A 144,179-nucleotide genomic window follows, 5' to 3' on the forward strand; every position below is an offset into this window, starting at 1 on the left:
ATTGCCCCTAGTAGGCTAGATAAGAACAGAAATACTTATGAAACTCTACAAATTCTTAAAATACTGAGTGTCTACTTTCATATGAACTTTATATTAAGCACCGCAGTGGAGTGAGACATGACGAAGACATTCAATGCTGAACATGAACACAACAAAACAAGAGCAAGTTAGATTCTTCTGGCCTCTGGGGACAAGAATTAATTGTTCGTTGAATAGTTAAAGCTTCTAAAACCAGTTGTACTTGGAAACCATTTTGATAAGGAAACATTTTCATGCTGGCTTTAATATAGACTCTTCATAGATTTCCTCAGAGGAACAGCCGAAGAACCCTTGTACCCTTTCTAAGAGTGTGTCTCTAAGAGTGTGTCTTAATTTTACTCTGGTGTGTGTGTAATGTAGATAAAAAGAGAAAAAAAACCCCATCAGGATCATTAGACAGATGGGAAAGAACAGGGCAAGTTGCACAGTGGAAGCTGCCTGAAGTGCACTCACTTCTTGAAGTGCACTAGATGCTTCAGTTAATTGTGTACCGCTGATCCGAGGGTGCTTTTTGAATGATTGCACAAGTCATGTGCTTGAACTGATGTCCCTGAAACTTAAAGGTTACGTCTGCGTTAGCAACCACATTATTCAAGCCACTCGGATGGTTCGTTTCCAACATCTCCATCCATCAAACCCAGGCTTGGATTTCAACACTTCAGCACTTATAATAAACACAAGCCTTCGTTTGCATTTATTCATTTGGTGGTACTTTTTTTATCCAGAGTGACAGATGAGGAAGGATCACATCCAAGGACAGAGCTGTTAAAGAGATTCAGCTGAGGAACTATGACAAGTGTCATACAGTAAGAAGCGAGAAAAGCATGACTGTAATCTTAAACAAAAGCAGCATTAAGTGCAGTATTAGGAGCGACACATTCGTTACATGAGAATCAGTCAACGACTAAAACTTTTAACTGTCCTCTTTTGTGAGGTCTGAAGCCTCAGTTTCTTGTTCTTGGCTCACGAGTGGAATCTGATGTGATCTTCCATGAACCTAGCATTATAAACAGTTTGATAAAAAAAAAAACTAGCATTATAAACAGTTTGATAAAAAAAAAAACTAGCATTATAAACAGTTTGATAAAAAAAACTAGCATTATAAACAGTTTGATAAAAAAACTAGCATGATAAACAGTTTGATAAAAAAAAAACTAGCATTATAAACAGTTTGATAAAAAAACTAGCATGATAAACAGTTTGATAAAAAAAAAACTATCATTATAAACAGTTTGATAAAAAAAACTAGCATGATAAACAGTTTGATAAAAAAAACTATCATTATAAACAGTTTGATAAAAAAAAACTAGCATGATAAACAGTTTCTTAAAAAACTAGCATGATAAACAGTTTGATAAAAAAAACTAGCATGATAAACAGTTTGATAAAAAAACTAGCATGATAAACAGTTTGATAAAAAAAAAACTAGCATTATAAACAGTTTGATAAAAAAAAAACTAGCATTATAAACAGTTTGATAAAAAAAAACTAGCATTATAAACAGTTTGATAAAAAAAAAACTAGCATTATAAACAGTTTGATAAAAAAAAACTAGCATGATAAACAGTTTGATAAAAAAAACTAGCATTATAAACAGTTTGATAAAAAAAACTAGCATTATAAACAGTTTGATAAAAAAAACTAGCATGATAAACAGTTTGATAAAAAAAACTAGCATGATAAACAGTTTGATAATAAAAACTAGCATGATAAACAGTTTGATAAAAAAAACTAGCATGATAAACAGTTTGATAATAAAAACTAGCATGATAAACAGTTTGATAATAAAAACTAGCATGATAAACAGTTTGATAATAAAAACTAGCATGATAAACAGTTTGATAAAAAAAACTAGCATGATAAACAGTTTGATAATAAAAACTAGCATGATAAACAGTTTGATAAAAAAAAACTAGCATGATAAACAGTTTCTTAAAAAACTAGCATGATAAACAGTTTCTTAAAAAACTAGCATGATAAACAGTTTGATAATAAAAACTAGCATGATAAACAGTTTCTTAAAAAACTAGCATGATAAACAGTTTGATAATAAAAACTAGCATGATAAACAGTTTGATAATAAAAACTAGCATGATAAACAGTTTCTTAAAAAACTAGCATGATAAACAGTTTCTTAAAAAACTAGCATGATAAACAGTTTGATAAAAAAACTAGCATGATAAACAGTTTGATAATAAAAACTAGCATGATAAACAGTTTCTTAAAAAACTAGCATGATAAACAGTTTGATAATAAAAACTAGCATGATAAACAGTTTAATAATAAAAACTAGCATGATAAACAGTTTCTTAAAAAACTAGCATGATAAACAGTTTGATAATAAAAACTAGCATGATAAACAGTTTGATAATAAAAACTAGCATGATAAACAGTTTGATAATAAAAACTAGCATGATAAACAGTTTCTTAAAAAACTAGCATGATAAACAGTATGATAAAAAAAAACTAGCATGATAAACAGTTTCTTAAAAAACTAGCATGATAAACAGTTTGATAATAAAAAACTAGCATGATAAACAGTTTCTTAAAAAACTAGCATGATAAACAGTTTGATAATAAAAACTAGCATGATAAACAGTTTCTTAAAAAACTAGCATGATAAACAGTTTCTTAAAAAACTAGCATGATAAACAGTTTGATAAAAAAACTAGCATGATAAACAGTTTAATAATAAAAACTAGCATGATAAACAGTTTCTTAAAAAACTAGCATGATAAACAGTTTGATAATAAAAACTAGCATGATAAACAGTTTCTTAAAAAACTAGCATGATAAACAGTTTCTTAAAAAACTAGCATGATAAACAGTTTGATAATAAAAACTAGCATGATAAACAGTTTGATAATAAAAACTAGCATGATAAACAGTTTGATAATAAAAACTAGCATGATAAACAGTTTGATAATAAAAACTAGCATGATAAACAGTTTAATAATAAAAACTAGCATGATAAACAGTTTAATAATAAAAACTAGCATGATAAACAGTTTCTTAAAAAACTAGCATGATAAACAGTTTGATAATAAAAACTAGCATGATAAACAGTTTGATAATAAAAACTAGCATGATAAACAGTTTGATAATAAAAACTAGCATGATAAACAGTTTGATAAAAAAAACTAGCATGATAAACAGTTTGATAATAAAAACTAGCATGATAAACAGTTTGATAATAAAAACTAGCATGATAAACAGTTTCTTAAAAAACTAGCATGATAAACAGTTTGATAATAAAAACTAGCATGATAAACAGTTTGATAATAAAAACTAGCATGATAAACAGTTTGATAATAAAAACTAGCATGATAAACAGTTTGATAAAAAAAACTAGCATGATAAACAGTTTGATAAAAAAACTAGCATGATAAACAGTTTGATAATAAAAACTAGCATGATAAACAGTTTGATAAAAAAAACTAGCATGATAAACAGTTTGATAATAAAAACTAGCATGATAAACAGTTTGATAATAAAAACTAGCATGATAAACAGTTTGATAATAAAAACTAGCATGATAAACAGTTTGATAATAAAAACTAGCATGATAAACAGTTTGATAATAAAAACTAGCATGATAAACAGTTTCTTAAAAAACTAGCATGATAAACAGTTTGATAATAAAAACTAGCATGATAAACAGTTTGATAATAAAAACTAGCATGATAAACAGTTTCTTAAAAAACTAGCATGATAAACAGTTTGATAATAAAAACTAGCATGATAAACAGTTTGATAATAAAAACTAGCATGATAAACAGTTTGATAATAAAAACTAGCATGATAAACAGTTTGATAATAAAAACTAGCATGATAAACAGTTTGATAATAAAAACTAGCATGATAAACAGTTTCTTAAAAAACTAGCATGATAAACAGTTTGATAATAAAAACTAGCATGATAAACAGTTTGATAAAAAAAACTAGCATGATAAACAGTTTGATAATAAAAACTAGCATGATAAACAGTTTCTTAAAAAACTAGCATGATAAACAGTTTGATAATAAAAACTAGCATGATAAACAGTTTCTTAAAAAACTAGCATGATAAACAGTTTGATAATAAAAACTAGCATGATAAACAGTTTCTTAAAAAACTAGCATGATAAACAGTTTGATAATAAAAACTAGCATGATAAACAGTTTCTTAAAAAACTAGCATGATAAACAGTTTGATAATAAAAACTAGCATTATAAACAGTTTCTTAAAAAACTAGCATGATAAACAGTTTGATAATAAAAACTAGCATGATAAACAGTTTGATAATAAAAACTAGCATGATAAACAGTTTGATAATAAAAACTAGCATGATAAACAGTTTGATAATAAAAACTAGCATGATAAACAGTTTAATAATAAAAACTAGCATGATAAACAGTTTGATAATAAAAACTAGCATGATAAACAGTTTCTTAAAAAACTAGCATGATAAACAGTTTGATAATAAAAACTAGCATGATAAACAGTTTCTTAAAAAACTAGCATGATAAACAGTTTGATAATAAAAACTAGCATGATAAACAGTTTCTTAAAAAACTAGCATGATAAACAGTTTGATAATAAAAACTAGCATGATAAACAGTTTCTTAAAAAACTAGCATGATAAACAGTTTGATAATAAAAACTAGCATGATAAACAGTTTCTTAAAAAACTAGCATGATAAACAGTATAATAAAAAAAAACTAGCATGATAAACAGTTTCTTAAAAAACTAGCATGATAAACAGTTTGATAATAAAAACTAGCATGATAAACAGTTTCTTAAAAAACTAGCATGATAAACAGTTTGATAATAAAAACTAGCATGATAAACAGTTTCTTAAAAAACTAGCATGATAAACAGTTTGATAATAAAAACTAGCATGATAAACAGTTTCTTAAAAAACTAGCATGATAAACAGTTTGATAATAAAAACTAGCATGATAAACAGTTTCTTAAAAAACTAGCATGATAAACAGTTTGATAATAAAAACTAGCATGATAAACAGTTTGATAATAAAAACTAGCATGATAAACAGTTTCTTAAAAAACTAGCATGATAAACAGTTTGATAATAAAAACTAGCATGATAAACAGTTTCTTAAAAAACTAGCATGATAAACAGTTTAATAATAAAAACTAGCATGATAAACAGTTTCTTAAAAAACTAGCATGATAAACAGTTTGATAATAAAAACTAGCATGATAAACAGTTTGATAAAAAAACTAGCATGATAAACAGTTTGATAAAAAAAACTAGCATGATAAACAGTTTGATAAAAAAAAAACTAGCATGATAAACAGTTTGATAATAAAAACTAGCATGATAAACAGTTTCTTAAAAAACTAGCATGATAAACAGTTTAATAATAAAAACTAGCATGATAAACAGTTTCTTAAAAAACTAGCATGATAAACAGTTTGATAATAAAAACTAGCATGATAAACAGTTTAATAATAAAAACTAGCATGATAAACAGTTTAATAATAAAAACTAGCATGATAAACAGTTTCTTAAAAAACTAGCATGATAAACAGTTTAATAATAAAAACTAGCATGATAAACAGTTTCTTAAAAAACTAGCATGATAAACAGTTTCTTAAAAAACTAGCATGATAAACAGTTTGATAAAAAAAAACTAGCATGATAAACAGTTTAATAATAAAAACTAGCATGATAAACAGTTTCTTAAAAAACTAGCATGATAAACAGTTTAATAATAAAAACTAGCATGATAAACAGTTTCTTAAAAAACTAGCATGATAAACAGTTTGATAATAAAAACTAGCATGATAAACAGTTTAATAATAAAAACTAGCATGATAAACAGTTTGATAATAAAAACTAGCATGATAAACAGTTTCTTAAAAAACTAGCATGATAAACAGTTTGATAATAAAAACTAGCATGATAAACAGTTTGATAAAAAAACTAGCATGATAAACAGTTTAATAATAAAAACTAGCATGATAAACAGTTTCTTAAAAAACTAGCATGATAAACAGTTTGATAATAAAAACTAGCATGATAAACAGTTTCTTAAAAAACTAGCATGATAAACAGTTTGATAATAAAAACTAGCATGATAAACAGTTTGATAAAAAAAACTAGCATGATAAACAGTTTGATAAAAAAAAAACTAGCATGATAAACAGTTTGATAATAAAAACTAGCATGATAAACAGTTTCTTAAAAAACTAGCATGATAAACAGTTTGATAAAAAAAAACTAGCATGATAAACAGTTTAATAATAAAAACTAGCATGATAAACAGTTTCTTAAAAAACTAGCATGATAAACAGTTTAATAATAAAAACTAGCATGATAAACAGTTTCTTAAAAAACTAGCATGATAAACAGTTTGATAAAAAAAAACTAGCATGATAAACAGTTTAATAATAAAAACTAGCATGATAAACAGTTTCTTAAAAAACTAGCATGATAAACAGTTTAATAATAAAAACTAGCATGATAAACAGTTTCTTAAAAAACTAGCATGATAAACAGTTTGATAAAAAAAACTAGCATTATAAACAGTTTGATAAAAAAAACTAGCATGATAAACAGTTTCTTAAAAAACTAGCATGATAAACAGTTTGATAATAAAAACTAGCATGATAAACAGTTTCTTAAAAAACTAGCATGATAAACAGTTTGATAATAAAAACTAGCATGATAAACAGTTTGATAATAAAAACTAGCATGATAAACAGTTTCTTAAAAAACTAGCATGATAAACAGTTTGATAATAAAAACTAGCATGATAAACAGTTTGATAATAAAAACTAGCATGATAAACAGTTTCTTAAAAAACTAGCATGATAAACAGTTTGATAATAAAAACTAGCATGATAAACAGTTTCTTAAAAAACTAGCATGATAAACAGTTTGATAAAAAAACTAGCATGATAAACAGTTTCTTAAAAAACTAGCATGATAAACAGTTTGATAAAAAAACTAGCATGATAAACAGTTTGATAATAAAAACTAGCATGATAAACAGTTTGATAAAAAAAACTAGCATGATAAACAGTTTCTTAAAAAACTAGCATGATAAACAGTTTGATAATAAAAACTAGCATGATAAACAGTTTCTTAAAAAACTAGCATGATAAACAGTTTAATAATAAAAACTAGCATGATAAACAGTTTCTTAAAAAACTAGCATGATAAACAGTTTGATAATAAAAACTAGCATGATAAACAGTTTGATAATAAAAACTAGCATGATAAACAGTTTCTTAAAAAACTAGCATGATAAACAGTTTGATAATAAAAACTAGCATGATAAACAGTTTCTTAAAAAACTAGCATGATAAACAGTTTAATAATAAAAACTAGCATGATAAACAGTTTCTTAAAAAACTAGCATGATAAACAGTTTGATAAAAAAAAAAAACTAGCATGATAAACAGTTTGATAATAAAAACTAGCATGATAAACAGTTTGATAAAAAAAAAAACTAGCATGATAAACAGTTTCTTAAACAACTAGCATGATAAACAGTTTGATTATAACAAGCTAGCATGTTAAACATCCCCTTCTTTATAAACTAGCATGATAAACACTCAACTTGATAAATAACTAGCATGATAAATGTTTCCCTTGATAAAGTTAGCATGTGAAATACTCATTTTGTTCAAAATGTACTGTTAAACGCTTATTGTGCTGACAATAAGTTTCCTAAAACCTTTTTGAACAGAGTGCAGCTGTTTCTATTAAAGTGGAGGTGATCGTATAGCAGTTGCTTTTCTTGTAAGGAGTGATAATTTTCAATGACTTTTGCCTACCTGTCAGTTTAAACCAGTAACGCTACAATCAGAAAGGACATTACTGATCGTTTTTGTTTTCAACACCATTCTTTGTCAATTCTAGAGTCTGAGATTTGTTAAAATCCCAGGAGATCAGCAGATTTTGTAATACGTGAAAACATCCCACCTGACACCAGCAATTATGCCTCAATCATAATCAATGACTTCCCATTATCCTCACGCTGGTGTTTGTTGTGAAGCTCTTCAGCTTTTGTCTGTTTGTGCAGGTGAGCAGCTGTTCCTATTAAAGTGGGAGGTGAGCGTTTAGCAGTTGTGGGATGCTGAGAATACAAAGTTTAATCTGCAAAGCTCTTAGGATACTTATTTCCAGCACAGTAAGTGTTTAACAAAGTACATTTCGAACAAAATGAGTGTTTCACACGCTAGTTCTATCAAGGCAAGCATTTAGCATGCTAGTAATTTAACAAGGAGAGTGTTCATCATGCTAGTTTAGAAGAAAGGGACTGTTTATCATGCTAGTTTTTTTTAACAAGATGTGTTTATCATGCTAATAAGGCGAGTGCTTATTAAGCTAGTTTATAACAGAGTGAATGTTTGACATGCTCGTTTTTTGATCAAAGTGTTTATTATGCTAGTTATCTAACAAGGCTAGTGTTTACCATGCTAGCTTATAAGTTAATGTTTAACATACTTTTTTTTTTATCAAACTGTTTAACATGCTTCTTGTTTATCAAAGCGTTTATCATGCTAGTTTTCTTAACAAGGTGAGTGTTGATCATGCTAGTTTATAACAAAGTGAATGTTCAAGTTTTTTTAACAAGGTGTTTATCATGCTAGCACTCCACATTTCATGATGTTATTGTTCAGCCTGCTACGTTTTCATCAACATACGAATTACATGCTACGCTTTTAACAAGCAGTGTTGAAGCAAGGAGGGTTAACTTCCTTTTAAAGGAGTGGTGAGTGTATATCTCATATCTCTTTCCTTCATGTAATGCCTAATGTTGGCTCGATTCCCTTTAAAGGCTCATCTGACAAACTTTACTGAAATAAAAACAACAAAGAATGTGAAACCACCGAGTGGCAAACGGTGAGGAAAAGTCAACAAGGACATGTTGCAGTGAAACGAGGCCTTGAACGAGATTAGTAGAGCGTAGAGTCTTATTCCACAAAAGAAATCCGAGCTTTGCAACAGATCTCTTGAATTAAAGGAGACGGATAATTAATCATTTCATAGTAAGGAACGAATTAAAATTCCATAGCACGTCGCATTGTTTTGATTTGAATTGTAATTCTTGGCTTCGGAAATAAATAAATAAATAAATAAATAAAATCAATGCTTAGAAAAGAGTGAAAGCGCTTCTTTCTTGTTTAAGGGATTCATCTCCATGGCTTGATGCTGCCCCCTACAGAGACTCAAGCTCCAATGTGTCCTGCTCTCTCAGCATGTCCCCCTCTCTCAGCATGTCCCACTCGCTCAGTGTCCTGCCAGAGGATCCAGTTCCCTCTCAGTAATCTCCCTGACACCTCGGCTAGCGATGATTAATTGGCAATAAGCACATTAGCAGGGCTCTAAATTACCAGCTCCTCTCATTAACTGCTGGCCGGCTCATTTTTCAGCATGCGCGAGACAAGTGTGGAATCTGTGTGACACGGAGCGGGCCGTCTCGTCTCGTCTCCCCCAGTCGGCATCGCCGCTCGCCGTTAATGAGAATGTGATGCCGTCCAGGAGCTTCATGGGACGCTGGACATGATAGAAAAAATGCAGACTGTCCTTCTTCATCTTTATAACAGTAGCACTGACCTCGCTGATGAAAGAACAATGCTGGAGTCAGTCAGATGCTCATACAGAGTTTAGAACAATAAAATAATCAGTGTGTGGAGGCTGGGAGTGTGAGAGTGTGTTAGGCGAACTGCGGGTGTGTGTGTTAGTCGGGGTGTGGAGTTGCGGGTTGTTGTAGGATGTTGAGAATAACGTGATAAGTTTGGAATTCTTTTAACATACTTGGTGTTCAGCACAATAAATCTATACCATGCTAGTTATTTTAACCATGTTAGTGTTTAACGTGCTAGATTCTAACGAGCTAAGTGTTTATCGTGTTAGCTTTTTTAAAAAAAGTGAGGGTTTATTATGCTAGGTATTAAACAAGGTGAGTGTATATCATGCTGTTTACTAAACAAGGTAAGTATTTATCATGCTAGTTTTTAACAAGGTGAGTGTTTAACATTCTAGTTTATAAGAAATTGAGTGTTTAACATGTTAGTTCTTTAACATGCTAGTTTTGAACAAAATGAAGGTTTATTATGCTAGGTATTAAAGAAGGTATCATGCATTTATCATGCTATTTGTTAACAACGTGAGTGTTTATCAGGCTAATTTTTAACAAGGTGAGTGTTAACATGCTAGTTTTAAGGTCTTATCATTCTAGTTTTTAACAAGGTGAGTATTTAACATGCTAGTTCTTTAACAAAGTGTGTGTTTATCATGCTAGTTTTGAACAAAATGAAGGTTTAACATGTTACTTTTGAGCATGACAAGTATTTAGCATGCTAGCTAGATAACAACATGAGCGCTATACATTTCAATATAATGAGTGATGCTTTTTTTGACACAATAAGTGTTCCTCATGCTATGTTTTCAACAAGATGAGTGCTAAAACAGGCTGGGAGTTTTAAGAAGATGAGTATTTGACATGCTAGTTTTAAACATAAGAAGTGCTTAACATGCTAAGTGGCTAAGATAATAGGTTTAGTTAGTTTGTTTTCTATTGTTTAAGGGTTTTTTAATGCTAAAACTAAGGCACTTCAGTTTTAATTCACTCTAAAAAGCTTGCTGGCTCGTCCCTGCTACGTCATTAACTGACTGGATGTTTCTCAAGTATTTTGCCCCCAAGTAACAGGAAAAAGTTTCTCAACTTTCTGGGCTGGTTCCAATACACCCAACATTCCGAATGAATTCGTTAGCTCACCATAAACAGAGCATTTCCATGCCAATCAGTGGAGTTGCTCTACTGTGCCTGCCTTATTCATCTTCCACAGCAATTTCCCCTCAGCGGTCTCCCTTCACTTCCTCTGCTTAATTTCTATTAATGGCTTTGCATTCTCGCATTTAAATAAAATCGAACGGTAGACTGGGACCGTTCACTGCGCACGAGTCGAATGCGTCGGCCATTATGAGGCGTAATGTGATGGCAGGCGAGTAATTCCTCTGTGCTCGCTGTATGTTTCACTAAATCATTCCAGTGACCAGATTCATCAGTGTGTTTGCATCTTACTGCCCTGTGTGTGTGTGTGTGTGCGCACATGTGTGTGCTAAGCTCAGATTGCTAATGTTTCTGTATCTGATCTACATCAAATGCCAAAATGAGGCGGGGAAAGGGTTTTGTTCTACCCCGTCTCTCAACTTTTCCACATTTTGTAGCGTTATATCCTGGAACTGAAATGGACTTACCTGGGATTATATATCATAAAGCTCCCCGTTGCCATGAAACCCCTGAATGAGTTCGGATACAAACAAATTTTTAACACAAATGCATAACTTTTATCAGATATGCTAAATTGATGTGTAGTATAATTTAATTTATGAATTTAGTTCACTGATGTGCTTTTTGCTCAGAAAAACATTCAGTCAACAGCCAAACATTGAGAGTCAGCATTTAGCTTGGGTTTAACGTCCTTCAGGGGAAAAATATCTAGTAGAAAAATAAGATCTACTCAAGGCACAGTCACAGAATTTACTGATCGGTCAAGTTCTGCTTATGTGTATATTTAGAGAGACTTATACTATTATGTCTATTATGTATTAAGTATGTTTGAATACCCGTACACTGGTGAAGCTTAGATTAGTGTACATGTTATATGTAGCAGTCGTAGGTGAACTTAAAACTAACAGAGCTCAAGAGAAGGTATGAAAGGCTTTAGATATTGGTCTTTTCTTCCTTTTTCTCTTTGTTAAAAATCTACTCTCTCCTTTAGCAGCAATAGTTGTGTTACAGTAAATGAATAGATTTTTTTTTTTGTCTCTCTTTTCAAGGCATGTGTTAGCTAAAGCTGTACTATATTAGAGTATACCAGATATATATGCTATATAGTTGGAATCATGTTTGGGGAAAATTATTCAGCATTAATTAGCATGGCTTTAGTTATGTTGCTAGATAGTTATTCTAGCTAGTTAGCTACCTCAGCTTTAACATCAATGGTAGACTTCATATTCTCATCAACAGTCTCTTCTCCAGCCACAAAAAAATGGTTTTTGTTCCATCATTTTTACACCAATTTAATGTATGTGTGTTAAAATAGTGGTAACACCAAAAACTTTGTTGATTAATTCTGAGTTTTTAACATGTTTGACTGTAAACATTCACAGAGAATTGACTCGTACCTCGAAGCCAGAAGATTGTATCGTTACAATCAGCAGCTCGGTTGTTATCGTCGCTGCAGTTTAGTCATTTTTTTGTTGGTTTTTTTCCCCATTTGAACTTGTTCACACACTCATGGGAATTTCAGGCTGCCAGACACAGAGTTAAGACAAGCGCTGTGTAATGGAAATACTGTATGTCTTAAAGGTTTGACTTCCACCCTGAGAAAATGCAGAACATCATACGTTTATTTCTCATCTATAGGACCCTCAGTTTTTCATTATGTATGCAGTGTGTAGAGACACTGCTTTATGTATAGACTAAACTCAGTATGAGGCTGTGTCACTGATTTACAACATCTGTATTCATGGTAAAGACAATTTTAAGCACAGGTAAACTGCTTTTCATGATAATATAGTGTTTCCAGTAAATTAGTTTTTTAATAAAATCTTATATCTATCTGTCTATCTATCTATCTATCTATCTATCTATCTATCTATACATATGTAGTGAAAGTAATACACTCAAAATAAATTTTAAGGATCTATAACATACATATGTATGTGTGTGTGTGTATATATATATATATATATATATATATATATATATATATATATATATTATAGATCCTTAAAATTTATTTTGAGTTTTTTATTTTATTAATGTGTCAGCAGTTTTACATTAAGAAAAGTAAATAATAAAAAAAATGACACATGCACTACCTGAATGCATGCACCTCTATGAAATATTTCCACACATTCAAGTTGCATCCTGCAAATTCTCTGATCATGTGCCAAAGAAAAGTTACTTTTTCTCAATTAACTCTCGTTCATTTCAGTTTATATGCAAATTACAGATTTAAAGTAGATTACTTTAAAAAAAATACAATTAACTGAATCATTTCCTTGTCATTAGAATAGATGTTTAGTTGAGCAGATTTTGTGTGTTTGCAAATGATGCTCAAAATACAACCCTGTTACTCATTTAAGAGCAAAATAGAGCCAGTTTCAACAAAGAAGCCTTGTGAAAAAGAATTTTTCCCCTGAGATGGATTACTGATGGTAAAGTCATACTTTCTTTAGGTTCATTGTTGAAGACTTTAAGAATGGCTTAATGGGACCCCAATCATAGAAACCTGGGATGAGCAAAAACATTCATCCTGGTCAATACTTACTCAAAATAATCACTATATGATAGATGTTGTTTATCTTTACTTTCCTATCCTGTGTGCTTTAAATAAATTGCTTGTCAGGTTCTGGTACTTTCCTCTATCTGAAGGGTTCAAGGGTAGAAAAAATCACCACAAGATTTCAATTTAAATTGCATTGTGAAATGTGAAGCATGGAAAGAAATATTTGAGCTCTCTGGGTAGCCTTTACACAAGGATTAAATTCCCTTCAAAATTTATTAATCAAATCAAATATAGGATTTACAGCCTTGGCTTATTAGTTCTGGGAGTTTGCTGCCGGAGCGCGTGAGCAACGGCTCCTCGGCTCCCTCATGAAACTGCAGGAGGGTCCGGTTCAGCCCGGCTGAAACACACACAAGGGACCCGTCTCTGTTTTCTCAGTCGGTGTGTGTCACACTGGAGCTAATCGCTGTTATTCAGTACAATCCCGAGTTCGGGGGCCAGCTCTGTTGCAAAAACAGTGCAAGCCGAGCTGCGTTTCAGCAACGGTGTCATATAAAGCTTTCTATGGAATACGGAGGGCTGGAGAAAGCGACAGGGTTGTGTTTATCTGTCTATACACAGGGCGTGTTATTGGTCCGCTGAGACGTATGATGTTCAGATGGAGCTGGGTCAGACTCACAGAGCTGCCTGAACTGTGCATCTGAGAGACAAGTTAACCTCATGCACCATACAGATGACATCCTTATTTACTACGAGCCCAAATAATAAAGTCATAAATTACATGTTGAATATGATCAGTTGTGGGTGTATAATTGTGTAAAGGAAGGGTAGATAGATAGATAGATAGATAGATAGATAGATAGATAGATAGATAGATAGATAGATAGATAAATAAATAAATAAATAAATAAATAAATAAATAAAGACATGCCTGTTTTTCTCCTTTTTGCATGCACTGGGTTCACAGTAAAAAATGCATGCAGTATTATTATTTTCATTTGCTGTTACTACAGCTGCCAACAACTTCACACTCACTTAACTGAGTCTCTGCTGTATCTCTGTTGTACACATAGATAGATAGATAGATAGATAGATAGATAGATAGATAGATAGATAGATAGATAGATAGATAGATAGATAGATAGATAGATAGATATTCTTTCTTCCATCTTCTAATGTGTATAACTCAGCTGTACACCTGAGCCTCACAACAAGCATAACATCTGCACATAAATCATCTTAAAACCATAGAGTCCAAAATTTATATTAATTAATTAATACTTCTACATTGACTTTCTCATTAACATGCCATTTAAATGACATAACATGAACATAACTCAGACCTGCTGAGTGGCTTTTTTTTTTTGTTGTTGTTTTTTTAATGCTAATTTGACACTTGAGCAAATAGTGTATTTTTTTCTCCAATTAAGCTCCATTGTTACTGTGCTATTCAATCTCACCCTCTCACAGGACTAGTGTGCAACCAAAATTTGCAGCAGAATCATAAATATCTCAATATAAACAGATCTAATGTGTTTCTGTATTTGGAGTTAAAGTATTTAAGTATAAGGGATTTAAGGCTGTAGCTATAAAAAGGAGAAAGTAGTAGAAAGGACACAAGTTTGATTATATTTGCTGTTCCTTGTCTCAGATACACACATTAGTGTCAATGAAGTAAATTTCTAGCACCAAAACATTTCAGATTATTGGACTATCGATCAGCAGGGTTTGGGATGTGAGAAGACGGCGCCACGTAATAAAACGTCTGATGGATGATTTACATTGTGTGTATGGATCGAGTGTCATTCAGACCGCTATTAACCATTAACTGTTCTTCTTTCTGCGGCTTTTAAAACAGAGTTCAGTGTAAACTCACACCTTGCGGTTTCACATTAACCCAGTTGGCCTCCTCGAGCCATTTCAGCATGCTGTAACCCCGCTTTATAGCACGCAACCGCAGAGAGGAACAATGTAGAAAGTTTTACTGCACTCCTGGAGTGATGAGGTGTGTGTGTGTGTTGTGTTTATTGTGGGCCAGGGGTGTAATGGAGGCCAGACTCATTTTGTTTACTGTCTTTTTTTTCAGTCGTTTATGAAGGAGGAAGTGAGGATTGGGACATGGAGTGTGAAGAGCACTTTAGAGGATTCGGAGCTCGGGGCGCTGCCTCTGACTTGGTGGCTTTACTCTGAGATTTGCAGACTTTCATATTCCAAAGTGAAAAGCTCCGAGTGCTCGGCCTTTTGACCTTTTAGGCTTATTCACTGGAAGAGTTTTAGGTCATTTTGGATCATTGATCTAATGATATACAAACAATAATGTTCAGCACTTTGCCTCGTTCCTCTTCAGTCTCTCGATGTTTGTGTGTGTGTGTGTTTTATTAACTGAAGCACAGCAACACAGTAGGAGAGCACTGATGATATAAACATGTGATCATAAGTATGATAGGCAACTTAAATCTGTCATTTACACTTATGTTGTTTATGTGATGCTTTTATCTGATGTGGTTTACGCTTTAGACTCTGGCATCACTGCACTGATATGTGTATATGTAGATACAGCAGCAGCTTGGTTTCTAAGTGCAAACCAGATTAATAAACTGACAATGCAACAGGAAATGAGAAGAGCAGAAATAAACACAAAACTAAAAGAGCAGAGAAAAAGTTAACAGCAAGGCGAGAACAGCAAAACAAAAACAAAACAATAAATTTAAAGAAACAAAAACCGGAAACTCGGCAACATAGCAATATACGTTCATATACGTATAAAATCGGAAAAGGGGCGGTCCTTATGGAATGCCGAATGTTTGTTGCTGATTGGGTACAGAGCGCCTTCATCTGACAAACCACAGAAAACTAGAGTATGAGGAGTATGAGGATGTGGTAATATGAGCCTAATAATGAAGAAACTGATGATTTTTTATGCTTATTTGTATCCAGGGCATTCTTATGACATTATTTTAGATATGCTAAGTAAGTAATTTTAAGTCATGCTTGTTGAGTTTATGAAGGCTCAAAAACCTGCCTCTAGGAAGCCGGGTTATTTGGAAGAAATAATAATTATAACAACATAAGTATCTTCTTCTTTCGGCTTTTCCCTTCAGGGGTGGCCACAGCGAATCATCTCTCTCCACCTATCCCTATCTTCTGCATCCTCAACACTTGCACCCACTAGCTTCATATCCTCATTTATTACATCCATATACCTCCTGTAACAACATATCATTGCAGTAAATTATTTTAATAGACTGACTAGATATAATTTTTTTTTATTGGGGAAAGTCAGCGTCGAGGAAGTGATGTAAGAAGCTCTCCATTCCATGCTGAGTTATTGTTAAAACGTCAAAAAAATTTGTGGTTGCTTTTTCACATCGGTTGTGCCGTTTTTGCTGTTGCTGTTATACTGACGGTTTGCTGTTAGCAAGTGCCACCAGTGTACAATATAGCGAGCTGGGATTAAATTAGGATTTGGCGTATGAGCAAGAACAATCTTTCATGTTTCACAAGAATGAAGGTTTATTTAGCTCATTAGTGACAATTTGATCCTGCTATATAAAGTAAAGTGTGCTGTATGAAATGTAATGGAATGCAGTAATAATATTAAAGACAAAATGTAAACCAAGAAAGATTCATACTTCATCATTTTATATGTTTCTATACTTCTGTAAAGCTGCTTTGAGACAATGCACATTGTTTAAAGCGCTACACAAATAAATTGAAAATTTCAGCACCTATGTTCAGTGGTGCTTGAGTAATTATTAATAATAGGAAAAAATGGTGCAATATTGATGAAGTGCAAGATTTTTGGTAAACATTGAATAAGAAATAAATCATTTGTTATTCCACAAACTGTATTATTTTATTTGTATTGAACCACATATTGTCTGAAAGCAGCTTTTCACAAATTCGGATTTAGACAATAAAACTTTCAGCACCTCTTCTCAGTGTAATATCTGACCATATGCTGTTACACGTGTGTGTGTGAGTGTTTGTCTGTGATGCTAATGCTTTCCCTTTTCTGCCATCCAGTCCATTCTAGCTGATGCTCCGACATGTCGTGACTGCGATATGGTAGATTATGGGAGTGATCACCTGAGCCATATGGCCACGTCTTTTTCCATTTGGATGTGCTAAAGGGAAGGGAGCGAGTGAACCGCATCTATAACCTTTGACCCCCAGGGAAAGTTCCAGAGCTCGCTCATACTGACCCTGTGACAGCGGCAAGCGTGAAACCTCGGGAGAGAGAAGTGCCCGATGTAATCACATCCACTCGATGTGCCGGCCCGCATCACATCTAGTGGCAAAACAAAAATCAATCCGTCTGGCAAAGAAAGAGGGTTAGAGAGAGAGAGAGAGAGAGAGAGAGAGAGAGAGAGAGAGAGGAAAAAAGGGAAGAGAAAGTGGAAGAGTCATAGACAGAACGAGGAGAGAGAAAGAGAAGAAGAAAAAGAGAGACCAAACAACAAGCCCATGGAGGGCAAATGTATTCAGCACTGGGAAATATTGGACTGCCTAAGACACAATTGAAGATAAATAAGGCACAGGGGCATGACTTTAAAATAGTATATTAAAGGAGTGCCTGGGGGGATTGAAATCATTGCCTGTGAACCCAATCCTGAAGCGAAATTACAGAGGGGGGTAGGAATGATTTCACGCTTGACTAACTTATTTTCCCAACATTTTTTTTTTCTACTCACTGTCGGGTTTCTTTTCTGTGCTCGTAAAGCCCAAGGGACATACGTGTTAAAGTGTAGACACTGAAGGTGAATATAAGCTTACCTTTCAGTCTTTTTTTCCACTTAAATGCACACACACACACACACTGCTTTGTGTGTGTACCAAGCCCAAACAGAGAATTATGCAGGCCTGAGGGGGTGAATATTCAAAATTCATTAATTATTCAAAGTATTCATTTGCACTCTGTCAACTGACTATGGATTTCTGATTTTTAGAAAGAGAGAAAAAGAGAGAAGGTGTCCTGAGGAAAGATGAAAGCTGTTAATTGTACAACTTCTTTCAAGCAACAGTTACTCCACACATCCCCTCCCACCAAACATATCACCGTTAGGGATTTCAACCCATCTTCCCTATATATAAATTTGTGTTTACGTTTTGGAATTTTCCCCATATACATAAATACACAAATTGACATATTAAAGGAAAAACCAACATAACACCTCAGCATTGATTTTACAAGTATCTGGAATCATCCTGGCGCAATCACCACCATTTCTCCGAAAGATATTCCATCATTTCGGTGTTAAAATGCACACATGCACATCTACGATGTTCACTAAAGTTGAGATCGAGTCCAGTGTTGAGTGTGAAGTCCAGAGTATATGATTCACTTCATTTTCATTATCATCAGTGAGGTTTCATGTCCTGTGGATGGGGGTGGAGTCAGTCTGGAAGAGACCACACCCATCGCGTCATAAACGTTAGGATAAAGAAGAACTTTGTACTAATTTGCAGTAACTCCTCTTTTTAGGCAAAGACGCATAACATAATAGTTGAGTAACCATTTATTTTGCTTTAATTTTTCACCTATATACAGTATAAGTCAAAATGATCTCGCACTCACGCTAGCAATCTTATTAAATTTCACACAGTTCATTTCATATGAAAAGGTTATATTCTGTGTCTTCTATATGATTCTACACTGCATTAGTTGGTAACGGTCCGTAATTAAGGAGTCGGTAGTTAATTAAGTGCAATCTAGCATGACGTTGAGATTAACTTAAAGAATGTCAGTTTTAATTTGAGGTCATTTAGATCCATCTAGGGTGCAGTACATAAGAATTACAGTCCTATATGCACACTGTCTCTGCATTTTAAGGCATGATTGGTCATTGGCAAATTGACTTTTTCGTCATGGGCAGCTGTGGATCGATGTCTCATTAATTCAAACACAAGAGAGTACACTAAAGGTCCAGAGTTGATTGCAGATGTGGCATTTACAACTGGAATCTGATTCCTCTGTCTTTAAACACGAAGACCAAAAAATGCAACCGTGTCAATAATCAAGGGCATCACGGGGCTAGGAATAACAGATTAATTTAATCAGCGGCTTTAGAGTCTAAAGATTAGGATCAGCTGCCTGATAGCAGGAAGTAGGAATGTGCTGATGAACAAACGACCTGACAGAACAGGAAGAAGATGGCTGTAGTAGTTCACTTGTCTTTATTAACGACATAACTGTCAAACACATGCCTCAAAACTCAGTGGATGCTGCTTCCCCTGTCTAAGGAAGAACAATCCTACCACTAATGCAACCATGGATATGATAAATGTCACTGGCTCAACCTGAGCTCCCAAAACAAGCTGGAACAGAAATAAATGCCGGCATTACAGGCCTGGCAAAAGAGATATCCATCACTAGGAAATATGTCCAGCCATGTACATCATGAATGTAGTTTTTAGGCATCAAGTAAGAAGGATTTACTCTTAAATTGTAAAGACAACAGACATTTGTCCATTTGAAATGAAAGAACTATACAATATAGATGGAAATACCTTCATATTAAAGCTGATGTCTCGTAGGGTGGAGTTGTGGAATAAATAAAAGGATGTTTATTAGAAGATTTTAAACCCCTGACAGTGGTGGTCCAAGACCAGAGTGGTGGTCAGGAGTCCAAGAGAGCAGAATTGCCTGAATCTTTGAGTGGGAAGAATGGCATTCTCTCAGCCCTGTCAGTTAAAGAGCTAGATAAATGGTGAGGTATGTGGAAGAGGGCTGAAATCGCTTTTCTACTAGAATGTCAGTTGCCGTGTGACGAATCATAAGCATCAATTATAAAAGGCGCTTCATGCGCTGTTAACCCTTCCTAATTGGTAGCCGTTGTGTGATAGTGGAGAGCTAGATAGTGGGTGGGAATTGGCTATTTCCAATTTGTTGTAACTAAAATATCTGGTTTATTTCAAATAGTACAGCATTTCCAGTGAGATGAGTAAAGCCCCAGAAACTCCCAGACTGGAGTCAGACATGGAGTGAAAATGTAGAAAATCTCTCCCCACTCCATGTGATATATGCTAGCCCGGGGCTACATGGATAAGATGGCTGAGGTGGCGCTGAAAAGATGGAGTGAGAGGAGGAGGAACGGGTGAGAAAGCAAGTGAGGGGGATATGAAATGGGGGGAAAAAAAGAACTTAACTATGAGGGAGGGAAGGAGAGGCAAATTTTGGAGAACATGTTAGGCTAGGATTGGCACAGTGAGGATTACAGACTTACCTTGCTAGCCTGGTCTGTTGGTGATAAGGGAATTGCAGGAATCTAATCCATCAGCTAAAAGTCTAGCTCAAAGAATTGTCACCTTTAAAAGCAATTCATCATCTTGAAAAGGTTCTATCGGCTACTGGATCTGAACGAAATATTATATATGCTATTCATGACTAACCGTATAATCCAACCTTGAACCACGGCCAGAGCCAATCTATAGGATGGCATTTGAGAATCACACACGAAACTGAGATTACACACATCATGGCTCCTACATTTTCCATGGTCATTACATGCATTCCCCAATACTACAGCTTGCCTATCTACACTTATACAATACGCTGGATGGCTGACAACCCCAAGCTATTTATTTTTCTTTCAATTTGTCCATTTTGGTAAATCTGTACCCTCCTTTTTATTTTCAAGTTCAGTCTGGACATATTTCTGTTTAGAACTTCAGCCTCAGTTATTCAATCTGATCCAAGTCAAATCATTTTACACAAAAGGAGACTGTTCATTCTTTCACAAAGTATCAGTTACACTCATAACAATCTGCTGTTATATATTTCCCAAGCTTGCCGTAAAGTTTCTGTCTCCTAAACAGACAGTTGGGACATTTGGTCAACTTGGACATTTATTAATTAGACATTAGTTTACAGGCGTATTGATGGACATTTTTGTTGGTTTTTATATCTGTTGAAGAAGCACGTATTTCCATTTGTTTATTTAACAATACAATACCACAGCGCTGGTGAATTCTCAAATACTGTTGGTCATAATGTGAGGGTTAAAGCTGTAGTTCAAATCTTTCTGGTTTCTCAGTAAGATTACAAATTGCATTATATTTATATATATTGGATTGGATCATATTTATATGGATTATGAAAAATAAAAACAATTGGTGAATGGGTGAGTATTTGTTGTTCCAACAATCTAAGTGATAACAGCAAACAACTATGTGGACATTCTACAACATTAACTGTAACCATGAAAGGGTAAAATGTATGATGTGTCATTCATTAAGAAAGTAAATATTACAATATTTGGCAGATTGCTGTGGTATAACAGGAATAGAGCAGTTTGGGACACACAGCAACAATCCGGGGACGAATGAAACACGATAGGGCATGAGGCTATGGATTAGTGCTATACACTGAAGTTCCAATAACAGGGGACTGTTACCGGTCCCAATTCCCAGTAACAACATGCACCACTGTGTTTTATAATTGTACACATTCAGTACAACTATGGCTGCTGGATCAAGTTCCACATGGTTCTACCAAAGGTGGCTTAACCTTTGTGGAGGGGGTGGAGGGGGTTAACCTTCTAACCTTCTATATGCTGAAATGCCGAACATTTGAACATCTATCTATCTATCTATCTATCTATCTATCTATCTATCTATCTATCTATCTATCTATCTATCTATCTATCTATCTATCTATCTATCTATCTATCTATCTGCCTGTCTGTCTGTCTGTCTGTCTGTTTGTCTATACATGCCAGAGTGGACACAAAGTCACCTTTGGATGCTTTCCCACATTCCGTGCCTGATATAATCCATAACAAATTCTTTGAGCACTAATTAAAGTTGGATATATGTGTGAAATCAGCAGGAGAGCAGCTTCTTGAAGTGGAAAACAACAAGTGTTATATATTCCTTCTCCTGGATTGCATATAGGAATAAAAGAAGAAGAAAAAAACAACATGAAGTCTTATTTCTATGCTAATGCACTTTGAAAATGACATATAATTAAATTCGTAGATAATTAAGCTTACACATATTTTCAGGGAAAACACAATTAAACAGCCCCATCTGGTTATTCTAAGTGATACCCTGTCTCTCATAATTAATATTTTGTTTGTCATGCACATGCACATCCTGCGCACCTCCTTGCATCTGTCATCATTTGTGATTGGGTGTAATGTGTGTGTGTGTGTGTGTCTAAAACTCTAAATATACTTCTGTGTTTAAGTGCTTCTTCTCCACTCAGACTGCATTCACTGTAGCATCAAACACTTTTTACAGCTAGCTTCACCTTTTACATATGTATTTTATAAGCTTCAGGGATTAGCAAATTGAGCTGCTGCAGTTTTAGCATTTATTACAAACCCCTAACAAACCAGAAGTGACTGCTTTTAAATCAGAGCTCCTTCCAAAAATAGTAAATAAATTCATCCTCATAAAAAAAAAAAACCCATCAATTTCTACATTGAATAATAAGACATTTATAATCTGGTTTTATTAGACAGCGTGTGTGCAGCGCTCGTCCATGAATGCTCTGTTACTATAGAAACAATAACCTATTAGTACAACCGAAATAACATACATTTGATTTACAGCCTGTCTGTCAAAGCTGCTTTAAATTAAATTAAATTGAATTAAATTAATCTGTTATTACACGTTTAGATTTATAACCGAGATAAATCTTTAGCTGTGTGAGAAATCCTGGTATGAATCTGAAAAGCATTTGAGTAATTATAAATAGAAATATTCTTTTCTGCCTCCAACCTGAATGTCATACAGTTTATTTCAGATGTAACCTGCATGTCTTTCTGATACAGTATTTAATGTGACAATGAAATTCAAGACAGGAGAAAAAGCTCCTTGACTCCTTGATGGAATTTCACAATGGTCATAGCGAGCATTTAATTTTGACACACCGTACCTATACACAGTTAATGAAATTGTCCATCATTGGACGTATATCAGGTGATGTTTCAGTCAGACTCAACTTCCTGTTCTTGGATATCAGGTGAGGAACCTCTTCTGATCTTCTACTGTTGTTGTCTGTCCACCTCAAGGGTCAATGTGTTTTGCAAGGTGCTTCTGAGGTGCCTTTTGGTTGTAAAGAGTGGTGATATGAGTTACCATAGACTTCAGCTTGGCGAATCTCCTCTGAGCCATCTCATCAACAACATGTTTCCAAGCAAAGATCTTCAACTCAATGGATTTGTTTGTTTGTTTGTAAGTTAAAATCCCAAGAGCTCATCAATTTCTTAAATATTGCATTCAGCTCATCTGGCACCAACACTCAAAGTCCCAATTTTTTCCCCTCATTCTGAAGTGTGATGTGAACATTATCTGAAGCTCTTGCCCTGTATTACGAGCTGCACTGCTGCCACATGGATGGTTAATCGAATAATTGCAGTGAACAGGCAGGGGTACAGGTGTTCCTATTAAAGTGGGCAGCAAGTGCAGGAATTATAGCCTAATATTCAATAATTTATTTTTTGACAGATTGTGAGGTGTCAAAATAATGACATATCGAGTCTAAATAATGACATAGCGCTACAATATTTTATTCACAACTTCCATAGTATATCACTAATAGGTTGCGCTATTAAACTTTCTGCATCCTTCTGTGCTGAAGCCTTCAGCCACACAACACCACCTACCTTGACAGTCCCCTGGGGGAGAATGAGCTTTTTCACACTCTCTCTCCTCTGACAGCGCTGATCAGCCGTGTTTATTTCTGCAGGTCCGTGACACACAGCCCACAGATTTGACAGTCTCAGTGCTCACAGTGCATAAGGCCAGTGGACTCCACATCACTTTTAATATTCTCTCGGGTTTTGCCTGCAGGATTGGTACAGTAATGAACTGCTTTAAATGTATAGTTTTGTAAGATTGCAGGCTTGGGCTTCTCAAAACGCCTGATTGGGACTATTTGAAAGCATTAAGCGTGTATTCACAATGTGCATGCGTCAGAATGGGAAAATTTCAAACGCTCACCTACTGAGATTATTTTTAAAGTCGAGTGCACCTGCTCTCTTTTACATTCATATTAGTTTTATATGCATAAGTGTGTGCATAAGTGTGTGCATAAGTGTGTGCACAGGCACATCTGCATGTATTTTTGACTTCATTGTAATGGCATGTGTAATACCGGTGTTGTGATATTTAGTTGTGTATGCAACATCAACTCGCAAATTCCTATGTTTAACATTAATGCATTCGGTTCTATGGTTCTATTTAATAATAATAATAATGGCAGGTACTTGTACACAAGCACTGACTTAATGATAGGTACTTGTATACTTAACGTTAGTGTAATATTAGATGTCTAAAGCTTGTGTAATGGTTTGAACCTGAGACAACCTTATACATATGTGTAGTGTTGCTCTAACATGTATTTATAGGTGTTATACTGATATAATAGTATCTGCTTGTTTGTGTAACTTGTAGTTGTGTGTCTCTGAATTGTTGTCGTAGTTATATGGGTCTTTCCTCGTGTAAAGCAATTTCATATTATCTGTAAAACACAGTTTCAGACTTTAGTTAGACACTTGCATCAGTATTTGCACAAGGAATATAGCCTGTGTGTGTGTGTGTGTGTGTGTGTGTGAGATTCAGATTGCCAATTACCTGCTTGTGGATCACGTCTGTGAGGTTGCCAATTTTTTTCTCGTGCAGTAATGTTTCATTGAAGCCTGGACACGGGATAGAAAATACTGACTTAATAATGAAATGGTGTCGGTTTTTTTCTTTGCTGTCAAACGTACTATAACCAAGAGACACGTTTAAAAAACTCAATGATATATGAATGAGACGATGCTAGGTTTTTACATTAATCAGTGAAAATTTGATTTTGATTTACAACACGGCTTCCGTTATTATTCTTCAGCTTATAAAATAGCACTTGATGAAGTGCTATAATTTTCATTATTTTTTAATATAGGCTCTTATTATTTCGCATTTAATTGTCACAACATAATGCACAGAATAAGACAGAAGCATGAGATATTGAATATTTTTATGAATACATCAAATAAAAAGATTTTTTTCTTTCACTTTTCATTTTTTTTATGTATAAAAATATGCCAGTTTGTTTGTTTGTGTGTTTGTTTTGTTAATTCACTTTTATAACGGCTCCTGAACTTTTTCTTCTGATCAGAAAAACCACGCTTCAACTGATGCCTTAATGTTTAATGTCTTCTTTCAAAAGCTCAGCACAGTCAACATCATAAACACCATATGGACGCCGCGGAAAAAAACTGAAAATGAAGACATTAAAATGTATAAAGCTAGAGTTTTCTGTCCATTACATAGCTTATTAAACCGGCATCAATACACACAGTCCTTATACTTATAAATAAAAAAATTAAAATAAAAAAAAATAAATAAAAACACACCATCCAATCAGAGATTCAGGAGACATTAGAAGACATTTTCAAATAAGATATAATAATAATCAGACACTTCTTATTCCCTGTGTGTTTCCGGTATTCACACAGCTAGCCTGATCACATGACGTGGCTAACTAATACTATACACTGTGCACCTATAGGTGTCGCTATAAGAAAATATTTATACAACTCCAATATATTATTTGCAGATGAATATTACTAAAGTTATACAACGTTTATAATAAACAGAATGCATTTCCATAAAGAAAATAACAAAAATACTTTAACACTTTTGCAGTGACAGCTCTCCTGTAAAGTATGTCCAGTGTTGGTGAAGGATAAGCTGATAGATAAAGATAACCACTCACCTGCTTCAACTACTGCTCACTTCTCTACTTCATATTTTTATCCATTTGGTCACTGACAGCAGCAGATGCTTCCTCCTGTGTTTGTCTCACATGCCATTTCATTGGTAGTGTATTTACAGAAAAGGTACAGTGACACATTGTGGTTGCATCGATTTGTCAGTTTTAAGTTTCCTCACAAGAAAAATGCATGCTTATATATTTAGAGGTGCATGTAAGTGAGATACATCTTCATTCTCAGTAACTGTATTATTTTAATGGTTAAGGTGTTGGACTACTGGTGGAGTTCAAATGGTGGTAAATTAAAATCCCAGGTTCACCAAGCTGCCTCTGCTGGGCCCCTGAGCAAGGCCCTTAACCCTCAATTGCATTAAAAAAATAAATAAATTTTGAGTCACTCTGGATAAAAAAATGCTGGAAATGTAAATGTAAACTCTACCTGTGTAACTCTTGCAGTTATGGAGGTCCAAGGCAATTTAAGTATTAAATCCTGACCATAAAACCTGCAAAATGGCCCTTTATCGTGTGCTTTTCTGCACATTTTCAGCCCACATCCACTTTTTGTTTTTTTTGTTTTTTTTTTTTATTCATCTGTTCTGCATAGATGTGTCAGAGCAGATTGCAAGTGACAGAATCTCATGTGCTAGTTAGCAGTATGTGAAGGACTGTATGGAATAATTTCCACATGACTTGGCAGCCACTGTAGTTCACACTCCTTCAGAGAGCATGAACACGCAGGGACAATGTGTCGGATATGACGCTGACATCACTCACACTGCCGGAACGCTGATAACGTAACACATACGCTAAATCTGTTCAAATAAATCTAGAGCAAGTTCTCAGTATATAATTGTGTGGTTATATGACCACTGGCACACTTCAGAGAGGCCTCTTGTTTTCAGATTCCTGTTTTGCTCCTGCTCGAGCGCTGCCATGAGTACGCCCCCCTGATCACTGCTGCAGCCTGTCCTTAATTTTCTCTCATTAGTCTGGGTGTATATAACCCTCGGTTTTGTCTAGTATGTATTCTTAGCCACAGCACCAGAATTTGTAGTTCCCTAGTGCCTTAGTCTCCTTGTTTCCCAGTTTCTTAATCTATCTCTAGAGCGCTGTGGTTCTGATTGGCTTTATAACTACGGATACGTCTTTAAATATCCGAACGTCATCCGGACCAGAGATTTGGATGTTGCTTCTTAAAGAAGAGGCCTAATTGAAAGCCAGTACAAGCATTTCTTTATTACGTGAGGAAATTTTGCCAGAGAATTCATCTTTTAAATGATCAACCGTAACAAACAGCTGTCACATCAGCTGTGAATTTGGGCGACAGACTCCAACTCCCAAGCCTCACAGCATCCTACACACACTGCTACTACCCACAGGACTACACTCCCCAGCACACTATCACTATCAGCTCCCCATCACTCATATCTGAACTCAATCACATACACCCCTGTGTATACAGACTACAAACACTCACATAATGTAAAGCATTGCTCGGTGTTGTTTTCACCTGTGGTATGGTACTAAGCCTTGTTTCTTGTGTATGCTAATCTTATTCATGATTTTGTTTTTGTCTTCTGGTTCTTGCACTCAGGTTTTTGTGTGGCCTGTTTTGCTGATCATTCTGTCTGTTTTTTCTTACTTTGCTGTTGCTTCACGTTTTGGATTTGTTAGTCTGTCTGCTTAAAATAAAACAAATTTTGCAACTTCATTTGTCTCTGATGCCTGACAACAGCTTGCCAATAATAAAAAAACAGAGATATTCTTGCCTGAGATGGGTTAACACACATTTAATGATGACACACAATGAGTAAAACGTAGTTTAGATGACTCTGCATTTAATAAACCGCTACTTTAGATTCTGTACATTCTCAAAAGAAGATCTTCAGGACGAGTCTTTTAGATCCATTGCCTCATGGAAGATGTTCACACTTTTAAATGTAGCCTATTTATGTTATTGCATTTCCGATTTAAGGTCCTTGTTCCCATCCAGCCTTTTAGTCCTGATGCTTATAGACAGAATCCGTCCCATAGAGAGGCGCTTGGTAAATAATATTGTACCATTTTCATGTCAAAAGCCTGGTGAGAAAGCCTCTTAGACAGTTTGCGCCCTGCAGTCATTTTGGCCCTGGCTCTCGAGCCTCTTAGGCAGTTTGCGCCCTGCAGTCATTTTGGCCCTGGCTCTCGATCCTGCGTTTCTGTCTTTCATCAGCAGTCTCTGGTTATTTTCGTCTCCTCCCAAATTGTGCTGCTTTTACCTCTCTTTACAGATCGGCCTGCGCTAACGCTTGTAAAGTGCAGAAGCAGCCTCTGCAACCTGGCATTATTAGGAAATTACAGTCCTCCACACCATGAGATGAGTAGTCTGCCTTGTCCGCCCACAACCATGGTATTTACCATCCACTCTTACAGCGTTACAAAACATGATGCTACTAAATCTCTCACTCATATTACCACACTGATGGCTCTGCTTTCATAACAGTGCCATATTTCCAGCTCTGTGTGTCCTGGTCTTTGCTATGTCCATACTGTGGATTTGTTTTATCCTCAATCATGGTCAGGTCAGAGTGGTAGAAATGTCTGTATTTAAAGTTTCTAGATTAATTCATTGTGTTCGTTATTAGCTTAGAAATATTTTTTTTTTTTATGCTGTTCACAGTTTCAAATTTTCACCGTTTAATAGCAGCACTCTCAATCTGAGATATTAATTAATAAATAAATAAATAAATAAAAGACTGGCTCTGCTTTATCTTAAATCTCTGACTGGTGTGGATGAAACATTATGCCACCAGTTTCAATTCATGACCAAAGAATTGTCTTACAATGTGCAATTTTTGTGTTTCAGGCCAAAAACTGTGAAAAACAAAAAAAAACCCAGCTTAGTGCCTTCAAGATGAAAAGTTCAATAAAAGCACTGGCAGGTCTACTCCTTTGACTGAAACTGCAATAGTTGCCTTTTAAGGAAAACAAGATGGAGCTCATTTCAGGGCCTGAAAGTTTTTCAGCAGATGCTTGGATTGAAAACGGTTGATGTGTCTTTTGCAGGACAATACAATACTAATACTTTATTATTCTATAAGGTTTAGAACCACTGTTGGGCAGCCCCCAAGTATTCAGTTAGAAATCTTTCTTTCTCACCCACATATACAGTAGCTTGTTATATACCTTCTATGTCTATCAGATATCATTCACTGCCCTTTTCCTCTGTCTCTGGCTCCCTGGTTTCTCATGTCACTTGCTTTTTGTTGCCTATGGAGCACACATCTGTCTACACACACACACACACACACACAGCATCCTGTGCACTTTGAAGGTGTGTGCTCTTATCACATTGCTGTCTCTCCTAGCCACAGGGCTGCAGGATGAGCGATAGTTTAAACCCGGACAAACCCATCCTGTCCTTCTGATGCCCCTGTAAGCTCACAGCACATCACGGATATATATGTATACACTGAACTTTTTGAAAGCATAATGTAGCATATTGTGAACTCACAACACTAAAGCCTTTACTCCTGAGATATAATTTAAAGCAACCTATAACTGGATTCATCCCATGGAACCATTTGACTTCCATGATATTACCATAAACTGTATTATTTCCATCACGTTGTGTTCTAATCGTTCTCAATCTCACTGCCTGCAGCAGTACACGCGTCCGCTGAGGAGCGATCAAGTTCGTTTCTGTCAATTACTTTTTAGGAGGATACGCTGTTATTCCCTTCCCATCCTCTCTTTTTCTTAATCTCTCTGTTGGAAAAAAAAAAAAACAGAAGCTGGTAAAATTGCAACCTGTTACAATTACAGCTTTACCTCTGATTTGTACAAAGTGCTGACACTGGAGACTCCTTCCAAAAACACTAAATAAAAAGAAGCTGTATGCTGTATCTGCATCACACTATTCCAGCTGACTGGAGAAAGGACATTATTCATGATCACACTGTCCGGTGTTTATATAATTATTTATAATCACTCTCTATGGCGTCACCCAAAGATGAGGTTCCTCTCAAGGTTTCTTCCTCTTACCATCTAAGGGAGATTTTCCTCACCACAGTCGCCTCAGGCTTGCTCATTAGGGATGATTTTGTCTAACATTAAACTTTTGTACTATGCTTCTTATGTCCTGTAAAGCTGCTTTAAGACAATGTCCATTGTTAAAAGCACTATACATATAAAACTGAATTGAATTGAATTAAAGAAAAATGAGCAAACACTTTGAATATGTTCATGTGGGCCATACAAATACCTGTGTTACTTCAGAACCCTTATTGCATTAGAGCTTATTAATATAAACCTGCAAAATAAACCAATCAGAATCAAAAAATTAGTCAGCGCTATGGGAAAATAACTCGATTAACCGTATGTATTTTGTATAACCTAGAGTTCATTCCAGGAATTTACAGTCCATTTCCCACTTTGCCGCATTTAGATAGACACCTGTGCCTTGTGATATTACAATTTAATATAGAAACTGATTTATTCAGCGGATTCATTAAAGCTATTCAGTGCATTTTTACGAGCCACATGCTTCGAGTTAAATCTTTCTCAAACATAAAAACACACTTCCCGTCTCTCCCGTTCTCACACGTTCGCTCGCACTTTTTATTGCCATAATCATGCTCTCGAAGCTCTTGTTTTCGCTGCTTTACATAATGACAGAATGGAAATGCGTTTGAAGGATTAAAGCTATCAGATCATGTGAGGTTTCATCACATTTTAAAATTCTGAGTGTGGTATGACGTGCCCAAGAGACCGTGAAAGCTTGTCGCATTGCCTTGCAGTCAATTAATGTAATGATTGCGTTGCATTTCCCATATGTATATAGAGGCTATTCAATTATAAAATGAATTAGAATTTTATGTCCTAAGTAGAGTTTTTTTTTTTTTCCAAGGTGCTTTTATGTATAAAGGCATGTTATAAATGGAAGCCATACGAATTTCTGATGCTTTTTAATCATGTTCAACCAGAACAGCCCAAACTGTTGGTTTCTGTAAGAGATACTGTGTACAAGTAATTAAGTATATGTTATATTCCAGCGTGTTCTTATATGCTGTGTAAACCACATTGGACCGTATTCAGGTCCAGCGTCAGTCCAGACGTTACGTCAATATTCAAGTGGGAAAAGTTACACACAGTGTTATACATATGTTAAAGTTGCTTTATTGGATATCAGATTATGTTGAATGTCTGTGTGTAGTTCACACCGCACGTTGCATCCACAAAGCCATCAGCATTGGGAATGACCTCACGCAACTCCTCACACAAATTCTTCACCCACCTGCTGTCTGGAAAAAGGTACCGGGCCCTTAAAGCCAGACTGTGTAACAGCTTCTTCCCCTCAGTCATCAGACTCCTTAATTCCCAGAGACTGGACTGACACCAACCCACACTCACACACACACATATGCTTACACTCAACCTCATACTCATCTCTGCACTCCCACTGCAATTTTTGTACATTACTTTTTAATGCAGCCACAATCTGCTCTTAACTGTCCTCATGTTTACATCTGTAGCATTTGTACTTGCACTTTACTCACTACAGACCTGCTCAGCGCTGCTCTGTGTACTGTTGTATTGTATTTGCACTGTTTGCACACGTTTACACACATGCACTTCATGTAATATTGTGTTAGTGTTGTTTATGTAGCTCTGAGTTTTATGTCGCACCAGGCTCCTACAGGAACGTTGTTTCATTTCAATGTAAACTGCACCAGATATATATGGTTAAAATGACTATAATAGCTTTTTGACTGATATTTGACCACTGCCTTTAAACATAGGCAACTGCCTTCAAACCTGACAGAAAAGGGGAATAGAAAATGCTGACCAAAGAACCAGATGCAGGTTAAAAATAAGCATCAAACAGTCTAGTAGAAATAGCCCTAGTTCTGATTGTTGCACTAATCACTACATTTCTGCCATTTTGGCAGACTCCCGTATCCAGAGTGACTTATATTTTTAATCTCATTTTACACAAGGGCCTTGCTCAAGGGCCCAGCAGTAGCAGCTTGGTGGACATGGGATTTGAACCTTCTAATCAGTAGCCCAATATCTTAACCACTAAACTACTGCATCTCCCCAAAAGCCCTAAAAACTGTGTTAGAGATTTCGACAATATCCTCACTATTATGCAGCTTATAAAATAGCACCTGATCCAACGCAACCTATTATTTTGCATTTTGTTCTTTTTATATCCGTTCTCCGAAATCAACAGACAGCGTTCAGTACACTTCACAGCACTCATATTCTATAGGCTGGTTTTCTGTCAGCATTCCTGTAAGGCTCTGGAAATTGTTTACAAATGTAGTTGGCAGCTGCTTCCTTTATTACACAACATACAGAACTGCTATTGCAATTTCCTTCCTAGCCTGCATTCACACCAGTGGTGATTTTTTTCTTTTCCATTAACAAAACTCACCCAGGATCTCTATCATTTTTGAGATGCTTCTCCTACATCATTTTTTTATGTCCATTGTTTGTTTGTTTTTTTTGGTTTTTTGCTTGATGCAATAAATAACAACAATCAATTTCTCCCCCATCTGGATAGGAAAGTAGAATAGAAATCAGAGATATCACAAAAAAAGAGAGAGATTGTTTTACAGCGGGAAAAAACAAAGCATCTGTCATAGCATTGGCAGTGACCATCTGTTTTATTTGCTTAGCGTTAAACTCACATTGACCGGTCCGCTTTTTTGAGTTAAAGCAGTACATCACAGACTGTTGAGAAAAATGGACAATGGCAGGTCACTTTGCCGAATTGTGTCAGTGCAGGTGAAGAGACAAGATTACAATTTTTGACTATATAATGATGATTATGGAAGTCTAACGCCACTATCATTTTATACATGAGTTGTAATGTACAGTGCACTTAAGCACACTTGAGTGTAATCTGACCACTGAGGTGAGTATCCATAAACAAGCAGCGTCACAAGCAGGAACAGAACAGCAAGGAACATAGGCGAATAGGGACCTGGAAATAACCTTCACTTAAAAACTATGCAACAAAAAAGGTACAGTAAAACATTGTGCAATTAATGACCAGGAATATAATCAGACTGTATTGGGGGAGCTATGGAAATGTGGTAAACAGGAAGTAAACAGAAGAGTTCTCCGTTACCATGATTCATTTCACGCACCAAATCTGATGACTTTTGTGAAGGAGGCGCTGCTAAACACGCGCTTATGTAATCAGATAAAACTGCTATGTGACTCCAAGCCAATTCTCTATTCCTGGAAAAACAAGGATATATTCAGTTTCTTATAACACACACACACACACACACACACACACACACGCAGCCTTTTACCCATTTCATTCCCTTATGTATCCTATTTACTCCAACTATCCTTCTCATTTTGACTAAAACATTCAATTAAAAAATGTATTACAGCTATCTGGCTATCTGAGTAATTAATACATTAATCTCCGTACAGCTAATAATGATTGGCATGCGTTTGGAGTATCGCAGGACCTTTTATACAGTAGGCATGCAATTAGTAAAAAAGGCATCTTGACCTCAGTGACGGCTAAGAGAAAACGAGACCTGTGCTGCTGGTCAGCTTTACTCCTATAATTAATTTAGCAAATGGTTTTATCCCAAATGACCTACAGGCGAGGCAGAACACAAAGCAGAGCCGGGTTCTCGAGTGGTAAGGGCTTTATTGCAACAAAGGGTCCAACAGGGATTTAAACCTTAACCACTGTGTACTGTTCACTCTCACCGCTTATACCCTGTCTATTCATTCTTCTCCTTCTCTCTCTATCCTTTCGTAAACCTCCGTATCTGCGTTAGGTTTGAGAATTAAAGACTCATTATAGGTAATTATATGTGCATCAATCACCAGTGAAGTTTCATGACATTACTTTGGCTCGGTTCATGATCACTGTGCTGCAGAGGAAGCTTGTGACCATAGATTTTGGTGGTGTAGGTTGATATTATTAGTCAGCCATACCCTCAAACCAAAATAAATTGAGAGGCCTGATTTATTCTATCTATTGTTTTGAGGGTTGTTTTTGAGCAAGCCAGTTGTGAGTCAACAACATACAGTCATCCAGCAGCCCGTTTGGAGTGGTCTTAGTCTATGTTCTCCTGCCATTTGATACAGAAGGTGTGCTTCCGGTCCCCAGTGCCTTGGTGTGTCACAAAATTCAAGCATGGGAAAATAATACTATTTTCTGGGAAAAGAGGCCACCATGGTGCAAATGCAATTCTGATACACAGACATTATACACCTCATAATCCTCATTTCCTTCTCCCAATCTCTGCAATATATCTAACAATAGAAATGGTTTTATACGTCACTGTCACCTTACACTTTGCTGCTTTTTATGGAAATGTATTCAGTTTCATTCAGAATGTTTGCAATAATACTACAGTCCTGACCACTGCTTCTCCTCCACTGAAAATATTCATACGCTAAGCTCGGGACAAACACATTCCTACCTCAGTGGCTTTCTACTAACATTCCCATTTTAGGTAAGATGACAATTCTATAGAGCTACATATGGCACAATGGAAACATCAAGGACCAAATCAGTGGAACATTAACACGTATCTTTCAAATAGTACAACACAAAAGAAGCAATTAGTATTACAACATAATTATAAAAAGTACAAAGTTATAAATGAGGACATTTGTTGAATGGCTTATATATATATTTGCCTCTGTGGACAAACTCTTCTATGAAGCTGTATAAATACCTCCAAGGCCAAGAATTTTTTGTATTATTTGCCATTGTCACACAGATTTCTGCATTTAATAAAGGATCTCTCCAGATCAGCACCCTTGAGCGTTTTGGGTCGTGATGCTGTTTACCCACTCTCCCTGTGCACTTCAGCAGGTTAGATATTATTACAGCGTTTCTCTTTGCCACATGCTGTTGGAAGCCGAGCTGTTTCTCTGGCCGCTGATTAAAAGAGAGAGTGCACAAAGGAATGTTTAAATGAATGCACCAGCTAGGAATTGTTGAGCAGAATTAAGCCAATATTCACTGCACTGATGTTTATGTATATGGCTAAATCTTTTATCCACAAAAAATTGTAAGCAACAAGTGAAGCAGAATCCAATCCAAATAAACACCTCATCATTTGGGGCCTAGCAGTGCTTCTCTGAGTTTTGAACTCACCACCTGCCCCATGGGCAATAAACACAAAATAATAACAATTTTGAGATTTCTCAATACAACACAGAACACTGCCTTTTAAGGACCTAAAGTCCCAAGAAACGTATCCTGAGTTCATCTGGTTTGGAAAATTACCAACCATGTAAAAGCTATTAATACAGATTAGCCTCAATCTAGCATCAGTATTTACAACCAAATCTAAAAATAAATAAATAAATGGCATAATCAAACAAAGTAAAAAGACCTTATTTGTAACACTGGGTTCATGATAGTATAATGCAAATTAAAATGCATTCAGAGCCATAAAATAGAACATAACTAATAGAGTACAGTATGTTCTAAATGTCAGATATTTAAATACTGAACAAGTCCAGATTCAGTAAAACCAGTCAAAGTGGATCCAGAGTCCTGACCCCAGGACAGAGGCTCTCTTTCACACGAGAACCTTTCTTAAATTCAGAATGTTTTTTCTATGTTTCTTGGAGGGTTTGTGGGTTCAATCAAAAACAGGATGCAACCACAAAGCTGATCATTAGCACATTTAAATACTGATTTGTCAATACTAGCATTTTTTATTTATTAATGAACAAGCAATATAGGGTGTCTAGCCAAGTTAAAAAGTTAAGATACATGGAGGATTGATTTTCAGTATGGACATTTGGGAGTTAATAGTCCACAGATAATGTCAGTGTGAAGAGTCTTGAATGATATTGGGGGCTGTCCAGTGGAAATGTGTACTGTCACTTCTTGTCCTTGGCACTTCTGAAAGCGTCTTTTCCACACAGGAGCTACTGGCCCACCACAATAAAGTGAAGTGTTATGATGCTGTCCATAGATACAAGGTAGAAGTGTCAGTGGGACGGAAAAGTTTGACTAATCCCACCCACTTCAGCAGAAAGTTTTACCTATCTCTCCCATTCCTGCAAACCATTTGATGAAACCCACACGATCCAGCAAAAAATTTTGATCAATCCCACTCATTTTAGCAGAAAGTGTGACCAATCCTACTGACTCCAGAAGAAAGGTTGATCAGTCCCACCCACTCTAGCAGAAAGTTTTACAATCTCACTCTCTCTGGCATAAATTTCGATCTATCCCACCCATTCTGGCAGAAAGTTTGACAAACTCTCCCACTTCTGCAAACAGTTTGATCAAACCCTTACGATCTGGCAAAATATTTTGATCAATCCCACCCACTCTAGCAGAAAGTTTGACCAATCCCACTTAATCCTGCATAAATTTGGATCGATCCCACCCATTCGGACGGAAAGCTCAACCAATCCCAGCGACTCCGCCCTAAATTTTGACCCATCCCACTTACTCCGGTAGAAAGTTTATGTCCACTCCTCTATTTTACATCGTCTGTGTACTATATGTACATAGCACCTGAGGTACATCCATTAAGCATTCATAATTCCTTTACACCTCTTCTTCTTCTTTACACCTCGTTCCTCCTACATCTTTCTTGAAGATGAAATATTTTTAAATGTAAGTTGTAATTTCAAGATGTTATTTATTCCAGCAGTTACAGGTTGGGTGTGATATCCTCTGATGTTGATGATGATGATCTCTAAAGGAAAGTTTTTTTCTTCACCAAACTTCACCAATCTCCTATGATGGGCATGTGTTGAGCAGCTTGGGTGTTAAAGACGTGTTAATAGATGAAACAACCGGAAGACTTAAGGATAACTGACTTAGTAAGATATAAAGCTGTAGACCATTGTGTAGTCTTTATTTACAGTCAGGGTGCAGTAATTTTTGTTAAAGAAAATAAGAAGAAAATACATTATGAATACACTATAATAGCTATTTATTTATTTATTTATTTATTTATTTATTCCTTATACTATCTTCCCTTTCACACCTATATAGCTAATTCTATTTTTATTGTAATTTTATTGACATTCTGTTCTGGTCTATTTTAATCTGGTATATTTATTTTTATTCTTTATTTTATATTTATTTCTTTCGTTGCTGTTGATTCTATATCGAATGGTTGCGTACGTGACAAATAGAATTTGAATTTCAATTACCATAGACACCTGATTCCTGATACATCTCCGATCTTTCTTTTCCAATCACCATATAATTATTTCAGTCCTGCTTACAAAAAAGCAAACATATGTGCTTTACAGGTACGCTGACAAAATTCTATTCTCTTTACTCTTTCTCACACTTGAGGCTGAGAAAAAGAAAAAAAAAGATTTTTCTGATTACTCTCACAGAAGCAGTAAATAATAGACTACATATGGCATCTGGATACATTTCTCATTCCTTCAGTCATTACATAAGCCAATCATGATGGGATTTGTGTGTGTGTGTTTTTTTTTAATGGCTGCTTCAGCATTATACCATACTAAAGCTATTAGCAGTTCTGGGACAATAAATCACAATTTTCCCAACTGATTGCATGAGGTAGCGCTTTTTTAACAGTTGTGTATGAGTTGGACCGAGGGGTTGTGGCAGGGTTTAATTGAATTGCGCCTGTTTATATTGTGTTTTATTTTTCGGCTAATGTGCTATAACAAGCTTTCAGACTGAATCATGCTGTTGACTGTCTTGTTTAGCCTTGCCCTCCTGCCTGTTTGATTTCATCAGTGACTTCGATAAGTCAGCGCACTGTGAAATATTAAGGTACCCCATTCGCAGGAGAGTGCGCTCCTGGAGGTGTTTGTGGTAAATGAAAGTGCACGTCTGTTCCTGAGGTGTGTTTCTGTGATTAGGTGAAGCTTCAGAGGGAGGAGAGAGAAAAAGATTAAAAATACTAGCAAGGAGACAATTGTGTACCATACTGCTTGAGGGAACTTGTACATTTTCGATCAGAAGCTTCAGTCTACTGCAGGCATCTGCCTTTGATTCACACACAAAAAACACTCACTCACACACATTCCTTTCCAGGTCTGGCCTGATGCCCAGTGAGAGCTCGTTAAAAACGGGACTGAATTGTTAAGAGAGGCCTCGAACCCTTCAGCAGGCCTTCTGTCTTCTAGCACATACACACATGCGCACACGCTAGGTTTTCCTCTGACACGCACAACACAATTAAAATCATGTAAAATTAGGATCAGCCTGTTTTCATCGAAATTAATTTCGCGTCTTGTGACATCTTGAGATCGTAATATTGAAAATTCGACATGAATAATTGGGTATGTTACACAGAACGCATGATTATGTCATTTTTTCCACCCTTCAGGATCTAAGGACCACTTGTATTTGTGTAGCATTTTGTGATAACACATACAGTCTCAACAGCAATGTTATGCCATCAATTATGTCGTTGTAATGTAGCCAATCAGAAACGAGCATGTAAATATTCTATAAGGATCTCAATTTGAAGTAAATGCTGATGTTTTCCTAACTTTGCTGTTGTGATTTGGGTTTTTCTGAATTGCTAATGTGGCCAAAAACTGCTTACTTTCACAGAAAAAAGGGGTAACTGTTCACATTTACAAACTATAGACCTTTTTCCCGCAGCACATCGACAAACAAGCACGATTAGCTCATTTACTCACCACTAAATGTTTTAAGCAAAATTCTTTAAGAACTTTTAAAGACCTGATTCGGCAAACTTTGTTTTCAGTCCAGTGACTACATATTACTGCGAGAAAAAAAAGCTCACTGAGTCACTTCAGTGTTTAAACGTTTGCTTACTTGTTGGAAATCAGTGTGCAGCAGTGCAAATACATGGAGATAAGATAAGATAAAATAAGATAAGATAAGTTTGCAAATTACATTGTGAAGATTCTGAAGGTTGTGGCCAGAAAAGTATACAAAACCTGCTGTTATTACGCCCCATATTATGCTTACAGTTCTAAAGCTAGTGCACTAATGGAATATTTTATTCGCCGGATTAATGAAGAAGTCTGTCTAAAAAATAAAAGAGCATATATGCTAATCAGAATATGAGACAGCAGGGTCTGTAATAAAGAGAAATGTATTAAGAGATTTAGGGAGTGATGACATGCATTTACATTCACACTGAATATAAATAAGAGCGATTCTGTTATAATTCAACATGCAGACATATTTTATGGGTCCAATGGACTAGGTGTAATTGTCGCAATGAATGTGCCAGACACGGATTAATACATATGAAAGGTTCATTAGCACTGAATAAATCTATCACTCTTTGATGACTTCCTGGAAAAGAAAGGTTCTTAAATAAATTGACTACGAATGGCACCAGTTTCCGTAAAACACTGCCTATTCATTCAGACCCATGAGCAGATAAACACTTCTATATGATTAAAGTTCACAGTTGTGTTGTTCAAGACCGTCTTAGCCAAGACAGAGTGAAGACCAAGACCACAACCAATGGAGTCCTTGTCAAGAGGGAACTGACCAAGACCAGGTGCTCAGATGTGTTAATTTGCTGGTTGTAGTATCTTCCTACGACATACAATTTCACTAAATTAACTAAAATAACGTATGTTGGTTACTACACATGATATACATGAAACGTAGCCCATGTTCTAGCGAGTGCTGCATTGTAATAATATTTTAATATTAATGCATTGAGGAGTTATTGAGCATGTATGAGGACAATGAAATGACAAAGTTTAGAATTATTCAACATTTTTAAAGAAATGTAACAGCACATGTAAAGATATGCTTTATAATTTAAAGTGCATTAAAAACTTGAATTCATTTTGGCTCATACAACTTTGAGACAAAATACAGACAATATTATTTTGAACATAAGAAGATTATAAGTATTAAAGATAAGAAGTATTTTGATACTTGAAATTCATAGGTGCTAATTAATATATATTTTGTTCTGTAATGAATATAGTACAAAGTATTTGCTCATGGAAATGATATTATAATCCGGTGAGGTGTTTTGAAAAAAATACTTTGAGACTTTATAGGCTGAGACTCGAGTTTATGACCGATAGATTTGTGATCTTAAGACCAAGACTGGTCTCAAGTACCACAACTCTACCTCGTGCAACATCTGACTAAGTGTAACGTCCAACAGAGTGATTAAAAAAGATGCGTTGCATCCAGTAGGGTGAAGGAAAAAAAAGTGAAGCTGTCTTTACACATTCTCCATATACAGAGAATCTGTTTTTCTCATAATATAAAGCTCTCACAGGAAAATCTCTAATTGGAATTTGGATTTATCACAGTAGTAAGAGTGTATGTGTGTGTGTGTGTGAGAGAGAGAGAGAGAGAGAGAGAGAGAGAGAGAGAGAGAGTATGCATAGGATGAGCTGCCAGTTTATTAGTTACTCGATCGTTATGCGTAATAAAGTGGCAATTCATTGTAAGCTTATTCTTATGGTGTGCCATGGCAGCCACATAAAAGTAAAACCACCAGACCAAACATAAGACATCAGAGCAATAAAGCCCTAATGAACAATTATTTACTGGTTAATGTCAGCTTAAAGAAAAGGAGCCTTGATCTATTTCCAAGATGTCCTTATATATTCTGATTTTCATCACAGACCCAGTCATGCTCTGAAGCACACCTGTGAGGAATCAATAACAAAAGAGAGAGAGAGAGAGAGAGAGACCAAAACAACCAAGCTACCAGACATAATACGTGATTAAAACAAGTTTTTTTTTTTTAAATAATTCCATGCTAGACGTTATGATGTTTCCTCACTTATTGCTTTATCTCCTACAAGGTTGATCCAGAATTTATCCAAGATACACTGAGCTTGATGCAGTAATACACCCTGAATGTGTGAGCACCTTAACTCCACACATCCACACCTAGGGCCAACAACCTACTGCCATGTTTTTAGGAGGTCAGAAGAAACTGGAGAGCCAGGAGGGATCAAACCAGGGTCCCTGAAACTGTGAGGCAACAACAATGCTGGCTGCACTACCTTCTCAGCTATGATGTTTCCTTTACAACAACCACAACTAAATAAAATGTGATGGACAAAAATGTAACCTATTGAATTGTCATTCAGTATAACATAACACAGCTGTCAAAAATCTAATAAGGTTATTATCATTTTAGCATAAAAGGGTGCGCTTTATAAGAAAATAATAAACTGGAGAGGGGGTTGATAATGGTATTACGCAGAGGTTGATTATTTTCCTGTAACAGCATGTCCTGAAGTGTTTTATTCCTTTTACATGATTATAATTTACCAATTAATATTAATTAAAGAATAAAACATAGTTTATTTTATCAGTTTGTAGTTACATTTAATCTACACAAGGAGTCAGTTCCTATAGAGCTGTTTATAGCTTTCTCTTATTGAATATAAAACTTAGTTTGTGAGTCTTCTGTGTGGTGGAAAACTAGCACTGGAGACTCCTTCCATAAATGTTAACAAGTCTTTCCTTACAGAAAAAGCACCATATCAATGCTGTTACAGTTTCTGTTAAATAACACCACGTTTTTTAATCTGTTTATTATTCTTAGATTATACCAATGCCTGCAAATCAGCTGCTATCATGGTAAGCAACGCATGGGAGAATAACTATAAAACTGAACTATGATAAATAAAGAGATCTAAATTACAGTCAGAGTGTTAGAAAATGAATCAACACCTCCTGACCAATCAGAATTTAACAGCATTGTATCATATTGGTGGTTAAAGCTTTCCACAATTGTTTCGATACAATGTGCAGTTTCTTTCTTACAGTGTGTTCAGCCGTAATTCATAAATAAAGCTGTTTGAATTATGAACATAGTGGAAATAGCTCCAGCGTTGCTTGTGGCAGTTTCTTAGCAATTCCTTGGAAAGATTTTGGCACGGAGCCATTTTTTGCTTTGCAATGTTCAAAAGTCTTCTTGCATCTGTAACCCATTTCTGTTGTGAATTTGCTTGAGGGGTTACAGATAACCAGCTTGGTGCAAGATTCATTTTTGGTTTGGGTTTAGCTTACTGACAGAAAGCTTCACCTCCTGCTCTGATTCAGGCAGCTCAGAAATCAAAGCGTCAAAGCAGCCAAACCTCTCACCACTAAGCTTTACCTCATTGTTGGCACGGAGTGTTTTATTCTGTTTAAAAGCCTTTTGGGTTTTAACTCAGACAACTCCAGTAGCGGCTTCATTCTATATCCCTGTACGATTTCTGCACAAGCCTGTATTATTAAATTAGAAGGTCCCTATATCAAATGTTTACACTATTTAAACATTGACACAGATTATGCAAGAGGCAATGTAAACATTATGTTCATTCCTTGCTATCACTGGAATGAGAAATTTTGTTCCACAGATCCTTCTGTAATTTAAGTCCTTGATGAGCTGACACGATTCATGGTTCTGACACTATAAAGTGGTTCTGTTTGATTTGGCACAAAAGAAGGTTTGAAGTCTATTGAGGACCCAGGCTGCATGAGCTGGAGGGTGGCTTGTGGGTGTGTTCAGTTTTAAATATATATAAATTAATAACTACAGTATGTATATCATATATGAAATTAAAAATAGTGTAAAATCTCTTTAAAATATTTCCATTACAATTTCAAAATCTGAACTGAAACATTATATATTATATAGTTGATATACTTTAGTCCACTTTCACCAGTATACCAGTGAGTCCACTTTACACCAGTCTACCAGCAAGTCCTCTTCCACCAGTCTACCAGTGAGTCCTTTTCCACCAGTCTACCAGCAAGTCCTCTTCCACTTCAACCAGTCTACCAGCAAGTCCGTTTCCACCAGTCTACCAATGAGTCCACTTCCACCAGTCTACCAATGAGTCCACTTTCACCAGTCTATCAGTAAGTCCACTTTCACCAGTCTATCAGTGCATCCACTTCCACCAGTCTATCAGTGCATCCACTTCCACCAGTCTATCAGTAAGTCCACTTCCACTAGTCTATCAGTGAGCTCACTCCCACCAGTCTACCAGCAAGTCCACTTCAACCAGTCTACCAGCAAGTCCATTTCCACCAGTCTACCAGTGAGCCCACTTCCACCAGTCTAGCAGTAGGTCCATTTTCATCAATGTACCAGCAAGTCCACTTCAACCAGTCTACCAGTGAGTCCACTTCCACCAGTCTACCAGTGGGTCCTCTTCCACCAGTCTACCAGCAAGTCCTCTTCCACCAGTCTACCAGCAAGTCCACTTTCACCAGTCTATCAGTGAGTCCACTTTACACCAGTCTAGTAGCGAGTCCATTTCCACAAGTCTACCAGTGAGCCCTCTTCCACCAGTCTACCAGCAAGTCCACTTCAACTAGTCTACCAGTGAGTCCATTTCCACCAGTCTACCAGCGAGCCCACTTCAACTAGTCTAGCAGTGGGTCCATTTTCACCAATGTACCAGCAAGTCCACTTCAACTAGTCTAGCAGTGGGTCCTCTTCCACCCGTCTACCAGCAAGTCCTCTTCCACCAGTCTACCAGCAAGTCCTCTTCCACCAGTCTACCAGTGAGTCCTCTTCCACCAGTCTACCAGCAAGTCCTCTCCCACCAGTCTACCAGCAAGTCCACTTTCACCAGTCTATCAGTGAGTCCACTTTACACCAGTCTACCAGAGAGTCCATTTCCACCAGTCTACCAGTGAGCCCACTTCCACCAGTCAGGCAGTGGGTCCATTTTCACCAATGTACCAGCAAGTCCACTTCAACCAGTCTACCAGTGAGTCCACTTCCATTAGTCTACCAGCGAGTCCACTTCCACCTGTCAACTAGTGAGTCCAAAAGGTTAAAGGTTTATTCTAAAATCTACTGTAATTAAAGGTACTAGAGTGTTTTTTTTAATATCTAACTATGTACCTTAAATTATTTTTAATAAAAAACTACATTCAATTTATTTTATAATAGAAATAGACTGAAGGTGCAAAATGTTTAGATGGTACCACAGTAGTGACAAGGAAAAGTATAGTTTAATACACGGTGAAAACATATTGATATTTTAGGATAGGTATTTAATATTTTAAATCAGTTTTTGTCTCACAGTATTTATCAGACTTTATGCTGGATATGTCACTTTTCATGAAGTGTCCACTTCTCATCTGTTTTGTCTTTTGGCTCACCCTGATCTGGTTATGAGACACCATGTGATTTTATTATACAGCACTAAAAATGAGTTGTTCCCTGTCTTTTATCTATACCGGACCCCGTTTAAATAAGACTCTGGTCTCTTCTGAGCCAAAATGTAGGCTACATAAATAACATTTCAGAGGCAACAACAAGAACACTATGTTCTTTCTTCTGCAAGGAAATAAAGTATTAGTCATATACATGGCATTTATGATAGCAAAGCAAAAGTAGCGCAGACGTCCTGTAGGGCACTTTAGCATTTTCCTATTTTGTTTTCTTCATTCTTTATGATCTGATTTACCACAAAAAACAAAAGTCGGTCTTATACAGAGAAGCGCACCAAAGACATAAATCTGACAGAACATTAACACACATTCCACACAGACCACTTACCCAGAATGGAAATCTCTTTCTTACACACCAAGCAATACAGTGAATAGTTAGCCTCTGTGCCACCTCCACTTAACCCTAGTTCAGGCAGAGATTCATCATTCAAATCACAGCTATTATCATACATTCCTGTATCCCAAATGACAACATTGCCCTTTTAAAATCTCTAGTACATAGTGTGTCTTATGGCTGCTGCAGGCTCAGGTTAGTTGTGTAGAAAAGGTTACACACACCTCGAGCCAGACTGCTGGACTGATTTGATCAATGGCTGTAAATGTTAATGGAGCCCTAAAGGAGAGGGAACAATAGGGCACTGCGGGAGGCCTGACCTCACTAAAGCTCAGGGCTTCTCTCTCGAACGCACTCAGCTTTCTGTAGGAGAGAAATGGACCATCAGTTCTCTAATGGCATGGGCAATGGGAGAACTAAGTCACACACAATGGCAGTGCCTCATTGGTTACTGTTTAGCAAATGGATGTGTTTATACATAATTTATTCTTTATGGATTTTTTTTATTTACAAACGAGATTCCGTGACTATTGCATATTTGCAGCGTTTTTCCATCTAGTAGGTGCTGTGACTTAGACAAAAACAAATACACCTTTGCATAAGCCTTGTCTAAAATTCCCACATTACATTGCTTTTACACATAAGTAGAAAGAACTTAGCAAATTTTCATTTGTTTCAGTACTTAATTATCATTTCAGGACATTTATAATTGTTATAAATGTTATAAATCTATATCAGTTTTAATAGAAAAATGAGATTAGTTCTATAAAGCCCCATTCAGATTAGATTAGATTTATATGGGGCTGTGGAGTATAATTTAATTATTACTGGTGTATCTCTGGGATATTAGCGCCATCTGAATCCATCTTGCCAGCAGTTTTTCCAATTTTCTCCTGGTCAGCTCTCCTCTATTATATAATAGCTTTCTGCCCTCTTCCACTTACCATACATGAGCTCTGGCCATGACCTTGGTTCCTGACCCAACTAAAACCATCTCACACCCTCCCTGTCCCATTTGGGACGTCAGTCTGTATCCAGGCTACAATGAAGACATTCCCCGGCCCCCCTGAGCATGCCAATATGGCTCAAGGCCTCGCCATGGGCGTCATTCCATCTCCGTGCTCCTCCTCAGATGTCACTACGCTATCCAGCTCCACTTCAGACATCTTTCCGCCTTACTACTCCGCCGAGGACGTCGGTCCGCCTCACTGCATTGTGGTGTACATCACTCTCAGCTCTTGCTTCTCAGAGGGCGTCACTTCCCCCTCTAGCTCTGCCTTGAACTTTGCTTGTGGTGGCCATCACTCCATGTTCATGCTTGGCCTTGAACCCTTGACCCTAACCCACCCATTAATTATGCAGAGGAGACTGCAACACCTAATTGCCAAGATAGCGCATCTCCTGCCGGCTGCACAATGAGAAGCATGCCTAAAGACCCAGATTAGCTGACAGACATGTTATCTGACTGCCCAGGGCCCCCTTTTGACTGTGTTTTGCACTTCTGATTACCCATCAGCCTCAGCACATAACATGTCATAATCACTTGCACCTGTGTCTCATTTTCACCCTGATTAGCACCATTATATAAGTTCCTGTGTTTCAATGTCTTATTGTCAAGTGTTTGCTGTTGTTGTTGTGTGTTGCCATGTGTCTTGCTAATGTTCTACAGGTTTCGTCTTGTATTTTACATTTATTACCATGGTTCTTGAGTGCATAGTTTTAGTTGTTTTGCACTTCATTCATTAAAAATCTGCACTTGCACCTGTCTCCTTAATGACAAGCTCACAGCTGTCAGTGATTGGCTAGTGTCATGGGGACAGGGGTGAGAAAGTATGCCTCTCCCACCCAGAGACCATGGACGCTTTTTGAACATGGATTTGTCATTCAACGCTGTGCGTTTTATCTTAGTTAACATCTTACATATAATGGAAATATGCTTACATTTTGATCGTTGTAATTTAAAAAAAAATAATAATAACTTATCCCATGCTAATCGATCATTGCAGAAGATCTCTGAAAGCATTACTTAGCAGCAGACATATGTCTGGAAATCTTACCCTGTCCCAATAGTACTATTACATTACGTGAAAAAAAAACATATTTTTTAGTCCTCCTAGGTACTCATTATAAATCTAAAAGACCATCTTAAGAAAAGATTCTAATCTCATGATCAGGTTGTGGGATTTTATACAAATGACTTTACAAGAAGAGGAACTAACATTATTCCTGCTCCAAACCATAACTTTAATCTTTGGCTCTCTTTATAGCTTTGCATTCAGAAAAAAAGATTAATCCATACACATTTAAAAACCATGTTATGAAAACCTATATATTTTATATGTAGATGTTTAAAAATCAGGACAGCATCTGCACAGAAAATCTGAGGAAGGGTTTAGAAAAGGAATATATTATATAAGTCAACAGGGAAAGAAAAGTCATCTGGATCGGGTGTAGCGTTGCATAATGCGCATGCTACCATTACTCAGTGCTGTATTGCTTTAGTAAAGGGATTTAACTATGAACACAGCGGGGCAGTGGTATTCTCAGTTTTACTGCATTGTATGAATGATGAGGTGTTCGTTTCAGCTTAATGCCGAACTGATATCGCAGGTTTTTCATTATGTTGTGGCTGCTGAAATGTAATATGATGGAGCTGCTTACTTCTCAGATTGTAATGTGGGTGTGTGTGTGTGTGTGTGTTTCTGAAGAGAGAGAGAGAGAGAGAGAGAGAGAGAGAAAGAGAGAGAGAGAGAGTCATTAAAAAGATCTGATTTAAAGATGGCTCGCTGTTTAGGATGAAGCTGCAGTGTTATGTTGTGAGTTCCCGGACATAAGGAGTGTTAAAGTCAGTTTGAGTCACGAGTCACATTACACTCATTAACTCAGTGACCAATAATACATCAACATTTCCTCTTCCTCTATTTATACGCATTTATCTGAACTGTAAAGTCTGAACACACACAGTACTTCAGCTACACAATACATCAGCACATTCTTGTATGCTGTATATTGTATATTATTTCCTTTATCTTCTACTCAGTGTGACTCCATCAAAAACTTTTACTGACACAGAACATTTTATTGAGCTCTGTTCATGTTTCTCTAGTTTAAATATCAGCCATGACAAACGCACAGAGAACTGGCTTTTAACAACCAACTCTGCCACAGCAGAAATTTACTGAAATCCGTATGAAGATTTAGATCCTCGAGTCAGATGAAATTTGTTCGGTTAGTGTGTTGCTTGTCGATGCTCTCAGAGATCTACTCTGTGCTTTTACTCTGAAAATCTACATGGAAGTGATGAGCACTGAACCTCGACCAGCTCTTCGCTTCACTGGCTCACTCAGAGCTGTTTATTAAGACAAAAGTCCAATAAGCAACGGTACCACCACCAGTTGTATAGAGGGCCAAGGGTTTTGGTCTACAGGGGTCAAGTCTGAGCACCATAGCATTAGCTTTAGGTCAGGGTTAAACAGACACAGTGATTAGCTCCTAAACCTTGAACCTTGACCAGCTCCTCTTGCCCCAAAACAGTTCACTTGCTAGTCAGCGGTTTAACTGAATTAAAGTAAATAAAGCTAATTCCTGTATATTGCTTACAGCCATAATACTCCTGATATATACTGAAACAAAAAAACCTGCGACTTTTTGTTTACTGTGCATTTCCTCTCATTAGAAGGACAGGATTAGCGCACCACAGATATCCAGCAGTAGAAGTGTCACTTCATGGGAAATGTAGTCCATTTTCACTTAATGTATTCATAAAAGAATGACAGGTTAAACATTAAAAAGCAAATTATTACATTGGTTATAGAATAGGTATAATAAAAATCTGCCATCTCTACTTAAAATGAGAAATATTAAAAGGTACATGTAATAGAACTGGATATGCCAATGCCAATGCTTTTGCTATTGCTAAGGATTTATGCTAACTAGCTATCGCATGAATAAACAGTCCGGTATAATGTGCAATAGTCATATTTGTCAGATGTCAGGTGTATGTGCACGGAGGGGGCTATTAATTTTTTTTACACCCCACATATTACAGCATCATGCTCCCGACCAAAAACATTCTGAGGATAATAATCTTAGTCTCCATAATGATTTTGGTCTCTACAGCGTGAGTGTGCTAACATGCCAAGGTCCCCGCAATGTAATAAAAACAAACAAACAAACAAACACACACACACACACGAACACACACACACACACACACTCACACAGGAGAGCTCGGATTAGCTTAGCGCAGTAAAGTGCCTCTCTGCTCCTAATGGCTCATAAATCAGCAGAGTCCCAGGTCTGTTTATTGCTGCAGTGTCCCACTCCTTTGCTTTACAGGCCAGGATGGAAAAACCATTTAAATGAACACAGAACCCATTACATCTAAATCCCAGGCTCTCCACGCCAGCACACACTGCCAGGTTCACAACCATTTAGCCCTAATTTTATTTATTTATTATGACGTCTCCACTGATTGTCAGATGGAGCCATCAAGCGTTTATATCATCATTTTATAAATAACTACGACAATATGACACGAAAATGGCTGGCAAGCATTTGAATCTTTTTCTCTTTTTTTTTACTGGTTTATTGATTCCACGCTGAACTGCTGTGGTTTGGAAACCCATCTCCGTAGATTTCTGCATAACATAATTAGGAAATGTGGATTTCTCCCACTGGAAAAGCTGCCAGCGGGTCCTTTATTAAATGGAATGACAAGTGCTTTGAGAAGCCTCTCACAAACACACACAAGCATGATCACTCTCTCGTAGACTCATTTACTATCAGCTTCCCTCTTAAGGCTCAGGCGCACTGTCAGATTACGTTATTTATGCTCTTTACACTTTGACACATTCGTTTCCTGTGCTTCAATAATAAAAATAAATAGCATGCATATATATAAAGTTCCTAAAGTTCCTCCTCTTTCCTACCTACAGGAAGTGATGACCATAAAAGGAGAGAATGCCAAAAGCTCCATTGTGTACATTTGGCCTTCACCATTATCCAGAGCATCTTACATTTTCATTTCATTTTTTAATGCAGTTGAGGGTTAGGGGCAGCTTGGTGGACCTGGGATCCAAACTCATAACCTTCTGATCAGTAATCCGGCATTTTAAGCACTAACCAACAAAATATGTACCATGTGACACAGCGATGAACGAAACCCTCCATATTAACAACCTTTCCTATTGTCCCATAAGAAACGATTCCATTATACAACCGTTATCTATAATAAACTTGCATTATATCATTTTTATATGTTCATTCCTAATTGCTTTATGTAGCCATTATATATAACAATGTTACGCATGTGTTACAGCTTGGCAGACTGGTCGCTCTCGATGTATGCTCTGGGAGTTTCCTCTCCTTGTCTGCATATTTTGCTGCTCTAATTAACGCCACTGGAGGTGTTGTCAGCCCACATCGTTCTCTGCAGAGAGTAGCAGCTGTTTTATTCCAGTGAGTGGAATGCTACGTTTCGTTACTGCCCATTGGTTTCACACACACACACACACACACAATGTGTGGTAGATTTTCACACTATCATCCTGTTAATACAGAATTGCTTTGTGTAATCTGGTAGATACTGTACTATGCAGTAGCATCCAACTAATTTAAAGTTCTACATAGAGCCCTACACCGAGTGCTCCGCTGTCAGGAAGGGTTCAAGTACATATTATTTGGAAAGCTAAGAATTAACGATCAAAAGAACCCTGTTTTCAAGAGCATACAATCCAAAAGTCCTTGTACGTTACTCAGGTGTGACTTTGAATGCCACATTGAGTGTTGAATGTTGAGTGCAACCTTCTATCCTCAAATAACACGTGAATACATATTTATTTAAAATAACAGCATAGTATCATGAAATAAGGAAATATTATGTAAAAGTAATGATAATATTTTAGAAATATCGAGTTATTATACCGAGTTAAATGATTACATAGAGTCTGGGGCAAAGGTTTCCATACACCTGCAGTGAAGAATGTCAATCTCAGGTTTTTACGTCTCTACACATTTCAGGATATCATAGATTTCATTTGTCAAGTCAGCATTGAATGTCTTTGTCATATCACTGTCCACAGTGGTGCTTAATATGAAATTACACGCTCAGGATTTTAAGAATTTGTAGTGTTTCTTAAGTATTTTTGTTTTTAACCTAGCTTACTAGAGGCAATATGTTCATAGACTCCAAATATAGATTCAATATAATCAAAAATGTACAAAAGAAGACCATCCAAAAAACAAAATGGTTACTGTTTTTCTTTAAAGTAAATAATAATAATATCAAACTCATTTTGCTCTCTGAGATGCCCCAAGTACATCATCTAAAATGTGAAGGTCTTCAACCACTAAAAGTCTATGTAAGTTTAACAGAGGGAAAAACACACGTCTCTCACACTCAACGCAAGTCCTGACTCATTTTATATCAGACTCACAACCAGAACATCATTCATTTATTTACACTAATGTCCCATAAGTCAATTTCCATTCTACCTGCCTAATGAATTTCCTCTGGGATCAATAAAGTATCTATCTATCTAATGGAACACCAGTGTACAGGTAAAAAGGGTTAAAGACTGATGATTTATTTAAACTTTAAATGATAGTATCAGAATTCCAGTTGGTTAAAAGTTTACATACACAAAGCTGTCCCTTTAAACATTGTAGAAATGAATGTAATGACTTTCTGAAGCATTTGTTTGGCCAGTGAAATAATTAGGAGTTAATATGATGTGTTCCTGTACCTGTATTCGAGGGCCATGGGATAATACCATGGGAAAAGCCAAATAAGGCAAAACAAAAGTGGACCTCCAAAGCTCCAGTTCCCCTTAGGAGCAATTTTGAAAACACCTGGTACCACAAGCATCTGTAAAAATAAATGTATGCATATATAAAAATCTTGCAACCATACAGACACTGCATCATTCAGGAAGGAAGTACAAACGCTTTCATGGAAGAATGAACTTAGCGGTTGAACTGAACGTCAAGACAACAACAAAAAAAAAGGAACTGGTGAAGGAGTTGAAGGCATTAGGTACCAAAGTAAGTACAAAACTGTTCCCAGGTGATCACCAGGATGAAGACCTAGCTTTTTTGAGGACATATAATATAACTGTTAGATCATAATTATCTAAAAAGGCGAGGATTTTATTCCACGGCAGGAGTGAAGCATCATGTTTTCAGGGGAACAAACTTTTTTCACTTACGAAAGAGTCATAATTGCTTAAATTAGTTAGCTTTGTGAAACCTAACTTTTAAACACTAGTCTATTTGGAAATCCACCTAGACCAGATCCATGTAGAGAGACACAGAGACCAGTCCCTATCATGTAAAGCATGGACGTTTAGGTAATTAAGGATGTCGTGATGTCTTGTCATTGATATTCCCCAGCGCTGCACCCAGCATCCATTACTCATCGTAAAGCTCATTACAGAGAGCAGAGCTGCCTGCTTCTTATCGCTACATTTCAGCCTCTATGTATGGAAATGAAGAGAGATAATTAACTCAACAAGACCTTCATCTTTCAACAGGAAATATGGGCCGATATAAAAAAGAGGCAAGTCCAAGGAACTGTATAATGAAACTCATTGTGGCAGTTACGCATGGGAAAGTATAGCTTGTGATGTTTCCCTTTTAACACCGAGCCACCGAAAAAAAAGGAGGTGAAAATATAGCAGTTTTCAAAACGGGAAGGCGACGGAGAGGAGCAGACAAGGTGCCATATAAAAGAATCGTTTATACAGCTAGGTTCGATACAGTGAACGCCTATACACAAAGATGCCCTGTTCTGCACTGGCCCATAAATTGGGGTCCCCATGAATGGCAGGCTGTGTAGAGGAGAGACTATTTCCCCTGTTAATGCAGTAGATTTGCAGCATGTTAATGATACAGACTGCACTGTTGTTTTTTCCCCAAGTCAGTTGCATCTCATAAAGTGGGCGAGTTTATCACATTTTTCCCACAAAAGTCCTTCTTCCATCCACACTGACTCACAGAAATCCAACAGCTGACAGACAAGGCAGCAAAATTTACACAGTCACTGCAAGCAAAAGGTTAAAAGTCATGTGTAGTCCGGCCGGTCAAGATCAATGTAAGAACAACGCAAATGGGAGGATTTTATGATGATGAAATATTCATCAGAGCACGAGGGGCAGTCTCTAGACTAAGTATGTCCAATTAGCCCTGGTCAGAGAGGCTGCAGCTCAGTGGGACTCTCTGAATGTTTTATTACATGTCGATCCAGACGCCAACATCAGTGCATGTGTGACCTTACCAGCAGTGTGTGGCTAATACACATAGCAGCAATAATGAGGCCTAGGAACACTGCTTACTCCTAGATCAAAAAGGAATAATGAGTGCCATATATTAGCGAAACAAACATTCACAAATGGCTCCTTTCTGGAGAATAAGAAATGCATTGCTTGTCATTAATTATTGCTTGACATACTAGTGCCTAGAAGGACAAATCCAGAACGTTTAATTGCAAAAATTTGTACTTGTATACTGTGTTCTCATGGAAACGTTTGTTTAGTCGGAATCAGATTTGGATAAAATTTATACTTTTGGTTCTTTCACTATTGGGTTTGGTTTGTTTTCATAGTGACTAAAGTTAAACTAAACTAAAAGCCCAAAAATAAAACATAAATAAATAAATAAATAAATGAGAATGTTGGGATACTCACTAAACTCTTTCATTAATTGGTTGAAAATGCCGCAATGGACAAACAAATCTGTGCATAGAAATCTTAAATTTTACCCAAGGATGGAGAGTTGGAACCAAATAACTGATTAAATAATTATATAAATAACTGGCTTAAAAATGTTGTGTATCTGATCCAGTGTTATTTTCACTTTTTGGGTAATCGATCCAAAACACAGCACATTTCCGCAGCTCTGTCTCAGTTTGCATCTCATGGGCCTAGTCTACAAAAATTGCTGCCTGAAACCCAAAATAAACGTCACGCTCGGTTCACCTTCTGCAGCAGAGCTGAACTGCTCTCTCGCTTTAATTGAATCGCATCAAGATCTCTTAGCTCAGATGCTATCAGTGTTGTTTCGTTCAGTACTTTTTTTTTACTCTAGACTGGGATTGTTGTGTTTTCTCTGATATTTTTTCAGCCGGGTATCAATCACTAGTATGATGCCAAGCTGGCTGAAACCATGGCTGTTCAGGTTGAGGGCCACCAGGCTGGCTCTGATGGCTTTCTGTGACATTATCTCCTGGAAATGAATGAACTTTTACCTGTATGAGTGTTTAAATGAAAACATTTTGTATCATCTTACATTTTTGTGCTTTCATTTTCATCTGTTTTACAGTTTCTAAAAGCACTTACATCAGTCTTTATAAAGACAACTGACAGAACCCAAGATGACAACAAATACACCCCCCCCCCACACACACACACACATGACTGAGAAACAGAAAAAACTTTAACAAATCACTTTCAAAACATTTCATAATACAAGAGCCCCAAGTCTTAAAGCACAAAACAAGAAATATTAACACCAGCACCTCATCCATAACACTTGAGAGTAAATCAGTTCTGCAATTGCATATGCAAATCGAGCTAGAAAGAAAAGCACAATATACACTCTGGGGTTTAGCCACATATTTACACCAATTAATTTAGTACAGAAATTAAAGCAATTAAGTCATTCTAATAATTTTCTTTTCGGTGTAAAAATCACAGATTTGTTTTTGTCATATTTACTGAACCACTGAATCATTTATTTAATGAACTGCACCAACTGGGAAATGCGCCATGGTTCAGTGTAAACAGACTAAACACTGCAGACGTGAAACTGACCTAACGCTAACTAATAACAAATAAGTGTGAGAATAACACAAAAGGGCACAGATGGTGAATCCAGTGTACTCAGCCTCTATGTCCAACATCACAGTTTAGTGACCAGTTTTTTAGACCAGTGTTTGAGACGTTTTTCAGGTGACACACACTTTCGCGATTTCCACTACATATTTGGCTAACCTTGGCAAAACAGTGACTTGACATGCGCTCATCACTGCATCCCTGCAGCCTCCGTCGCCTCACAGCCCATTACGCATGACACGTCGATGTTTTTGCCGCCCGGCTTGACATTTTCTTGGGAATGATAAAAAATGAATGATGACCTCAATAGTCTTTTACATCTGCCTGAAGATCAATACGGTGTGGGGGAGTAGGTCAGGGGGTCTCCAGAGGTTGGGAAAAGGGGAGAGCGGGGGATGCAGGAACCTCTTTGAGGCGAGTTGTGGATGCACGCAGGCTTGCCAGGCGCTCTAAGCACTGAGTTTTTAATTGGAGGCCTGTTTTGGCAGACAGGGTGTTGAACAGCGCTGCAGCCAGGGCCGCTCTCCTCCGAGAGCCTGGGAGTCCCATCCATTATTGATCGCTCGTGAGATGAAAGAGGAGGCTCCGCTGCTTCTCACTCGACAAGGGAAAGGAGAGAGATGGAGAGAGAAAGAGAGAGAGAGAGAGAGAGAGAGAGAGAGAGAGAGAGAGCAGTGTGAGAGCATGCCCTAACTCTCCATATAGTGTTGAAAATAAAAAAAGGAGAAGTTTGTTTCTTTGAAAACAACACATTTCATGTTCCATATGAACTCTTTATATATCAATCGTAAACTCTTCACTTTGTTTAAACTCTCTAGTAGCAGTGTGTTACATGTAATTCAAAGCAAATCCGAACAAAACGCAAGGAGAGGCATGTTAATGTTACATGATAATAATCTTGCATGTTCTGTCCGAGTGAAACTCATCTAATGTCAAGCCAGCAGAATGTTAGGTATACACTACCGCTCAAAAGTTTGGGACCACTCAAAAAATTTGTTGTTTTCCAAGGAAACACACACGAAATTAGTCTGAATAGAAAATATAGCCAAAGAACAGGACATGTCAGTTAGAAATAATGATTTTGATGGAAATGATGAATGTTTTCTTAAAACTTTGCCTTCATCAAAAAAGCCACCTTTTGCAGCAATTACAGCCTGGGCATTCTAGCTGTCAATTTTTCAAGATAATTTGATGAGATTTCACCCTATGCTTCCTGGAGCATCTCCCACAAGATGGATTGGCTGATGGAGTCTTCCTCCATAGCGGAAATCAAGCTGAAATATGCAAGTGATCCCAAACTTTTGAGCGGTAGTGTAAATTACATAACTATGCTTCTACAGTGACACGCTTCTATGAGTGGAAATCCGCCAAGGTGATTTCCCTCACCTTAGATTATAACTAATATGCAAATTTTTACTCCTTTATTTTGCTTATACTGTACCTTGTCCCTTTGAATGGAACCGTAGTGTGTTTTCTTCCTCAGTGTAGTTCATTCAAGTTATCACGCTTAGGTACAGGTCAGAGAGAGAGAGAGAGAGAGAGAGAGAGAGAGAGAGAGTAAGAGTGGTGATCTCAGTCGGCTTCTGAGCGACCTCTAGCACAGTTCGACTGCAGTGAATCTGAATCGACCCGATGACTAATGAATTAGTTATTTCGATAATTTGCCGGTTCTATGTTCTAACCGCTTGGATGATTTTTTAACATTTCCACATGCACTTGACATCAACCATATTTCTGACCAACATTTTTAAGAGGATGTTTTCAGCTCTACATGCCCTCATGTCAAAGTTTCTTTTTCCTCCTTTGCTAGAAAAATAGGTGTAAAAACGCCCATAAACCTCTCAGGATCCTTCAGCAGGTCAAAAACTGTATTCATTTTCGATAATTCCTTACACAATAATATTCTTTTATATAATATTTATTCATTTGCCAAAGGTTAAGTGATACATGTCTTGGAAAATCATACCCCGAAAGAAAACACATTTTGTTATAAAATATCCAGATGGTCATTTTACCTTGCATCTCAAAGTTGTAAATCTTTTAAAAGGTGTATCATGACCTCCATTTCCTCATAGGACCGTTTTTTTGTGTGCACCATGTTGTTCGACATGTTCTATGGCTCGATTGCACGCATGCAAAATTTATACACAGCCATTTATACACTTCTTTCTATTGGATTGCTTGCTGTCAGCGGATCTTCTAACATACATTCCCAAAAGTATTTGTATTTTATATGTAAGTCTCAGCCTTGCTGCAGTGAATCTGTAGACCTGAAGCTAAGATCTGCTGCTGGAGTCTTAAAAACTGTCCTGTGCTCATCCCAGGACTCACAATATACTTATCGTCCTGTTAAAAGTGCAACTGAATGTATTTCCATTTAGCTGTATTAACGTTTTCTATTCCATTAGCATCATTGTTAATGTAGCTGGGTGTATAACAATAATTTTTATAAGCTTATACCACAAACTACTGGGAAATGTCATATTGTGTGCTTTTAGAATTTTAACAAGATTCTAATCAAGCCTGTACCCCAAAAAGAGGAACTGTATATAATAAATTACGTAACATGTTCGATTATTTTTAATATCTGTGCCAATCATACACACGTCCGTACCTCGACTCAAACCCGCTGATTAATACCATATGCGGATCTACAAGCCTGAACACACATCAAGCCTGTGTACACCAAATGTCACGCCGTGTCCATAATATCCCATAAAATTTAAATATTAATTTAGGCCAAATTGACCTTACAGCTTAATGACTGTAGCGAATGCCATGCAGTTCCTCTCTCTCGGAGGAGGACAAACAGAGGCTCGCACTACTCTAGTAATGCTAATTCAGCACATGGCTCTGGTACTGGGCAGCGTGGCAGCACGGGCATCCGTTCAGTCGGACCTCCGGGGGCCCCAACATGAAGCCATGGAAGACAGCAGATGTTGCAGACCCCCACCCATTCCCTTTCCCTCCCTCACCACACACACACATACTCCTGCCCTCAGGCTGTGTACGGTTTAAGCTCAGTGCACGGGACGAATGGACAGATGGCAGGGGGTGAGGAGAGAGCCGGATGCGTGTGCCAGCATTGGAGCCCTAGATGCGCATGACATGTTTACCTCTGTGGATTGAAATGAACAAAATGTGCCCTTTAATGTTGCTGGAGTTTATGCAGTGAGACTGTTAATGCAGAGGCCCACACACACACACACACACAGTCTAAAATATGCCAACAAGATGCATTATTTACTGGGTTAGTTACTGAAGTCTGGACTGCGACGACAAAAGCAATGTTTGCATAATGAAGACAATAAAATAGAGAGACAAACCTGGAAAAAAAACATCATAAAACCCATAAAGCCCATTTTTCTTTTAACAAACGCAGCTGAAGGAACAAGAGTGCATTGATTGTAATGTACATAAAAATTTTTATACTATGAAATTGTCTATATTTATTAAATTAGCTTTACCTACAGACGCCAACAGAGACTGAAACACATGTGAATTATGATGGAAGCCAAAACCTATTCTGTGTTGTACAGAAAGACATTTTCTCTTTCTCACTGGTTTTACTGGTCTTATGTTGGTGATTTCCAGACACACACACACACACACACACTAGTACTATTAAACCTGACCATTAACTGATAAGTTAAATCAGCTGAATCAGATACTTTATTCACAAAGAATCTTGTCTTGCTTATCTTACTAAAGCCTTATCTTACCCCAAAAATCGCACATCATCGAAAATTCATTGGTTGCGAGTTAATATCACCAATCTCCGAACACATGATGTGATGCGCTCGCATTGCAATCAAAGGCAAAGTTTTGGCAGTGTCAGAAATTTTTGATTAAAATCTCAGCATGTGAGCACTGCTACAATACTAAAAACCTTGAATAATAAACCAAAAAACTTCTTTATTCCTTCAAGCTCACTTTTCATGTTTATGCATGCTTTTTGTGCTGATTGATGATATAAACAGAACAGTAAAATTTTCTTTAATTTCAAATTATAATTTGACACAAAAAACAAACAATGCTCACTAAGGCTTCTGGCATTTGCTGGCGGTGTTTGGGGAGTGACTAATGTGATACACCTGAGCCCTGATTTCCCCATATATTAATGTGATTTTTCTTTCTGTCTCTCTCTCTCTCTCTCTCTCTCTCTCTCTATATATATATATATATATATATATACACTACCAGTCAAAAGTTTGGACACACCTTCTAATTCCATGGTCTTTCCTGATGTTTATTTCTTTCTAAATTGTAATGTAATGCTGAAGGCGGCCGAAATCCACAATAATGTCGTTTGAACAGTTGATATTGAGATATGTCTGCTACTGATGCTCTGTAAAGCCTTCATAACGGCTCTAATCTGAGGTGCTGTTAACTGGTGATTTCTGAGGCTGGTAACTCTAAATGAACTTCTCCTCTGCAGCAGAGGTAAGTTTTGGTCTTGCTTTCCTGGGATGGTCTTCATGTGAGCCAGTTTCATCATGGTGCTTGATGGGTTTTGCAAATGCACTTGACAATACTGTTCTTGCAAGAAGTATTCCAGAACACCTGACCTTCGTGTCTTAAAATAACAACTGACTGTTTTTTGTTGTCATTACATATGGATTACTTAAGTCCATGTGTGTTATTTCATCGTTTTGAAATCTCCAGTATTGTTCTAGAATGTAGAAAATAAATCCCTAAACAAAAAACATTGAATTAAAAGGTGTGTCCAAACTTTTGACTGGTAGTGTAAATGCTGAACAACCATAATTTTATATATACACGTCAAGTAAATAACCCTTATTATCTCATCAGAATGACACCTGTCAATGGGTGGGATATGTTAGGCACCGAGTGAACAATCAGTTCTCAAAATTGATGCGTTGGAAGCAGGAAAAATGGCCAAACGTAAGCATCACAGCGACTTTGACCAAATGTGATGGCTAGACGACAGGGTCAGGGCATCTCCAAAACAGCAGGTGTTGTGGCGTGCTCCAGGTAAGCAGTCATTAGTACATTCCAAAAGGGCTCCAAGGAAGTACAACCGGTGAACCAGCGACAGGGTCATGGGCACCCAAGGCTCATTAATGCTCATGAGGACCATAGCCTGATTGGTCTGAAGAGCTGCTATAGCACAAATTGCTGACAAAAATCATGCTGGCTCACAGCTTGCTGCCTATGGGGCTGTGTAGCTGCAGAACGAAAGCTCTTACACTGAGCATGTGAGCATCAGAACTGGACCATGGAGCAATGTAAGAAGGTGAAAATTGATTGACAAAGCTCTCTTATGTAGCAGAAAACAGCAAAGAACAACCAGTATTGAACTGGACAATGTGTAGTCTTTAGAAGCAATAACTCTAACATGACAGTTATCCAAACCTGGCAAATAACAGCAATTTACACATAAGACATTTTCGAAATCACTGTTCTTGTACATGAATATAATATGTAATCATTTTCATATTTTTCATCAGGTTTTTCACTTTGCTTTCACTTGAAGACTTTGCTTCATCTCAGCCTAAAGAAAGTGATGCAGGAGAACTCTAGTCCTTGAGTCTGTTCAGGTCTCTCACCTCCTCATCTATAAACCTGCTCTAACAGATCATCCTCCAAAGCTATAAACATTCATGCTAATACCACCATCAACTCCATCACACTCATCATCCAGCAGGTCACTAACAAGCCGAGCCGAGTCTCCGCTGGAACACGACACAACTGCGCTGCAGTCTGGCATTTCATCCTACTTCTGTAGTACTACTTCTGTGATGGATTTCTCATTAATATGAGGCTAAATATGATGGGAAGTGAGGAAAACAGTGAGACCTGTGATGTCAGAGCTACATTCAACAACAAATAAACTTAATGATCACTAAGCACATCGCAAATATTCCAATATAAGGTTAGAGGTTTTCTTTAAAGAGTTAGAATTATTGATGATTCAGACGCTTATTTTCAGATTTAAGACCTGATTTTAGTGTGAAACGGTTTTGTGAATTATTCTTAGACATTAACAGAGTTACTCTTAAATCTTTCAATCATTTTATCTGTGATTTTTTCAGATGATTGAATTAGACCTCTGGTGTGTCAGAGGTGGAAAGTCACCAGTCCTGGCTCTTAACCTGCAGATATTCAGGATTATAGTGAGTTCACTAGAGAAGTGCATCGTACCAGGACTTCCTACAAGTGATGCAATTTAGGGTGACATCGCCATCTAGTGTTCAGACACTTTGCTCGACAGATATCCCTGCCCTTCTTCCCTGCTCCTCTGCAGCGGTTCGGCTTGTTCAGAATGTAGGCCACTGTGTCTGGAAAGGGGACACAAGCACAGGCGTAATCCCAAAGTGCACTACATAGAGTGCAGAAGCCATTATTTCATACTGTTACTGTATTTAATAGACCTATAAAGGAGACATTTGGGATTTAATAGCGTACACAGTGCTAGGAATTGTGGAGTATGAGGATGAGACAAATTAGAAGCTAATGATAGAAAGATAAAGATATTGACACACATATAATCACTGTTACTTTAAAATATCCTTCGGATTATGCCTTGTAAGCTACTCTGAACCAGTTAGGTAATTAACGCTAACGGTATACAACTGTTCAACCTTAAACTGATGCGATGATCAAAACGTGAGAGATATTTTAGGTGCTTATTTATAGAAATGCCTATTGGTTGACCATGAGAATGATGTAATATCTCAATTTCCCCGAAGTCACGTGCAGTAACAGGAGTATTGCTGCCTCTAAGTGCAACCTTGAACATTCATAATTCCAGACATGAAGTTTCTATATTCCAGTGTTTGAGCTTGGGGAAGGAAAAGAAAGCTAACAAAACAAAAACAAACATAGACACCAAGTCTGCATACTAATATTACCTATAACGTACAGAGGGCCATAGCAACTATACACCAGCCATTATTGTTGCCTATTTATATAACATATGCATTAATTAAAAATTTAACATTAGTGCAGGTGAATTGTGCCATTTTATCCATGAATGAATTGTCACTTGTCTCAAAAATGAAATTAAATTCATTTTAGTCCACATTTTTTAAATTACACATCTTTACACCTTCCATATTTTATCATTTTGATTAAGCTAGCGATTCCTCAGCTTGCTTAACTAGATGCTATCTGCTTGATTTTATTATTTATATCGCAGAGCTATTGAATGTCTAACTGGTCAGAAGGTTTTGATTAATCTTCTATAATAACAGTTCTGACAAGCTGCAAGTCAAATCACAGGTTTATATTAATACGCTCATTCTGATAAATTAGTGTTTCTTTAGTAACAGCACTCACAGGGACGTATGTCGGATGTGCCACATAGCTGGATTTAAAAATACTCTGTTTGTGTGTGTGTGTGTGTGTGTGTGTGTGTGATCATTGATATGTGAGGAAAAGTGCCAGCATTTCATAAGGTGTCAGCTTCAAAAGAAAGGGAGAAAGAGACTTGCACTCTACAGCTTTTATAACAACTTTAAGGAACTAACTTCTTTGCAGATGTTCCATAGCATTAAACTTACCTAATGGGTGAAAAACATAATGCGACGTTCATTACTCAAAGATTTTCGAAGGTTTTATACATACTCACAATGTAAAAAATGCTTTTCCATTATTTTAAAAGTAACGTGAAGTTGCTTCTAAGTCTACAAGGACACCATGGGCATTTAAAATTTATATGAATTCATACAAATTATTTTTTACAGAAACTTTGATTGGAAACAAGGTCATACAGAATGCTGATATTACCCTGATGCACAAACGATTCACCAAATGATTCATCAGATCAGTGATCAACAGGTTTTTACTCTACAGATTTATTAAACCTGTACATTTCATTCTTATGGTACTGAACAAAAATTATGAACAATTTTAGTGAGATCTGTTTGCCTGTTAGAATTTATAGTTTGGTCGAGGAAAAACTACTTTTTGTTTTGTTTTGAGCTCAAAACACAATACCTGGAGAACCACCATACAGCAAAACAGGTAGTGGAGAAAACCTGGAACCTGGAAGCATCTTTCCTTTAATTAATGCAACTGTTTAAACCTTTATTTCTTGTTTTGTATTTGTATGTACTGTATGTATTATATCACCTGTTTAAATTTTGAGGCACTCAAAAAATGCCTCAAAAGGAGGTCCAAATAACAGTTCAATATGAAGCTACGGCTGGTTAGCACGTTCGCCTCACACCTCTAGTGTCCTGGGTTCGAGTCTTGCTCCCGCTCACTGTGTGTGTCGAGTTTGTGCTTGGTGGGTTTCCTCCAGGTGCTCTGGTTTCCTGCCACAGTCCAAAGACATGCTTCTAGGCTGATTGGAGTCTCTAAATTGCCCGTAGTGTGTGATTGCGTGAGTGAATGAGTGTGTGTGTGTGTGTGTGTGTGTGTGCCCTGCGATGGGTTGGCACACGGTCCAGAGTTAGGATACACCTGAGATAGGCACAGGCTCCCCGTGACCCTGGATAGATCGGATAAGCGGTACAGACAATGAAATGAAATGAAAAACGGAGCTACAGTACCCGCTATCACCTTTCATTAGCTAGCACTAAAATGACAGACTTCTGCACCTCATATGCCATATCAGTTAGGCTGTTACTCCAGTGGGGTTTAGTCCTTGTAACCTCACCTACTTGAGAAGGACTTCTTTCACCTGGTGCAAAGTAGAGAATATGGTGAAAATAAATTCATCACTATTTTGTTTAGGAATTTTTGCTTTAACGTGCTTTATGTCAGTCTAATCTGAGCACCATATATCTGTAGGGAGAGACTAGAGTGGAGGTTCTAGGCTGGTGAGCAAAAGGTTTAACCCTCAGCGGTTTACCTATGTAGATGGTTGGACTGTATTCTGACTCACTTCAGGATAAAAGCATCTGAAATGATAAATAAAATGTCTTAAATGCTTTACATTGCTGCACGCCATCAATCACAGACGCCGACTTCAGAGCAGATTTCACAAAAGTCAATTGAAGGTGGCTTCAGGACACTGTGATGTGAGTAAAGAGCATCATTAATGTAGCCTGAGCTGCATTAATGACTAGACCAGGAGCTGTAGTCCACCTAACTAGAGCGCACTGAATGTACTAATTGGTTTCTCTGTTGCTCATGCTCTGATTAATATTTAATCTTCATAAAATCTCTCATTTATGTTGTCCTTAATGCTTACACTTATCTGTCTGGTCAGGGAGGTCCTTCCATATATGATATTTTCTCCTTGCCCTTCTGATCTGTCTGAAAATTCTTTTCTATAGACCAGACCTTTTTTTTTTCGTGTCTGACTAATTGTGACTAGGGCTGAATTTTTTTTTTCTTTTTCTAAGAAAGATTCTCACTTAAGCAGTAAAAAATGGTTGGGAAAAAAAGTAGTTATGAAATTTCTCACCGTGCCTTCTTCTTTAGTCTCGGAATGTGAATATTAAAACTACGGGGGCGAGCCTCGGCCCCGGAGTATGTGCATAATGTGCTCATTATGTCGGCAAGTCAGTGAAGCATAAATGCCATCATCGCCTGTGCCTTTTTCTCGCTCTTCATCCGGATTTGACACATGAAGAACTTAGACAGCTGCTGTTCTGGGGAAACCGAGAACAGTTCAAAAAGTCTTGAGCCTTGTTTCATTATATTTCCAATACACCCTCATTGACTTAATTTCATGACTTGGAGCAAGTATTGCCAACATGTAGAAAAAGCAAGAAAAAAGGAGTAGTGGAAAGTGCACTTCAACATCAAGGTTTTCTATTTGTATCAAGCAGGTCCTTATTACTCTCAGCCCTAGATTTTGCACCCATGGGATACTGACTGTCCGATATTTTTTGTACACTTTCCTGGCTGCAACCTTCAGAATCCTGAAGTCTGCAATCTGTATTTATGTGTATAAGCACTAACATTACCCCACAATTAGCCTTTTGGAGTAGGACACAGGCATGAGGCATTAATTCAGCACTGCTTAGAAAAAGATATTAAATAGTTTTAAGTATTTAGTGTTGAGTGAATAATATGATCTTGTGTGGCAGCTAAAGAAAAAGTTCTATGGATGGTCATCTATCATCCTGTAGTTCATGGCTATAACGTGTTCCAGCATCACAGTGCCCTAGTGCAACATGGTCTTGCCAAGGTTGGTGTGTAAGAACTTGAAAAAACATGGCTTGCCAAGGTTGGTGTGTAAGAACTCGAGAGGCCAGCTCAGAGCTCCAACCCCAACCCCACTGAACACCGTTGGGATGAAGTGGGTCACTGACTGCACCCCAAACCCCTCACCAAACATCAGTGTCTAATTTCACTAATTCTCATGTAGCTGAAGGAACAGCTACATTTCCCACAGAAATGCTCCAACATGTAGTCAAAAGCCTTACCTCAAAGAGTGGAAATTATTATTAGAGCAAAGTGGGACTACATCTGATATATTATGTTCAAAAAGCACATATTGTTTTATGTGGTAAGGAATCCACAAGCCTTTTGTCTTATAGTGTGCCTGACTCTCTACGGAATTTGGGTCCTCAATGTATCATCTCAACCTTTAAGATTTGCTATAGATAATATAAATCTAACTTGCTAATGAGCTTGAAGAAAGTCACTACTTTTTGATGATGATGAAGTGGCATTTTTATTTTTGGGGTTATTTTTTCAGTTATGTTTTAAATATAGAATTTTTTGCCCCTGTTCCTATCTATGAACAGATCTGCCTTCCATACTTACTGTTTTGAAAAAGAAATTGCATCAGCTCATGATGCAAAAGTTAAGCTTCTGATGCCTGTAGTCATACCGAATCCCATTCCTTGACCTTCCTTGAACTGAGAAAGTAATGGCCCTTAAGACGGTCATGTTTATTACCTTATACAGAGTTGATAAAGGCAAGGAGTATGTTAGAAACAGCATTGAAATGGAGCAAGTGTAGAGCAATTCATCAAAATCATTGATGCGCACTACTGCAGTGCATTCACAATCATGTTGGGAATATTGTAGTAGACAGTAGAGAACTGTAGTACATACATAGATACTGTGTACAGAATTTAGATGCCTTATTGAGCTAAAACAGATCCAAACAGCTTAGGGGATACTTTCTAGATCATCTCTGTTGAATTTAATATTTTTAATATAGGATGTTCAAGAAAATGTTTGCAAAAATGAAGACACTGTCCATCATTTCGATGGAAGAATCACTGACAGCTCAAATTAATAGAAAAAGGAATCACTTTTTGTAGGGTCTGTGTGTTTTCATTTAATGTGGGGCATCATGCATGTGTTAAGGCACCATTTTTACAGTTTGTGCTGTTTAGCTTCTCTTTAACTCAACCTGAAGTTGTAAATTTGCTAGAATTAGGTTTGAGTTTGGATTTGTAGTTGAATTTGCTACCGTTGACTTATTTTTAAAAAAAGAATAATGTACACATTTTGACAATTCATCCTAATATGACATAGCATCATAGCCCACCTGGCAAATATAATCTTGTCTACCACACATTGGAGTGACAGGATGGCTAGCATTTTCAATGATTCTAGCTTCATCCCAATGACGTGTGTAGCCACAGTGAGGTGAGGTCGATGAATCTGTCCCGAATGGCCTGCTCCTTAGTGAAGGCACAAAGGAGCCAGGCAAAGTATTGCAATATCCTCACAGCAGCCATCCTGTCAGACGGCAGAGGATGTGAAGAAAATAGTGCCCAGGGAGAACCTGACCCGACAGGGATAATGATGGTGAACAAAGGCCTCAGCAGTGACCAGTGCATTGAACAGCAAGGTGAAATCACTCAACAATAGCAGCACTTAGCCACAGACCTGCTGGTAGGTTATATGGCAGGAGTGCAGAATATATTAAGCAGCTAACACCAAGGGAAAAACTGACCTGCTAGGAAGATTGAACTATGAATGGAAGGAAACAAGCTTTGTCGTAGCAAGTTATCAAAATCCAGCTAAATTAGCATGGCCAGTAATGAAAGTGTGTGACACTAGTAGGCACAGGATCACTGGCAGCAAATGTCAAATAATCTGAGGAGTTTTGAGTAAGAAGAGCATTCAAAATGTCACAAGAGGTCTGACATGTTGAGCCGAGAAGAAGAAAGGGAAAGATACATGTATGATAGCAGTATATATTGCAAATACTATATCATACATGACTTTTTGACCTTTATACAAGTCTACACATGCACAAGTAGGTATCCAGGTGATTCCTATTCATGAAAACTATTCATATTTATTTATTTCAAGGTATTTGCATTAGCAAAGAATAACTAGCCAGTGCCATTTGTTGACAGTTTAAGCTTGGTAAGTAAATCCTATTTTATTATATTCTGTAGCAAAAAAAAAAATAATAATAATAATAACATATAGAGCTAGTTTGATAAGTATATTGAAAAGGTATATCCATAATATCTGTTTTATTAAATCTACCCATGTTGTAAAATACATGTATATTTAAACTACTACTACCTCAGGTAAATTTCATTGCACCATAAGATCTGAAATTGGCACTGGGCGAGATGAATGAAATGACTATGCTGCAGGGACATGTCCATTATCAGAGGTCTCCCCAATGTCGTGCCAAAGGCATGACATTTCCGTGACTGTTATGTGGATTTGCCATAGGTAAAATGGATCTGTATCAGATCTGTGTCTGGAAGCAGGTTCCTCTCAGTACATCCAGTGTGGAATTATTGAGCTTCAAAGTGAAGCAAGAGACAGCGACAGTGTGCCACCTCTCTGCCCTGAGGTCATTTTAAAATGTATTAGAAAGCATTAAAAAACACTCTGTTACAGCACCAAGGTTGAAACAGTATTGACTAGAACCTGATAAAAAAACAGACAAGCCACTTTTTAATGATTAATCATCTACCCTGCTGGAAAAATCCAGCTTACCAGATGCCAGAACACCGGCCAGGCTTATCAAACAGGTAGAACATCTCCGACAGCAGTTACTTTCCAGCTTCCCTTTTCAACTTATTTCCTTAACCTTGTCGACAACCTAACATTAGCAATAGTCATTGAGAAATGTCTTTCTTCTGCCAGTTACCAGCTCGCAGAGATGGTCTACCAACATGAGCGCTCGCCTTGTTTTGGCAGCTGGTCAGCCCAAGCTGAATTTTTCAGCAGAGTAAGCACCTGAATATCAGAAGATTATAAATAATTTATCGATTATTCAGTTTGTTTATACTCATATTTGATACGTGTTTGGTTTGTCTCGTAGAGACCTACAACAGCCTCCGAATTCAAGGTCTATGGATTATGGATTTTGTTCAGTTATATTTTATGTGAGCCCTTGAATGCGATGACAGGTTGTGTATTTGTTTTTTTTACTTTATTTTTATTTTATTTTATAAACAACAAACTGCATCACACAGTACGGGACACACTTGAAGCAGATATACAGTATATTCTAGGAAAATTTCATAGGAAGAGCAGAGCATAATATCTTATATATATTAGTCACAATTAGTTCGTGATAATACTATTATTAGTCGTTCTTTAACAAAACACTATCCCACATTCATAGGCTTGAGCAAAACCACATTCTGCCATACTACAGAGGAATATAAATAGTACTTTACAGGTCACCATAGTTACTATAGATGGCCATTTTGCCACTAAGTATGATAATATGAGGTTTGGGATGTCGCCTGAGCGAACCTGACTAATGGCTTTGTAATATTTGGTCATGGTGCGAGTTTGAGGCTTAATTAATTAATTCATTTGTTTATTTATTTATTTATTTATTTGCTTGTAGCAAGGAGGAGCGACCATGGTACGCGGATGAAGCCGTGTTGAGGATCAGCACAGCCTTCAACCTGGGTATCGCTTTGTTTTTCTATCTTTTTCTCCTCAGACAGTTAAGGGCGCGGAGACCGTTACGTTTTAAACATGATTTAAATTCTAACCGTCGCCGCGCGCGCACTAATGGCTGCTCGCCAAGGCAGTGGAACAACAGCGAAAGGGAAAGGGCGAGAGGAATAACATTGTGTGCGCGCGCGTGTGTGTTTGTGTGTCCGAGCGCGCGCGCCGTTTTAATCGGGAATTGGTTTATGTTTATGACCAATTTATGTGACAAACAGAAAAGCTTTTTCACGTCGTGGATGTATATAATGTAGACGGGATTACATTATTAAGATGTAACGTTTGTTGCGTGTTACCGAGTCATCTTCAGGACTGAACCTGTTGATCCATGCTTTAAAGAATCGGTATTTTTTTTTTCCCCATCATAAGCAAAAGAAGTGGCATTTTAGTCTATTGCATGCTGTTTATTTCAATTATATGACACGAGGAAAGGTCGAGAAGGATTGAATTCCGCTGCTAAATATGTTGGATTGCACAGTGCTTACATTACATTGTTGCACTAGACGTTATAGTAGATCATAAACATTTTATATGCATACATAAGTGAATGGGTTGCATTAGTTTTGACCGAAACTAATGTGGTGATTCTGATGGATCTGGAGGTCCTGAACCAGGTTGCCAGAAAGCATCATAAAGATGCAGGGATATTTGCGGAGTTTAATGATAGATGATGCAGCACACAACACTGCATTTAGAAATGATACATAACATATTGTAGCAATAGTACCTTTAATATATATACATATGTATAGATGAGAATATTTTGTCTGCTGTAAGTAAAGGAGGTGTGTGTGTGTGTGTGTGTGTGTGTGTGACTCATCAGTAGGCAACCAGTTACCTTCTGGACAGTAACTACAACAGTTCAGCATGCACAGTTCACATTGACCTTCAAACAGAGACAAGTGACTAAGAGTGAATATACAGAGAGAGAGAGAGAGAGAGAGAGAGAGAACCTCATTTGGATAGCTTGCATCATTATTAACATCACTATTAATATTAAACACTAAGTCACTATCATTATTACAGCTTGAACTTTTGAACTTAGAACACGATATTTGTATAGATAGAAAGTTTTTGCTTGTTATTCGGTGATTTATCATCATGTCAATGATGACGTTAGGTTAAGAGATAGACCAATCTGGCATAATATTATGAGCACTGACAGATGAAGTGAATAAGACTGATGATCTCCTCATCATGGCACCTGTTAGTGGGTGGGATATATTAGGCAGCAAGTGAACATTTTGTCCTCAAAGTTGATGTGTTAGAAGCAGGAAAAATGGACAAGTGTAAGGATTTGAGCGAGTTTGATGAAGAGCCAAATTGTGATGGCTAGACCACTGGATCAGAGCATCTCCAAAACTGCAGCTCTTGTGGGGTGTTCCTGGTCTGCAGTGGTCAGTATCTATCAAAAGTGGTCCAAGGAAGGAACAGTGGTGAACCGGCGACAGGGTCATGGGTGGCCAAGGCTCATTGATGCACATGGGCAGGGAAGGCTGGCCCGTGTGATCCGATCCAACAGACGAACTACTGTTGCTCAAATTGCTGAAGAATTCAATTCAATTAATTTAAATTTATTTGTATAGTGCCTGTTACAATGGACATTGTCTCAAAGCAGCTTTACAAAAAAAGGAGAGAGAAAAAATTATTAAATTAAATTATTAAACTATTTTCTCCCTAATGAGCAAGCCTGTAGCAATGGTGGCAAGTAAAAACTCCCTGTGATGATATGAGGAAGAATCCTTGAGAGGAACCAGGCTCAGAAGGGAACCTCATCCTCATTTGGGTGACACTGGATAGTAAATAATGTAACTGTAACTGATTAATGTCCTTTCTACAACAGCAATCAATGGCCCATGAGGAACTATTAGGTCAGTGTAGTTTCTGACGTCATTATAGACACTAATTCCTTGCTGTCACAAGCTGACAGATGTAATGGCAGATCTCTGACAGTGTGAAAGTCCCCAAGTGGCTATATCCTCGGCTGTCTCCTGGGTCACAGGCTGTCCACACAGATCCATCCACAGCATCAGTGAGCACCACCAAGCGACAAGACTCCGACCAGGGGTAGAGGCAGTGGTCACACTGGAAACTCAGAACACTGGGAGCTCAGGAGTGGGCTGTATGGCTCGACAGAGAAAAACACAGAGAGATCGAGAAAGATATTAAGTATGCTTGTGATCATGTGATGTTTAAAGGCAATGTAGGTTATGTGTAAAGTGCACGCAGGGACTCGCTATGGCAAGACTAGCTATGACAGCATAACTAGAAGGGAGAGCCATAAGGTGACAGACATGAAGGCTTCCTGGGACATGTTGACCAAAGCCCCAAAGTTATGGACCTGGCTTTGTAAGAAAAAGCTCTGCCCCCTGCTGTAGCCTTTGTTACTTAAGGTACTACCAAATAACCTGTTAGTTAGGAGCTAGGAGCTTGTTTATACTCCTTACTGGAACATCCATACAGTAAGGCATTACAATAATCCAACCTAGAGGTAACAAAGCGTGAACTAGTTTTTCTGCATCATGAAGTGACATCATATTTCTTATCTTAGCAATATTTCTGAGATGAAAGAAGGCTACCCTAGTGATATTATCTACATGAGCTTCAAACAAAAGACCAGAGTCAATAATCACACCAAGATCGTATACTGCTGAACAAGATGAAACAGAAAGACCATCCACAGTAACTCTGCAATCGGAAAGCTTACTTCTAGCTGCATGTGGTCCTAGTACAAGCACCTCTGTCTTGTCAGAGTTAAGCAGGAGGAAGTTAGTGACCATCCAATGTCTAATGTCCTTTACACATTCCTCGCTCTTAATAAGCTGGTGTCTCTCATCTGACTTAGCTGAAACATATAGCTGTGTGTCAGTGGAAGCTAATACCATGTTTACGAATAATTGCACCAAGGGGTAGCATATGTAGGAAGAAAAGCAGTGGGCCTAAGACAGAACCTTGTGGAGCACCGAACATAACCTTGGTATGCATAGAAAAGTCACCATCTAGATCTACAAACTGATAACGATCAGTCAAATAAGACCTGAGCCAGGAGAGGGCTGTTCCTTTAACACCAACGACATGTTCTAGCCTATCAAGTAGAACAGTGTGGTCAATGGTGTCAAAAGCTGCACTAAGATTGAGACACAACCCTGATCAGAAGCCAGTAACAGGTAATTGACCACTTTAACCAGCACTGTGATGAGGTCTAAACCCTGACTGATACATTTCATGAATGTTATTCCTGTGTGAGTATGAACATAACTGCTGTGCTACAGCCTTTTCTAGGATCTTGGAGATAAAGGGCAGGTTTGATATTAGACAGCTGACAGGGGTCGAGATCCTTTTTTTTTTTAAATCGGGGGTTTGATAACTGCTAGTTTAAAAGATTCAGGCACATAGCCAGTGCTAAGGGAAGAATTTATCATTTTTAGAAGGGGTTCGGTAGCTACTGGAAAATATATCTGTTTAAGGAAAGACGTGGGTAAAGGATCTAGAATGCAGGCTGAAAGTTTTGAAGAGGAAATTAGTGAAATTCGATCAGGCTCTTGAAGTGGAGTAAAGTTATGATCAGAAATAGTTATATTATCTAAAGAATTATTTATCAAATAATTTGGTTTTAAATTAATAGTCTGAATTAATTTTAAGAAGTTAATGCTGGTTCTGATAGAAAGGTGTCAAAATACACAGTGCATCACAGTTTGTTGTGTATGGGGGGGCATAGCTGCAGATCAGTCAGGGCACCCGTACTGATCCCTAAGCACCACCGAAAGCGCCAACAATGGGCACATGAGCATCAGAACTGGACCACGGAGCAAAGGAAGAAGGTGGCCTGGTCTGATGAATCACGTTTCCTTTTACATCACGTGGATGGCCGGGTGCGTGTGCATCACTTACTAGGGGAACACATAGCACCAGTATGCACTATGGGAAGAAGGCAAGCCAGCGGAGGCAGTGTCATGCTTTGGGCAATGTTCTGCTGGGAAACCTTGGGTCCTGCCATCCATGTGGGTGTTACTTTTACACATACCACCTACCTAAGCATTGTTGCAGACCATGTACACCCTTTCATGGAAACCGTATTCCCTGATGGCTGAGGCCTCTTTCAGCAGGATAATGCACCGTGCCACAAAGCAAAAATGGTTCAGGAATGGTTTGATGAGCACAACAACCAGTTTGAGATGTTGACTTGGCCTCCAAATCGATCTTAATCCAATCGAGCATCTGTGGGATGTGCTGGACAAACAAGTCCATGGAGGCTCCACCTCGCAGCTTACAGGATTTAAAGGATCTGCTGCACACATACCTTCAGGGGTCTAGTGGAGTCCATGCCTTGACAGGTCAGGGCTGTTTAGGAGGCAGAAGGGGGACAAAAAGCACTATATTCAATTACGTGTTGAAAAGATGAAAAGATTTATAGCATATATTTCACTGTCATCCTCAAATTTATATTAAAAATCTCTTGCCATCATCCATTTTCCTTAGTCGAATTTTCCATTTCATCCAAACATTCAATACATCATTGTCTTCTCATTAAAAAGCAGAGTTTATTTTTTTTCATCTTAGGTCTAAGATATGGCCTCTTACTCAGAGGTGCACGGGCCGGGCCGTGCCAAGAGCATGCCAGGCTATAGTTTTGGGGTGCGCTCATACCTGCATTATTTCTACGAAGAATGTACAGCCTCTGTATGGGATCAGGAGGACATTCAGCATCAACGTTCACACCAGTGGTGGAGTTCAGGCCTCTGCAAGGTAACGACATTTTACTTGGGTTGTGTCTTAGACATTCTGAAAAATGTATTTATTCATTTTGATATACAATCTTATACTGATTTTAAATCACCCTATATACATATGTGATCTGAGTATGTGTTAAAAACAGTACTGGAATGCAGAGATTGGGCCACGTCATGACAGGTCTCCTGTGTCTGTCAGATTTCTCTTGCAGTCGGAACGGTCCTATTAGCCCTGGGGTTAGTGGTGTTGGCCGTGGGGTTTGCTGTTCCAACTCGAATCGAGGCATTTGGCGAGGGTGAATTGCTCTTCGTGGACCGGCATGCTATGCGACACAACCAGGCCCTGAGCATTTGTGTGCAGGCTGGCACTGGGATGCTGACCCTGGGGGGCCTGATGATGACCGCTGGCCTGCTGCTGTCTGCTTTCTCCAGACCCACAACCAGTCCACAGCCTCCTGGGAAAGAAAAGAAGGGCATCATGGGGAGGGGAGGTGGAGCGGATGGAAAGAGCCCAACAAATGTTCTCACTAAAGCTCCCACTCCAGCTGCAGGTGATGCAGCTGTGCCTGTTGCTCTATCTAAAGTGGAGAATGTCCAGCCATAAGTAACCTAAATAATCCTACCCTACTGAAGACCTGGATACACTAGGCCAGTTTGTTCTGATGCAGTTATTTGGTGTTGAGTTAAAATGTAATGTAAAAAGAAATAATTCTGGTACATTAAAGTCACAGTATTTTAAGTAAGGAATGAAACATGATTGGGCGTGATGACACTGAATCTTATTGTGTTTGTACATTGGCAATAAAGATATACATTTGTTAGAAAAATGATCCATGATGGCATGGTGTGATATCTATAACAGCACAGGATGAGGTGTTTTATTCCTCTTATACCACAGCAAGTTGTCAACAATTTAATTAAATGTTCATTGGTATCACTTATATTCTTCAGCTATAAATAGACTTTCCCTCAGCAGCCTCTCCTTTTTCATCTCTCTTAAAGTTATTAAGTCAAAAAACACTTGACTTGACAGCTTGTCATGTTGCCATGAAACCAGAAATCTTAAGAAAAAATCTTAAAACTAATCTTAAGAAGGCTTTTGACACTAGAAACATCTTCTTTAAATGTTAATTATTTGTAATCCATTTATTATTATCCTCGTGTTGTCAGTTCTATGAAGGAGTTACTACACTACAGAAAAGATATATAGAAAATTGTAAAGCTATAAAAAAAAAAGTTATAAAAATTTATAGAAAATGAATCAACACCTTTGGATTCGAGAACTCGACAGCGCTGCGGTGTAATAAAGAATGAAACATTTCTGCTGCTGCTGTTTCTATCTGAAAAACAAAGAGATCTACTATGGCAGAAAACAAGAAATTTTCCAATGAAATTTTTATCAGAAGCATATTATTGCAGTTTGTCTTTGCTTTATGTTTATTCGAGTGAGTCGGCAGCTGAGTATATTTCAAAGGGAGAGTTAAATAAATGCAAAGCCACAATTTAATACATGATGTATTGTCAGGAGACTCATTGTGTGGGACTGACTTTGTGTATCCAGGCCTTTTTCTCAAGCTAACGACAAAACAGGGTTGATATATTCGAGAAAGAAAAGTGCAATCGTTTCTTGTGTAATCATCTGTTCAGTCTCAAAACGATTTCTTATCTAGGGTTCAGTTTTAACGTGTTTAATTGTTAAAGTCTTTATCTTTTTCTTAAGCTTATCATTATATTAATCTGTGCTGTTTTTTATGATTTTTTGATTGACTTTATATATATATATATATATATTATTGGAAAGGCTTGATTTGAAGGCCCCTTCCCAAAAATAGTAAATAAATGATCAGCATTCTCAAACTGTGCGGTGTACAGGCCCGTTTTCCACCTCTTATATCTTATACCATAATTAATGGATTATTCAGATCTGGCTTCAAACCGCTTCTGGATGGCTATCATCAGGTCAGATATCTCAAAAGCTGTAAACAGACTCAGGAAACACAACAATGAGTCATTCCACCATCTCCTCTTCTCTCCCTCTCTCCATCCATCCATCCTCCCCCACAGTGAGTCATCCTCTCTCTCATCTGCCATTCACAGTCCACAGTTCAGGGGCCATTAACAATCAATTACCCAGCATGCAAAACCACAGTACTCACCGCTCTGTGCTTATATGCCTTAATGTAGAACACAGAGATTTCGGGGAAAAAAATATCCAGGTATCTTCGCCTTTTGGGTTTATATATATATGTTGATACCTTACACAAGTGTGCACACACTAATTCGAGACTTTGCTGTCACCAGCAACCTGACATCCATTGATTTTTGACAGTTCGTGGTCTTTCAGCCTCAGACCACTGAACACACTGATTTGAGGCATTCCTCTACACAGGACGGATGTCTCCATAACTAGAAAGCGTGGCTGTTTATCCTGCCCGGCCCCATCGTGAGCATGGAGAAGCTCAGTCAGTGGAACAGAGTGCAGTGAGAGAGGAGCGCTCCAGGGAAAATGAGATGAGACAGGAACGCTTCATTGACCAGGCGGCTGTATATGACTCATTCTGTGCAAGGTATCAACGGATACGTTTTCATCCTTTCCTAAGCCACCACTGTTTTCTCTACATCTGCAAATGGGTATACTGCAGTGCTTATAACTTCAAGTCAGCTCCGGGGCTGGATGTAAAATTGAATGTAACAGTCGACATGCTGGAAGTAGAAGAAAAGAGAGGCTTTGAATTCAGACTACAATGAATTGGCAATTATTTAGGTACACAAAATACCATGTGGTCAGTTGTATAATCATCCGTGGTTGTCCTTTTGTAGAAGTGAAGAGAGTCTAATACATTGTGCATAGCACCAGATGGGATACAGTCAAGTGAACCTATATGGTAGGTGTATAATGTATTTCTCTTGTCATTTCTCATGCGACTGACAAAAATATATATACAGAGAGTATATGTAATTTTCTGGCTCTACAAGATATCTTTAGACAATACATATCTTATACAGTATAACATATACTGTATACACGTACCTGTACACCTGCTTGTGTACGCAATTATCCAATCAGCCAATCATCAGGTCTCAGCACAATGCACAGAATCATGCAGCTGCAGGTCAAGCGCTTCAGTAAATGTTCACATTAAACAGCAGAATGTTTGGAATAACATTGGAAACAAAGACCAGGTCTTTTTCCAGTCTTTAACTCTTCAGTTTTGAGTCTTTGTCCACTGTAGCCTCTTGTTGGAAGGCAAGAGTGAAACCTGATGTGGTCTTTTCCTGTTGTAGTTCATACACCTCAAGGTAATGCCCTCAGATAATGATTTTCTGCTCACCACGCTTGAAAAGAGTAGCCTTCCGGCCAACTGGAACCAGTATGGCCATTCTCCTCTTTCATCAACAAGGTGTTTCTGCCTTCTTTTTTCCTGTTCTGTATAAACTCAAGAGACTGTTTTGCATGAAAATCCCAGGAAATCTACAGATTCTGAAACACTCAAACTGAAATCACACCCTGCTTAAAACATATAAATCATACAGTATGTTGTTCTTTAATAAATAAGCATTGCCTGTGGTGGAAAGTTGCTGTTCATGAAAGAGTAATAAATCTCATTGGAGCATGCTGTTCAAGGAAATTCATCAACGTCAGGGTGGTATATACTGTATCTCCAGATTTAATTCACACATTGCTAGGAATGTAAAGAATATAAGAGCAGCAAATAGTGAAATATTTATTCAGTGTGAACACCAAACATTCACTGCAGCCTCTGTGATCACATCATGTCAGTCGACTTTACAATGAAAGCTGCCAAATGATGGGAAAGTGACGCTCCATTATGCAGCTCTATGTAACCGAGAACCACGTCATTATAACCAATAACTTTAATTCTACGTGATATGACACATACCGACGCAAACACGATAAACCACTGTCATTTAGACAAAGGTTTAGACACCGACTGTCAAACGAGGGGGAAAATGTATGTAAATGAGGGCATTGAATTGGCCAGAATGTGCCACTTCACATCTCCAGCAGTCAAATTAAAAGTTTTATTAAGCCAAGTTTCCTTGCTTTAGATGGAGCTATCATAACAGCAAACCGTCAAATAGGCGTGCTCATCTTTTTCATCCCTGCAGTTTGTTGAATGTGAAAATGTTAATTGGATAGCACAGTGAGAAATATCATATCCAATAGGACCCACCTAGTATTGCCAAAAAAAGCAATATTGTAAATGAGATTTTAATTTGGATAATCTTTTAAACTTTAATAGAGCCGGAGCCAGTGGGCATATTGCAATTGCTACATCATTATTAAACAAAAGTGACACAAAATCATCCATTCTCAGTCTGTGACAGATAAACGCTTTCCACCACACAAATAATATTAGTCCTGCCTACTGACACCAGCTCTTATCTCCATATTGGTTTATTGGGCTCACACTGCTGTCAGGTGCCGGAAGATTTGACAGAAATGTTTGCATATATGAATAGCTGCATAGATAGATGTGTGTGTGTTCAGATCCTGCAAAGTAGCCTCCGGCATGACAAATAAGATGAGCCCATATCAGCAATCTAATGAAATTCCTCCTGCTCATCAAAGATGGGTTGTGGACTGTTATACATGGAGCGAAGACACTGAAACTTTCGGACAAAGAAGATGGCTTTAAATGGCAGATAACTTTACAATTTGTATTGATTTTCACTATTAAGAAATAATTAACTCATTTCACAATTAAGTAATAAAACATGATACAGAGAAAATAATCAACCCTGGACCGCCTTTAACATCCTCAAGTGTTTATCTTCACTTCATCACTTTGCCAAAGCAAAACCTTTTGGTTTATTTTAAAATTTGATAGTGCTACGTCCATGTTATAACATCCTTCACCAGCCTCTCTTTTTTTCTTCTGTGTCTTTAATTATTAAGACAAAAAAAGATGCAGCGAGTTACAGAGAATCCTCAAAGTGCAAAATCTGTCATGTCAGCACATTTCCTTACAGTTTTACTTGACAGTAACAGAGTGCTGACACTAGAGACTCTTTAAAAGGCTAAATAAAAGTCTCCTCACGGAAACTTCACCAAGATCAACAAGAGTTTTTTAAGCTGCCAACATAGAGGATCCAGCGTACACATAACACAGTACCAGTGTAAGCTGTAGTTATAGAAATACTGATTGCATTGATATAAACCTGGGATTTGCCTTGGAGCTGGAAATGATCTTTGAGCTGCTGCTAGGAAATGAATTAAACTATTTCGACCAATGAGAATTGAGAATCCAGTAGCTGAAGTGCAAGATGCAACTTTTTTTTTGAGCTCATTTCAAAAGACCCACAATATTTTTCATGCCTTTCTTGGTATGGTGTAGTGTTACATGAAGTAAACTTTTCTTTACCATCACACCCTGTATATATTGTAGAAGTGAAGATGTAGTATATCATGTCTACACTTATTGTCCAGTTTGTAGGTCTGTGGTTGCTGTGGTCTGTGTAGCAATGCACAGCTCAAACCAAATCATCAAGTGTCCCGATGACACGACCGTGGTGGGTCTCATTAGCAAGAACAATGAGTCAGCATACAGAGAGAAGATGGTGTAAAGCCAACAACTTGTCTCTGAACGTTGACAAAACTAAAGAAATGGTTGTTGAGTTTAGGAGAGCACAAAGTGACCTCTCTTCACAGACCATCGACGGCTCCTCTGTGGAGATCATCAAGAGTACCAAATTCCTTGGTGTCCACCTGGCGGAGAACTTCACCTGATCACCAGTTCCATCAGTAAGAAAGCTCTTACGAAGGCTGAGGCAAGCCCATCTCCCTCAACCCATCCCGACCACATTCTACAAAGGGACCATTGAGAGCATCCTGTAAAGGAATTGCACCGTCTCGGATCGCAAGACCCTACAGCGGATAGTGAGGACATCCGAGAAGATCCTCAGAGTCTCTCTTCAGACATTTACACCACATGTTGCGCTGGCAAAGCCAACAGCATTGTGGATGACCCCACACATCCCTCTTCACCCTCCTGCCATCTTGAAAAAGGTACCAAAGCATTCAGGCTTTCACAACCAGACTGTGCAACAGTTTCTTCCCTCAAGCCATCAAGCTCCTCAACACCCAGAAGTGAACTGCACTGAACTGACACGCACACACACACAAACACACACACTCATTCAATCTAAATCTATGTCTACAGCACCACCCATATAAACACTGATAATATCTGACTGCTGGTCACATTAATGCAGTTTTGTATATCAAAATTCAATGCTGCTATTGTAAGTGTACATTTACAAAACCCTCTCACTGTTTACAATCCTTATTTACACAATGCTGAATATAGCCTGTACTCTGGTCAGCACTATTTTATGTATTTGTACTGATTGTCTGCACTGTCTGTCTTGCACTGTTTGCACTAGGTTACACACTATGCACTTTATGTGGCTAGGACATAGTCCAAAGCTCTGTGTTGTTTTTTGCTTTATGTAACTCTGTATTGTATTATGTGGCAACATGCTCCTGGAGAAGCATTGTTATATTTCACTGTGTACTGCATCAGATATACACCGACCAGGCATAACATCATGGCCACCTGCCTAATATCGTGTTGGTCCCCCTTTTTCTGCCAAAACAGCCCTGACCCCATCATGTACTGTGTATTCTGACACCTTTCTATCAGAACCAGCATTAACTTCTTCAGCAATCTGAGCAACAGTAGCTCGTCTGTTGGATCGGATCACACGGGTCAGCCTTCGCTCCCCACGTGCATCAATGAGCCCTGACCCCCCATGACCCTGTCGCAGGTTCACCACTGTTCCATCCTTGGACCACTTTTGATAGATACTGACCACTGCAGACTGGGAACACCCCACAAGAGCTGCAGTTTTGGAGATGCTCTGATCCAGTGGTCTAGCCATCACAATTTGGTCCTTCATCAAACTCGCTCAAATCTTTACGCTTGTCCATTTTTCCTGCTTCTAACACATCAACTATGAGGACAAAATGTTCACTTGCTGCTTAATATATCCCACCCACTAACAGGTGCCATGATGAGGAGATCATCAGTGTTACTCACTTCACCTGTCGGTGGTGATAATGTTATGCCTGATTGGAGTATATGGTTGAAATGTCAATTAAAGCTTCTTGACTTGACTTGAAAACACTTTTATCCTTCCAGTTAATGAAAACCATTTCAATCAGTGCTGAGAAAACAAATAGAGGAAGGATCAAAAAAGGGATTGTTATGGAACTGTGCATAGTAACAGATGGGTTAAAGTGTAAAACTGGGGTATAAGGCAGAGACACTATCTGTATCTGTATAGTGCTCTAAGTATCTGTATTCCTAATTAACCTCAGAGTCAGTGTCACCAAACCCTACTTTTTTTTTTTAACCCTGACATGCTGTAAATCATTGGGGGGAAAAACTTGACGTAGAAATGCCAGCACTGTCAAGATGGTGTGTAAACTCTAGCTCTGACAGTTTCTCAACCTCAGCTACGTTACTCAATTTCATAACTGTTCTCAAGTAAAAAATGTTTATAATCCCGCTCATACAGGTATTTTTTTTGTGTGTGTGTGTTTATATAAATTCTAAAGAATTGACCTGGCTGTATTTCCCAAAATATATTTAAAAAAAAACCAACTCTCTTAATTTAAAGCAATGCAACCTTCACATGAGGTTAATAATGGCAGATACATGAATGCTGTACACTCATTTTAATGATAATGGTTTTTGTTTGTCATAGAAGCCTCATATCTGACGTCTCGAAGCTTCATATCTGAGGGTGCTCATGGCCACATGAAAGCAACGCTGATTTGTTGCATCCTGTGGGATCTTAAGCTTGACCAGATGCCTGTGAACCCTTCTGGCATATGAATGAATGAATGAATTTTATCCATATTTTAGTCCAAATCTTGCATCAGTTACATTCCTTGACTGTATACATGTACTATAAATATATAAATGCCCCCCCCCTCTATATTTACTTTTAGCCGTCTATCCTTCATTAAGAGCTACAATGTTCACTGTAAAGCAACAGTGTGTCTTGACATTTAGCTGAGAAAGTGGTTATGTTTAAAGGAAGAAATAAGGCTGTGTTCATTCTCAATAAGTAAATCCTCTTATACAAACGCCCACGTACTCATTTCCTGGCATCACTGTTCATTACAACCTTGATCCAACCTTTTAATATCGCCTAAAGAGCTCCAAATGACAGAGCCATATAGTGGTTTCAAAGATTTCAAAGGACACCCCCGGTTAATTCAGCCTGGCGAGTTGCTTAGCGGCTCAATCAGTTCAGTCCAGCCGTGTCCCAAATCCGTGGCCAATTTCAGATGATGTCATTATCTGTTAACAGCTTTGACACAGGTGGCAAAATGCTCCACTTTCAAGAAGCCAGGCAGCAAAGCTCAGTCTATTTCGATTTCTTTCTCTTTTTTTATTTCTGAACAAAGCGATGATGTAATGCTACACTTTCCAGCCAGTTGAGGTTGGTGGTGGTGGTGGTGGTGGGGGGGCAAGAAAGTGTGCTAGCACCACCTTATGGAAGTGTGCGGAAGTGTTTGTGTTAGATAACAAAGGGGCATCATGTGTTTACAACTAAAGTTGAGTCAAAGAATGATGTAATGCATGAAGAGTGTGATGGGAGTGAAACGGCTTAAGCAAATCAAGACAAAGAATAATGTGGGAGAGATTGAGGGCATAAATATCAAAAGCAAATGTTAAATACACAAAGCTAGCTTTCAGGGATCGGCTTGAAATGAGGCTGCAAAAAAGATATATAAGAATATAAGCCTGCTTTTTGTTGTGACATCACATATTTTGTATTTTGTAAGATTTCTTCGTGTTGACGGTGACGATAAGTGAGCCATGCGGGCTCGGCTTATCTCATCACATCATCGCGACATCCAGCTACTGTCAGGATGCATCCAAATCCACTTAGAGCTGCAGGAGAACTGTGTTACTTCATCTGAAAATGCAAATGTAATTACGGCAAATAGGCTGAGCTGCAAGCACGAGCAGGAAGCTTTGTACACAGATCAGACGTCTGTGTTTTACAGTTATCGTGTTGTGTAATCCCGCCACAGTGTCGGTTCTACTGTGTGTTTCTTGCTCTAAGGAATTCTGAGTGAACTGACACACCACGGTGCATGTTGCAGATAAATAACCTTTTCTAAACCTTAATCTCTTGCTCTTAGGAAACACCATTTTGCCTGCACCAACCCCATTATAAGTACATCTTGAAATAAGATCATTATAATACGCCATAAATCACATTAGTGTATTAATCTCATGCTTGGAATATAATTGTCCATGAATTATCCATTATAGGTCATGAAAAATGAATATTTTTCTTCTATAACATTTCTGAAAATGTGTGGAATACTCCACAGGTCACATGATCAACAGGAATTATCAATACATTATCGTAATGTCTTGACTGAAAATCACAGGAAGAAGAAAACCAAGGTCTCTCTCTCTCTCGGTCTGTCTCTCTCTCTCTCTTGGTCTGTCTGTCTGTCTGTCTCTCTCTCTCTGACTGACTCTCTGTCTGTCCCTCTCTCTCTCTCTCTCTCTGACTGACTCTCTGACTGTCTGTCTCTCTCTCTCTCTCTCTCTGACTGACTCTCCGACTGTCTGTCTGTCTGTCTCTCTCTCTCTCTGCCTGTCTCTCTGTCTCTCACTCTCTGCCTGTCTCTCTGATTCTCTGTCTCTGTCCCTCTCTCTCTCTCTCTCTCTCTCTCTCTCTCTGTCTCTCTCTCTGCCTGTCTCTCTGACTCTCTCTCTCTCGCTCTCTCTCTCTCTCTCTCTTATTTTTAATAATATTATATAACACGATACAGACTCATGGGGTCACTTTGAAAGTGTGAACTATAGATTGAAAGCAAAATGAATAATTTAAGTAAATAATTACATTGCCCTCGATGCCCTCGTGTCATTAACTTGGTCGCCAGATACCAACAGCAGTCCTGGGATTTCTAGGTTCATCCAAATATGTGAAACCCAACAATTAAACAAATTAAGTCGCTAATTGTCTGTCTAATTACTTCTTATCACACAGTGGTCCTAAGAGACACCCGTGTCAATAACAGGGCTGCCAGGGAATAAATCCAAAGGCGATTTAAAAAAATAAACAAACAACAACAAAAAAAACCATATTGATTAACTTTCACCAAACTGCTTTACAGAAATCCTGAACACATTTAAATAGTAAAAGTTGTGTGTATTTACTACAGAATTTTATTCCTATTGAGACTCCATTCCACCTGTCAATCAACTATAATAATAATAATAATAATAATAATAATAATAATAATAATAATAATAATAATTGTTTTCTCTTTGCTTTAGACTCAATTAAAGAATTATTTAGCTTAGAAAATGTTGCTGTAATCTAATATATGCAGAAAATGTAGAAGCATGTATATAATAATATCCATCCATCCATCCATCCATCATCTATACCCGCTTTATTCCTAATTAGGGTCACGGGGGTCTGCTGGAGCCTATCCCAGTGCACATTGGGCAAAAGGCAGGGGTACACCCTGGACAGGTCTATATAATAATATAGCATATAATAATTTATAATCACACTCCAGTGTCACCCAAATGGGAGTCTGGTTCCTCTCAAGGTTCCTTCCTCATACCATCTAGGGAGTTTTATTTTGCCACAGTCGCCTCAGGCTTGCTCACTAGGGATGATTTTGTCTAACATATAGGACTTTTGTACTATGTTTCTTATGTTCTGTAAAGCTGCTTTGAGACAATGTCCATTGTTGAAAGCGGTATACAAATAAAATCGAATTGAAGTGAATGTGAAAACTCTGCTTAACCTGACTAAATAATTGTTTACGACAGTTCCTACGGTTTCTTATGGCAGAGCGCCCTCTTGTGGTAAAAAAAGGTGGACAGTTAGAATTCCTACCTACTCAAACACAGGTTTTCTTATTATCTTATCACAGAAATTAGAGCTGTGAATCAACTGTAAATAAATAATCATACAGTTTGTTCATTTAAGTGTTGTTTTAACTGATATGATAGAAACATACATGTACAGTATATGAAATTAGTTACTTGGTTTTGATTGTACAAATCTGAATATTTGTTTCAAACAAATAACGAGTACTTTACCTTAATGCATTAAAGTCAGTTTCAAGTTTCCTTTAAATACAGATAAGGAGTACAAAAAATAATTCACTTCAAGTCCAGTCGATTTTCAGAAGATCTGTTAAAACAGTGATGGCAAAAATACAGCGTTCAGTAGAAAACATTAAAACCCAAAGAAGACAAAAACGAACACGTGATCTTTATCTCAAATACACATTAGCGCATGCAGATATCTCATGCAGTCTGATATCTCTAACATACATCAGTCGTGTTTCTTGCTGTTTGCTGTGTTGTGCGCTGTGTTTGGCTCCTGAGGGCTGAAGTCAGGGCAGAAGCTGTTGGCTGCGGGTTGTACGAGTCCTGAACACGCGTGTGAGGATGGTTCATCGACACAGTGGTATGACTCCATGAAGTTGGGACAGCTCTCCATGAAATGGCAAAAATCATCTGAGAGAGAGAGAGGACGCAACAGACGTTTCGGTGATCTACAGTTTCTACACGCTATTATTTTTACGACTGAATTTAAATTAGGAGAGAAATTGTTAAAGTTCCTTAATGTACCCCTTAAGAATGTAAGCACTGAAAAATCAGCATTGCATCAAAAAAGCATTTTTATACCACTTTTATAGTTTTCAACATAATGAACCTCAGTGTCTTCGCTCGAAGGTTCGAACACGACATTCTACCTCAAAAACTTTACCAGGAGAAGACTACAGAAGACACATTCACTCACTTTTACAGGAGTTCTTACATTTGTTTCTCTCAGTGCGAATTAATGCTGCTGTCTTCACAATATCACATTACATTAGCTACTTCATTTAAGCATTTTCATTTAGGGTTTCAGGCAGCATAACAGTGGCCAAAAGATCTTTCTCCTTTGCCCTTTCAACTGGCTAATACATTGATTGTTTTGCTCATTTATGCTTCATGCTGATCTCGGATGATCACAGATGATGTCAACAAAAACACAGCACTAAAGAGAGATTATGAGATTAAATCATTCAAAACATGTCATGAAGTTGGTAAAATGTAGCTGTCCAGAGGCTGGGAAGGAATACGTGGTGTGCTAATAATGTGTGAATCTTGACTCCCAAGACAAAAAAAACAGCTGTGCGAGATAGAGAGATAGAGAGATAGACTAAGAGAGAGAGAGAGAGAGAAACATCTGCATGTTACACCACAAATCTCTACATACTGTTTCACTCTTAAACTGAAAGTAGATATGAGATCATTACCAAACATGATCTTTCCTTTGTCTCCTGTATCAACAGCTCTGAAGACTTCCCCCACAGCGACGTCTTCCACTCCAAGTGCTGACTTCAGAATGACGACCAGCTCGTCTTCCACAACCGCTCCGTCCTCCTCAGCCTCAAACATCTGCACCAAACCAAATGATATGCTACTGTCATGTCTAACCGTTTCATTTTTCTAAGACTGTAGTACTCAGTAATCCCTCATAGTCTGTTCACTACTTAGCAGCAGCTGTCTCTTTAAACCCAGACCAAGTAAAAGCCTTACTCTAAAGGCCAGCTGAAGAGTCTTGAGATATTTAGAGGGTCTGCAGATCACAGAGAGGGCAATGACATATTCCCTCACATCCATCTGCCCATGCTGCGGGAAAACACGACACGAGGTAATTAGAAGGTCTGATAGGCAGTAATGTCTGTCATGTTGCACAGCACGGCTCTAGTGATGCCTTTAAATGAAAATTATTTTAGACTTGATCTGATCAATCTGATTCCTTTTTTTTTTTTTTTTTTTTTTATAAAAATGTGCTACTACTGACCTCCTCAAAGAGTGTGAAGATGTCCTGCAGTGTTTCTGTCACTGGAAGCTTTAAGTACTTTGCAAATTCCTCCAGACTCAGTTTGCGTCCACAGAGTTTGCATGCTTTTTTGCCTTCCTCTTGCAGGAGCACATCTGTGACTCCTACCTTCAGCCTGAAAGAGGAAACAAAACGTACAGAATAACCAGAGAACGACACGCTACATCAGAGCAGAAAAACGCACTACTTGTACTTGTTTTCAGCTGCATTATCATTTTTCATTTCATTTCATTGTCTGTATCGCTTGTCTGATCTATCCTTGGGTCACGAGGAGCCTGTGCCTATCTCAGGCGTCATCGGGCATCAGGGCAGGATACACCCAGGACAACCCATCACAGGGCACAAAAACACACACTCATTCACTCACTACAGGCAATTTAGAGACTCCAATCAGCCTAGAAGCATGTCTTTGGACTGTAACCCACCAAGCATGGGGAGAACATGCAAACTGCACACACACAGTGAGCGGAAGCGAGACTCGAACCCAACACCCAGGATGCTGGAGGTGTAAGGTGAACGTGCTAACCTTGCATCATCATATTCTCAGTAATTTATTTACATTTACATTTCACTTGACTACTGATCAGAAGGTTGTGAGTTGAATCCCAGGTCCACCAAGCTGCCACTGCTGGACCACTGAGCACGGCCCTTAACCCTCAGTTGCTCGGCTGTACAAAAACGTAAGTCGCTATATCTAAGGGCATCTGCTAAATACCAGAAATGTAACCAATTTAACTGTATATATAAATGTCAGTGAGAGGAAGGATACAGGAAGTCAATGAATTGCTCTTTTAAACCATATGAGCGGAAAAAGCTTCAACGCTTCACAAACTGCACAAGACCTCACTGGGTTTCTCTCCTATAAGACAAGCTCCATGGGCAAAGTCTCACTAAAAAAACTAAACAGCTGAAAGTCAGAAAACTTTTACATCTCCAGTTCTTTATCCATAGCCTTTCTGTCAGCTCCAAGTATCTTCTCTCTTCTCTGATCATCATGGAGAACTGCTGCATAAATGAATGCTTTGTTGTTTGTCTTTCCATTGTAAACTCTATAGAGGTTCCAGGAGTCGAATCACCCGATAACGTCGGCCTTGACTCTGTTACAGTAACAGAAATCACACTTTTCCCCTCATTCTGATCTTTGATCTTAACAATAACTAAAGCGTTCAACCTTTATCGGCGTGAATCACTTTTATATTCAGAAATTCGCTCAGCGAAAAAAGGGAAAAATGTGAACTTTCTATGTTGCTAACAAATTCTGACATCTGTAAAACAATGTGCTTTTAAACAAACAAGCAAACAAACAAATAAATAATGAATCACACCCCTCGAGGTGTGACCTGTTACTACATCAGTGACGAGTCAACATTCTGTGCTGATAATCAGTATGATGAATATTCAACATGCAATCTTTCTCTATCGTCATTTTTAATCATTTCTGTATTAAATCTTAACATGACGATTAAAAGGGATCAGAAAACCAGCATTTTACCTGATCTGAATTTGCACTTTGGGAAATTAAGGCTCTTATATTTTATGGTACAATAGCACCTGTTCAATACAAGCGCAGATTATTCTGTCAGATATTCAGCATTTTCTTTGTTTAAAAAGAACCTGACAAAGATCCCTGGAGTGAAACCAGAAATAAAGCTTAACGATTACTTACGCTGTTTTATCACCAGGGGGCGCTGTTCCCAAACCCAAAATTCCTCTCCACGAAATAAAAAACAAAATCTACACGACCTCAGGGTAACTTAAATCAGTCCGTATCCTTCAGTCCCAACCAAGCAATGCATGCACACTTCACGTTCTCTAGTAAGAAGCCAGCTGGCATGAAACTCGGTGCCACACCCAGCGGTTTGATTTTCCATTACTCAGCACTCACAAGAGTGCCAAGATCCCTCTCAAGCCTGAAAGCCTCTTTCTTTCTGTCCAAACATCACCACTTTCCAAAAAAAGTGCCGTTCCTAAAAGTCAGCCAAGGAAAAGACAACTTCATGGGTAAACTGCATATTACCAGAGTTAATATACATTTACATAGCACATGTTAAATACCCTCAAGCACTCAGTGTCATCTTATCCAGAGTTAAGAGAGTTATCTAACACAAAGCCTTCCAGATTTGCATGAATTTGCTTAGGCTACGTCCTAAAATAAACACACCACACTACATAGTGAGTTTACAGTATCGAAGTTGCCACGTTGATGCTGTGATTAATATTTTCAGCAATGGCACTGTAGTTTATTATTAATTGCCTCTTATAAATCCTACATAAGTATATACAACCCCTGGCAAAAAGTATGGAATCACCACTCTTGGAAGATGTTCACAGACATGCCACAAAACTATTTTCATTTAACATTCCTACCTTATGGCTTTATGAAACACTTACAGAAATAAAAAAGAAAGAAACTTGTAGTCAATTGCAACTGTTTTAACAGAGGAAAAAAATAAGGAATCACTCAATTCTGAGGAAAATATTATGGAATCACCAAACAAAAACACCACTAGTACTTTGTTGCACCACCTCTGGCTTTTATAACAGCTTGACTTCTCTGAGGCATGGATTTAACTATCGACAAACAGTATTCTTCATCAATCCGGCTTCAACTTTCTCTTATTGCAGTTGCTAGATCAGCTTTGCAGGTTGGAGCCTTGTCGTGGACCATTTCCACCATAGATTTTCAATTGGATTGAGGTCCGGACTACTTGCAGGCCATGCCATTAACATTATGTCTTTCAACATTATGTAGAAAATAAATCCCTAAACAAAAAACATTGAATAAAAGGTGTGTCCAGACTTTTGACTGGTAGTGTAAACTTGTGCATTTATTGAGGATGTAATGACTGTCATCTCTCCCATACCTTTACCTGACATACAACCCCATATCATTAATGATTGTGGAAATTTGCATGTTTTCTTCACGCAGTTGTCTTTATAAATTTCATTGGAACGGCACCAAACAAAAGTTCCAGCAATGCAGATCTGTGATTCATCACTGAATATCACTCTCATCCAGTCCTCCATAGTCCATGATTGCTTTTCTTTAGCCCATAGAAACCTTATTTTTTTCTGTTTAGATGTTTTTCGTTTGGCTTTTCTGGATATAAATCCCATTTCTTTTAGGCGATTTCTTACAGTTCGGTCACAGACATTGACTCCACTTTCTGCCCATTTGTTCCTCATTTGTTTTGTTGTGCCTTTTCTGTTTTCAAGGCATATTGCTTTAAGTTTTCTATCTCTCTTGACGCTTGATGTCTTCTTTGGTCTACCAGTACGCTTCCCTTTTACAACCTTTCCTTTCTTTGATTTGTACTTGGTCCAAGATTTTAGACACAGCTGACTGGGAACAACCAACATCTTTTGCAACATTCCGTGAAGATTTACCTAAGAAGTTTTATAATCCTCTCCTTTGTTTCAAATGACATCTCTCGTGTTGGAGCCATGATTTATGTCAATCAGCTTGGTTCAACAGCCCACTAAGGTGTGCAAGCACTCTTTTTTAACTGCAGATTGAGTGAATCCATATTTTTTTCCTCTGTAAAAACAGTTGCAATTGACTACAATTTTCTTTCTTTTTTATTTCTGTAAGTGTTTCATAAAGCCAGAAGGTTGGAATGTTAAATGGAAATAGTTTTGTGGCATGTCTGTGAATGGTTTTGTTTCTACACAATTAAACAACTGAATGAACATCTTCCAAGAGTGGCGATTCCATACTTTTTGCCAGGGGTTGTAGTTTCTACTACAGAACATCTGTATGTATGTAGAGAAGAGAACCCTAACCCTGAGCTTTTCCAGCATACTTGATGCAGAGATAACATCTGCAGGGGCAAAAATATTAAATTCTCTCCCTCTCACTTTCGCAAGTTCACATACTTGCATTGAGTCACATGCTTGAGTAACGCCATCGTAGGTGGTGCGGTTACCTATTTCCACATGCTGAGGAAGAACGTTGCGACAAACGGCGTAAATAATGGCAACATAAGAGATGGTGAAAGTAGATAAACAACTGACAGAAGACGAGGAAAAGAAAGAACTGCTTATTTTGTTCCATATTTACAAGAACGATGGGCTCGGGTTCAGGCCCTGCTTGTACTGACAAATCCCAGGCTTGTGGGTTCATCCAGCTGCCATGTGCTCTACACAACACGCTATGTTGTCCGTGGAAGCCAGAGAGACGTCACCTATGCATACAGTATTCAGAAGTCTCTGACGTCACTCACCCGAGTTTACGCACCAGTCTGGAGAACTCCAGCAGGGATGTGTGGCTAGGTAAACACAGGGGACCTTTGACCATTGAGAGCTGACAGTCTTCAAAAGAGTAGTCTACAGTTGGTACTTGCAAAGCTCTGAAAAAAAGTGCACGAAATAGAAAAATGAACATCACACGTGTGGTCATGCGAACGTTCAGGATCGTTACGCTTGAAGTGGACACTGACTTGGCCATGATGCGTCTCACGTTGCTGGCGAACAGAGCCGGATCTCTTTTCTCTTCCTCTGATGGTGTGTAAATAGGGAGATACTGATAGCAAACACAAGCAGAGTGTAATGACACATAGGAAATCATCCTTTCAATTACAGTTAAAAAAGTAAATATATATAACCACTGAAATATAAAATGATCACCTCGATCTCCACAGGATTGTGGATCTGACACAGTGTGAGCCACAGAATCTTAAATCTGAAAGCAAAGTATTTTACATCAACCTTTTATTCACAATTATCTAACATTTTTTTTTAAAAATGTGATTTATCTAAATTGTCTCATAATGAGGACATCTGTGAGAATCTGAGACAACTCACGCTCCAGGTCCTTGCCATGTCCACGAGATTGTGTCCTAGGAGAAAAAAAAAAATGGAGATTAAAGCTAAACACACAAGGCCATGTGGTTACTACAGCCTGCAAAAAAAGCACCTGAGCAAATAAGAAGTCAAGGTCACGTGTGCACGTGGATCTAAAATTCAAGCCTCACAGTGTGGGAACTCCGAACTCCTTACAAGTTTTCCGAGTATCTACATGCAACCTGAGCATCGTGCCTTCATAATTAATGAGAGGTGGATGAGTAAGAGGCATTAGACGTTAGAAGTGAGAGAGAGAGAGAGAGAGAGAGAGGTGTGCAGTGATGGGAAAATAATCAACAACAACGTGGTGCAATGTGATGTGGAGTTACTGTTACATCCCTGAAGTAGATTATATTCCAATAATGACGTGTCTGGAATAACGCTTTATCATTCATTACACTGATATTACTATTTCAGTTAATGTTATAAAGTATGAACACTGGAGAACATGCTACATTCACGTCAACTCACAGAAATCTTTACAATATCACGGAGTCACCATGTTTTTGTTTTATTTTAAAATCCATATATGTAAAGCGTCCATCACCGTTGTTACTATAGAAACGCTAAAACAGAGCCCGTAATACAGACCTTGGAGCCGTGTTACAGAAAATTCATCAACACCTACAAGGTCAACCAGAATCTAATATTCAGCATCATTGTGATATACACCGATCAGGCATAACATTATGACCAGGTGAAGTGACTAACACTCCTCATCATGGCACCTGTTAGTGGGTGGGATATATTAAGCAGCAAGTGAATATTTTCTCTTCAAAGATGATGTGTTAGAAGCAGGAAAAATGGGCAAGTGTGAGGATTTGAGCGAGTTTGACAAGGGGCAAATCTGTGATGGCTAGACAACTGGATCAGGGCTGGTCTGGCAGCAAAAGATGGATTAACATAATATTAGGCAGGTGGTCATAATGTTATGCCTGGTAGGTGTAACTGCCTGATCGAAACTAATGAAACTAACAAAACTTATATAAGTAAGACACAGGTTCTTCCTGTAGTATAGTACATTATGAATCATTGCTGTTCTGATATGCTGCATAATATTCTGTTTTGTTGCTGGCACTTTTAACATATAGCAGGGTAAAAGCCACTCTTCTGCTCTGCTTTTCTTACCAGTTCATTAAGATAGCGCAGAACCACCGGCTGGACCGGAACCCCAGGAATAAACGCACCTGAAGGAGAAAGAGGGACATGTCATTGTTGTTCAACAACAGAGCACACTGATGTGTTAGTACAGCTCATGAATATTTATGATTGTGCGAATTGCAAAAGCAAAAGCACTCCGGCTGTGTGGACGGTGATGAGTAACATCCTTTTGTGTCAGTGGCTGTGTCCTCAGTTCACCTGAAGCTGGTCATGAGAGCAGAACAATAAAAACAGGCAGTCTCATCTGACCCATCCTACAGTAACATGACTCTGTGTGTGTGTGTGTGTGTGTGTGTCCACGTGTCTACTTGGGTGCATGCCTGTATATTTTATAAATGTATTTTAGAGTGGGTTGAGTTTCATGACACATTAATCAGTCAGAAATTTAGTCTATTTATTATTATTATACATTTTTACTATTTTATTAGTAGTAGTATTCGCCTTTACTCATTTACACCGATCAGCCATAACATTATGACCACTGAGAGGTGAAGTGAATAAGACTGATGATCTCCTCATCATGGCACCTGTTAGTGGGTGGGATATATTAGGCAGCAAGTGAACATTTTGTCCTTAAAGTTGATGTGTTAGAAGCAGGAAAAATGGACAAGTGTAAGTTTTTGAGCGAGTTTGACAAGGGCCAAATTGTGATGGCTAGACCACTGGATCAGAGCATCTCCAAAACTGCAGCTCTTGTGGGGTGTTCCCGGTCTGCAGTGGTCAGTATCTATCAAAAGTGGTCCAAAGAAGGAACAGTGGTGAACCGGCGACAGGGTCATGGACGGTCAAGGCACGTGGTGAGCAAAGGCTGGCCCGTGTGATCTGATCCAACAGATGAGCTACTGTTGCTCAAATTGCTGAAGAAGTTAATGCTGGTTCTGATAGAAAGGTGTCAGAATACACAGTGCAGGACGGGTCAGGGCTGTTTTGGCAGCAAAGGTGGACCAACAACAATATTAGGCAGGTGGCCATAATGTTATGCCTGATCAGTGTATCATGAAATTCCACAAACCCTGACAGTATGAAAACAGAAAGACAGTCAAATAAACAGACAGATACAGGCAGACAGACTGAATGAATGATTGTCAGGATTTATAAAGAGACAAACAATCATACAGACAGATAAACGGATGAAAACACAGACAGTCAGTGACAGACAGTGAGACAGATAAATAGGCAAACAGGAATACAGGCATTCAAACAGACAGAAAGGGCAATCGGTCACAAAGAGAGAGAGAGAGAGAGAGAGAGAGAGAGAGAGGAAACAGATAAATAAACTGTCAAAAGCGTATGACAAAATATTTTGTCAAACTTCCTTCTCTCTAAACACTTGTTTTTATATTGTTCTGTGACAGGATGTGACACTCGAATAGGGAACGTGAGAAACATCGGCTTCTTTTTTCTAACAAAAGATAACAATAAGGTCCAATAAGGTTATGATGAAGTGAAACTGGTTATAAAGGTTATACAGTCAAAATATTTACAGAGGCATGTGTTATAAAAGTGTTATAGAGCGTCTCATTGTCTTTGTGTTACATTCAACCTGCTGTCTGTGTATATGTGTGTGTGTTTGTGTGTGTATCGAGTTGGTCTCTTCACCTCTGAACAGGTGTAAAAAGAAGAGTGATGAACCTGATGACTTTCATTCTGAACACAAAGCTCTCTTTCAGGTCCCGGTCAGTAAACCAAGGGCATCTGTCTCAGTTTCCCTAAACCTAATTACTTTCTATCCTTCGGCTTTCCAAGGGCGGATCTCGGAGCATGTGCACCTTTGAATAACTTTGCAGTTGAGTAACCTTAGGAAAATGACTTTACAGCCACCACTCTGTCACACTCTGGTCTGGATTTGTGCTCATTAACTTAGGCAGTATTCGAAGAGCCCGAGTTATGGCAGTCGGACCCAAACTGCCCTTTACTGTGCTGTTTAAATGGACACCAGAATTCAATTTTGGACAGCAAGTCAGTCTACTGGGAATGTCAGTGACTGTTGAAAATTTTGTGACAATTATAGGATGTCTTACTATATCGTATTACTAAATGATTTGCACATAGTAGGTGTAAAGCAGAATTTTCCCATCCACGAGGTATGTATGGTATGGAACTGCCCGGTGATGGACATTTGTGTGACTGCAGACCTCCAGCACGGATGTGTCACGGTGCAGTGAAACGACTAGAATGGATAAAACTACAAAACAAAGTGATGAGAGAAAAACAAATAAGGGATTTTAGCAAAAAAAAAGGGAGGATTAGGAGTGTGGAGGAAAGCACAATAAAGCCACGAGTGAGACAGGATCAGCAAAACATAACAGGAATGGATAGTGCACACAGGAAGAGGAAGACAATCACTGAATCTCACAGCCAAGTGAACTGTTACGGTCCACAGGAGAGACAGAAAACATGTTCGCACTCATACACACACACACACACACACTGAAACATAACACCAATGGCACCCAGTGCCCAGTCTGAATACACACATTCTCTCACTCTCACAGAGTGAAAGAGACGTCTGTAGGCAGGACGCTGTGATGTTAGGAATAATTATGGTGGGAAAAAAAAAAATAGAAAGATAGCCAGACCGATAGAGGGAGAGGAAATATGTACCGGGTTTAAATGTGATGAGGCAGGATCTGTTGGTGCAGGTCCCCTCAGGAAAAATCATGATCTGAAATCAAATCAGGAATGAGAACACGTTTTATAGAAAACAGCCATGTCAACATGAACTCTTCTAATTACATGTGCCGAGAGCTTCGGATATTCAACACAGACAGACAGACAGACAGTTATATTACATGTATACCGGCAACCAGACAGACAGACAGACAGACAAGCAGATAATCAGACAAGACAATAGACAGGCAGACAGGCAGGTAGATAATCGGACAAGATGATAGACAGACAGGCAGACAAAGTTATATTATATGTATACAGACAGACAGACAGACAGACAGACAGGTAGATAACCAGACAAGACGATAGACTGACGGACAGTTATATTACATGTATACAGACAGACAGACAGGTAGATCATCAGACAGTTAAATTCCATGTATAGACAGATCGACAGACAGACAGACAGACAGACAAAAAAATAAACGGGCAAACTGATTGACAGGAAGACAGACAAAGAGTTAGACAGATATACACAGAAACACAGAGATAGTCAGATGTATTCAACACAGACAGTAAGACAGGTAATCAGATAATCAGACAGGACAATAGACAGACCAACAGACAGACAGTTATGTTACATGTATCCAGATAGACTGAAAGAGAGAAAGTCACAGACAATCAGAGAGAAAAATAGATAAACAGGCAAACTGACTGACAGAGAGTCAGTTAGACAGATGCAGAGAAACACAGACAGTCGGATGTAAACACAGACCAACAGAAATGTATTGAAATGAACTGTGATATAGATGTACTGTAGCCTGCTTTCTCATGCTCTGCTATGATTTCCTTATGATCCTAATCATGACTGTATTAAAGTATGCATTACCTGAGGCCACTGGCCTGCTGAGCATGCTCTGCGTTTAATCTCCTCCACAGTCTTCCTGCGAGAATCAGGATCCGAGCGTGACACAAACACCGGACGGATTAACTTAATCAGCGCTGCGAAAGAAAGAAAGAAAACAAATACGAGGAAATGAGACAGATGCTCAGGAACTTATAGCTGTAAACCTGGGAAGAAGTCTCTCACAGCAGAAAGTGTCTCGGCATCTCAATACCTCGTGTCTGAACAGTTCAAATGTATGTTTACATTTATAAAGAAACCTAAAAACTTTGATTTGTAAACTTACTGCCCCAGATAGGAATGTTTTTGCTCTCGGCTTTCATCACTATCGATGCCATGGTCATGGTCACTGGAATGGCGTCGAAGTAAGACGAGTGCGGTGCCAGTGTGAGGATGGGAGCTTCACTGGGCAGAGCTGGTTTGCCTTTCACCCGGACCCAGTGGAAGCCTCCGGAAAACCACATCGCCCTCATGATGGCTTTGATGATAAGATCCACCAGCCTGGAGTGTGTGTGTGTATGAGAGGAACTTGAATTATCATCCATTACATCACAGCTTTTCTAATCTAACATCAAGCCTGACTTGGCAGTTTTTGTGTTTTGTTAAAGTTCTGCTTTTTATTTATTTATTTTTTCTATGTGGAGTTTTTTGTGCAGATATCTACATAAATTGGACAATCTACAACCATAGGATTCTTCTTTTTAACTACCAGTGAAAACACGTACTGATTTCCTATGGAATTCCTTAATTCCTGCGATTACAAAATCCTGAAATTCCGTAGGGTCTGATTAAACATGCTTTCTGATATAACTCTAGTGTTTACTATTCTTTTTCTGAACTTGAACCTTGTCCATTACATAACTCGGTGGTATACAGAAAAGCCCGATGTTGCAGAATGCAGTGTTACATAAGTGTGAACTCACCACCTCCACCAGGAGAGAGGCTCGACGGCGTCCTCGGTGCGGCCCACGGTGGCCAAAAACGCGAAAGGCCATGCGAGCAACATGAAGAAAGCAGCACATAGCAGTCGCACAGGAAACAGCGTCACGGTCATCAATGCAATCTGGCGAGGAACAAATACAAAAAAAAGGAAATCCAGAATCAAATATCAACTGTGTAATATCTAACTGTGTTTCATTGCCTCTGTATGTGTACAATGAACAATGATGATGACAAATCATTAGTTTTAAATGTTAACAATGAATAAACAGGCATGCAATATGAAAACTAAACACAATAAAAACAAAAGTAGAAAAATATTGTGGAAATATTACAGTGAATATAAATAGCCTCAGAACATATAAAGATATTTTAGATATTTTCTTTATAAAGATATAAAAAGACTGTGATGTTTTAAGTGATAGTAAGCTCCAGATCAGATTTATAATATTATTAATATAATATAATAAAGAATGGTATGGATAAGAAACTATATTAATCAATTTCCTGTCTCGAAATCAAGTACAGTTCTTACAAATATACATTCACTCCAGGACATCAGACACAAGATTCAAGATTCAAGATTCAAGAAGCTTTATTGTCATTTCAACCGCATATAGCTGACGCAGTACACAGTGAAATGAAACACCGTTTCTCCAGGACCTGGTGCTACATAAACATACAACATATAGTGCAAACACAAAAAACATCACAGAGCTAGGACCGAAGTTTGCAAAGTGTGCAGCTAGGTGCAGACAACACAGTGCAAAAACAATAAGTACAAAAAGACAACACAAAAACACAGGACACTTACTGTAGCGCCGCAGAAAAGAAAAAGAACACGTGCAATGGAATGTAAATGAAATGAAATGAAATGAGATGATGTACAACTATGAGACCTGACAACATGTATTGTGCAAAAATACAATAGCAGCGTTTGAGGTAGTGCAAAATAGAAATAAACATAAATATAAATATAGCAGCAGATGTAATAAACACAAGGGTTGAGGTAGTGCAATAAGTACTGAACAATATAAGTTAAGTGTGTGTGTCCACACATTGTGTGTCCACACAAGACTGGAGAAAACTCCCAGCTGAGCCCCTTCTGTGTTCCTTGCTGAAATTCGGTGTGATCTATGTGTTATTGCGGTTCATCCACCTCAAAGTTTGATGTGTTGAGATGCTTTTCTGCTCACTGTGGTTGTATATGTGTTACTGTGACCTTACTAACAGCTCAAATGTGTCTGTCCATTCTCTTGACCTCTATCATGAACAACGTCCTACAGATCTGTGTAATTTTGCATTTCACCTCAGCCTCCTGACTGACCGATCAGATAATTCCGTTGTATTTATGTTCAAGTGTTCTTAATAAAGTGAACAGTGAGTGTATATACACATTTCTTGAATCTATTATTTTAATGCTTTGCAGTGAAATCTAAAGGAGCAGACACAAGATCAAAATTAGGGATCTTTTTCAGGGTTGTACTTGTCATTGAGCAATAATACTTGGACGCATTCAGAAATTCCTGCCCAGCTTTAATATTCAGGAACCATAATGAACTTGTTTGTGCGTGTGCACTCAGGTTTATGTTTTGTAGAACTGCCTGGGTGGAGGCAAGTTACAATAATAATGTAAAACTATAATATAGGGACTCAGATTAACCCTGTAATATCCAGCAACAACCACTCTCAATCTCAATTTACAGTACAGAGCTCCTCCACAAGATGTTTCCTCAGCCATTCCCTAAATCCTCATTAATAATGCAGAAAGAGTTTACAGTCAGGGATAGTAGAAAGGGCGCAAAAGTATGCAATGGTATGTCGGCAGATTTATTTGTTTCAGAGAAAATACTAGTTTTTGTTTTGAAGTGTGATTTGGAAGAAGATGAAGGTTATACATCACATACAGCACCATTGCCTTCGCTCAGCTCAAGAACCTCTCAGGAATCTTCTCTGCCTCATGAAATGAAGGGCTTCCATTTGGTATAAAAGGACGCTGATACTGAAATGGATAACCTACATCATAGTAATCAATCAGACATGGTAAGAAACCTCTCCAAACCTGCATGTGCTACTAGCAAGGAACTCCTTGTGCTACGTTTTAGGCGTATGATGGTTTGTCTTATAACTTGTATTGCAGCAAGATGCTCAGAAATACTCTTGGTATTTTCACAGAACAGTTGGCAGCTTTATTTGCTATCATTTAATTGTTGAAATACATCCAGCTGGATGTCACGTGTTCATGAGCTAGGCTTTTGCGTAGCTGATATCAGTATCAGTAGCAATGAACACTCAGTGTCCTGAAATTGAATTTTTAACACCTTATTTCTGCGAATCCGTTTCCGTTTCTTTCACTAGCACTTTAAATAACGTTGTCTGAGTAAACAGTATGGTATCACTAAGCAAGGGCATGAATATTAAACATGAATATTTTCCCCAGTTCTAGACTCAGTCACCTTAAAGTATACATTAAGGACGTTTTTTTGCATTATTTTGCCTGCAGGTATCTTCACAAAGCCTAGTCACTGTAAAAGCATCGTTTTATCACAGAACCAGCTCGACTAGACTCCGAAGCTAATTTAAATGTAAACAAAGTCCGCACACAGCCAGTGTTTGCCCTTTTTATATGTCCTGGGTCTTGAGAACTAGCAAGTGTACAAAGCTAGTACTCACACCCTTGTAGTAGTTCGAAGCAATTCGGCTTCAGAGTTTTACAAAGAGCAGCTTAACGCCATAATGCGTTTGGTTCACTGAGGCATTGTGGGACTCATCTTCACAGTGTGCATTAATTATAAGGTGACATTATTCACACCACTCTGATCAATCTTTAATTTTTAATGTGCGATGTGATCATCCTCGTTCATCCTCGGCCGCTCGTTCCAGATGCATAAATAGTTTGAATAGTTTAAACACAAAACATAGTTATCATAACACACATACCTACTGTCTGTATAGTATAACATAATGGCACTGTACATGTTCAGTGCTCGAAGTGGGCGTGGCATAACCTTTAAACCATTCTTAGAAAGAGAGATTGCAACATTCAAGGAAAGACTGAACACTTTAGAACTGCTAAGACCTTAGAGTCTTTTGTAAACACACTGATATAGCATTTTCTATACGGTTGAGATCATAAGTTTACATACATCCCCCTTTGCTGAATCTTAAAAATATTAATCATTTAAAAGATGATGAGAGGGATCTGTTTTTTTATTTAGTTCTGCCTTAATATTCAGCTATTTCCCATAACAGATCTTTGCATCTAGTCTACAAGACAAGATAACTGAATTTACACTAAAGAACCACTGCAAAAGTTTACAGCTCTTCGATTCTTAATATTTTTTGTTGTTGCCTGGATGATCAACGACTGTCTTTATAATTTGTGATACTTCTCCATACAGTTACTCTGCCCACGGGTCTTCAGAAAAATCCTTTAGGTCCCTCAAATTCTTTGCTTTTCCAGCATCTTTTACACATTTGACACATTTCCTATTTATGGCTGTATGATTTTGAGAACTCCGTCCAGGGTGTATTCCTGCCTTGATGCCCAATGATGCCTGAGATGCCCGAGGATAGATCAGATAAGCGGTACAGACAATGAAATGAAATGTAATGATTTTGAGATCCATATTTTCACAATGAGGACAACTGAGGGACTCGTACATTTACAAAAAGTGTTACAAAAGCAAACGTTCACTGATTCTCAATAAGGCGACATTAAGAGCCAGCAGGAGGGTCAAATTATAAAAAGGGGTGATCGGTGTAAATTGTTAGTATTTTGTGTTCTGGGAAACATGTAAATAGAAGCTATTTTCAGGATTTCCTCATGAACAAAGGAATGCCAAAGTGGTACAATGGGTAGCACTGCCATCTCTGGTTCAATCCCCAGCTTAAATTACTGTCTGTGTTGAGCTTTGTATATTCTACCTTTGTTTAGGTCTTTTGTTTAATAGGGTGGTGGGGGTTCTTCTAGAAGTTTCTCAACAAAAATTACCGGTAGGCGGATTGGACGCTCTAAATTGTTAAGACGTGTGATAAAAATCCCAGGGAATATTCCTGACTCTCACCCAGTATTTCTGGGATCTGGATCCACCACAACCTGGAGACCTGTAGGTATAAGGGGAATTTCCGGACATGCTGTTATTGTAAAACATTCAAATTCCAGGTTGTACCAGTAGCTGGTTCACATGGAGCCACATCACACCATCTCATCAATATTCATCAACCACAATAAGGTTACTACACTTGTAATAAAAAAAATGTAAAATAAATAAATAAATAAAGGCAACTGAAAGATCATGAGTTTCAATTTCACAATTTACTTTCACAACAGTTCCATGAAAGTTCGAGTCTTGTGATTCATTTTACTGCAACATCATCGATAAACCTCAATAAAGACTGCATTAGTTATTACACCAAAATACTCATACACATACATAAACATTCCTGTATTTAAACATTAAATGCTAATGGAAATGAGGGGAACACTGTCAGTAAAGCAAACAAGCATGGTTTAGTTTAATAAACTGATCTGCATGGGAGATCAAGAAGAATTAAAAAGACATTTAATTAATTGATTAATCGTGTTTGTGCTCATCCTGTCACAGAGAGGGGGGGGGCAGAAAGAGAGAGAGGGGGGCAGAGAGAGAGAGAGACAGAGAGAGAGAGAGAGAGCAAGAGAGAGTGAGTGAGTGAGTGAGTGAGTGAGTGAGAGAGATAGGCAGAGAGAGAGAGAGAGAGAGAAAGAGAGAGAGGCAGAGAGAGAGAGAGAGAGAGAGTGAGTGAGTGAGTGAGTGAGTGAGTGAGTGAGTGAGAGAGAGAGATGGGCAGAGAGTGAGTGAGTGAGTGAGTGAGTGAGTGAGTGAGAGAAATAGGCAGAGAGAGAGAGAGAGAGAGAGAGTGAGTGAGTGAGTGAGAGAGAGAGATAGGCAGAGCGAGAGAGAGAGAGAGAGAGAGAGTGAGTGAGTGAGTGAGAGAGATAGGCAGAGAGAGAGAGAGAGAGAGAAAGAGAGAGAGGCAGAGAGAGAGAGAGAGAGAGTGAGTGAGTGAGTGAGTGAGTGAGTGAGAGAGAGAGATGGGCAGAGAGTGAGTGAGTGAGTGAGTGAGTGAGTGAGAGAAATAGGCAGAGAGAGAGAGAGAGAGAGAGAGAGAGTGAGTGAGTGAGAGAGAGAGATAGGCAGAGCGAGAGAGAGAGAGAGAGAGAGAGTGAGTGAGTGAGTGAGAGAGAGAGATAGGCAGAGCGAGAGAGAGAGAGAGAGAGAGAGAGAGAGAGACAGAAAGCAAGAGAGAGACATCTGGAAATGTATATAGTTAATAGAGAATGTATTTTTTAGTTTAAATCTAAATGTCCAGCTGTTTTAATCTCTCCCTACATTACATGTTAGTTGAAATGTTCCTGATGGATCCCCCTCAGACAGGAAATGACACTTTAATGACAGTTTCTGAACTTTTTAATGACAAGCTGTTCATGTGCTCAATCTCACCTTGACTTTCTGCACAGGACTGACCCTCAGCTCGTGCGTAAAAGGGTTTGTGAAGTGCTCTGAAACTCGGGAATCCTCTCCATTTCCAGCCGGAATCCGCTTTCTGTGTACAAGCCTCATTCTCACCAAAGTCAGCACACACTTTAACTCCACGGCATAAACCAAATAAAAACTCTTTCTCCGCCGCTTCTTTCCGCAGTTAGTGAGAGTGTCCGGGAGCTGCAGTGGTTATCAGCTGGAGTTAAAGCGCATTAATCAGTCCACTCGGTCATCATCTGTATCTGCTGACCACACGCTTTCCTCCCATGTGAACCTGACTCTCTATAATAAACACAGCGCAGGCAATGAAATACTTACAGTGTACGGAGCGCACGCTGCGTCCAATAGGGAGTCACTTGCTTGACGCATGCGCAATGAGCTCCTTCGCGGTCTTTATTTATTTATTTACACTTACACTCTAAACAACATCATTGTCCTGTTTAATATCACAAATTGATTCATTAATAACTTACTAAATAATAAAATCCTACTGCTTATAATTTTCCAATTAAACTCTGTATACAAGCGTACATATTCATGAGCAGTGCTAGCAACTTCTGCTAATAAAGAAATTAAAATCGACTCAAATTAACTAAGACTAAAAGTGATTCACATGCTCCTGTGCACGATATAAATAATGAGTAAACACATTTTAAATGACTATCGAAGCAATATCAAAGAAAACGGCTAAGGCGTTAAATGCAAAGCCGTCGAATTTGTTTGCGAAAATGAGGATCGCTAAAACTAACAGGGAAAAAAGTAATATTAAGTTTGAATAGCTACAAGATCACTGTGTCTACATTTCATTTATGTGTACATAGTTAGAAGGCAACAATATTTTTTTTCTTTCAGATCTCTCTTGTTATAAAACTTACTTTTGAGACAACGTAATAGCGTAAACCAAATGAAATGACAAGACTTTTAAGGGTCTTCTCCTCCAAAGAAACCCGTTATAAAGAATTAAGGGCTATTGGGTATTAAGAAAGTGATGTTTAAAAGCCAAATTAAGTATACAACATATTAATAAACCTAAATACTATGTACAAACAAGCAGGTGAACACAGAATCTGAACAAACACAGACTAAACTAAGTGTTTACGTCACATAGAAACCCATTATAAAGAAAACGCTTAACACGTCTAGCAATAAGACAGTGCTTTTGTGTGTAAAGGTGAATAAGGTGTATACACAAGGTGTGCTAATTTGGTCCTCCAATATCACTGTCTTAGTCCATTAAACCACATTAACAGGTTTTTATGGGGGAGAAATGTCTTTCCACTTGGATGACAGTGCCGTTGTCTTAATAGTAGATAATGTTCATGGCAAACAAAAATGAAACTGAAAAATGGTTAAAGCAACCTTTAGTGAAAGTTGAAAGTTTCTTGTCAGTTATATAAAAACAAAATTCATGAAATGTTTCACTGACTTTGATTACCAAACCAGAATGTCATCAGAAACAGCTCCCCCAAAGCAAGAACTAAATGATAATGTCAGAGAATCACTGTGTGTTTAGTGGAGTATCATAAATTATCTTTACAATAATATCTAAATTAATACTCAATAACTGGTGGCTTTGACAAGTACATTAGAAAATAGGGAACACTGTAGCCAATATGGTGTATGCTAGCAGAATGGTGTGTTTTTAAATCTTAGGTCTTTCACAAAGACACTGCTGGGTCCTTAAGCACAAACCTCAACCCTTAACTGCTCAGCTCTGTTCCTGGATTGGATTCTATCTCATGTTTGAGTGCTTTGCAAGTGCTTGATTGACAAAGTGTAGCCTTCACCCTCTCTGCTGAACCTAAAGGCAATATGAAATGCAATGCAAGTCTCATTGCTGTGAAATCTATCTAAAGGGCAAAAAAAAAAAGATCTACAAGTTCATCACTCACACTTAACTTTATTATTACAGAAAAAAACAGTGATCCGAAAAGCTTCAGAACAGATTCACCCCTGCCGCTGTTTGTGCCTCGGGTGGCTCTTGCAAAAGACATACAGTCGCCCACGGCGACGTACAAAAAAGCAGTCTTTACACCGTTTCTTCAGAGCTGTTTTGGTTTTCATGCCCATCGAAGGCTGCAGAGCAACGAAGTGCTGGTTCTGTCCGAGTAACGGCGCTCGGAAAGGAATGAGCCGGGCCTGAAAGCTTCCTCTGGCCTGAACCACAGCAGCAGTGATGGTGGAAATGCAGCGATGTGCTCCAGCAGCAGGGATACAGGTGACAGACGCATGCTGCACAGCCCGAGACAGCTGCCGAGTCAGGGACCCGAGCAGAGAAGGGAGAAACGGAGGTGCCATGGCGCCACCACCTGTACAAAGAAGAAAACACAGAGTGTCACAAATCTCTGACAATGGAGACTCCTTCCACAAATATTAAAGAAACATCTGGGAGGGAGGGAGGGAGGGAGGGAGGAATGGATGGATGGATGGATGGATAGATAGATCACCATATCAGTGTTTTCTTTGTTAAATTACAAGATAATCCATTTATTATTAATCTTAGCTTATGTCCTGCATCTGCAATACAAGTCCTTGTGACTTTATTGCAGATTATATAGCTGTTACTATAAAAACCGTAACTTTAAATGCATTACTATAAACCCGTGACATGCCTTAGAGGTGGAACTGCACACCAAAGACAGAAATTTCCCCTTGGGTTTTGTTTTATATATATATATATATATATATATATATATATATATATATATATATATATATATATCCACTGTTCATTGTTCTGTTTTGGTTAAGAAAGTCAATACCTTTCCTGAAAATACAACATTCTCTTATTGTTAGATGACAGCCAATAAGAAACATTAGGTTGTTATAAGTTTCTTTTTAGGTTTTATTTACACCCTTGATATATCTACTGAATAAAACAGGGTTCTCAAAGCATTGTGGGAAACGATCATTGCCAGCATGGGTGCAGTACGTATACAGTGTTAATTAACATTGGGAACATGCATGCAATGCAAAAAAAAAAACACAACAAACCCTTGCAACAATCCCTCCCTAATCCAAAGCAATATATTTCACACCTTTTCATGATTAAATGAAACACACAGCCATTTAAAACCTCCCTGATCCCTGAACACTGGAGCTGGAGGCTGTGTCCCAAATTCTCTATTAGCTTACATTAGACACATATCTAGTTCTATTAAACGACAGGAAACGCAATCCACATACCTGTTCTCTATAAACTGTGTATTTATTACAATATTCTGGAAGTTATATACTGATAATCCAGTTTAGAGCTCTGTGCACGCGCATGCTTCAGTTCAGCACTACTTCCGCTGTGACGTCAGTGACTTTGAGAGGGCGAAAGTCAGGATGTGCGCATGCGCCAGACAGGGTTCTTCTTCACTTGCGTTTTCTTCTGTGGGATTTTTGTCCGCGCGCGCTGCAGGTGAACGGAGGTGAATTTTATTATTTTAACAACAAACATCACAATCAGATTTTTTTTGCCGGTTCATTTCTAATGTGTACATTTATTTATCCAAGCGAGGCTTTATCTAATTAAATATGCGCAAACTTTATCAAATAAAAAAATATATAATTTCTGGATGATGTTAAATGGTTCTTTCACTGTTAGGACCATTTCACTACAAATACTTTTACAGAACAGTTTGCAGGAACCTCAATCAATTCTAAATATACACTATATTGCCAAAAGTTTTGGGACACCCCATAACATCATTGAATCCAGGTGTTTGGCCTGGCTCGCAGTCTCCGCTCTAATTCATCCCAAAAATGTTGAGGTCAGGACCAGTCAAGTTCCTCCACACCAAACTCACTCATCCATGTCTTTATGGACAGGAACAGCAAGGGGTCATCTAAAAGTTGGGAGCATGAAATTGTCCAAAATGTCTTGGTATGCTGAAGCATTAAGAGTTCCTTCCACTGGAACTAAGAGATCAAGCCCAACCCCTGAAAAACAATGATTTGGAGGGGTGTCCCAAAACCTTTGGCAATATAGTGTAGAAATGAATGAAACTCTTAACAATAATGAATGCCGCTACTCGAGATTATAGAAAAGAAAAAATATTTCTAAATATAGAAAGAAACTGATTTAGATTTTGGTTTAATATGTTTCCACTCTAGATGGAAACCCAAGCTTTAGATGTATTTATTTATTTATTTTATATAAATTTTGATGTTTTTATTGTTATTGCATTTGTTTATATTATGAGAGGTATCAGTGTTCATGGCTAATCTGGATTAAACCATTAGTAGTAATAAAGGAGGAAGAAGTAAAAGTAGTAGTAAGAGCACAACTGGACAAATTGCTGCTATGTGTAGATGTAGTGAAAAACAACCAAAATTATAAAATATACACATTAATAAATGAATATATTTAAACAAATGATTGAATAAAATCGTCTTTTTTCACCTGAAATGGAAAGAAAGAAAGAAAGAAAGAAAGAAAGAAAGAAAGAAAGAAAGAAAGAAAGAAAGAAAGAAAGAAAGAAAGAACCGCTCCCGTACAGCAGATGTCAACAGTGAGTAATATAATAATAAAACACACACTTTACAGCCACAGAGATAAACGCTACTCCTGGGAGGGGGCTTGTGGGAGAAACATGGCGGCCACCCTTCCTAAGATCTTGTCCTTCGCTAAAAATACGAGGACTTTTCTCACAACATCAAGAATTTCTCCTGTACCGGTTCAGCGATACAGTGTTCCTGTTTCCAGCTACGGAGAAAAAATCACTCACACGGGACAGGTAGCGCTGATTAATGTGTGGTTCATTTCTATAAGCTATAAAATCCAGCTTCATGCTAAACGTTAGCATTATGTTTTTTTCCCACCTGGTTTGGGTTATGACAAATCACACCTCCGGAACTAGGATTGGTTCGGTGTTCATTCTCAAAATCGTTCGGCTCACGGATTGGCTAGCGTGAGCTGTGATTGACCAATCCGAATTTAGGAAGGCGGGACTTGTCGAAATATGGGTGGGGAAAGACTCTTGTTAATATCTGTTATTGGTTACAACCTGGGGTTATAACGTTTCGGTTCAGAGATTTAAAATATGCGATTATATATTTTTATTTTTGTTTTATTTCATGGTTAGGGTTAGGTTTTTTTAACGCTACTGTTTCATGTAGCGTTAAATTATTATTATTATTATGAAGGCAAAAATATAGAGAATAAATTCTCAGCTAATAAATGAGCGACGTTACTTGTGGAAAATACGGCACATATAGCGTATATGACAGCATGTACTGCTAGAATAAAAATATTACAGAATGACACAATAAGAGAAAATTGTGTGTTCTGTAGGTGGGAGGGGATTATACTCTCCCCCACCTGTCAATCAGAGCAACACTAGCCAATCAGCAGCATCTGTGAGGTCATGTATGAGGAAGAGGGCAGACATCGAGTGTATTACACTGCTGTAGTTTCAGTATGCTGCACTCTGTATGAATATAACTACCCTTAGGTTATACCATACCACATATCTTAATCACAAAGCCGGGAATAAATTAAATTGAGAGACAACGAAGAAGATCCCGAATTCTCATGCACTGGAACATAGAAACAGTCTATTTATGGACAAGCGTATGTTAAATGTCTGGGATTTCCTGTTTCTGCAGGTTTATGATGAAAATGATGTAAGAAGAGCAAGATTTGTGGGGAGACAAAAAGAGGTAACACTTCTTTCTGTTTAAATAATGAACATGATGTTAATTACTGTGTTGTGAAATCGTCGTTTGCGTCTTTACTGCACAGGTGAATCAGAATTTTGCTATAAACCTGGTTGCGGAGGAGCCGGTATCCAATGTGGAAGCTCGAGTGATGTCCTGTGATGGAGGTGGAGGAGCTCTGGGCCATCCTAAAGTTTATATCAACCTGGTAATCCAGCTATTCGATAAATAAACACGTCTTTATCTCATTATATTGCAGAAATGCAAAGAACAGATAAATGTGCACTTCTTTGCTTGGCTCAGTATCGCAGGAAATCTATGAAGTGTTAAACGTTTCAATACTTTTGACATTTAACATGTTTTCACAGGACAAAATGACCAAAGTGGGTACGTGTGGATACTGCGGACGTCAGTTTCAGCAGAAACACCACCACTGAAACTTCTCCTGTCCTCTTTTCTCTGTTGATTATAAATTATTCCCTTTGACCTGTGTGGTTTCCTGTATAATAAAATCATACAATTGATTTAAAGATATGCAATTTTTATGGTTTTCATTAATCTGCACATTATTAACACACAATCACATTATCTACTGAATCCCAACCTAGCATTTTCTTTAACCTTTGCTTAAAATATACTTGCTAGTGTTGGGTGATGTAGGTAAAATGATTCTTCATATTTTAACTATGTAATATTTCATAATGTGTGTTTCTCTTTATTCCATGAAGATATCTGTGTTCAGACTGAAAGCTGGCAGGGCAAAATATGCCTCACATTTTGCCTCATTACAACAGCAAAACAAACAAAAATAATAATAATTTGAGCTCATGATCTTTTATTCTCTGCATTTTTACATCAATGATGAAACTGACCACATGACCAGAACCATTTTTTTTCCATGCCTCAAACATGCGGACGAAATGATCCACTATAACAACAATACTGGCACAAAAAGGAGAAAATACTGAAATGTGTAGTGTAACCCTCTTATAAACTACTGATTTTTTCCTACAGCTAGATGGAGCTATTTGTCTGCATTTCAGTTCATGAATACTTCCTGATTCCTTATGTATTTGCTTCTACTCATAACTAACAGCAAGTCCTAAACCTGTGAAAAAACTCCAGAGTCAGTTATAGTTCATGAACATGACTGTTACTAAAAAAATCTTAAATCCTGAATAGTTACTATTAATGGAGCATTCACGTTTCTATTTTTGATGTATTTAATCACAACATGCTAGTGCTGAATGTGGATGATGTTAATGATTATGGGGTTGAGACAGTCATCCATGATTCTTGGCCATATGTAGCTAATATGTACTGTACATATCAGCCTTCGCTCCCCACGTGCATTAATGAGTCTTGGCCGCCCATGACCCTGTCACCGGTTCACCACTGTTCCTTACTTGGACCACTTTTGATAGATACTGACCACTGCAGACTGGGAACACCCCACAAGACCTGCAGTTTTGGAGATGCTCTGATCCAGTCGTCTATCCATCACAATTTGGCCCTTCGTCAAACTCGCTCAAATCCTTACGCTTGTCCATTTTTCCTGCTTCTAACACATCAACTTTGAGGACAAAATGTTCACTTGCTGCTTAATATATCCCACCCACTAACAGGTGCTATGATGAGGAGATCATCAGTCTTATTCACTTCACCTCTCACTGGTCATAATGTTATGGCGGATCGATTTATATACAATATATACAATATACAATAGAGCAAGTGAACATTTTGTTCTCAAAGTTGATGTGTTAGAAGCAGGAAAAACAGGCAAGTGGATATCAAATACAAATCATTACACATGTATGCTGAATTTCCAGAAAATATATTCAACATTATAAGCATTTTTAGCTTTTATTATTATTATTATTATTATTATTATTATTATTATTATTATTATTATTATTATTATTATTATTATTATTATTATTATTAGTTTAAATAACAAAATAAAGTTTGCTTTAAATTGTGTCTTGGTCTCAGCTGACAGTTCCATCCTTCACCACCAGAGGGCCCCATCATCACAATACTCATTCACCTCATTCACACAGCTTCTCCACTGCCTCACTGATTTAATATCTTCAGTTTTTGGTATCTTGTAGTAAAGTATTGCCATTTCTATCATTGCAGCTCTGAAACTATGTACCTTGTCTTGAGTTTTTTGTTTCAAACTGGGCACCTTTTCTGTTCTGTGGTTCAGTTCCAAGTGTGATTCCTGGTGCCCCTGCAACATTGGGCAGGTTTCAGACTCATTTGAAACTAATTATGTCATCACCAGCCAAAACACAAACACAGGTTACTTTACTTCCTGAACAAGTGCAGACCCGGGTTGTACGAGTTGTGTTCATGTTCACGGGAATCGCAGCACAGTTCCAGAGCAAATGAACTGAAAGTGTGTTGGAATGCTCTGGATGCGAAAGACGGACACCAGTTAGCACTGACCATAAAGGAGTGTCCAGTTCAGGCATCTCCTCTGTAGAGATCCTGATACAGGCACTGCAGCTTCAAACACTAGAGTCTTAAACACCTAGCATAGAAAACCAAGAAAATAGCTGCAGGAACTGACTCAGCAAAAATTGACAATCCCAGAACTAAGATTTCACAGCATAGAAGCTCATGTCATCATTATTTTAGCCCAAAGGCCTGTCTTGCTTCTTATTCTTTCTTTGAGGTACACCTGTATTTTTTTCATGCTGACCTGAAATGAACTTAACCCCTATGCTCATATCTAGTCACCATTTAGACCAAGTCTAAATTGATTACTCCTAGGTTGTATCTTTTACTCTGATCTAACCATGAAGCCGTCCTTTAAATGGTGGTGGGCCAAGTTAGATTGAATAGGGATCCACAGCCCACAGCATCAGTTGACTTTTTCTCAGAGCCGGACACAGCAGACTCCAATATGCTACAGTGCAAGGTGGACTATTTGGCCGATAGCAAGTTAAGTGATTGCCTGTTGCAGTTTTCCTGAGCCAAGTTGGACAGTCTGTTGGGGCAGAATGATCTAGCTTCATCATCTACTGTACACTGTTCTGCCTCTTGCAATGACTCTTCCCATGCTGCACAGTATCCGGTGACTCGCCTCAGTCCTACTCCTAAATGTAGCTTTGGTAAGATCTAAGTTCCCACTGATACCCTTGCTAGTGCTTATAACATCCTGGTATAATCCTTCCCACACAGATATACTATTCCTATATGGATTTTGCAACCCTCAGCCAAATTAACTGTCCCTCTGGCTTTTGTATAGACTAAGGATTTTGTATGGTGTTGTATGCCCTAAGATGGAAGCTGTTCCACAATTGGTGCCTTATGGACTGGGTCCGGTGCACTGCTGGATTCCTCAGATACTCTGGAAAGTCCTTATCTATGTCCTCACATCACAGCATCGTAGGAGACAGCACTTTGGGGGCAAGTATCTGCAGGCGAGAGTCCCTTAAGACCCCTCCCTGTGAACCTTTGCAAGATGCCAACCTGAAATCCCTATTTATTATCCTTTTTGCAAGCACTAAAAAATGAGTGGCAAAACTGCTCACCTTGCACTTACTGATGAACAGATGACTCTCGAATGATCTTAGAGCTAAACCTGGGGTCATATTTCTCAATTTTTCTTTAGCAATTAATTGACCTTGCAGGTATCCATGAACCTCTAGAACATTCTCTGTCTAACTGACCAACTCTTCACCTGCCATGGAAGGAGGAAAGACACAGGGGGTATCTATGTCTGAACAGAGACTTTCTCACAGGGTGGTGGAGGTAATCACTGTGGCCAATCAGCTCCTACTCTTATTTGTCATATGGAATCAGTATCAGAGCTCTGTGAGAAGGCTCCCGGAAAAGATTTGAGTTTGGCAGCGGATTTAATTGCAAATCAATTTGTGACTATGTTGGAAGATCTTGCCTTCAGCAAGAAGATATCTATTTAATTCTCACCTTGGTTGTGGATTATCTGAGGTTATAATATAGTACATAAATACTGCAAAAAAACTGCAGAAGCATATTCTCTCTCTCTCTCTCACACACACACACACACACACACACACTTAATCGTAAAATCATTACAAGATTTGTTTATCTGTCTCCTAAATACTGTAGATACTATAGTTGTAATCGAAAGTGCTTGTCTGCTGGTTTTTGGCAGAACCTGAATCTCGAAATCTGTAGTGACTGAGCAAGATTTCCAAATGTAAAAGGTGTGAATGTGCTTCCACAAAGTGCTTTGACACACTACAGTCTTTCGATATACCAGACTCCAATAATTGACCCTTTTTAACTTCTTTAGTCTCTCTGAGACTCCGTAAGAGATGAAAGAAAAAACTAACAATAGCGAAGAGATGTGAATGAGATGTGAATGATATTCTCCTATTAGAGCTAAAGCACAAGAGCCTCTAGTCCCATCCTGGTACGTTTACCCATCATCAGAGGGGATTCAGCATGATAAGAAACAGCAGGGCGGAACAATACATGTTGGAGGAAGATCGTATATATATTTCATAAAGAATGTTCTCTGCTGGCATGCCAAATTGGCTCAGTGGCGTTGTGCGTGAGGCGTCCGAGTCTCTGGTGGTGCGTTCAGTGGAACCGAGTTTTCCAGCCTGAGGCTCTCAGGTCGGAAAAGAAGCAGCCATGCTGCTATAATTGGGGCCAGTGACAGAAAGCAAGAGACAGTGTGATGCTTATTAACCCGAATCGGCACTATGTCCTGTCCAGTGTGTGTGATAGGGAACGGAAAGGTTTCATCATTAAGGGTTTCTACATTGTAGCTGAGCGGCTAGTTCAAACATTGCTCAGAGGGAAATCTTTTGAGTGAAACCGAGCATGTGAATTTTGCTGCATGGAAAATCACAATTTGTATTATTCATGGGGTTTGAAAAGGAAACAGGAAATACTGTATATAGGAGGATGTGGGTGGTTATTACATTGCTCTAATGCACTGTAGATACAGTGTAAAAAATCTACAATAAATTGCTTTGCCCAGCCCGGTGTAATATATTAAATGTGTGGTATTATGGGAATACCTGTATTTTACAGTTGTGGCATGTTATTCCGTATATAAAATGGACCTTATTGTACATTACCTATACTAATAGAATATGATATACACTCCTCAGAAGAGGATGTGATCTTCTGCTGTTGTAGATCATGGTTTGACATGTTGTGCATTCTGAGATGCTTTTCTGCTCACCACAATCATATAGAGTAGTTATCTGAGGTACTGTAGCAGATTGAACCAGCTTGGTCATTCTCTATTGACCTCTCTCCTCAACAAGGCATTTCAGTTCAAAGAGCTGCTTCTCACTGGATGTTTCTTCATCATTTTGAGTGAACTCTAGAGACTGTTGTGTGTGAAATTCCCAGGATATCAGCTCAGACCAGGCTGTTCGGCACCAGTCATGCCATGGTCAAAATCATTGAGATCACATTTTTCCTGTTCTGATGGTTGATTAACATTACCTGTATCTACATGATTGTATGCATTGTGCTGCTGCCACATGACTGGCTGATTAGAGAATGACATGAATGTGAAGCCATGTAGGTGTTCCTAATAAAGTGCTCAGTGCTCACAATATCATAAAACTATGCATTAATCAGCAGATGACTTCATTTCTGCTGGCTTTTCTTTCTACAATAATTCTTTCTCTAATATTTGATTAAACACCCTAGCCTCAATAATATCAGCAAAGTAGTGTAAGTGTAGCAAATATAACCCAAGGATAAATATATACAGAAGACCTAGCAGGAAGCCTGTTAGCCTGGCTAACATGGACGAACTAGCTTACAATTCATGAAAATCTGGGTGTACTGACCGATAATGAGCTAGATTATCACAACATCCTGCACTTACATGGTAATTAATAGCATCAGCTAACGTAGCAAAGATTAACATGATAGTAAGTTACCAGTTAGCTGTCGAACTTAGCTAGCTAGCTACTTACTAAACAAACTAGTGCAATGAAATGTTAGCCTTAATAACACGAAAGATGAAGATCCTGGTAACTTTAAAGACTTCCTAAGGCGATATAAGGAAGAAACCTTGAAAGGAACCAGACTCATCTGGGTGACCTGGATAGTGTGATTACATAGTCAATCAATCAATCAATCAATCAATCAATCAATCAATCAATCAATCAATCAATCAATCAATAATTTAAAATGATACATGAATTTTGAATTGTAATGTAAAAAACATGCAAAAGACCCTAAAACATCTTATACAGAACATCTTTTACATCAGTTCTTTCTTTCTGTCAACTGCAAATACACTTGGTTTGAGTTTTACTTCAAATTTTCTAAGAAAATCTTTCCACCAACTGGACATAGACTTTATTAACCAATAAAATACAGTGAGTTTGTTAAAATGGATTATACTGTAGATTACAGTAATATATCTGTTAAAAACAAAGGCAATAAATTTAGAAATGTATATGGCATGCTTTGATTTATACAATCAAACAAAACTTCATGCTAAACATGTGAGTAAATGATAGATTATATATGGAATATATAGCTGTAAAAGCAAAGAAGTGTAGCTGAAGTGAAGGATAAAGGAAGGGAAACACTGCTGCTGCTACCAGTATAACATCCCATGACGTCGTGCAAAATCCCTCCCTCTTCCTGTTGTGTTTTTGAGACTGCTGCCCCATTTTCTTTAATACGACCCACAGCAAAGTAACCAACTTTCTAAAGAGGCCAGATGTATTTATTTATTACTGCAGATATAACTTATTTATAATACCGAAGAAGAATGAAATTCTCCGGCGAGTTCATCCTGAATTATTTAAATTGAAATAGTTAATTCCACTCATGGCTGTGGCAGACTTCTCCTGAATACTTTATCCTCATCACCGTGCCGGAGTTTCAAAACTAAAAGAAAATAAAGCACAAGCAAATCCGCTCTCACAGCAGTCGCATTGTCTCTAATTGTCTACCCTGAAGCATTTCACATTTTGGATGCCGCCATAAATATGTAGGACATTAAACACCTCAACTACCTGCTCTATTGCCCAAACCTAATTTTAACCCAGTGTACATTCGGGTTTTTATAAAAACATCTATTCTAAATATACAGAAACACTACATGTTGTACTAGGTGGTATTTGGGATTCAGCCTATGTTGCGTCAACATAAATTTCTTCTAGAGGAAATTTCTGGACAAAATCGTAGCACTTTTGTACGTCACTCTGGATAAGGAGGGCTGACAAATGGCATGAATGTAAATGTATATCGTATAAATCTCTAATATCATATAAAGTTATTTAAATAAACAATGATGGAATGATATTTAGAAAGCAAATTAAGCCTTCGATGTTCAGGCATTCAGTTGGGTATTTACTTTGGAACAAGCTCGAAACACTTGGATTTCTTTTTTCTTTTTGGAAATGTTTAATTAAACCTGAAAAATTCCTCCCCATGACTGAACTCGCTCTCCTGGGCATTTCTCCAGTAGCTGTCCTTAATCAATAGTAGTTTAAACACTTGCTGTTAAAGCAGGTTTATATACATTCCAAGCCACAAATCCATTACTGATACAATCCCCAGTAAATTAAGTATAAAGTGCTGGATGTACTGGCTGGAATATTTACAAATGTGTACTTTAGGTCAGTGGCTCTTAAAGTGGGTTCCAGGTTACACCCAGGGGTCTGTGATGAACATCCAGGTGGTTTATATGCCCAACAAATACCACAAATAATAGTAGATAATAAAGAATGAGTCTAATAATTTTTTTGTTGTATTAATTCATAAAATAATGTAATGAGCGTCCGTATTATTTATCCATCCATCCATCCATCCATTGTCTATACCCGCTTTATTCCTAATTAGGGTCACGGGGATCTGCTGGAGCCTATCCCAGCACACATTGGGCGAAAGGCAGGGGTACACCCTGGACAGGTCACCAGTCCATCACAGGGCCACACACATAGACAGACAACCACACACACTTACACTCACTCCTATGGGCAATTTAGAATTACCAATCGACCTAATGTACATGTTTTTGGACTGTGGAAGGAAACCGTAGTACCCAGAGTAAACCCATGCAGGCACGTGCTAACCACTAAGCCACCATGCTACATTATTATTGATATTAGAGTTAAAAAGGAGTCTTTGACTCTCATAGGTTATAGCATAAGAGATCATTTTGTGTAATGAATAGGAATTTGACCAACAATCAACTTTCGTGTAAAGCTTCTGTACACATAGTAATATAATACACATATAACAACCCCAAAATATCTGTAATTGTATTGAGCAAATAAATGTTTGTTCTCTTCAAGCAGGCACTGGATGGAAAGCGACATATGATTTTTTGAAGTTTATTCGTTTATATTCAAACATCATGATTGCATGCCAATGTATACACTCTTGCAAATACAGAAAAAAGAAAAATCAAGAAAAAGGAGAAGGACGAGACAGAAAGTGTTTTTTTTTTTTGTTTGTTTGTTTTTTTTTTGGACAGCCAACAACACAAAAAATTGTTGAAATGGTTATAAGGGAAAAAAACATGGCATATACCTATGAGCATTTCCGTAAGCTGAAAATGGAACAATTTCTTCTAAATCTATCTTTATATTAAAATGTATATTTCCTAATTGTGCATTTGTGCTTCTTCTTAACATTAGCATTTGCAATGGTGCTTTAGTGCTGCAGTGTAGATTAAAGGCGTACCTTTTCATAAATAAAATACTGTGTTGGTTTAGTAGCTTAATAAAAACAATGCACTTTCCTGGTTGATCATGTGATCTGGGACGAGGGAACGCAATCTGTCAGTTCATGGAATCTGTTCTCTAACATCCATAAATTTGAAGAGCTGGAAAAAGTCTGGTTCAAGTCGCTTTGCCTTAGCAATGGATCATGAAACATGCCATCTACCCAGTTTCTCAGGCTGGTGAAAGGAGAGTCCTCTAAGTCTAAATGGCAGTCTGTGGAGGACGAGCGCCCGCCTCGACCCCTGTGCATGCACGATGTGTAATCTGCCTGATTTAACGACGTGGCTGTTTGTGCAAGCGACCAGATTTTTGGCTTGACCTCGTCTTGTTCAGGGTAGGGGCTATCTTCAGTCGTTGATTCTGAGCAGGTTTTCTCAAAACCGTTGTACCTTGTATCAGGAGGAGACTCATGTAGCAGAGGTTCTCTGAGTCGATAACCTGGACAGTTCTGTGGTATGGCATGAGCGCTCATGGGTAACAAAGGTTTCGGTTCACATTCAGAGGCGTCTGACTCAGTGAGGTCGGTGAAATCTTCCAAATCGCTTTGTGCTGGATCTGCATCATCCAACCTTGGGTTCTCTGGAATAAAGGAAGAGTTATTTATTTATGTATTTATTTTTATAAACAGCTTGAGAGGAAACAATCTTATATTGAAGCAATTCATTGGTAACACCTATGCACCCATAGAAGGACCACTTTAGTCTCTCTACAAAACATTTCAGTCTATAATTCTTTTTTCCTACAGTAATCACTGTACATTTTTCCATATAAAGGTAGAATATAGTGATTTTAGTATTCATGATCTTCCCATGTCGTAATCACCAACAAAAGATTTTTTGGAAAAAATGCTTCTTTGAAAGCATTTCTCTGGAGAATCTTGTTTTTATTAAGTCTTTATAATATATTTACGGGTTCAATGTAAAATACAACAAACCATCAAACTCCTTCTCAGATTTAATGGGCTCCCCTTCGATATTCTCTGCTTCCTCTTCGCATCCTCGCTCCTCTGAGGTCTTGTTGCGTGGAGACCATGTCATTTTGTTCTCTTTCTTAAGTCTACGCCGCGCGTTGGCGAACCACGTGGACACCTGTGTCAAGGTCATTTTGGTGATTATAGCCAGCATGATCTTTTCTCCTTTGGTGGGATACGGGTTCTTTTTGTGCTCCTGAAGCCAGGCTTTCAGGGTGCTGGTGGTCTCTCTGGTTGCGTTCTTCCTTCTCGTGTTAACATCCACAGATCCATACCTAAACACCCAATACCAAGAGCTCACTTACACAGAGGGCTTTCAAAAACCCCAAACCACAGTTTTATTGGAAATCTTATCAAATCAGATTAGATATCCACTCGTATACTGTATATCTTACCCATATGAGTCATACTGGTATCCAAATGGGTGATTGTAGGAGTAATAAGTTGACCCATGTGTGATCCTTGTACTTGCCGTTCCTGAGTCTCCTTTCTCTCTGATTTTACCCTAGGAGGAAAACATATTTAGAAATTAAATAAAAGCTTGATAAAGCATTTTAAGACTGTATATAAACAACCATGGGTGTGTGTGTGTGTGTGTGTGTGTGTGCAGTATATAATACTTTTGTTCCATTGACAGATAAACACTACACTGAAGCTCAGATATTCCAAAGATATATACTGCAATCCATCAAAATAACCAACACAACAAAAAAAAACCCTTTAAATGAACACTTTCTGTTTTAATTACAGTATCATTTCTGCTCAGAAATTGTTTTTTGTGGCATACATCTCAGCAAACACCAACCAAACCCATACCAGGGAATACAGGCATGTCGAATCCGTTCTGTATGAACAGTATGTCCCGTGATCTTTCGTGTATCCGTTCTCATACGGAGAGGTGAGGTCGTGTCTGGTGGATGTCACCAACGTGCCCTCGTACACCGGGCAGTAGAGGGAAGTCTGCGCAGAATCGAATGGAGAATCGCTCCCGGACTCGTAGCAGGAACCCAGAGTATTAGAGGATAACAGGATCTGTAAAGGTAGAGGAACCAGACAACTTTCATTAAAACTTATACTTGCATTTGCTTTTCATTGGTTTTAACCTGGTAAACTCCAGGAAGCTCTCACTGGATCCAAACATAATTACTGTTGTACTAAATCCATTAGTTTCAGGGCAGTTACTCAGGTCACCAGAATATATGTTAGAAGTATGTCAAGATGTTTGGATACCAAAATGTTTTATATATCTGTCACTCTCAAAAGTACCAAAGTACACGTTTCAAAAGCTGCTCAGGTGACACCATCAAGAGTATTCTGCTTTTCTTTTCACCTGGGAAGGTGTAATTAAAGCTATTTGCAGGTAAGCCAATGGTTTCCAAGGTCTAATGATATACCTTAAATTATTATTATTAAAATGTACACTAAAAATGCCTTCATGGTACCACATCATCCCTTCATTTCTGAGAGTCTAAAGTATAGAATTATTTGGCAGAGGTCATTAATATTTGGTTAAATTAAGTTGGTTAAGTGAACTATTAACTCTTAACATACATATTTATTTCCTAAATTGTAGTAATAATACAGGCAATCCAAAAAAAGTCATCTTAGCAAGTGAAAATATCATCAATAGGTCAGATATCTAACATTTCCTAATAAATAATAATAATTAACTAAATATATGATCATTCAGCATATTTTTAACCTTCTCTCTTTCTAATGTCAAGCAAGTTTTCTTCTTGTGGCTATTTGTTCTCATTTTAAGAATTTATTTTTGGCATAAATTGAGCAACAGCATCTAAAGCCACATTGCATAAGCTTATACTGTTAAGATGCAGTGAAGCAATTGAATGAAGAGCTGTGAGGAATTTACTTAATGCATTTGTGCAACGTCACAGACGCAGAGATAAAGAATCAAACACGTTATTGTGAAACACGGCACCGTTTCACCGTTTGCATGGATGCATAAGTGATTCAAGAACTTTATCATCATAGACAGAAGCTCCTTGTACAGTGAAATTCTTTTCCACAAAAATATAAAATAAAGCAAATGTTTCAACTTTATTTAGAAATTGTACATAAGCATGAAAAAGATACTCACCTGGGGAGCTGCTGAATATGAGTAGCCAAACTCAGTGTATGACATGCCTGAGGAGATGAAAGGGAAGAACGCATCTCAGTGCAAAAGTCATCAGGTCATCAGCTCTTCGTGCGGCGTGGAGGAAAATCCGATTAAAGCTTCGATTCACTTCAGATAAACTGCAGCTGATTTGTTGGGTCTCTCTCCACAACATGAAAATGCAAACAAAAAAAAACAATACAACGTGCAGACACTTTACAGGAACAAAAATAAAACCATCAGCAGACGCGTCTCATGCTATTGAACTCCTGCACATCCTCATACGGGCTGTTTGAAAGGTAAAGATGAGGTCTAATGCATGTGCTCAGTGATGAAGCAGCAGTGTGCTCCACCTCTCACACTCCTCCTTCACACTCTCTCCTGCACGGTGAAGGAAGTGGCCAGCCTCGGGCTCTCTCTCACTTTAATGAGCAGAGGAACACCTGCCTGCCTGGAGAGGACTTCACCACGCAGCTCAGACAGCTCCATTGGAAATGATTGATGAGCGAGCAGAGAGATTAGCATAATTGCTTTTCTTCTGGAGTTTTAAAACACTTGACTACAATTAAAATAACATGATCAGGGTGGGTCTGGGGACAAAAAGGGAGGAGGGTGGAGGGGCTTCAGGCTATTAAACATTTACTTGAATGAGCTGTTTTTAACAGCCTCTTCCCTTACACACACACACACACACACACACACGTTTGTTCATTCTTATGAGAACCTTCCACTGACATATTTATTAATGGAGCTAATTCATGCTGACCAAAGGATCTTTTTTTTAATTTATTTATTTATTTATTTATTTATTTATTTATTTATTTATTTATTTATTTATTTATAATAAAGTAAAATAAGGTTATTTAACAATTTAAATTTTTTAAATTTTTTAAATTTAATTTAATTTAATTTAATTTAATTTAATTTAATTTAATTTAATTTAATTTAATTTAATTTAATTTAATTTAATTTAATTTAATTCTGTTTTCCTCATAGGGACTACACACACACACACACGCACACAGCTCAGTGCTGGCAAAGTCTGATAGCACTGACAGTCACTTAATTATGATTTTCTTTTCCACCTAGTTGCTTCTTTTTCTTGGTTGGTTTCTTAAGCTTATAAGTAAATGAACGTCTATCCTTTTTTTAATTATTCTTTCAAATGACATCTGTTAAGTGTAATATGGGGTAATGGTATGGTGGGCCGTAACAGGAAATTAATCAATGACAGTGAAGAAATGTGACTGAAATGTTTTATTCCTCTTACGCCACAGCAATTTCCGACGTTATATTCCCTTTATTTATATTCTTATTTAGAATTGCATTTATTTTATTTAAAAAGTATATCATATATTTTAATTATGGATTTATTCATAGAGGGACAACTTAGTTTAGTTTCTGTTATCATTTCTAGTATAGCTACAGCTATAAACATTAGTTCCCTCACCATCTTTTCTTTTTTCCCCTCTATTGAAGTTACACGAGAAAACAATACATATGGTCAGGTTAGAGAGAAACAACAAGAGAAATCAAGCACTGACACTGGAGACTCCTTCCTAAACAACAAAACTCCTTTCATAGCAACAATTACATACGTAGTTAATCTGTTAGTGTCCACTATACAAGTCCCTATACACCTGTGATTTGCCAGAGCTGATGTTATATATAGAAAATTAATCAACATCTTCTGGGGTATCAGGTTACTCATTTTCCAACTGTAAAATATTACTAAGCTGCCTAAGATAGAGAGAGAGAGAGAGAGAGAGCTTCTTCTGAAAATGATAGACTTGTCATGGAGCGAGAGAGGAAGAGAAAGATACTTCCATCTAACTGAAATTTAATCCTTCATCACTCACTCGAGTCTTTTCAAAATGAAACCGTACCCATGATGCCAGCTGACATCTCGGATTTGCAGCACAGAGCTTTGCCCGGTGCTTTCTCACTGCCATGGCTAAGTGGTTTGGCGTGTTACAGTTCACTTAATATACATAATAGATGAAGAGGTTGCAGTGCACGTCCCAAGCCCCTTCACACTCCTCGTTAAAGATGAAAACAAAGATAAACATCCTCCACACTGCAAATGATAACCTCTAACCATGTTAGCACTCTTGTTTCTCGGGGTTTTTTCACTCGTGTAACTTGTAAAAAGCAGTTTTTTTTCCAAGAACTGGACACACTGGATTGATATTTTGTCTTACTGAGTTCTGTTAAATGAGCAGCTTCATACAGATTTGCCGTTTATCATGTACACACAGGTGATACAAAGTTCTCATATAAAGATCTCCTTCATCTTGATGCGCGTGGTCTTTTCCAAGATGACTCCACCCCATTTACAGGGCACAAAGTCTCACTAAATAGTGAGATGAGGATGAAAATATTTGTAAGTCATATGGTATGGCCTTCACAAGTATAACATCTCAACCAGGTTGAGCACCTACTGGAGATTTTAGCCTGAAGACCATCAATACATAAAATCCCAAATTGATATTAAATATTATCTACCACATGCCAGATGGAAACCTGAAGAAGAAGGAGTGTAGCCTTTCTTTCTCTGATCAGTGCATTATTTGTACTTGGACGGTATACGTGTAAGTATAGATATTGAGAACTGAAGATAACTGAATTTATAATCATATTATATCAATGTCTTTGGCATTCTGGGACTGAAAAACATTGCAGGGTGTGTTGTCATAGTAACACAATCAACAATAGGCTGGTGTGATACAATTCAACACAAAGCAAAGTTACTGATTCCTCAAAGTAATTCTAACTTAAATAAACTTGTATAATATAATATAGTATGCAAAACAAACTAGTATAGCAGGATAAATAACACACATCCAAATAACAATATTACAACAATTTTTTATTCATAAATTTAATGAATTTCAAATTTAATGAAGATCATTATTCAAGAATGATCAAGATCAAGATTTTCCTTTTTGATTTTTACAAAACTTGAGACTCCTTTCGAAAAGTTTCTCAACCGTATGAATGATTATATCATTTCATTCACAATTAAAAACATTTGTTAAATTTGGATAGTATTAGGCTTAGATAATGTGGCGTGTTCACTATAAGAGTTCCTGCTCAATAGCTGTTACTATGGAAATGTATTATTCTAATGTATTATAATGAGCATATTAAAGTAGACATGTGAGTGCTGCTGTTCTAGAAAATACCCAGCTTTCAAGATTTTTATATTGTACAAAAGGCCACAGTTTTTCAAAGAGAGAGAGAGAGAGATGGTAAGACAGATGGAGCTATACACAGCTGTAAAGAATTCCTAAGCTATTAGGTGTTGAAATAGAGATCAGAGCTGCGGTGAGTTCCTCATGATTGCCGCCTTGAACACGACGCTGTGAGACGCCCGGCTCTACCTGCCGTCACCTGAGAGAGTGGCAGCTCCTCGATTGCGTCTTGTGCGGTCGGACCGTACGTGCAGGAATCCGCACATCTCACCCCGGCCTGGTGTTTTTCTCGTCACTCTTGACTGAGACGCTCCAAGGTAAATGATGTGAAGATGGTACTCATTCACTGTTACAGCCAAACACAAATTGCCAGCATTTTTGACTGACAGGGTTTTTCTGTTGTTGTTCTGTTGTTGTTGCATCAGAGTGAAAGCTTTATTTCCGCTCCTCGTCAAAACACAGACGACGACGCTTGTTCAATATATGAGCACCTTTATCATGAGACAAATTAAATGTCATTCATTTGAGGGGCTCCATTTTGCTCGATCCCCCTGAGAAGAAACCAAGTGGGATTTGGCAACTCGCTTAAAATGGAGGAAAAAATATCCACATGGATTATTTTAACCTGGTCTCTACTTCCCATTTATCCACTCTCAATTTTTACTTTCCTCTAGAGCCTCTTATTTTCTCCTCTCCATCTCTTCATCCGCGACTTGGCTCGGTCCTTGGGGGGGGGGGGGGGGGGCGAAAATGCTATCGTCCAGACGTTTCATTCATCCAGGCAGAAAATGGAAGGGAAACAGGGAAGGACAGGAGATGTTTAGGGAGTTAACTCTATTCTTACACACTTCTTGTCCTAAAGAGCTGCACCATGGGGACCTGTGTCAAGAGATCTCTGACACTTCATTCCCTTTACACAGGAACACTCTCTGACACACTCAGGCAGGAAAGAGCTTCAGTCTACACCAGTCTCTGTACACATGTCTGGACGATTTTATTTTATTTTATTATAAAACTCATCTAACATAACCGAAAACCATGTGGTAACACTTCACATTAAGCTCAGGTACATAAATCTCTATATAACTCTTTTTATAATTCTTTGTCTGTTAGTTAAAATGTCCCATATATACATTTTTAAAAACTCTAATAATGCCTTATTTAAATATCTTGTGTCAGGTTTTAATATTATTCAGTCCAACTAAAGATTAACATTCTGATTTCAACCCAAACAGAGCAGAAGTCTCATGTTTTTTAAAGCCTGGTGCTGGTGGGTTTATGCGTCTGCTTGGTTTGTTTTCCAGGCCACTGCCACAGAGAGAGTAGTTGCTCTTTAAAGTATGCATTTCTCCATTCCACTGAGAGTTTGACATATTTCTCTCCATCACTGCCGCTTCATTACTTGCTCACCAGCATGTAGGTATTATTCCCTCACATTCAATCCTCCCTCCACTGGGATGCAAAATATATATATATATATATATATATATATATATATATATATATATATATATATATATATATATATATATATATATATTTGACTGCATGAGGACTTTATTTCTCATGAAGAAAAACATACAAAATAAGCAAAATGTTTCAGATTTCATTGTCGGATTATCGGCATGGTGGTTTGTATTGAATCTCGGTTAAAATAACGCTAAAGAATATGTAATTTACCAATAACAAGTTTAATTCACACTTTATTCTCTTCATATATGAGTTGACCGCTCTGTTTCTTGGAAATACCGAATATGAGCTCCCTCATCTGTCCACTTCAGGAAACTGCATATACAAGTGATAAGGATCAGGATATCTGGAATTCATCATATGTTGCACTGGTATATATATATATATAAAACCAAGAAAAAAATAAAACAAAATCCTATCAAACTGTCTGAAAAAAAATGATATACACAGTGGTGTCTGAAAGTCTGAGAATACTGGGTTTTTTTTTTATTTAAAATCGGAAATAAATAAATAGTAGGTTGTAGATATTTTGCACTATTCCTAGCTCCCGATTTATTTATAAGCAGTAAATTAATTAAATGTAAGCAACATGAGCAGATGACACTCTGATAGATTCAATATAATATGGATTATAAGGTTTTGTGCAAACTTGTGAAGTCTATGCAGGCTTGAATCAATACAGGGGACGAATGAAATAATAAGAAAGTTGAAAATTCATGTAAATGTTTTAAAGTTTCTACTTTTTACAGAGGTTTTTAGGAGATATAGAATTTGTAATGAAAAGTATTTTATTAAATTTGAAAAGAATATAAACTTTCACAAGTGTGCTCAGACTTTTCGATGCCTCTGTGTATTCAGTATATACAGATTCCCAAATCATATATCTGCTTTTATTATTTTAATTGTGTGCCGATGTGTTAATTATAGCTACAAACAGAAATAATCAATTTTAAAAAAATAAATAAATTCAGCAAATGAGTATGAGCAAATAGTTGTGTTTTATAGAAATTAATTTTAAACAAAAACAAACAAACAAACAAACAAACCATTTAGGTTCTAAAATCAATTATAGCAATAAAAACATTATTTAAAAAGGCCATGCATTTCTTGTTATTCAATGGGAATTAATGATCACTTAAAAAAAAAAACCTTCGAAACTTATTTAACATTAAGTATATCTAAATTATTTTTTCTTTATTATTATATTTCTTGTTATTCTGAAGTAGGCATGTTACAATGTATAATTAAATTATTTTTTTCTCTACAGTATTTTCCTCTTTCACTGGACACATGATGACACATAAAAGCCATTACTGTCCAAAACAACAGCAACAACAATAGTAATAATAATAATAATAATAATAATAATAATAATAGTAGTAATAATAATAATAGTAGTAATAATAATAATAATAAGTATAATAATAATAATAATAACAATAATAATAATAATAATACAAACTGTGATAAGTTTCATACCTTATTTGAATTATTCAATTCCACAATAATGTAAAAACTAAAAATCTCTTTAATGTTAAATCAGAGGCCTGGTGTATCTTGTATCTTGTATACGTCCCTGTGCTTTACTGCCTGTCTGTGTGTGAGAGGGCTGGAGTGCTGAAGCTGCTGATGGGCCGCTTTAAAGGAAATGTGTAACGACAACTTCAATCAGGCAGAGAGGAAAACACAGCTCACGACCGTAACGACGGGTCAAAGTGCAATCAATAAGCTTTTAGAGAACAAAATCTACAGCAGCCTACTGTATAGTTTCACTCTCTGTTTCACTGATTTTAATTATTTTAAAAGACAAACTGAAATGTTAATGTAAATGATCAATTATGTCCCGGGTCAATACAAAGTCTATTATTTAACCCTTTTTATCAGTAAACTGGATTTTCAGGAACCAGTATCAGACATTTTTAATCAGCGTAAAGAAAGGAATGGCTGTGAGTCTGATATAAAATGAGTTGGCTTTTAGTGTGAGACGTGTTTTTCCCTCTGTTGGATAACTTTACACAGAATTTTAGTGCTTGAATTTTAGATGCTTATAAACAGGCAGAAATGGGTTTGATATCAACATTTACTTTGATTTTTTTTTTCTTTGAATATATTGCCAGTAGTAGTCTAGACAAAAATACTGAAATACTTTACATTCTATAAATTCTTAAAGCCCTAAGTGTTTACTTTCATATGAGCTTCATATTAACCACCGCTGTGGAGTGAGATATGACAAAGACCCTCAGTGCTCAACATGAACACAACAAAACAAACAAAAGTAAAAAAACAACATTTTTTGGGCTCTGGTTAAAAGAGTTTAAAGAAAAAAATGTACATTAGCTTGTCTGTAAACTTCTGCGTACAAACGGCTATTACTGAACATGTCACCATGCACAATTCTAATCAACTAGATATCATGTTATATTTGATCTCTTCATGTCATGCTAGCTTTTAAGCCTTCAGGACAGAGGAGCTTGGCAGTTTCTCACTGAAATGACAAGATGCAGTTTTTTTGTCGTAACTTCAACAGACAGAAAGTCAGGCTAGTGAGGGAACTACTTATAGCTGCTATATCACAGGTTATAAGAGGAACTATAGTGACACTATGAAACTAGACACTAATTTGTTTTCAATTTACTCAATTTTATGTTTGTTTTAATCTGTAAGAAAGTATTTCAAGTTATATTTAATGATTTGGACTGAAACAAATTGGAGGAATAAGAGGAATAAACCATGATCTGGTGCACAATTGTAAAATAAATAAATAAATAAATAAATAAATAAATAGATAAATAAATAAATAAATAAATTTCCTCACACCATCCCAATATATTTAATTCTATTATTTAGAATATTTATTTCAAATATTTAAATAAGAATATTAAATTAAATTTAAATATTTAAATAAGAATATTAAATTTAATTTAAATATTATTTAGAATATTTATTTATAATATTTAGCTTATTTTTATTCTAAGCTAATAAGGAAATGTTACTATTCCCAGGCTGTGCTTTATGATTTTAAATTATAATTCATATTAGGATAATTATTTTAATTCATATAAGGATTGTGATGGTTACTCATTTTTAACATGTTTAATCTTCTGGGCTGGAAACCAGAAGGTTGTGAGTTCAAATCCTAAAAAGCTGCCTGAAATCATCGCTGGGCCTAAAGCTATTAACCCTCAACTTTTCATCTCTAGGATTGTCCCAGTGTGTTGTCCAAAACTGTATAATTATTCTGTATTATATTATATTTAAGTAACAGTTTCAGTGCACAAATTATTCATGGGTGTGTCCAGATTTATATTCATCTTCATCCTTTGTCACTACATACATTCCAAATTAGTAACTAAATAATTGATAATAATTACTTTAGTTATATGCTTAATGCCCCGTGAATATCTTGAAGTTAAAGGGGTTAAATTATGTGATTAAGCAAGCTGACCATTTTTTTAATAATTGGTTTCTTAAAGGGATTGTTTTTATATGTTGTAGACATAATATTCTGTCTGATACAGCAAAATCATTATGTTTACATTATATTTATATTTTTTATTTGACAGAAATATCTATTTTATATATCCTGTCACAATGTTATTGTTTGGCCTCAAACACACTCAGGACCCCCCAAAACACAGACCACCATGGCTGAACAACCAGCAGTGAATCATGACACACAGTATCTTCATGTTTCAACCCCCATTTAGCAGTCTCCTCTCTTTAGTTATGTGATACAGCATGACACTGATGACTCTCAAATGATTTGGACAACCAGCCGACAGCTTGTCATCACACTAGTCGGGCTGATGGTCGCTTTTAGCCTGCCCAGTCCTACAGCTGTTCCTTTAAGATAAGCCCTGGCTCTGCTAGTACGGCGCAATACCGCCTGATGAATAGAGCGTCATGTGTCTGAGCAGAATCTGGATGATATTGAATCATTGACGTTCGGACCGGGCCTGTAAATTGCCTGGTGCTTGGCCATTGACCTCCCTCTGAGAGATTGACAGCGTTCAATACAGGGCTACTTCCTGCTGTCCCTTGAGAGCTGCCACTCCATAATTCCTGGGGATTGTTCCTCTGGGGATGGAGTTCGGTTTCCGTGTCCACTTCACATAAGGGAAGGAGGGAGGAATGGAGGGACAGGATGGCGAAATGTGATACATGCCAACTGTTTATGTGATCAATGGCATGGTCCATCCCAAGCTGGCGAGGGTTAATATGGCCCATTTGACTCAATTACATCAAGCACCGACTGTGAACGGCCGAGGATCGAATGACTCTCTCTCTGTTTTTCTCTTTTTCTATCTGCATTCTGAATGTCTAAATCTAAATCCCAGCAGAGGAATAAAGATCTTGTCATCATATACTTACTGTCATAAAGAAGATAAGCTGAGAATGAAGACGTTGATGAAGATGCAGTGGACACGGACACACACACAGACTGACAGGTGTGTGATAAGCAGTGATTGTGTGGTCAGAAGGTTGTGTGACATCCCCCGGGGCGAAAAATGGACACTGATGACACCCCCAGTCTCTTTGTACTGAGCAGAATAATGGCTCGTTTAAACACCGTACACAAACAGATGAGCACCGCTTACATTAAACTCAATCCCATTAGTTCCTTTTTTAATAAATAAGCTGATCCTGGGTAAAATGGGAAAGGCTCCTATTCTTGTCGTCAGCTGATAGGAGCTGCGTTTAATGAAATGGTCTTTTGTGTTGGTTGGTCGAACTCATTTGATTTTTTTTTTCTCCCCATAGGCCTCCTGTATCCTGTGATAAGTCTTGAAACCACTGAAGCCTGTAATGACTCCATTACTGAGACCACCGCAGGACTGTGTGTGTGTGTGTGTGTGTGGATATGTTTTTGTATAGTAGTGAGGACCAAATTTAGCCACTAACATATTAATATCTTACAGGACTTGCCTTAATATATATATAGTAAAAAAGCTGTTAAAAATATTTCCTTTCAGTGGCTGAAGGTAAGGATGTAGAGGTAAGATCTAGGTGTAGGCATGGTATTAATTAACTGCATTAATAATTATTCAAAGGCAAATGTAATCATTCTGCAGTCACATTGGTAACAAGGTCTAATGCTTTCCAACAAGGACGCACAAGGGGATATTTACACACATATACACACATTTTTATATTCAAATACACAGATTTTTGCACACACACACAGAAGTAGAAGTAATAGATTGGCTATTATTCTGAGGGGAAGCCACCACCTAATACACTAAAAGACGTAATGGTTCAATTGGAAGTTAATGTTCTTTTTGCTTTCTGAACCATGAAACAAACACACACACACAAAACTCTTTCACTTGTAATCAATTAATTCGCACACCGTTTACCACCGACCTGTCATTCACAGCTTTATTTTTTGCGCAACTGAAATTACCCCAAGCTCAAACCATTCTGCTGCCTCAGAGAAAAAGCGACATTGGGTTTCAGAAACAACAAACAGGAAATGTCATGTGTAAAATGAATTATTTCCTCGCTCATTTCAGACGGGAACCCCTTCTCGTTTACACCAGCACTGCGAAATTTCTCCAAAATATCTCCAAATTGAGTGACTTTTTGTTAACAATTGTTTTATAAAAATGGTGATTTACAAAAAGAATCTGTCACTACATTATCAATATTTATTCCTACACAAATTTTTCAATCCTCTACACAAACATTTCTAACATAAGTATTTTTGTATTGATTGCTGTAAAATAATGCGATAAAGAAATAAAAGAAGACAAACTAGACAGATGAAGATTGGATAAAACATCAGCTGCAGATACAGTGAGCCACAGATTCCTGTTCATGGATGAAAGGAGTGGACACTGATGTGGTCTTCCACTCATCCTGCCTCAAGGTTTGTGCATTCTGACATGCCTTTAAGCTCATCACGGTTGTAAACAGTGGTTATTTGAGTAACTGTAGCCTTCGTGTTGGCTCCAACCATTCTCAACAGATCTCACTGGACCAAACTCTGCAAACTCTATAGACTGTTATGCGTGAAAATGACAGGAAATCAGTGGCTTCTGGACTCAAATCAGCCTGTCCATGCCAGAGATTAAGTTCTGATGCTCGATGTCAATTTTCACTGAATCCTTTGACCTGTATCTGCATGATATTGTTCACATGTTCTTACATGTTTATTTTAGGTCATGCACAATTTCAGGGAAAAACACACACTGATAAGAAGCTCAAGTAATCACTCGCCTGTGCTAAAATGGTTAATTGTTTGTGACGTGTGTGTGAATTTTTTCCATTAGAGACGTGAAACATTTACTTTTGTGCCACTAAAAGAGTCAGCCAGTCCTTAAGTGGCCACAAGAGGGTCAGTCATGAGGCTCTATGGATTTGAATGAAGCTCTGACAGCTATTGTTGAGACTGTTTCTTTCTTCCTCTCAGTTGTATACATCCCTGTCTCTGGGTACTGCGGTAAAGATGGATAGTTCACCTTAATAAAACCAAAACAAGCATCTAAAGTGAAATCAAATGTGCTCCATGGGAGCTGCAGGTCACAGAGGGAACATCTGTGCTGATTTATATAGAAAGCAGTGATAAATGCACTTTCCAGGAGCAGGAATAGGCCACACAGAATCAAGCAGAGATGCTCGATGAAAAGAACAAGGCTTATTGGAGAAATTGTAGCGAGCCTTTAGAAGCTCAGGGCCATATTACAGGGTCATAAATCAACCAATAGTCTCCTCTCTGGCATCGATTTCTGTTAGCGGACAGATATGATGAGCATCTCTCTATGCTGTATTCAATTCGAGGTCAAGTGTGTGTGATCCGATAGCATCCTTTAGTTTTATATTAGCGTGATGCTATAAGTTTAGAAAGCGTTTAACTAATTGCTTTTAGATATCTAAAATAACGTCTTTCAAGGCATTCTCAAGATTATTGACAAGCCTCAAAAGGAACATACTGTATAAAATTAATCATGTATGCAATTGTCAGGCAGCAGAGATGCGGGTAAAAGGCAATATTTTATGCTTATTTTTTTTATTTTTTACAGGTAAACTAATGCATATCATGAAGCAAAGTTGAAATGCCAACACAGGTGATGAACAAATGGCAAAACAAATCAAAAACCTGATTCAGAAACCAGGGGATCAAAACCATAATAGAAGTCATAAAAAATCAGCATCAGCAAAAAATAAGGAGATCATTTATATTTACATTTATGCCATTTGACAGAAAGCCCTTATCCTGAGTGACTTACATTTATCTCATTTTTTTATACAACTGAGCAATTGAGGATTAAGGGCCTTGCTCGAGGGTCCAGCGGCAGTGGCTTAGTGGATTATGGATTCGAACTCACAACCGTCCAACATCTTGACCACCAGCTACCACTTCCTCCCACAGTCTCTTGGGAGCTGTAGTTAGACACAGATTCAAACCTTTACTTGACATCAATGAGTGAGTCGTATTTCTTTTAAGATGCATGGAGATTTCTTTTATGGAAGTATGTCACTCCAATATCTCCAAAAGGTGTTCAACTGGCTTGAAATTTGGTGACTGAGACGGCTATAGCATATAATTTTCACTATTTTCATTCACATTACACCATTCAGTAGATGTGGGCGGGGTCATCCTGGGTGAGACCACGGCCATCGAGATAAACAGGTTTCATGATAGGATAAAATTCAGAAGAATTTAAATATGAATTGTTCATTATCAACTATAAATCCAAATAAATGTGGAATTTATGTAAGATCATTTTTGATTATATATAGGTTTTATAGAATCATCAATCTTACATCTTCATAAAGTCATCAATCTTTACAAGAGTCTCTGCACTGGATACGTAGTATAAAGTACCCACCATCTGATTTTACTCTGGGATTGGGGGCCAGACATGATGATGTATTCTTTATAAATGTGTTCTTTACTTTACATTGTTTGATTCTAACCACAAACACACAGGACCAACGATTATTCCAGTAAGCTTAGCAAAATAGGTGTGTTATTTTATAAGTTGCCTCCAAAAATAGTCGATTCTCAATGTGACATCCTACTTTTATTAATTTGACCTATTAATCCATTATCCCGGTCAGGATTGCAGGAACCCTGGGTGTGAGGCAGGAATACACCCTGGATGGACTGCTTGTCCAATATTCTTTAGGGTTTTGCTTTGGAAAGAAAAAAATAGAAAGTTGGAGGAAACATTATTGTTTAAGTGGAAATTTAAAATCTATTTTTACCCAATCATCATTGTATATGATGTTTAAGGGTGCCAATAATTCTGGACTGAAGCCTATACAATTACTATACAAACAAAATTAGTGCTATAATATCATCAATCTTCTTTAATGTATGCTTATGCCATCAAACCGTCATCAGCCCACAACTTGCATCTCGTTCCTGGTGCTGCTGAGTAAGCCAAACTTTGTGCTGAGGAACTGAACAGTTCAGGCCTCAAGATGGAGCTCTGAACGTTTTTTTAGCTCTACTTTTGTTCATTTCAACATGTCAGAGATTAATGAACAACCTTCTGAGGCTGATGTAGGATGATTTAGATATGGGAGACATTAGACACTGCTAAACTGGAGGCTATAGTCTTGTCTTATTTGTGAAAGCCTTGTAGCTTTGAGGGAATAAAAACACCAAAGAAACAAACTTTAGACCTCAAACGTGGAAATTTAAATGAAAACTTTCCCAAAGAACTATCACTCTAAATAAATAAAAGTTGTAAGGAGCGGTTACTGAAACATCTGGCATTAGCCTCTGTGTTGACACATAACCTTTTGATCCGTTTATGTAAAGTAATTTTCTTTCTTTACTTCACTATTATAAATGGCTCACACTCTGACTCAGTGTCTCATTTCAAAGTTAAGCAAGTTAGGGTTTCTTTAACCCCCCTGAAATCATCACTACCAGCTTTCATTCTCCAACAAAAAGACTACTATACAATTGATAGGCCGAATCACAGCTAAGAAAACAAACCCGTAGAGGCCTGTGTCAATCCAGCCAGGTCAGTCCAGCTCCTCGGCAGAGCTTATGAGCTGAAGAACAAAGAGCCTCCAAAGGGCCACAAATTCAGTGGGGGTTTCTCCTCAAGACTCATGGGTAAGACTGGGATAAGCCTATTTAGTTTTCAAACCCTGGTGTCTCCCCCCTCAGCCTCTCAGCGTGGCCGTGGTATCCAAACATGTCTTCATTTACTCGCTGTGTGTTAGTGCGCCTGGGGAATTCCCAGCCAAAAAGGCCGTCTCGAATATACCATTATTATCGCTTCGTCAGCTCTCATTCACCGTCTTCCTAACCTCTCACCCTGGACTATGGCAACAGCGAGAAAAATGTCCCGATTGATTGACAGGATTGAGAAAAGCTGGCCCCTCCCCTTCGCCTCCAATAGGCATTTCAAACACTTTGGAGAACAATGGAGGCTTGGGCGTAATGGGATCAATGAGGGGATGATGACTGTCAAAAGAGCACATAGTCCTCAACACAAACGTGATTATCTCAGCGTGACGGAGGAAGAGGAGTGGGGGAGGGGGAGCGGCAGGGAAGCTGGCCTCATGCCGGGCACCTCCAATCGGGCTGGCGTTGAACACGAGGCCCAGGCTGTCGGGCCTTGCCCTCTCCCATCCATCGGGGGCCTTTAACAAATCTATTCAGACGAACGAGGGCGATTTCTCACAGCTCCGTGAACTGCGAGGATACACACCATCGCCATTGTTTAACAGGAGAGAAAAAAAAAAACAGGAGCACCGGCAACACACTTCTCAAAACTCAAAAAAGTCTCAACAGAAAAGAGCAACAGGAGAACACTATCTCCCATAAAACCCCGCCTAATCTGCTTTAATGTGTGGGTTTTGAAGCGGCGGCGGCAGTTTGTCCTCATCTCTGTTTGCACACAATATTACAGTATTATGTGGGTGGTGATTAGTCACAGAGATGAGTGTATACTAGATTGGATATTTAGGCCTCCATTCATAAGAGCTCAAAAGCGCCAGATCTGTTATTAGAGCGTCTTAATCTCACAACAGGTTTGAGAACAATGAGCAGCGTGATAATGTGATTTGGAAAAGTTATATCAGCGACACAGTGACCTCCGGGACTGGTTAAGATGAATAGGGCTGTGTTTCATTGCGCAGTATCACTCGATTGCATAACATTATAAAATGAGTTCATTTATATTCCGCAATAAAGCTTGGCTTGAACTTCTAGTCTTTGGCTGAAGCACAGAGCTCTTCCAGATTAGTCACAGTCTCTGTGTCTTCAGTCTGAACCTCAGGGGCTCGATGCCCGAGGCCACACAGCACACACACACACACACAGCACACAGCACACACACACTAATGGTTACTCTCCACCTTAATTATTATGAGCTCAGGTTCCTCAGCAGACTCACTTTTATGCACTTTCTTAGATTTCGTTCTCTCTCAGCACTGGCATCCTGAGAAGCAGGAAGTGCTCTGTTACACGGAGAAGACTTAACTAAACGAGTAATACTCCAGAGACCTTCAACCTAATGTCTATCCATCACATGTATATTGTATGAACAATGACAAAGACGGAAATATCCGACAGTGAAAATCTGTTTTAATTATAGACTGACTTTAAGAGCCAGGGGGCAGTTGTTCTGTAAAAAGCATTTGTTAAAATGTGTCTATAAAATACTAATGATTAAAAACGACAGCCTCATACATCTTATGTAGTATTATGTATCTGTCCTAGATTAAGATTTCTTAGAGTTCAAGCATTTTACAGAAATATCTATTGAATAAACTTGCATGATGTGTCTAAAAGCCATGCGTCAAACTTTTCTTAATAGACAGAGATTATTTTGGAAAACATTTGAGAATTCCTTCAATACAAATCCCATGTGAATTTGGTAAGTAAAGGAAGCATGTACAGGAGGAGTAAAGCAGCATGACCCAGGTCCTGAGTGACACTGTGACTACGTGGGCTTTAAGCGCTGACTGACGGGCGGCTGTGCCGAGTAGATACAGTACACGTTTCCTTAGCAGGGGGTTGAGCAGACATAGGATTGGTCAGATCATCAATTACAGGGGTGATTGACAGGTGACAGGACGCCTGCGCTCGGCTCCAGCTGTACGTCCTCACTGCAGATGTAATCAATCACTGACTGAAATATAACATCTCTGGATTACATGGAAATGATGCCCAGAAGTTTTATGGTAATAAATAATGTTTGGGTGACATGGACACACAATGTAAATACACATAAAACCACACAAGATGCACATAATCACAAATGTAGGCATGTTAACTTGTAGGTTAACTGCAGTGCAGAAGAGTTGGGTGTAATTAGTGATGTATTATTTATTTATTCGCTTAGAGTTGAGATGAAATATTTATAGACAGTGAGTGACAGAGAGAGAGAGAGAGAGAGAGAGAGAGGGATAAAGCGAAAGAAAAAGAAAGGGAGAAAAGGCGAGTGAGAGAAATAGAGAGAAAGAGAGACAGATGATGTGACAGAGAGAGAGAGAGAGAGTGGGGGCACAGAAAGAATAAAAATCACTTTAACTGAATTGAATTGAATTGAATTGAAAGACAGAGAGTGTGGCACGAGAGAAAAGGATGAGACAGGTAAGACAGAAAAAAAGGGAGAATGAGAAAGAAAGGGAGAGAGAGACTAAGGAGAAATGACAGAGCAGGAGCGAGAGACAGAGAAAGTGTGTGTGTGTGTGAGAGAGAGAGAGAGAGAGAGAGAGGGGAGGAAGTGTCAGAGAGAAAGAAAGAGGGAGAAAAGGGGAGTAAGAGAATTAGAGAGAAAGAGGGAGAAAAGGGGAGTAAGAGAATTAGAGAGAGCAGGGGCGCAGAAAGAATGAATACGATTTGAACTGAACTGCAGTTTAAGAGAAGTGAATTGAATTGAATTGAATTGAATTGAATTGAATTGAATTGAATTGAATTGAATTGAATTGAATTGAAAGACAGAGAGTGTGGCACGAGAGAAAAAGATGAGACAGGTGAGACAGAGAAAGGGAGAATGAGAACGAAACTGAGAGAGAGAGAGAGAGAGAGAGAGAGAGAGAGAGGGAGAGAGAGAGACTGATTTTAGTTGATCTAAGCACCAGATCTCCACCATGTGGTTAAACACTGCTTTGTTGTTAATAAAATCATTGATGTGAGATCTTTATGAAAGCTGCCAGTCTGACACCAACCAAAAATCACAGCATCCCACTTCATACTTTTTCTACTGCATTTTATTTAACCAGGCCATGTTAACTGTACTGTACATAACCAGACCAGATCACTAAACCATCTCCAGTATTGTTACAGATTAACACAGCAGTTAAAGCACTTTACAGATGACTGTATCACACAGGAAGCCTGTGGATCTTCTCCCAGTCGTCAGATAGAGGGCAGCCTTGTAGCAGTAACGCTCCAGGTTCACATTACACATACACTATTATACACATTAATCTCTCTTGAGCTTGATTTAATAAACCAGTAACCATTATTAAACCAGCAAACCGGAGGAAATCTCTTTAACGGTAAAATAAATTCCAAGATCCTACAAGTACAGATTTCATGAACATTGTGTACAATCAGATTATGTTTATTTATTCTAGCCATAGAGTTTTTAAATTAAATATCTGAATATCTATGCTAACAGAGGCCGATAACTGATACAGAGATCCACAGATCATCTGACCATGTATTTATAAATACATCATAAACACCCGATTCAAGAGTATTAGACAAATCACTAAGCATTTTCTCCACATCGAAATAAAAAAGATTTCATTCAAGAAAAGCCTACAATGGTCAAGTTTAATAATTATATATTAAACGTTAAAACTCTAAAATGATTCACGTGTTCACTTACAGGAAAAAGCACGTGAGGTGATTCTCATTTAAATGTTTTGTACATTTTTCACATACTTTGCATATGTTTCTATTTGCGTCATGCATGTAAATGTTTCACATGATTCTTTTCTTTCTTTCTTTCTTTCTTTCTTTCTTTTTTACACGCTTATGGTTTCACATAGTTTCATTTTCCAAACCTGATCACATGTGATTCACATGATGTCACGTGATTACTCAGTGATTCCATGGTACAACACATGGAAAGGCCACGTGATCACGTATAGCTCACATATTCACGTGTGAAATTTTCGATTTTACCATAGGGGTTCATTTCTGTCTTTTAGACACACACACACACACACACACACAGCCTGCAGCAGCTGCCATTTAAACTGTGTGAATAATTGAGCAGTAGCTTTTGCCTTAGATCTCTGAGAGCAAGGGAGTGACAGAGTAACACTACTGACACTTTCTAATGGTTCATTTTTTTTGTACAGCTTATCTAAAGTCTGTATATATTTAGATTTAAATACTTATTCGAATATTTATGATATGGATAAAATCTTCTTATGCATCATTTCATGTTTTTTTTTTTTAATTTACATTGCATTATTTTATATTTCTATATTATATTTTAATTAAAATAAATCTTAAAGGACTGTTTTCATTTCTAAACAAAAAAATATCCAGTAATAAAGCGCCACTTAACATATATAGATAAGTAATAAACGGCTAAACGGGCGCTTTCATTAAAGCCGAATCACACCTTGCGGCGATTTACCGCTGCTACGTCATGTTGCTTTAACCTCATCGAGACAGCGTGGAGTTAAGCTCGCAGATCGAAAGCAAACAGAATTAGGTTACAGATGTTGAACAGAGGCGTGCAGGTGAGGCGACACGCCAGACGTGGCTCGGATTAGAGCGTATTTTCATTTAATCAGTTTTTCAATAAAGTTCTGGACGTTCTGAGTTTCATCAGGAACAAGCTCGCTTTTGTACCGATGTTTATCCAGGAAAGCGCCTAGCGTGCGCCAAGTCACATCAACTTCCTCTCCCGTGATCCTTTGAGCTTGGGTGCCTTTACTTTGGGATTGTGCGATAAAAAAGGTATTGACCTGATGAAGAACTGATATTAAACGTCGACCCGAATTCTTTTTCATGTTTCTGGACACTCCGTAACATTACAAAAGACCAGGTCACCTTGACAAATGATGTTTCTCGGAGCAGAGACAATGCGCGGCGGTTGAAGAAGTGTCTGACTTTGCAAAATAAAGAGCTTTATATGAACTAATGCGTGAAGACTTCAGACAGCCCTCCAGCCATGGCCTCTGAGTGTGTGAGAAGGGAGGAGGGTGAAAATCACTTTTAAACCCTATTGGATAAATCCCAGAGCAGAAACATTTATATCTCTCAAATTTAGAGAGTGAGAGAGAGAGAGAGAGAGAGAGAGAGAGAGAGAAGGAAAGAAAACCCTGTACACAAGGATGCTATTACACAAATCCTTCCAGAAAAGAAATTACACAAATTAGTTTTAACTGAACGGTTTGCTGATGTGAACATCACTACGAGCTCCTGTCCTACAAAGATCTAAATATCATAACTGGCATTTATAATTGTGAGGAAACCAGCCGAGCAGCGTGATTATTGCTTTCGACATGCTGCTGAACAATGAAGTTCAGCCAATGCTTTCTCTCTCTCTCTCTTTTTATTTTTTTTTGTTTTAAATCAAAAGCACATTTTCTGATCAACACACAAGGAGCCACTGTCTCGGTTTAAATACATCAAGATGCCAAAACAATTATTCAACTTTTTTCCACACTTGGGCTAACTTTCACACCTGAGACCCAATCCAAATTTTATTTGTCACATAATTAACAGATCGATTAATTGCTTAATTGACTATTGTCACTGGATAAAATATTACGACGAAATAGAAGCAACACTTTTTTAATCACTGTTTATCAATAAACAGCAGTATCGAAAAACTATTTCTCATGAAACTGTTATCAGTGACCTGATGATTCATTGCTTCATACTTTAAAGTGGTAACTAATGCATCATAAATAATTAACTAATTAATAAATAATTTAGAGTATATATATATTTTAATATACATGCATTTGTAGGGATAAAAACATAACATGGCATGCTGCTACAGGAAAATAATCAAGTGAACTTTTCCAATATCAGCATGCCCTTAAATGTTATACCTCAGCAGTTTGTATATTCTTTTGGATTAAGTAACATATTGTCCTTTTTTTTATCCCTTTATAGTTACCTTTAATGGTAGTAGCGTGAACACTAAAGATGAGCATTTCTGAGTAAGGTATTATTTATTAGTGTTTTAAATACTGACATTATCATAAACACTAGCTCAAGTACAACCTCTGAATCACATTTCTTTCCTTTTTTTCGGAGCACGGCACAGAAAATGTTGCTGCATATGGTCACTCCTCGCCTTTGCCCCGTCCTGACAGCCAGTCAAGCCTCTATTTTATGATAACTCCCTCCAGCCAACATGGGCATCAATATTTAGTCAGCTCTCAATTCATAATTAATAGGTTCACGCTGCGAGCTGTCAGCCTACAGAGGTGAAGCCAGTGCATCCTTCTGAACATCAGTACAGACGTATTTAGCACGAGCAGTCTGCTGCACACATGCTACCATATCCATACCCGAGCAGGAGGAATAAATCCAGCCGATTTCCCAGAATGCATTAGAGAGGAAATAAGAGGCGACCTCTATCCTCTCTTCTACTTTCAGATGCCTTTGTGTTTCTAATGGAGAAGCTTGGCTTTGATATGATTGAAGACAGAGGAGCTCTCGCTGTGTTTTCCTCTGCCTACCCTGCAGGCCAGCCGCACAAAGGGAAGGAATAGATTATCCCCCCTTTCTCCGAACCCCACAAAGTCAGCCAGTCCACGACACGACCATTTCAGAATACAACATCACTTGTTTTTTTATTTTTTTAAAATATTTTTCGGTTTCCGAAAAGCTCTGAGCCGCATGGATGGAAAAATTTCCCTGTGTCATGCAGCTTTAAAGTCACCGTTTGCTACATACTCCCACATGCTCTTTATTGTTTATTATCAGATAAGATCAGATCTGGGCGATCACTCTACCACGTTCTAGACAGCTTATTTGTCCGCTCAATCGCAGTCATAATACAGTAAAGGTTGTGTTGCTCCCACTGGGGACTGGTGTGAGTGAGAGACACCAGCGTGTGTGTTATTTTCACATGAGGGGATCCGTACTGGAGGGCAGCGGTGAGGCATATTGCAATAGGACGCTCTAATCTGGTTAGGCTAATCTCAGCCCCCTCGCATACGGACAGAGAGATGCTTAAGCGCTCCCAGGAGGAGGAATAGCAGTCTCAGGCCTCCATAGCAGAGGAGACATGAATCTGAATGAATGAATGCAAAGCCTGGCCCATTCTTCTAGGCTGCAGGGACTGTGAATGTTGAGTGTGTGTGTGTGTGTGTGTGTGTGTAGCTTCACTGAGAGCCAAAGAGATAATACATTAGCCTGAAAGGAAAAAATGCAGCCCGAGTTTCCTTTCCCTTTTCACACAAGTTTACCAATTTCTGAGCCTGGCTATAGAGAGAAGAGGAAAAAAAATACGCCGGAATAAACAAAACGACTGTGAAGAATGCATAAAAATGTATAAGACCATTTAAAATGCGCATAATTATTTTTAATTAGCTTATGTATTTGTATTATATTATTTAAGTTAAGTAACAAGAGACATAGTTTGGCTTTTACTGTATAATGGATATACAAAGAATGCATTGTTGTCGCTTCTAAGCTCCAGGGTTCGAACCTGAGCTTCACAGGTATAAACATTAATAGGACTACTGCTTATTCATTCACTTGTGCAGTCAGACAATCATGTTGCAGCAGCACAGTGCGTTTAATCACGCAGGTACAGGTCAAGAGGTCACATCAAACATCGTAATGTGATCTGACCGATTTGGCCGTGTCCAGATTGAGTATCTCAGAACCTGCTGATCTGGAGGATTCTAGAGTTTATCATAGAGAATGGTGTGAAAAACAAAAAAACATCCTATAAGCGACGACTCTGTGGCTGGAAACACAAAGGTCAGAGAAGAATGGCCAGATCGGTTCAAGCTGACAGGAAGCCTACAGTCACTCAAATAACAACTCTATACAGCTGTGCTAGACAGAAAAGCATGTGACAGATGTGCTGCAACCGCAAGAACAAGAGCACATCGGGTTTCACTCCCCCTGCCAGCCAAGAACAGGAATCTGAGGTAACTGGAGATGAAGCTTAGCTTAGCTTTGTAATCTTGCTAAAATAAATGATGCAAGTATTTAAATTTTAGATGCTTCCATGCTGTTTATTATATACCTGAGATGCTCTGGGCTTCTAAAGCTATAAGTCTAGCTGGTACGTACACATAAAGACAAACAGAATCAAGTCTTCTTATATTATAGTCATTATTTGTGTGTGTATAAATGCAACCAATTCATCAAATGCTGTAATACAATTTATAATACACATAATCTTAGACATTGTCTTATTTCATATTACCAGGAATATTCCCTCGATCTAGCTGCAGAAAGAATAAACTGTTTTGTGTATCATGCTCAACACGCAGCACATGCACACATACACAGCACCGGTTAATGGGTTACGGTAAATGTCCTATATCCATGTATTTATTCATCTGGCCGTTCGTCACGGCCTCTTAAGCTCATGAAAAAGCCAATTAAATGTGGCCTACAGACACGAAGGTCAAAACGCTAACAGGCAGGGTCGTCGGCATGGCAATTACAAATAGCTGATGCAGGATGAAACCTGGGGTAATTGATATGAATGAGAAATGCCTTCTGTTGATTGAAATCTAATTGATTTTGGTATTCTGTTAAAGGTACCGCTGTGTACATGAAAACAAATCGGTCAGGAAGGTAAGCTATGGTGTGTGTGTCATAGGTGTATTTTATTGAATGTTTTGTCACATACAAACAAGTGAGAGAGAGAGAGAGAGAGAGCGAGAGAGAGACAGACAGACAAACAGACAGAGAGACAGACAGACAGAGAGAGAGAGAGAGAGAGAGAGAGAGAGAGAGAGAGAGAGAGATGGCCCAGTCTACAGTCTATAGTGTGTGTGTGTGTGTGTGTGTGTGTGTGGAGTGAAAAAAATCTGGATGGAGAGAGTAAAGAGTCGCCGTGTTGATATGCTGCTCCACTCTCCTCAGCATCTGCGTCTGCTAATGAGCTGATTTCTGCCCTGTTTTATCTAACCTCCCAGGATGGGCCATTAGCATGTCCAAAAAGAGAGACAGAGACACACACACATACTGAAAGAGAGAGAGAGAGAGAGAGAGAGAGAGAGAGAATGAGCGATTGCTTTACAAGCACAGACCTAGTCTTGATGGACAGAGCCGAGAGCAGTGCTAGAGCACACGCTTTTCCGTTTCAAAGCCTCCTCTAATAGGTCCCTTATGGAGGTAGTGTGGCAGTGGGGAGGAAGAGGAGATGAGAGGTTAATTTGGGCACAGCCCAGGTGATCCAGTCAGTCAATCCTCACACACACACACACACACACACACACACATGCACTTGCGGCTCTCATCCTCCCCTCCACTCCATACACTTAATGATTATTAACATGCTTCAAATGCTTAAGGAGCCCTGGGAGTCCCCCCATCGCCCCCCTCACCCCCTCTCTCCTCTCTCTCTCTCTCTTTTCCCCTCAGCTCATCGGAGCATGAGGGGAAATCATTATGCTAACGAGACTGCCGCCACTGTTTTTATTTCCTCTAATCACCCCCACCTCTGCGGTGATCTTCAGGGACAAGCAGAAACGCACACACACACACACACGCTCATTTCCAGGCCTTATAAATATTTCCCCTTTTTCCTCACTGAATTTTTTTTTTTTTTTTGAAATTGAAGAACAAAGGGCGCTCCACGTTTCTGCCAAAGCCCTCTGTGTGTGTGTGTGTGTGTGTGTGTGCAAGCGAGTGCTGAAAGGATTTTAACGCTACCGTGGCACTATTAGCTTTGGCACAGAAGACGGCTCGCTTTGAAAACAAGCGTTTAGTAACGGCCCATGGGCAATAATTCATCAATAATCATTAAGAGATGATGGATTAGGAAGTGTAAGTGTGTAGAAATACAGAGAATCTGACTGAGCCTGAAAATAAATGCAGACTTATGGATTTATAAGAAATCCCTGCTTAGAGGTTTCTCTTTTTTTTCTACTGGTTGTGTAATGATTTAGTCATCATCATTAGTTTCGATGCAGTATGAGTTAGTCTAAGATATATCACATAAGTGATTATACTCAATTATATTCTATTCAAGATGGTGTCCGTGTGGTCGGCTGCCCTCACGACTGCTCTGACCACGCTTTGTTTTTGTTTATTTTCTGCACAACACCTAGAGCTTGGACTTTTCTAGACTCACATCACCCACTAGCTCAACTGGACTAGAACTAAAACTGCATACACAAATTCCATTTTATTTTTATTTTACTTTTAAATTCCATTTTTGACTATTTATTTTAATACTGTTTTCATACCATGGGCAGTCCTAAAAAGCAGAAAAACTGAATGCAATGTATACAAAAAAAACCTTGAAAAAGATTTGTCATTTTATACATATATATATATATATATATATATTTATATTTATTTATATATATCAGTGACACTAAAGAAATCCTGTATCTTGAAAATGTTTATCAGAATCCATGATTTTTTTCCATGATTTGATTCTCATTAAAAAAAGTTAAGCAGTCTAAAGTTAACTTCTCCATGTGGATAAGGACTAGACGTGTGGGAAAAGTGTGGCCCACTTTAATACGATGCATAATAACACAGCACAAGACACGAGCCGGCTTTTTAGCATCGGCGGTGAGCTCATCTCTAACTGCTGGCTAATTCACTAATTCACATCCCTCTGGAGCTCCACTAATGAGGAGATAATAGTTCCAGTGAAACGTAACTAAAACTCGGAGCCGCGCACGGGGGACGTCTGGAGACAGATGGAGCGTCAAGGAGTCGTTTTGCGCACACACATATACACACGCAGGCAAGATTTTTTCTACTCACAATTTACCTTGAGTATGAAGGAAGCCACCTGAATGAGGCCTAGATGATCTATAGACTTACATATACAAATCGAATATACACATAAATACACATATGAAGATATTTCCATTCATTAGCACACACACACATGCTCACAATACCACACACTTTCTCACACACACGCCAGTCTCTCTCTCAGCACGGCAGGAGGAATCAGGCCTCTTTAAAGAACGTCCTGATAAACAGACGCTATGGGGAAGACCCAATCCCTCAAATTGATTTTTTAAAAAACATTATTCATCCATCTGGACTGGCTTAAGGCGGCGATAGGAAGAGGAAAAGAAAGAAAGAATGGAGAGAGAGAGAGAGAGAGACATTTGAAGCATGATTAAGGATGGGAACTGGGGAGGCAGAATCATGTATAATGCATTATAGACAATCATCAGCCATTACAGTG

General features: G+C 37.9%; 5 protein-coding genes across 6 annotated transcripts; 2 read left to right on the plus strand and 3 right to left on the minus strand.

Annotated features, from left to right (window-relative positions):
* The first annotated feature begins 67,944 nt into the window (after positions 1 to 67,944).
* nrsn1l (neurensin 1-like) lies at positions 67,945 to 74,624 on the plus strand. The gene is made up of 3 exons (XM_058405202.1): positions 67,945 to 68,089; positions 72,692 to 72,877; positions 73,061 to 74,624. The coding sequence occupies exons 2-3, from the start codon at positions 72,701 to 72,703 to the stop codon at positions 73,463 to 73,465; spliced, it is 582 nt and encodes a 193-aa protein (XP_058261185.1). The 5' UTR covers positions 67,945 to 68,089; positions 72,692 to 72,700; the 3' UTR covers positions 73,466 to 74,624.
* An 8,599-nt stretch (positions 74,625 to 83,223) lies between these two features.
* lpcat1 (lysophosphatidylcholine acyltransferase 1) lies at positions 83,224 to 102,068 on the minus strand. 2 transcript variants are annotated; one of them, XM_058405201.1, is made up of 15 exons: positions 101,722 to 102,068; positions 96,223 to 96,362; positions 95,586 to 95,800; positions 95,285 to 95,397; positions 94,390 to 94,450; positions 91,753 to 91,811; positions 90,586 to 90,620; positions 90,409 to 90,463; positions 90,222 to 90,304; positions 90,006 to 90,131; positions 85,744 to 85,897; positions 85,476 to 85,568; positions 85,193 to 85,334; positions 84,219 to 84,404; positions 83,224 to 84,075 (listed from the first exon to the last, which is right to left on the minus strand). In XM_058405201.1, exons 1-14 carry the CDS (start codon positions 101,839 to 101,841, stop codon positions 84,220 to 84,222), a joined length of 1,581 nt encoding a protein of 526 aa, XP_058261184.1. In that variant the 5' UTR covers positions 101,842 to 102,068; the 3' UTR covers positions 83,224 to 84,075; position 84,219. The 2 variants fall into 2 exon arrangements, with proteins under 2 accessions (XP_058261184.1, XP_058261183.1); XM_058405200.1 differs by having other exon boundaries at positions 83,225 to 84,404.
* A 1,572-nt stretch (positions 102,069 to 103,640) lies between these two features.
* mrpl36 (mitochondrial ribosomal protein L36) lies at positions 103,641 to 105,082 on the minus strand. The gene is made up of 2 exons (XM_058405029.1): positions 104,947 to 105,082; positions 103,641 to 104,069 (listed from the first exon to the last, which is right to left on the minus strand). Exon 2 carries the CDS (start codon positions 104,056 to 104,058, stop codon positions 103,708 to 103,710), a length of 351 nt encoding a protein of 116 aa, XP_058261012.1. The 5' UTR covers positions 104,059 to 104,069; positions 104,947 to 105,082; the 3' UTR covers positions 103,641 to 103,707.
* A 1,216-nt stretch (positions 105,083 to 106,298) lies between these two features.
* ndufs6 (NADH:ubiquinone oxidoreductase subunit S6) lies at positions 106,299 to 107,940 on the plus strand. The gene is made up of 4 exons (XM_058404501.1): positions 106,299 to 106,484; positions 107,356 to 107,409; positions 107,492 to 107,614; positions 107,775 to 107,940. The coding sequence occupies exons 1-4, from the start codon at positions 106,341 to 106,343 to the stop codon at positions 107,841 to 107,843; spliced, it is 390 nt and encodes a 129-aa protein (XP_058260484.1). The 5' UTR covers positions 106,299 to 106,340; the 3' UTR covers positions 107,844 to 107,940.
* Positions 107,941 to 115,764: 7,824 nt separating this feature from the next.
* irx4b (iroquois homeobox 4b) lies at positions 115,765 to 120,016 on the minus strand. Its single transcript, XM_058405113.1, has 5 exons — positions 119,189 to 120,016; positions 117,907 to 118,122; positions 117,486 to 117,595; positions 117,055 to 117,365; positions 115,765 to 116,699 (listed from the first exon to the last, which is right to left on the minus strand). The coding sequence occupies exons 1-5, from the start codon at positions 119,231 to 119,233 to the stop codon at positions 116,146 to 116,148; spliced, it is 1,236 nt and encodes a 411-aa protein (XP_058261096.1). The 5' UTR covers positions 119,234 to 120,016; the 3' UTR covers positions 115,765 to 116,145.
* Between the last annotated feature and the right edge of the window lie 24,163 nt (positions 120,017 to 144,179).

The sequence above is a fragment of the Hemibagrus wyckioides genome, linkage group LG12 (assembly GCF_019097595.1).
Source record: "Hemibagrus wyckioides isolate EC202008001 linkage group LG12, SWU_Hwy_1.0, whole genome shotgun sequence".
NCBI classification, from domain to species: domain Eukaryota; kingdom Metazoa; phylum Chordata; class Actinopteri; order Siluriformes; family Bagridae; genus Hemibagrus; species Hemibagrus wyckioides.

Coding starts and splice junctions, on each gene's coding strand:
- nrsn1l (XM_058405202.1), top strand. CDS start 72,701: ATGGCCTCTTACTCAGAGGTGCACGGGCCGGGCCGTGCCAAGAGCATG. Junction 72,878..73,060: donor GGAGTTCAGGCCTCTGCAAG/GTAACGACATTT, acceptor TGTGTCTGTCAG/ATTTCTCTTGCAGTCGGAAC.
- lpcat1 (XM_058405201.1), bottom strand. CDS start 101,841: ATGAGGCTTGTACACAGAAAGCGGATTCCGGCTGGAAATGGAGAGGAT. Junction 90,132..90,221: donor GTGAGACGCATCATGGCCAA/GTCAGTGTCCAC, acceptor ACTTTTTTTCAG/AGCTTTGCAAGTACCAACTG. Junction 85,569..85,743: donor TCTTCACACTCTTTGAGGAG/GTCAGTAGTAGC, acceptor GTTTTCCCGCAG/CATGGGCAGATGGATGTGAG.
- mrpl36 (XM_058405029.1), bottom strand. CDS start 104,058: ATGGCACCTCCGTTTCTCCCTTCTCTGCTCGGGTCCCTGACTCGGCAG.
- ndufs6 (XM_058404501.1), top strand. CDS start 106,341: ATGGCGGCCACCCTTCCTAAGATCTTGTCCTTCGCTAAAAATACGAGG. Junction 106,485..107,355: donor AAATCACTCACACGGGACAG/GTAGCGCTGATT, acceptor CTGTTTCTGCAG/GTTTATGATGAAAATGATGT. Junction 107,410..107,491: donor TTGTGGGGAGACAAAAAGAG/GTAACACTTCTT, acceptor TTTACTGCACAG/GTGAATCAGAATTTTGCTAT.
- irx4b (XM_058405113.1), bottom strand. CDS start 119,233: ATGTCATACACTGAGTTTGGCTACTCATATTCAGCAGCTCCCCAG. Junction 117,596..117,906: donor CGACATGCCTGTATTCCCTG/GTATGGGTTTGG, acceptor TTTTCCTCCTAG/GGTAAAATCAGAGAGAAAGG. Junction 116,700..117,054: donor ATCTGAGAAGGAGTTTGATG/GTTTGTTGTATT, acceptor CCTTTATTCCAG/AGAACCCAAGGTTGGATGAT.